The sequence below is a fragment of the Pteronotus mesoamericanus genome, unplaced genomic scaffold, assembly GCF_021234165.1.
Source record: "Pteronotus mesoamericanus isolate MK-2021 breed Mesoamerican mustached bat unplaced genomic scaffold, CSHL_Meso_final contig_41, whole genome shotgun sequence".
Taxonomy (NCBI): Eukaryota; Metazoa; Chordata; class Mammalia; order Chiroptera; family Mormoopidae; genus Pteronotus; species Pteronotus mesoamericanus.
The window spans coordinates 4490241-4634419 of record NW_026555152.1 but is presented as its reverse complement, the minus strand read 5'-3'; the positions used below and the strand labels follow the sequence as shown (position 1 = coordinate 4634419).

The following is a 144179-nucleotide window of genomic DNA, read 5'->3' as shown; positions in this document are numbered from 1 at the left end:
GGCAGGGTGGTCAGCCCTTCTGTTCTACGCAGCCCTTCACTCCACCGGATGAGACCCACCCACATTTGGGAGGGCAATTTGTTTTATTTACTCAGTTAACTCACTTGAATGTTAACCTCATGCAGAAGAATGACACACCCAGAAGAATATTTGACCAACACAAATCACAGGGAGATCCTCTGCCTTGGAGGGATGTGGTCAGACTGAAGAAGAATCTGATGGTCAAAGCCATCCTTATTTGTAAACTTGAGGATCCTAGCTAGAATGGAGGACGTGAAAGAAATGGAAATTCATGGGGCGGGTCCTCTCACGGCTGATGTGAAAAGACCTGGATGTAGTGGCACAAACTGAGTTTCCTGTCTGTGCAGAGTTCCATGGACTCTGGTCCCCTCCCTCTAGGCTGCCCCTGAGATAAAACACCTCTGGGTGAGGAAGGCGTCTGAAAATCAGACTTGGTCAGTGCTGCTTGAACTTGTTCAAGTCCATGAATGGTTAAAGGTGGACTAGGTAGTGGATTAGGTAAGGCCTTTTTGAGGTTGGCTAAGTCATTTCACCTTCCTGGTCCTCAAGGTCCTCATTTATAAAAGAGATTCGAATGACATTAGTGGTCCACAAAACCTGGTATGCAGTAGAATCACCTGGGGAGACTAGGTTAAAAAGCAGATTCCTGGGCTCCCAGAGACCCCAGAACAGCAATTCCAGGTGTGACTCAAGAATAATAGTACCCCAAAATCCATCAAGTATGTGGCATGTGCTGGATACTGTTCCAAAAAGTTTTTTTGTGGATTAACTCATTTTATCTTGCAATGATACTGTGAGGTATGTAGTATTATTATCCCCATGTTACAGGTGTATAAACTGAGACCCACAGCCTCTGAGAGACTTGTCTCAGGTCACGCAGTTGGGGAGTAGCAGAGCTGAGACCCAGGCTGGGCCTTGGCTGCACATAACTCCACCCTCAACTACTGTTTTACACAGAGGCTGTTGTAAACTACAAGCCAGCTCTTCTGCTGGCTGCTTAAATAAACAGTTGTCCCTAAGAAACTGGCACTTTGGTCAAGAAGCTGAGACCCACATCGCAGAATACAAGGCAAACAGACAGAAGCCATGCAAAAGGGACCAGCAATGTACTCTTGGAGCAGCATGGGTGGTCAGGGAAACAATTTTGGTCTTCATGACAGCGGGGATTAAAGTGAACAGCAGAGTGAAACAGGCAACTCAAGTGAGGAGCTTGTCAAGGGTGGAGGGAGGTGGAGTACCCAGCCCAAAGGAGGGGCCAGAGCACAGAGTTCCAGGTGCAGAAGTGCCAGCCTTCTCTGTGGAGCAGGTCCTTTGGCTGGGCTGGTGTGTGGGGTACAGGCAAGAGGGCTCCAGGGGCAGTGGAGGGAAGTCTGTGAGCAAACCAATTGTGAAGAGCTTGATGGCCTGCCAGGAAGGGAGAGGCTTTGTTGTGCAGACTGTAGGAGCCCTCACAGGGAGCCCAGGGAGCACAGGTAGCAGCTTCGGCAGGCGTGGGAGACCAGTAAGCCAGCTCAAGAGTCCCCTGGACCAGAGCAGCAGCAGGGGGATGGACAAGAGGTGGTGGGTGCAGGAGGAATGGTTCAAAAGCAGGGCCCACAGAAATGAGGGGTCCTGAGGCTTAGAACACAGGAAAGAGAGGTGTTTAAAGTGACTCTGGCTTTTAAGTGAAGAAGGGAGTGGGGATGCAAGAAAAGAAACCCCAACAGAGGGGTAGGTGGAGGAAGAAGTTGAATTAAGGAGACACAGAGATGCCCTTAACTCAGAGGATAACTCAGGGCAAGGAGTACAACCTACCTGAAGAGCATCTCTGGATCTTTATAATGAGGTAGTGCCTCACCCATTCCTTTGACACAAAGCAGACCACTCTCTTTTTTCATACTGCAGAAGGGAAACAACATTTTACAAGTTTTCTTTTACTGTTGCCTGGGTGCACTGAAAACTCAGAATCCTATGCTCAAGCAAGAAGGAGTTTCCTGATTGACAATTTTGGACGAGAAGGCCCTTGCTTACTCAGATGACCGAGCTGTGTTGAATAGTTAAGACTGGCTGCCCAGATCCCGTCAGTCCTCTCAAACTTCCTGCAGAAGGGACAGTTCGGCAAGGCACAGACCCCTCTCTTTATTGTCCCTACCCACAGTATACTGTAGGAAGCCAATGTGTTCACTTGGGATTCTGTTTTAGGGGCACCTGGGGCTAAGGGAGTCTTGCAGTAGACACTAACTTTGGTCTCAGAGGTCAATCACAGGCCCCAGTATAAACTTCCCTTGACTTCCACCCATCCTGCTTTGAAAGGAAGTACTTGCGTGAGCAATAATATTCATCTTGTGAATGGTATGCAAACAAAATCACTCAACTGGTGACAGATTGAGATGCTCAAAAATAGACAGTTAAGTCATTTTCCCACACTGACTCAAATGCCCACTAGAATGATCAGAATCCAGAGCTATAGTACATTACAACTGAAGAATACTTACACTGTTTATAGTCAAAGCGCCTTGTTTTTATCGTCACTGTTTCTTCTCGCTATCCTTTTCCAGGAAGAAGGAAGATATGCCTTCCTCTGGTGCTTCTGCTCCTTCTCCTTGATCTCTGCAGGTTGACTTCAATCCTGTAGGAGGCAGATGGCCAAGTGAAGTTGTCCCTCTCAGGCACAATCAAATCTTAGCTATCCACCTAGACTGTCAACTCACATTTCCCTGGCATAATCCTCTCTAGGGTCCTACCAGACCTTATCTACTCATTGTCTCTAAATATGTCTAGTCTTTCCTGTTTCCTGGCCTTTATTCACATGTTCCTTCTACCTGTAATTCCTTCTGCCCATCAAGATCTTAGCTTGTCAGCAAGGGCAAACTCAAATGCCATTTCTTCATGAAGCCTCCTCTCACCTCTTCACCCCTCCACCCTACGCACCCAGCACATAGTAGGTGTTTGGTCAATACTTGTTGAGTGAATGAATGAGTGAAAAAAACAACAAAGCATTCATTACTTTGAAAAGTAACAAAGCATGTTACTTTTCATGACACAAACTAGAGTCACAGAATATTTGAGTACAAGTGATCTTGGGGGACCTCCAGTCCACAGGATAGTTGGTGGTTGTCAGAGGTCAGACTAAATTAATTTGAATTTTACATGTCCTTATTCTCTCTGAGCTAGGGAACTGGAGACTGTGATACGCTGCACAAGACCACTTGTCCTTGACTCTTCTGATTTATGCGGACAAGGTTGTCATCTTGCTGATGCTGAGTTTGTTCAGGAGCCAGACGTCTGGTGTTCGTTGTAAATATTCTTTAAATGGAAGCATTAAGTATAGAGGCTGTTTGTGTAAATTCTTCCTGAAGAGTGTTGAAATACCCAGTGTAACATGACCATGACAGAGGGCAAAACCAAGCTTCTCAAATCCAGTAAGACCTACTTTGCATGGTCAATGTCACTGGCAGCCATGCCCATCTCCTGCCTCTACCTTCCAGTCGCCAACTTCAGCCCCCACGCGGCTTTGGAGGACTCAGAGTAGCTGCACTGGGCTGTGCCCAGGAGGTGCTAAGTTTCTGTAGCTGTGGATAATTATATTGAACACTTAGAGTAGTGTGGGTGTGTTCTCCAGAGACAATGCCCTTGTTATGAGCTGAATTGTATCCCCCTCAAGTTCATAAGTTGAAGTCTTAACTCCCCAGCACCTTAGAATGTGACTATTTGCAGATAGGGCCTTTAAAGAGGTACTTAAGTTAAATAAGATCATATGGTTGGGCCCTAATCCAATCTGACTGGTGTCCTTATAAAAAGAGGAAATTTGAACATAAACACACAGAAGGGAGACCATATGAAGACACAGGGGGAAACAGCCATCTACAAGCCAAGAGGAGAGGTTCAGGTATAACTAACCTTATCAATAACTTGATCTTAGACTTCCAGCCTCCAGAACTGTGAGAAAATTTCTGTTAAGTCCCCCAGCCTACAGTACTTGGTAATGGTGGCCCAAGTAGACGTGTCACTTCTATTAGGTTTATTGTGGTGAGTTGCATACATGCTATTTCCTCAGCTAGACTGACAGGCATTCTATCTTCCCATACCTCCAGCTCATAATCAGGAAGACCTTGTGAGTGTGAAAACACCCTGTTAGCTGTGAAGGGTCATACAAACCCAAGTTACACATTGTGGAGATCAGGAACCAAGTCTACAAGTCTTTGGATAACTCTTACCACCTCCTAGAGGGTGAGGCTTATAGTAAGGGCCTGGTAAATTCCAGCTGGTCAACAGAAAATCAGTAAGTAGAATGTTCATCACTAATTTTTTGTACTGTCTTATGTCATGTGGGTCAATCCATCTCCTTCCTGGATGTGGCCAACCGACAAAGTCCTTAGCTGGGTATCAGTCCTGACTCTAGTTCTCCCTGTATAGAGAACTCCACCTTCACGGATTCATGTCAAAGCTCCAGCAGAGCAGCGAGGAGGATGAGCACTGCTCCTCAGTCACTGCCTTTCTGGCTTACATCCGCTTCCTCACCTGCAAAAGAGGAAGCTGGGTTAGAAGGTCCCTACAATTTATTCCAACTCTAGAATTTATGATTCTTTTCTTGTATCAGTTAACATGCATTTGACTAAATACTTGACTCCAGCTTCCTTTGACAATAGAAACACTTATCTCACATAATAGCAAGCCCAGAAGTTCCTCCCATTTTCTCATTCTGACACTGGTTTCAACTTCATTCTATGGTTCTCATTTTCGATGAGAAGACTGAGGCACAAAGAAGTTAAATAACTTGCCCAAGGTGGCACAGCTGGTAAGAGGCAGACAGAATCCAGACCCAGGCTGCCTGGCTCCAGATTCTATGCTCTTAGCTGCCAGGCCATACCACCTCTCATGAAGAGACACTGACTGTGGTCAGGGATGCTGGCAGGCCAGGAGGGTCGCTGCTTGCCACCTCTCTCTACTTCTTGGAGAGGAAGAGGAGTGAAAGGAGTGAGTGCTCTGTGACAGCATCAGACACTGGAATTCTTTGGCTGCCATCCCTCCCACTAGGATAGGCTGTTCTTGTGTCCTCCATCTGGTGTGGCTCAGTGCTCTCAACACGATGGGCACTTGGTCAGCAACAACGAGAGAGTGGCCTGAGCTTCCTGCTTCCCCTTGCTCCCTGAGCAATCTGGTCTGCTGCTGAGAACAGAATCTTCCAGTGCTGCTGAAAGGCTTGGCTGACAAGCACGGTGATTCAGGCTCATTTCCTTGAGGCTTAGAACAGGCTGAGTGCATCTGAATGGTTCTGCTTACTCTGTCTTTTTATATGTCAGAGACTGTCGATCTGTTGGAAAGGTTTTATCAAGCTCACAGAAACAGTTGCTGATAGATCTCCAGTTGTTTTCAGAACAGACTTACGCTCACCGGGGGACAGGGCTCTCTCTGGCCAGGGACAGTGTTTTTAGGAGGCAAGCGTGAACCTGGGATATGCCAGGTCCTTCCAACAAATGGCCATCAGGTGGAGCAACAGTGGAGAGAAGGAGCTTGGATGTCGAGTTAAACAGGCATGTTTCAAACCCTTGGTTCTCACCACTGACAACTCTCAACAATAATAACAATAATATTTATGGCTCAAGGCCCTATACTGAGTATTTTACATATATTACCTCATTCGATCCTTAAACAACCATGATTTGGTGCCTCATTTTACAGGTGAGGACATTGAGGCTTAGAGACAGGGAAGCTGAGTCATTTGCCTAAGGTCATATATTTAGTAAGTAGCTGTGTTTTGAGTCAAGGCTGTTTCTTCCTTTGTTCCCTCTATCCACCCTCCCTATCTTCCTTTCCCTTCCTCCTTCTCTTTCTTGCTCTCAACAAAAAGATAGGTGTTAGGTATATAAGTTGTGGGTGATATACTGGCGAATGCAATGCATAGATTCCTACCTTATTTTAATCCATGATCTCTTGTCTTCTAAGTCATTTATGCCTGGTCTGGCACAACCCCAGATTGGGAGAAGTTCCTCCATGTGGCCCAAAAAAGTCTTCCCTTTGCTTTTAGACGCATTCAGAGGTGGGAATGTTGAGACTGAGAAGCCCATAGGGCATTTTAGCTGAGACATTGGGGCATGTGGGGACAGATTTGGAAGTTTGGGGAGAGACTTGAAAGTGAACACATTTGTCCAAAACGAGGTGTGCAGTGGGAGGGCAAGAGGGAGGACAGCCAAGGACGGAGTCGAGGTTGATGGCAGCGCTGCAGGTGAAGACAGGCCCAAACAGGGCCAAAGAGGGATGTCGGAAGTAGGAGGAGAGTCAGTCCTGGAAGTGCATTGTCCTGGAAGTCAAGAAAGGTAGAGTGCCAAGTCACAGGTCATGGTCGACAGTATCACCTGTCAGCAATAGTTAGCCATTCTTCAGCGACATTTGTTTGTGTTTGCTTGTTCTGTCGTTTAAAAAATTATATGTTTATTGATTTTAGAGAGAGGAAGGGGGAGAGAGAAATAGAGAGGGAAGGAGAGAAGCACTGATGTGAGAAACGTCGATTCCAATACAATACAATACAATACATTACAATACAAACAATACATGTCCCAACCAGGGATCAAACCAGCAACCTAGGAATGTGCCATGACTGGGAATTGAACCCACAACCTTTTGGTGTATGGGATAATGCTTCAACCAACTGAGGCACACAGGCCAGGGCTGGGTTTCTTTTTATTTGTTTGTTTGATTGTTTTTCAACAAATGATTGTTTTTGCTAGCGCACATAATTTCTCCTCCCATTTCTTTTGAAATCATTTTCCTTTTTGATGCAAAGTGAAAGGCAAGTCTCTCTCCTAGATTTGATTCTCTGGCCACCTGGACCCACTCTCCTAAAATCAACAACAATTTACCAGTTCCTTGTATCTCCTTCCGGAGATATTTTCTCCAGTTAATTCTTTTTTGAGAAGCAAAAATATCAACTTATGTACCAATTCACCTGCCTAATACAATTGTTTTCAAGTTCCATTAATACAAAAGTACCCCAAATTCTAGTTTTTGTGATTTTTGCATCGTTCTTCACATACTGTTTTAAATGTTGCAAATTGTGTATTATTTTCAAACTAGGGTAGTGTAGGTAGTTTGAAACAGTATGTATGTTCCTTTCCCCCCCGAGAACTGCCACTAAGTTCCTGTTCTTGTTCGGGGGACAGCCCTGGTTCACAGTGCACTTACAAGAATGGAGATTGAAAACCAATGAACCATCTAGGTAATAGCTCTGCCTCTTCCTAATATTCACCAGGACTGCTCATTCAGATTCCTTCTCCAGGAAAGTGTACTTTTTATGATGGCTGCGTTCAACATTTAAACAAAGTTTAAACACACAAACCCTTTAACTGATGGGAGTGCCCTCTGAGAGCAGGGTGTAGTTTTGCGGACGCTCCCATGGCAGCAGGCCATTTCCATCTCGGGAACCTGTCCTCTGATGCCCCAGCAGTTGGCCTCAGTCCTCACGCTTCCTCCCTCACAGGGACCCTTCACAGAACTTACTCCATGAAGAGAAAGACCCACTACACCAGAAGTGGCACAGTTTTCAGGTTTAATGTTTTGGGGTATGTATACTTTTATATGGTTCAGGAACTTTTTTAAAATATAAAAAGGCATAAAGTGAAATTTTCACTTCCTTCCATCTTCACCCACTCTGCTTTCTTCTCCTTCCTGCTTCCCCCTCTGTACGTCAAGGTAACCACTAGATTCCAGATAGTTCAAGTGTGCTGCATTCAGACCATGCTTGATTTGAGTCTTTTCTCCCCTGGAATATGGATTCATTTGACATCGTCAAGTAGTTTAGTGAAAAAAAAATCCAAACAAACAACAAAACACCTGTTGAGGCTAAATTTTGACTGAATTCAAACCACGGACCTTATTGTAAACCCTGTGAGTGTATTATTCGCATAGTTACAGAATGGGTTCCTCTTTTTATGCTGTTGGGAAAGCAGTTCCATAATGTTCAAGTGTTCATAATGTTCAAACAGCCTTTCAAACAAACTAAATTCACCCAAAGAATAGTCATACCTCTTGAATTAGCACCATGGGGAATTTGACCCAGTAGGCAATCTTCCCATTAAATTGCAATTCACCTTCTGCCAAAGGGCATTTCATGTCCATGTTAGGATTCAGTAAAGGGCAGGAAGAAACACTATGCATGAGCTCCCAGCTGGTTTGAGTCAGGGTATCATTGTTTCTGTGCAAAACCAAAGTAATGGGACACAGAGCGAAATTATGGGAGGGTGACAGATGGCCAATAGACATATGAAAAGATGCTTAACATCACTAATCATCAGAGAAATGAAAATTAGAACCACAGTGAAGTATCACCTCACACCTTTCAGAATGGCTATTATTAATAAATCAACAAAAAAGTGTTGGCAAGGATGCGGAGAAAAGGGAAACCTCATGCACTTTTGGTGGGAATGTAGACTGGTGTAGTCACTATGGCAAACAGTATGGAGATTCCTCAAAAAATTAAAAATTATGACCCAGTAATTCCACTTTTGGGTATATACCCAAAGAAACTCAAAACACTAATTCAAAAAATATATGTACCCTTATGTTCATCGCAGCATCATTTACAATAGCCTAGATATGGAAGCATCCCAAGTACCCATCCATAGACAAGTGGATAAAAAAGTATTGAGATACACACACACACACACACACACACACACACACACACACACACACACATATATATCATGAAATATTACTCGACCATTAAAAATTATGAAATCTTACCATCATGACAACATAGATGGATCTAGAGGGTATTATGCAAAGTGACATGATTTCATTTATATGTGGAATCTAAAGGACAATATAAATGAACAAACAAAACAGAAACAGACTCAAAGATACAGAGAACAGACTGTTGGTTGCCAGAGGGGAGGGGTTTGTGGGACTGGGTGAAAAAGCTAAAGGGATTGTGAAGCAGAGATTGGTAGTTACAAAACAGCCATGGGGATGTCAAGTGCAGCGTAGGGAATATAGTCAATTGGGGGGAACATTTTGTAAAGTACACAATTTTCTCACTACTATGTTGTACACTTGAAACTAATACAGAATAATATTGAATGTAAACTGCAATTGAAAAAAATTTTAAAAATTTTTAAAAATTACAGAAAAGGGCTGGCGTCAAAATGCCTTCCTCAGCCCCAGATCAATGTCTGTTGCAGGAGCACCTCAAATAATTTAATTTGGTAATGAAGTTGATATGGGAGGCATTACTCTTATGTTACTGGTCGTCTTTTTGAAGTAAACTTTTCAGGACTCCTATGCCTGAGTGTGTTATGCCCTTTAGAGTGGTCTCCAAGAAATAATACACTTTTCCCAAAGATGCTGGCATTCTCTAAAGTGTTTTGGAAGCTTTTCTTTTATAGTGGCTCTCAGAGATAGTTGACAAACTGTGTAATAAAACCAGTCTTATTATATTTATGCCAGATTTACAAATCAAAATGGTATTTCCTTATCTGGAAATAAAATCAAGTTATAGCCTATTTATATTTTACACCCAAGTGAAAAACATATTAAAAAATATTTAAAAACCATAAAAAATATAAAAAGGAAATATGAGAGAAAATTGTTTTAATAATCTCAGAATGGGGATGTTTTTAAAATTATGACACAAAGCATATGTATTAGGGTTTCCCAGAGAAATACAATCAATAGGAGACACACAAACGTATCCATTACATATATTTTATATATATATATACATATAATTATCTATATAATATGTGTGTGCATGCGAGTGGGGGAGAAAGGTTGAGAGAGGGGGGTGGGGGAGAGAGAGAGAGAGAGAGAAAGCATGCACGTGTGACAGAGAGGTATTTATTTTGAAGAATTGGCTCATGTGATTGTGGGGACAAGTAAGTCCAAGTCCAAAACCTGTAAGGCAAGCCAGCATTCTAGAGATCCAGGTAAGAGTTGATGTTGCAGTCTTGAGTCAGAAGGCTGGGAACTCAGGCACGATTTTCATATGGCAGCCTTGAGAAAAATTCCCTCTTCTTTGGAGAACCTCAGTTTTGCTCTTAAGGTCTTTAACTGATTGGATGAGGCCGACCCACATGATGGAGGATACTCTGCTTTACTCAAAGTCTACTGACTTGAATGTTAATGACGCCTAATAAAATACTTTTACAACATCTAGACTAGTGTTTGACCAACAACTGGGCACCATAGCCCAGCCAAGCTGACACGTAACATTAGCCATCACAACATAGAAGATATATTAAAAAAAAAAAAATCTGACTAAAGCTACAAAAACGACAGCAGCCCTGCCCTCATAGGGCTTGCATTCTTGTGGCATTGCTTTTAGTGTGTCTGTCTGTCAACCTTCTCTACCTGTCAGCTTGAAACGAACCATGAATTTGGAAAATGCCAGTTTTTCTTTCTAAAGACTTTTTTTTAAAAAAAGGGTTTATTGATTTATGTTTAGAGAGGGAGGGAGGGGAGAGAGAAAGAAAGAAAGAGAGAGAAATGTCAGTTGGTTGCCTCATGTACGCCTTGTCCAGGGACCAAATCCACAACCCAGGCAAATGCCCTGACTGGGAATCAAACATGCAACATTTTGGTTGGCAGGATGATGTCCAGCCAACTGAGCTTCGCCAGTCAGGTGTATCTTTCAAAGGGTGTTTTTAAAGGGGTGTTTAAAGGAGGAATTCTTAGGCTGAGAATAGACTTAAGTGACACTTCAGGAGTGAAATGATTGACATTTGGCACATGTGCTTGCTGTTGCTATATCTCAGTCCTTGGGTACATTTGCTGTTTTGGCAATTTTTTGAACAAGAAACCTCTGCTAGTACAGATGGTAGTTTATTTATTACTAAATTTTCATAGCAACTTAAAACTGATATTTTAAAAATTGATATTTAGAGAGAGAGAGAAGGAAACATCGATTTGTTGTTCCACTTATTTATGCACTCATGGGTTGATCGTCACATGTGCCCTCACTGAGGATGGAACCCACAACCTTGGCATATCAGGATGATGCTCTACCCAACTGAGCTACTGGGCCAGGGCTGAAACTGACATTTTCTTAGTAAAAGATATTTCTTTTTCTTTTTCAGGAACTTTTAATCAAATTTAAAAGCTTTCCATGAGAAAAAGTCCTGCTTTGTGTGGCTTTCCTTCATAATACTAAAGTACTTGAGAATTTCTACTGGATAGTTATTGCTATTTATGATTTTAAAAAAGAACTTATAATAGCAAAAACAATCATGAAAGAAAGCAATAATTACTGCAGTGGTTTCAAATCACAAAACTCCTGAGGAGATGGTCAGTAAGGTTTTTCTTTATAAGGGAATTTGCTTGTCTTCTAAAATTCCCCACTTCTCATGAAAGAAGCAGGAGGGAGCAGCTGGTAGTTCACATGCAACATATGGGAGAAGTGGGGATGACCGGCTCTCTCACTGAGGCTGTGCAGTTAATTGTCCTGCTTCTCAAGCGGAGACCACACTCCATGCTACCCATATCTTTTTTCTAGTTCTGAGTTGGCACCTTATTGGATGGTGGATCCTTCAAAAAAGGCTCCAATATAAAACTTTTATAAGTATTAATCTCTTGGGGGAAGAGTAGCAGCTGTTTTATTATTATTTTTTAACTAGGTGGAAATTTATTATACAGCATCTTCCAGAAACTCTGGAGGCCTTCGTTCGATTTGTGAAGTATAATCTTCTCTTGTGGCCATTTGTCTGCACAAAGGTAGAAGTTCAATGCTGCTAATAATAACTGGGGAAATAGGAGCAAAAACAAGTAAGTAAAAGTATTACCCCAAGTGTAGCACAAACATTGCTGGAAAAAAAATGGATTGTAACCAGTGCTAAGGCTCCTTCCTTGCTCAGTGATGGCTAGTTACAGGGAAGGTTATGAATTTCAGAAGAGAAAGGTCTCAGCCTGCAGGGCTGAGAATCATGTTGAAGGATACACAAACAGCTGACAGACGCCAAAGCCATTAATTAGCATGCCACAGAAGCAGGAACCCCAAAAAAGTGTGTGTGTGCGCGCGCGCGCGTGCTTGTGCAACCTCCCCTTCCTCCCTTATCTCCCAATACCTCCCACCAAAAACTGCGCTGTTATCATTCCCCACTTTCATCACCATGTGGGTCGCTGAGCTGCACCCTACGGAGGGCCATGGGGAAGGGAACATCTTGTCTGTGTCATTTCAGTTTGCAAGGCTCTCTCTCTGTCCTCTCCCCGCTTGCTTTTATGCCAGGGATAAAAAGAATATTTTAGGTGAATCTTTCATCAGCTCTCAGTCTATAATTATATCCTGTGAAACTGAATAAAGGAAACCCCATTAAAAATAGAGTCAGGAGGCCAGAAGGAGAAGCTCTCACACACTACCACTCAACATTCATTACTCCAATAGGAAAGCCTCAGGTACAGACTCCAACAGAAAGAGACATACCTTGCATTCCCTGCAAGAAGTGTCTGTGTCTGCTATGCCAACAGGAGAATGAAGATTTTTCTCCTTTCCCAGCAATAAGGCCAGCCAATCAGAACTGTTAAAAAGTCAACCAGTGAGAAGTTATCACCACGCTGACCTTTCCTTTCCTCCAATAGACTTTCCTTCAAAGCGCCTCTGACCAACTTCCTCCTTTTTTCTCTATAAAGAAATATTCCTCCCCTTTGTTTGCTGGATTTCCCTGTAGTTTAGGTATACCATGCTTGTCCTGAATTGCAATCTTCAGCTAGTCCTAAATAAAACCAATTTTTGCTGGTTAAAAATAACTGGCTGTTTTATTTTTAAGGTCAACACTATAAACTAGTGCTTTGAAATGCCTGCTTCTTAATTTACATGAAATACCAGTATTAGGAGATTTGGGTGCCCTTTATAAAGGGAGAATAAACTTACTACATCCAACACATTGGATAAACTTACGACATTGGGAAGGTAAGGTGCTTATAATTCATATTCAGAGAAGTTGGTGAAAAGGAAATCTATTAAATTCAAAAGAGTCCAGGGTGCTACCTTGGGCTGAAATGGTAGTTCCATGGCCATCGGAGACCCAGAAACCTGTATTCTTTCTGCATTTTTAGCTAGTATATAGTTCTCATCACAAGTTCTCCTTGCAGTCCAGGATAGCTGCTGGAGCCCCAGACATGTAAGTTCCAGGCAGCAGGAAGGAGCGCCCCAAATGAACTAGCTTTCATTAATTACCCTTTCAAGAAGTCCTACACAGCGCTTGCATTTATAGCTCATTAGTCACATGGCCACACATAGCTGCATGGGAAGCTGGGAAATGTAGTCTTCATTCTGGGTGCATTGACACTCCTAGTGATACTGCAGTTTCATGACTAAGGAAACAGAAGAATGGTTTTTGGGCAGTAACTGGATGCCTCTACCTCAGGAAGGCACCTCTACTTTTGAGATCTTAGGGTTTGGCCTTTTAAAGAAATCCTGCAGTTTCTCAGTGACCCTGCTGACTGAATCTTTCCCCTGGGTCTTCCCTAGCCTAGAATGATTCTAGAAGGAATTCCTGACTGGTGGAAGAGAGTGGTGATTGCTTGACTTGGCAGATGGCTGAGAGGAGCACTGCCTGCACTTTACCCCTTTAAATGAAGGCTCACTGGGCTGCCTGCTGACATCACTTTTTCTTTTTTACTATCTGTTAGTTTTGGGTATACAGCCTAGTGGTTAGGCAATCATATACTTCACACAGTGTTCCCCTCAACACTTCCAGCACCCCAGCTGACACTGCACATAGTTATCACAACATTATTGACTATATTTACCATGCTTTACTTACTTCCCTGTGACTATTTTGTAACTACCAATTTGTGCTTCTTAGTCCCTTCACAACTTTCACCCAGTGCTCCAATCGCCCCTCCCCTCTGGAAACCACCAGTTCTCTCTCTGTATCTATGAGTCTGTTTCAGTTTTGTTTGTTAATTTATTTTGTTCTTTAGATTCCACATGTAAGAGAAATCATATGGTATTTGTCTTCCTCTGACTGACTTATGTCACTTAGCATAATATCCTTTTGGTACATCCATATTGTTGCAAATGGTAAGATTTCATATTTTTAGGCTGAGTAATATTCCTTTGTATATACATACCATCCACTCATTTATTGATGGGCCCTTAAGTTGAGTTTATTCAGTTATTTATATTAACCATAGGTATAGTTATTGTAAATAGTGCTGTAAAGAACATAAGGGTGCATATATTCTTTCAAATTAGTGTTTTGAGTTTCCTTGGATATGTACCCAAAAGTAGAGTTGCTGGGTCATAAGACAGTTCCATTTTTAATTTTTTGAGAACCCTCCATACTGTTTTCTATAGTGGCTGTACCAATCTACATTCCTACCAACAGTGAGTGATGGTTCTCTTTTCTCCACATCCTCCCCAGCACTTGTTGTTTGTTTAGTTATCGATGATGGTCATTTTGACAGTTGTGAGGTGATATCTTATTGGTTTTAACGCATTTCTCTGGTGATTAGTGCTGTTGAACATGTTTTCATGTGTCTATTGGCCATCCGCATATCCTCTTTGGAGTAGCGTCTATTCAGTTTCCTTGTTCATTTTTAAATTGGATTGCTTGTTTTTTTGGTGTTGAGTTGTAAGAGTCCTTTATAAATTTTGGATAGTAACCCTTTATCAGATGTGTCATTGATGAGTATGTTCTCCCACTTACTGGGTTGTCTCATTTTGTTGTTGGTTTCCTTTGCTGCACAAAAACTTGTTAGTTTGATGTAGTCCCATTTGTTTATTTTTTCTTTTGTTTCCCTTGCCCCAGGAGATATATCAGAAAAAACATTGCTATGAGGAATGTCTGAGATTTTACTGCCTATGTTTTCTTCTAGGATTTTTATGGTTTTGAGGCTTACATTTAAGTCTTTAATCCATTTGAGTTTATTCTTGTATAAGGTGTAAGGAAGTAGTCTAGATACTGTATATAGAGAACCCTAAGGACTCCACCAAAAAACTACTAGAACTGATTAATGAATTCAGTAAAGTAGCAGGATACAAAATAAATATTTAGAAATTATTTGCATTTTTATGTACCAATACTGAAATATCAGAAAGGGAAACTAAGAAAACAACCTCATTTATGGTTGCACCGAAAAAAAGAATACCTAGAACTAAATTTAACCAAGGAGATAAAAGAATTGCACTTGGAAAACTATAAGACACTGAAGAAAGAAATCAAAGAAGATAAAAATAAATGGAAGCATATACCATGTTCATGGATAAGAAGAATGAACACCGTTAAAATGTCCATACTACCCAAAGTAATCTATAGATTCAAATCAATCCTTGTCAAAATGCCAATAGCATGTTTTGCAGAACTTAAACAAATAATCCAAAAATTTATATAGAACCACAAAAACCCTGAATAGCCTCAGCAGTATTGAGAAAAAAGAACAAAGTTAGGAATATCAAGCTACTCAATATACAAAACTATATTGCACAGACATAGTGATGAAAATGGCATGGTACTGGCATAAAAACAGACACATACATAGATCAATGGAACAGAATAGAGTGTCCAGAAACAAACCCACATCTATATGGTCAATTGATATTTGACAGAGAATGCAAGAACATACAATGGGGTAGAAACAGTCTATTCAATAAATGGAGCTGGGAAAGTTGGACAGATATGTGCAAAAAAAAAAAATGACATCATTTTTTCTGTTCTCATTTTGTGGGAAGAAATGGGACTGACCAAAGAGTGACTTGTGTAATAATGTCAGTGGAAATGGTGAAGCACAGGGCTACCTTCTTCTAACAAAGGGAAGACCTGGCCTGTGTGCCAGGCAGGGTTTTGGAGTTAGTAGTATGATACAAGCCTTTGGTTCCTGCACTTTCAGGAGCAGAAGACTCTAAGGAGCAAACACAAACTCCCAGTTTCTTAAGGCAGCCTCATCACCCTCCCTGCAGTGAGAGTGAACCATAGCCCTTCCAGCACAGCGTGGGAATGCACTGGCAGACCTGATGCATTTGGACAACACTCACCATGGTCTTTGGGTGCATCAGACGCCCTGACAATTGTTTTATTTATTTATTTTTACTTTTTATTGTAGTAAAATGTATGAAAAACTGCACAAATCATGTGTAGGGCTTGAACACAAACAAACAAATGCAGGTACCTACCACTCAGATCAAGAAGTAGAACATTGTTGGCATCCCAGAAACTCCCCTGTGTCAACCTTCTTCCTAGAAGAGGGTAATCATCAAGATTTGTAAAAGTGTTGCCTGTTTTTCATTTTTAAGTTTTTAATTTTGAAACAGTTTTAATCTACAAATAAGTTGAAAGAGTAATATGAATACTTGGGTTTCTCTTAAATATATTCATTTTTTTAACATTTTATTTACATTTACCTTTCTCCTCCTTTTTTAAAAAAGATTTTATTTATTTATTTTTAGAGAGAGGTGAAGGGAGAGAGAAAGAGAGGAAGAGAAACATCAATATGTGGTTGCCTCTCACATGCTCCACACTGGGGACCCGGTCTGCAACCCAGGCATGTGCCCTGACTGAGAATTGAACGGTGACCTTTTGTTTTGCAAGCTGGTGCTCAATCCACTGAGCCACACCAGCTAGGGCATCTCCTCCTCTTTATAATATAATTTCTTCTTTAAAAGTATATTTTATTGATTATGTTATTACAGTTGTCCCATTTTTCCCTCTTTGCCCCTCTTCTGCCCAGTACCCCACTTCTTTCCAGCAATCCTCCCCTTAGTTCATTTCCATGGGTCGTGTGTGCAAGTTCTTTGGCTTTTCCATTTCCTATACTATTCTTAACATCTCCCTGTCTATTGTGTTCCTACCAGTTATGCTTCTTTAAAAAAAAAAGATTTTATTAATTTATTTTTAGACAGAGGAGAAGGGAGAAAGAGAGGAACAGAAAGATCAATTTGTGGTTGCCTCTCGTGTGCCCCCTACTAGGGACCTGGCCTGCAACCCAGGCATGTGCACTGACTGGGAATCGAACCGGTAACCCTTTGGTTCACAAGCCAACACTCAGTCCACTAAAACACACCAGTCAGGGCCAATTATGCTTCTTAATCTCTGCACCATTTCTGCCATTCTCTCCCACCCCCCCTCCCTGCTGTTAACCCTCCAAATGATCTCCATATCTATGATTATATTCCTGTCCTGGTTGTTTGCTCGGTTTGTTTTGTTTTTTTTTTAGACTCAGTTGTTGATAGTTGTGAATCTGTTGCCTTTTTAATGTTCATGGTTTTGATCTTCTTTTTCTTAAATAAGTTCCTTTAACATTTCATATAATAATGGTGTGATGATGATGAAGTCCTTTAGCTTTACCTTGTCTGGGAAGCACTTTATCTGCCCTTCCATTCTAAATGATAGCTTTGCTGGATAGAGTAATTTAGGTTGTAGGTCCTTGATTTTCATCATGTTGAATACCTCTTGCCAATCCCTTCTTGCCTGCAAAGTTTCTTTTGCGAAATCACCTGGTAGTCTTATGGGAACTACTTTGTAGGTGACTCTCTGTTTTTCTCTTGCTGCTTTTAAGATTCCCTTTATCTTTAACCCTTGTTACTTTAATTACGATGTGTCTTGGTGTGGCCCTCTTTGGATCCAATGTGTTTGGGATTCTCTGTGCCTCCTGGATTTGTATGTTTATTTCCTTTGCCAAATTAGGGAAGTGTTCTTTCACTACTTTTTCAAATAAGTTTTCAATTTCTTGCTCTTCGTCCTCTCCTTCTGGCATCCCTATGATTCAGACGTTGGCACATTTGGAGATGTCCCATAGGTTCCTAAGCCGGTCCTTGTTTGTTTGTGTTTTGTTTTTTTTTTTTTTTTTTTTTGAATTCTTGTTTCTTCTTTCTGTTCTGATTGGATGTTTATTTCTTCTTTTTGTTCCAAAATCATTGATTTGAATCCTACCTTCCTTCCCTTTATTGCTGGTTCCCTGTGTATTTTCCTTTATTTCACTTAGTGTAATCTTCATTTCTTCCTTCATGTTTTTGCCATACTCAGTGAGTTCTCTGAGCATCCTAATCACCAGCATTTTGAACTCTGTATCTGATAGGTTAGCTATCTCCCTTTTGTTTAGTTCTTTATCTGGAGTTTTGTTCTATTCTTTCATTTTGGCCACATTTCTTTGTCTCCTCAGTTTGGCAGCTTCCCTGTGTTTGTTTCTGTGTATTAGGTAGAGGTGCTTTTACTCCCTGTTTTAGAAGCATGGCCTATATAGAAAAGGCACCTATAAATTGTATGGAGTGGAGCCTTAGGTATTTTCAAGAGTGGGGCAACCCGCTACTGCTGTGGCTGTGTGGGGAGAGGGTTTGGAGAGGAGACAGTGCTGCTGCCCGGCTTCTGGAGGTTTGCCTGGCACTTGCCCCATTTCCAGTTACTTCCCATATGTGACTGGCACCCTTTCCGCTGCTGCCCTAGAGACGAAACTCAGAGTGGGTGGATTTGCGAACATTCTAAGTTTGTGTGGGCCCTTTAAGCAGTGAAAATCCTGCAGTTTCTTCATCACCCCAACCCCCACTGGTTTTTACAGCCAGAGGTAATGGGGATTTATCTTCCCAGTGCTGGAGCTCTGGGCTGTGTAGTCTGGCCTGGGGCTGGGATTGCTGGCTTCCTAGATGTCCCTCCTGATTTTTATCCACCATGCGTGTATGAGGGACCATCTGCTCCACTGCCACCACCGTCTCTGAGCTGCGCCATACCATCTCTCCGCCTGTCTCTGTGATTCTGCTTTTCCTACCCATCTGGATAAATGTGGCTCCTTTAAAGTCCTTGGTTTCTGGACTTCCATTCAGTTTGATTTGCTGATGGTTCTGGGTGGGCTTTTTTTTTTTTTGAGATTTGGTTATAATTCCTTCTACGGTTGTGCACAGAGGTGAAGTGTGTCTACCTATGCCTCCATCTTGACCGAAAGTGCTAATTGCTTTATATGACTACAAAGCACTGGAGGGCAAAGAAGCAGGCAAGGCTAAAGGAAAGGGGAGTGTGTGGAAGTCAGTAAGACACCAGGTCAGAGCAGACTGATGACATGGGCATTGCATCTTTCCTTCAGCCTGTTAATCGGACTAGAATCTTCTGTAGTCTGTGTTGGAGTCAACAGGACCCGCTATTAGTCTGTCAGTGCTGGAGTCAGCAAGGCCTCTAATATACCAGCCACACAACTCAAGAAGAATTTTCCTGTAAGTGGGGGCCTGCTCCACTGCCCCACCTCTCTCTGTTGACCAGAACGTAAGAGCTGACAAAGCCCAGATGATTAAGGTCTAATATCTTTTTCTTTTTGTGTGAGGAAAAAACACTTTGTTTTAAAACCATTATTCATCTGCTTAATTATAAACTTAGCCAAAACTTCTTAGAAGACTTTTTCAGCCATAGCCCATTATTTGAAGACCAGAGAAATTAGTGAGTGGAACATTTTATATTTGTTAGGGTTTCATTTTAAGTATCTGATGAAAGAAGTTTATGTGTCAGATGAGAGAAAGAAATTTCAAGTAATTTGGTAGAAAAATGTCTATTGTAGAAAGTCGCTGTTTCAAAGTGTTTCTTTTTTTTTCATCCATTTAAAACATACTTAATGAATTCCAACCCTTGTCAACAAGTACAGGAAGATGAAAAGGGAGTTGTGGATGGGGTCATGTGGTCACCAATGACCTGTCCTAGTTGGTTACTGCTGAGATTTACATGGACAACTGGGCCTGCCAGGCCTCTAGAGTGTCCGGGCCAAGCTGGGGAAGGCCGTCTTTCTGAACGCTGCTTGGGCTCATCTGCCATTTCCCCTCAGGGGTCTGGCCACCTCCCCAGCAGTACTACACCTGCCCTCCCTCTTCCCCAAGAGCTGGAGGACTCATTCTCTAGGGAGGAAGGAAAGTCCAATTCTCACCATATTCCAACTTCCACAAAGATCTTTTTATCCCCCAAATCTTCTCCCCATTATAAATACACAACATATATGCATCTGACTATAACATTTTATCTCTATGTAGATACAGGGGTGTCCAACCTTTTGGCCTCTCTGGGCCACACTGGAAGAAGAAGAGCTGTCTTGGGCCACACATTAAATACCTTGCGACATGTAATCACACACACACAAAAATCTAATAATGTTTTAAGTAAATTTATGATCCGGTGTTGGGTCACACTCACAGCCATCCTGGGCTGTGTGCAGCCCTCAGGCTGCAGGTTAGACACCCCTGATAGAATCTTCTAAAAGTCTTCAATGCACTAAGCTTCTACAACATTAAACCAAGAGACTTGTAGCTTCCTCTACCTTCTGTCCTATTGAGGCAGATACGCTTAGCTGGCTCACCAAACGCCAATTCCCACATCCTTCTCATAGGGCCTATAAGGGATCTGTTGTAAGAGCACAAATGGGAGGCCACCAAACTGCTTTCAGGTACCTGTTACACAATGACCTATGCACTTCTAGACAGTCATTTTGGCTGCTGTGTGATCACCTAGTTAGGAAATTAACAAGAGCTGGGGATAAGCATTGGCCACTGTGAGGCCCTAGGTGAACCAGAAAGATGTGTTCTGTTCATCCATCGGGGCAAAAAAAGGTCTGGGCAAAGAAAATATGGATAATAGTTGAGATTTATATCAAATTATTTTGAGAGTTTTGTTCTATTAGCTCAAAATAAAAAAAAGAAAACTTTTAGGGATGTATCAAAAATATTGATGCTTGGCAGGTTAACCAGAAGACTACTGTTTGTAATGACTTCAGAAAAGTCCAGACCAGTGTGGCTCAGTTGGTTGGGCATTGTCCCAAAAAGCGATACATTGCCTGTTTGATTCCTGGTCAGGACACATGCCAAGGCTGTGGACCCAGTCCCCAGTTGGGGCATTTGCAAGAAACAGCTGATGTTTCTCTCCCTCTTTTTCTCCCTCCCTTCCCCTTTCTCTAAAAATAAATAAGTAAAATCTTTTAAAAGTGACTTCAGAAGAAAGGATGTTCCTCTTTTGTCTCTTGCATACCAATGCTTACTGAGTGAATCTTGTGAGGGCCCTGACTATGGGCTGCATTGTTACTTACCATTTACTCACAGGGCTAGCTTAGGGAAATGTCAGGGAAGTGAATAGTAGACTCAAAACTCCAATCTCTTTTTTTCTTTCTGCTGGATGGAACTCGAGAGCATTATGCTAAGTGAAATAAACCAGGGGGCAAAAGACAAATACCATATGATCTCACCTATAAGTAGAACCTAACCAACAATACAAAGATGCAAGGAAAATAAGACCAGCAACACTGAAAGGAAAAGAAATCAACAGAGACAAGAGGGAAGGAGGGAGGGGATGGGGAAAGGAAGGGAAGGGGAAAGTCAAGGAACATATAGCAAGGACTCATGGACAAAACCAAAGGGGAAGAGTTGAGGGAGGGAGGGGGCAAGGGAAAGTGGTGGGGGGTAGGCAGAGACAAATATATATGAAAGAATTAATTAATTAATTAAAAAATAAAACAAACAAAAAAAAAACCCTCCAATCTCTGCATTGGTGGCCAATGCTAGGCTCTCTGTCTGCATTTTCTCTCCCTGATAACTTCACGCATGTGGGTGTTCCTCTCTGGAACTTACTAGGTGGAAGTCTTGCCCCTGAGTGGTGTTTGCCCTTCCAGAAGCAGTGAAGACAGATATACATGACAATGGAATAATACCTCAAAGCGGCCTAAGCAGCATCCTATTTGAATTACTTCAAGAACTCTATGTTGCTATTGGAACACTTTTAAATATCCTGCAGAGACAAAATAGAGAGAAATTTTGTAATGAATGAGAACTGAATTGCAAGATCACATGGCTATAATTGTGTCAAATCAGCCACTCTACTCAAGATTTTCCTTAACAAAATTATTTCCCTTTTTATCACTTCAAGTTGTCATTTTTACAATTAATTGTTAATCTTAAACACAGGCTGGGCAGAAGGTTCTGTCTTTTACCATTTATCACTCACATCAACCTGCATTTTATACTGTCTTTAGAGGTTTACATGATGACTTGATAACGGCAACTTAGGACAATTCTTCAAGCCAACTTTGGGGTAAGGATACTGTTTATCTTTGATGATTTAAACAAATGAACTTTTACAGGTCCATCTACTTAAACATTATTTTGATTAACTTTATTTCTTTATTTTTTATTTTTATTTTTAAATCATGTTTATTCTATTACAGTTGTCTCAATTTTTCACGCTTTGCCCTCCTCTACCCATCTCACCCCGCCCCTGCTCCCACAGTGAATTCCCACTCTGTTGTCCATGTCCATGGGTCATTCATACATGTTCTTTGTTTAGTCCCTTCTCCTTCTTTCCACCACTGTCCTCCTTCCCCATCCCCTCTGGACACTTTTAGTCTGCTCCATGTTTCCATGCCTGTGGTTTATTTTGTTTGTTAGTTTATTTTGTTGAATAGATCCCACTTATAGGTGAGATCATATGGTATTTGCCTTTCACCGACTGGCTTAGCATAATATTCTCCAGTTCCATCCATGTTGTCACAAACAGTAAGAGTTCCATCTCCCTCTCTTTCTTCCATCCTTCCTTCCATGCAGATTTTATTTATTTATTTTTTAAGTGTCAAAATCCATTATAAAATATTTAAAAAATTAAATTCATTGTAAACACTCAACAATTAAAACAACATGACACCAGCACAGAAATAATCAAGTAGATCAATGAAATAAAATGAGCATTCTAGAAACAAATGTATATGTCTGTCTAACAATGTAACATTTGATTAAATTGATACTTTAAATAAATGGAGAAAAGAAGGCTTATTCAGCAAGTAAGGTGCATGGACCACTATTACTTGAACTAAAACAAATATAGAGCCGTATTCACACATAATAAAAAAGATATTCAGGTGAGTTAAAAATCAATATGTAAAATCTAAGGAGCTTTAGGAGAAAATACAAACTAATATTTTTCTTACCCTGAGGTAAAATATTCAAACCCAGAAGCTATAAAGTAAAATAGTGACAATATGACTATATTAAACATTTAAGACTATACAGTAATATACATATTTAAAAAGTTAAAGGAAAATTAATAAAATAGGAATTATTTGCAACACATTTAAAAAAGGGTGAATAGTTGTTTTTCTTGTTTTTTTAGAGAAAAATTCTACAAACATTTAATTAAAAAATGGATAAAGAATACCAAAAAGCCATTTAATGCTTTTTAAAAATAATAAAAATAGTCAAGAAATACACAAAATCATGTTTAGTTTCAACAAATAATAAAGTAACAATTAAAATAACACTTCATTGTCACTATCAGATTAATAAGTATTAAAAATATTGGTAATATCAAGTATCAGTGACTGTGAAAGGAATTGGGTATTCATAGAAACTTTTTCTTCATCTTAAAACAGTCCCCTTAGCATATCTTGCAGTGCTGATTTGGTGGAGGTGTATTCTTTTAGCCTTCTTTTGTCTGGGAAACTCCTTATTTCACCTTCCATTTTAATTGAGAGCTTTGCTGAGTAGAGCAGTCTTGGTTGCAGACCTTTACTTTTCATTCCTTGGAATATTTCTTGCCATTCCCTTCTGGGTGCAGTGTTTCTGTTGAGAAGTCAGATGCTAGCCGTGTCGGGGCTCCCTTATATGTTATTACCTCTTTCTCCCTTGCTTGCATTAGGATTCTCTGTTTGTCTTTGATATTTGTCATTTTAATGATGATGTGCCTTGGAGTGGGTCTCATTGGATTCCTCTTGAATAGGACCCTCTGTGCTTCCTGGACTTGTGTGACTTTTTCTCTCCTCCAATTAGGGAAGTTTTCCATCATTACTTTTTCAAACAAGTTCTCTATCCCTTCCTCATCCTCTTCTCCTTCTGGTATCCCTATTATATGGATATTATTATGTTTTAGGTTGTCCTGCATTTCCCTCAATGCCCCTTCATTCTTTTTGAGTCTTTTTTCATTTTCTTGCTCTTTCTGGGAGCTTTTTTCTACCTTGTCCTCCAGCTTGCTGATTCAGTCCTCAGCTTCATCTAGCCTGCTTTGGATTCCTTCTACTGTGTTCTTCAATTCAGAAATTGTATTCTTCATTTCCTCTTGTTTCTATAGTTTCTATATCCTTTTTCATACTGATGTAGTTTGTAGTAAGTTCCTCGTAGTTTCCCTGTAGTTTTTTGTAATTCTCTGAGCTCACTGAGCTCGTTGAGCTTCCTTAGAACTGTTGTTTTGAACTCATTATCTGATAGTTTACTTGCCTCTATTTCATTTAGTTCTCTTTCTAGGGATTCCTCCTTTCCCTTCGACTGGAGGATGTTTCTTTGTCTTCCCACTATTTGTGAGATTCTTCTTTTTTGCTTCTGCTTCTTAAATTGATCTGTCTTGATTTCCTGACTTTGTGGTGTGAACTTGTCTGATAGGAGACCACTGCTTTTTTTTTTTCTTTCTGGATATGCCTCTGATGATATCAGATGTTGACCCTGTCTGACCTTAGTCTGTTCAACACTTCCAGGAATGTACTGTCTGTGGCTGTCTCCTTCAGCTTTTAATCTAGTCACTCTGCACTCAGCAGTCAGGCTTAGACAGCACAGGGTGGGGCAGAGTCCATCCTGGTGATGGCGTTATTGGGTCCTCTCATGCTGTTGATGCTCAGGGGAGTGGTCTGCCTGAGCCAGATGGCTGCTGCCATCTAGGGGATGAGTCAGCACCAGGATCCCACCAGCTACTCTGTCAGTTCTCTCCTCAGAATCCTTCCCCAGTCTCTCCTCAAGTGTCTCTAGCCCACTCTGCCCCCACCCTTTTCTGGAGACCAGGGTAAGGGGCAGCAAATAAAAATTTATGTGTTGGCCCAGATGGCTCTTTGTATCTCCAGCTGCCTGTCTCTTGCAGAAAGCAACCCTGCCACTTTTCACACCTGGTTTTTATCTGTGTACATTTTGGGCCCTGGTGCTGTAGGCTGGAGATCCCCTATTATGGTTTAGATCCCGCTCTTCTCAGGGAGATCCAATTGGCTGTTTCAATATCCTTCTTGTGCTGCTGCCTGTGGGCACCCCACCTGCCTTCTCGAGTCTCTGCCACACTCCTTACCAGTTTGGTTGTGCTAAAGCTGATTCTTCTGTCTGTCTGAGGTCATAAAGCTCTTCTCTTGCTATTGTTCAGATGTTTGTTCCAGGTTATTTCCCCACAATTTAGTTGTAATTCCAGATATGTCCTGAGAGGGGGTCAGTGTGACTTCCATTCACTCCTCTGTCATCTTGATTTCTCTGGATTGATTTAATTTTTTTAGAGCAGTTATAAGTGCACTGCAAAGTTGAGGAGGACATGGAATTCCCATATACTCCATGCTCCTACCACACACAGCCTCCCCACTATCGACATCTTGCAGAGTGGTACATTTGTGGCCATTGATGAACCTACATTTACAGGGTCGTTATCAACCAAAGTCCATAGTTTACATTAAGGTTCACTCTTGCTGTTGTACATTCTATGGATTTTAACAAATGTTTAATGACATACATCTGCCATCACAGTATCATACAACAAAAAGGGGTGGCCCCTTGATATAAAAGACATCTCACAAAGAGGCCAAAATTTCTGAAGCCTGACTCCCAACCATTGGACCCATCTCACAACTTAATTGGCTTTCACCATTTTCAACCATTATTAACTTTTTGCTAAATTTGTTTTATCCTTCCCCATATTTGTATATATCTTTTGGTACAGAAAGTAAGTTATAGACATCATGACACTAGCCTCTCAAATATTTCAGCAGGCATCTTCCAACAATGAGAATACTGTCCCACATAACCATAAGTAAATTTTAAAAATTCCTCAACATGATGTAATATCCAGTCCATGTTTAAATTCTCCCAGTTACACCCAAAATGTCTATTTTAGTTGTTCATGTTTTTTTCAAACCCAGACCTCACCAAATTTCTTTCATCAGATTGGGTTATAAAAGCTCACTTTTCTATTTCAATATAAACCTGTTTCTGTGTATTTGTGTGAGACTCACTTTTTTGTGTGACACTGGTATATTGCTTTTGTTTAAAAAATCAACTGTTTGAGGTGTAATTTAAATATAATTAAAAAAAAGCCATATCTGGTGTGGCTCAGTGGATTGAGTGTCCGCCTGTGAACCAAAAGGTTGCTGGTTCAATTCCCGGTCAGGGCACATGCCTGGGTTGCAGGCCAGGTTCCCAATAGAGGGCGTGCAAGAGGCAACCAAGCACATATCTCTGTCATATCAAAGTTTCCCTCCCTCTCCTTCTTCCTATCATCCTCTCTGTCTAAAAATAAATAAGTAAAATCATTTTAAAAAATACAAAATTAAAGTAATTAATCAAATAAAATAGTCATTTTAAGTGTACTGTCTATAAGTTTTGATAACTATATATACCTATGTAACCATCACCCCAATCAAGATAAATACTGTTATCTCCCTGAAAAGCTTCTTTGTGCCCCTGTGCAGTTATCCCTCTCTGCTTCTGGTCCAGGCCACCACTGATCTGCTTTCCATTATCACATTGATTTTCTGGAGAGACTAGGCCAGTTTGTCTTATAGAATGTTCAACATGTCTGATTATTTTTTTATAATGTCATTATCTTGATACCATAGATACTAAATTTCCTGTGCACTGAAGCCTAGGTCAACAGGCTTGATTAAATAGAGATTGAATTTATCAGGAAAAAAAATTCTTCATAAGAGATACTTAATGCTTCCTTTTGGACCACACTTGGAGGTCCATCCCCAGGGTGTGCCATTGTTAGGGCTGCTAAGTCTACTTATTTGATTGCTCTGTTGACCACCTGGGCTTTTGTAAAAGCAGATCCTTCCCTTAAAATGGGAAAATCATGCTGTGATCTATCAGGTGATACTTTGGTAATGACCCAAGATCCTGTCTTCCCACAACATTTTACTTAATGGTTGTAGCATTCATTGATGATTCTTGCTTGAATCAGTTATTTCACAAGGAGTTGAAAAAGCGAGGAAAGGAGAAGAGTGGAGGGGAGAAAGGAAGAGTGGGTGGCCTCCCATATGACAGTGGCTAGTAGAAAGAACTTCTGAGATAACCAGGGAGAAAAAGCAAAGACTTTTGTTTTAACACAAACTTCTATGTAAGAAACCATGGTAACCATGAATGAAATATCAAATGAACGAATGAAGCAGGACATATACACATTAAGTGATGCAAATCTGTGCAAGAATTGACATGAACAAACATGTTTGTATAGCCAGATGAGCAGATGCCAGCCCAGTAGAGATGGGCTCTGAAAATGTCATCCTCAAAAGAGATGAGCTAAAGGAATCAGTTTTCTTTTTTCCCTTAATTTCAGTTTCTGTCCTTATATAAAGTATAAGTAACAATCTGACTCATATACCACAATTTACATAGTGGAGTTAATGTAGTTTTCTTCCCAAATACTGGGATTTAAAACCACTATTTTTCTGTGTTTGGAATTGTAAGCTCACAACATGTATGTGCTCCTAAATCATGTAAAAGGTAAGCTACTGTTCCAAATAATTAGGGAGTTTCTTGATTTAAAAATATATAATATCAAAAAATATGTAGATAGTTTCATTTGTTTTAGAGGTTTAGTAAGTAACACGATTTCACAGAATCTGTTGTGATGCTATGGCCTGACAAGATGTAAATAAAACAATAGCATCCTAAGATTTGAAAACAGAATGATTGTTGCTAATGTCTTGTAACAGTTAAAGAAAGACAGGTAAATTCAGAGTGTTTATGTAGGTTATTTTTAAAGCACTTCATTAATATTATGGGAATATTTATCATAAAATTATAATTCACTCATACAGCAGATATTCTGCCTCTGAAAGCTTGTCATCAAGAGATTGACAACTATAGACAATAAATAGAATGCCATGGGCTGCTCAGAGGGCCACATCAATCATTGGTAATTTCAGCTGTGCTGCCCAATAAAAATGGGCCCTCTGCCCTCGGCATTCATTCCTTCTTGACAGGCCTGGTAGGGACAAGGATCAGTGATATTTAAAGCCATAAAGTTTTAGATGAGGCCCCTGGAACCAGTAAAACCAGATGTGCTGGAGAAAGAAGAAGCCTTTGGCACCATGTGCAAGAAAAAAATCCAAAATATATTTGAAGAACTTAAGATTTTCAAAGTTCTCTTTTCATGAGGGATTGTTAATAAATTCCAAGAAAAGGCCAGTCTCTATTGGGAAAAATCTCAGAAATAACGTAGTGAGTGTAGGGATGCAATCATAAGGAGGGACAGGGTGGCCTTCTGCTCAGTGGTGGTAGAGAAACTCATTTCACAATTTTCATGTGACCGTCTACAAAGGGCACAACTGGCTGAAGGTTTTCACTTTCCACCACAGGCTTCCCATCTGACCAAAGAAACCCCACATTAAATTCCCAGGGACAGAGGAGAAACCGTGCGTGTGTGTGTGTGTGTGTGTGTGTGTGTGTGTGTGTACACAAAAAGATACATGTCCAAGAGATCCACTGGCCCCAAAGGCATCAAGAAGAGGATGATGCGGTCTGTTGGATACTGTGAATCTGTGTACTTTTTTTTGACAGTTTAAACACATCATTCAATTTCTGGTTGTTATGGTTTTCATATCGCTCTGAAAATATTGGAGGGTCAAGATCTCTTCATTTTATTATATTAATGTAAGTCACTAACTTAAGAGCTTTGAGGGCAAAAAGACAAACCAGACACAGACCTTGCCTTTGAGGGATTTAGAGAGTAGAGCAGTGGTCCTCAGTGGGGCGGGAGCCAGTCTACCTCACAGAGATCTGACTTCCTTGGTCCAACACATTGGCGGGGGCATTGAAATATGAGAATTGCTAAGTATTTCTAATGTGTAGCCAAGGTTGAGAATCATTGCACCAAAGGAAAGACAAGCCCTCTGAAGTCCATAAGTTAAAGAGGAGGTTTTTCTTAGACTCTTGGAGTGTTACTAATACCATACGAACATTCTAGAAGAGTTATAAAATTGAAGTTACTCTTTTATATACATACATACTCACTTATGGATGTATGTGTGCACATATGTATTATAAAGTAACACAGTCTTGACATAGAGCCAGTGGCATAGAAGTAATCAAAGTGGAACTAACTCTTTTTTATTATTCCTCCCTGTACCAGCTAGACCATGTCAGCTCCCTGTGTAATGCCCAGTCCTCTTTTGATGCATTTTAAACACATGTACATATATACATTGACCTACATACCTACAAAAGTGAGAGCAGGTTACCTGGTTTGAGTTTTTTAAATGTAACAACCCTCATGGCCACACTTTTTAATGGCTACACAGTGTTACTGGCTCCTTGGGGCAGCTGCTCCCTGGTCTACTTGGCCTCTCCCCTGTATGGACTTAGCTGTTTCTGGTTACTCCTGTTTTAAAACTCTTTAGGGCAATAATAAAACAGCACAAATAGTTACATAAGCAAAATTAAAACCATGACTCAGAATCTCCTTAAGATTTAGTAAAAAACTTAGCCTTTGATGTCTACAAAAACTGGAAACCTTTGTGTTTAAACCTAGAGCCACTCCTGACTTCATTAAATGCTCAGGCTTTAGGGCAAAAAAATTAGAGAAATGTTGTTTTGGAAAATAAATATGATTTTTACTGGAAACTCTGAAAGAAACATGAGTGTGAACACTTTGAGTGGGAGGAAAAGAGTTATAACAATTCATTAGACTGAAGAGAAAAGAAGCCCAAGAAGGTGCAGTTGCGAGCAGACACCACCACAGTGCGGTTTGGGTTTTCCTCCGCATTAGATCTGAAACAGAGGTGGTTATGCATTAGGGATTCTCTTGGGGTGAGTAAGCTGAAGGGGGGTGGAAGGGCAACAATTGTCTCTCCACCGTCACTGTATTATGAGCAAGCGATACTTGAGAATCAAATCAGTAGACACATTTTCATGAGATTGCTACTGCTATTGCGCAAAGTGTCACCTGTTTCTAAGAACTCCCAGCTGGAGGTGAAACCAGCAGGTAAATTTTTCAGGATGGGATGCAATTGTGGAAGCATTCAATTAGATGTTCATTCAGTCTGAAATGAAACCACACCATGTCCCGGCACACACTCTGTCAGCTGCCTCCAGCATAGTGGGGAAGGGATTGCTTTGGGACCTGGTGAGATGTCGAGTTACCCTGCAGGTAACAGCAAAACAGCACAGCAGATGTGATTCAAGAGGTCTGGAGAGAAATTCTGTGATGTTTGAGACTGGCATTTCGCCCACCACTAGCTAGTCAGAGTTTAATCGTGCTGCTTACCACATTTGCTGTGCAGGATGTGTTTGTTCTGACACATAGCTACTTCAGTTTAGTAATGGCTTCTGCTTTAAAAAAGATTTTTTTTTTTTTTTTTTATCTAAGAAACAAACAAGAGGAAAGAAAAACAACCAAGATTCCTCTTCAGGTACTTTGTTTACTCCAGTACTTTTTCTCTTCTGGTAAGTAATTGTGTCCTGACTTTTTGGGGGATGTTTCTGGGGATACACCAAATGGACATAGTATAATATTACTAACAGAGTCCGGAGTTCCCAAGCCTTTTGTCAGGACACTGTCCCATTGGCCCCAGGCTGTACTCACACAGAGGGCTGTGGACCAAAGCTGCAGCTGGAAACACATGGCTCATTAGCATCCAGAGGTCATTCTAAACCCTGTATTAGGCAAGTTTTAAATTTTGTCTTTTTTCTAAACACTTCATAGGAGTGCCCACAGAAAGCAAAATGTTCTTTCTCTTTTCTGGGAAACACACAAGGCAACAGTGGCAAGGACAAAAGGTGGATAGGAAGGAGGCAAGGCTGGGAGGCAAATACCTAAGTAAACACCACTTACCTGCTACAAAAACACTTCCTTGTTTCACCCTATGTCACCTATTTGACTCTCTGCCGGATGATGCCAAACTAAGGGGTTAGACTAGCAGCAAGATGGTTGTGAGGGCTTTGTGGTGTATAGAAAGTCCAGCCTTTATCTGATCACTCGTGTTCATGGTGTCAAGGGCTTCATTAACATGAGAATTTCATTATTTTCATTTTATTGGTTATTTCATTTTACTCACTTGTTATTTCATTAGGACTGGGAATTTACTCTGACTCATTGCTGAAGGTTTGTGACTGGGCATCTGGCTAGTTTAATAGCAACCTAATGGACTTTCTTGTCAATATGACTGTTCTGAGTCAGGCCAGCCTTGAAATGGGCAACTGCTGGTCCATAAGTACTCCAACATTCATAGTTACCCACCCATTTTTTACCCCCTAAACCACATACTTTCATAACCTCATCTGGATACTTTATCTTGGTAAGCAGGCTAGTATCCCAGCAGGAGGGCAGAATGGATCCTGGGGAGGGGCCAGTGAGGAGATAGCAGGAGCTCAGTCTCATGAACGGGGCACCTGATCTTTATAGACTGGAAACTCCCTGAGGACAGGCACCAGGTAGATTGTGCTCACAGCTAGATCCTCAATGCTTAGCATGATATAGGGGCTCAATGACTATTTGTTGATTGAATGAAGAGATTAGAGAAGAACAAGGAAACTTCTGGTCCAGAAAGATGAATAGGAAGAATAGCAAATATTCTAACACAAGAAATGTGACCTAGGGCTGCTCTAAATTTCTGTCTAAACCCCCTCCCCAAAGAAGGGTGGAGAGATGCTTATCCCCGGGGACATTAAAGTACATTAAACAATATGCAACTGAGAGTCAGGCTTCTATCATATACTTGTCACATGTTTGTCCTGAGGTCCTCCCATGGGACACCTCTTGTTCTAGTGTTTCAACATCCTCTATGAGACAGAGGCCTTTTATAACTCCTTTTATAACTTTTAGTATGTTTAGATCCTTTAGTCTATAACTGAGGGATTATAGCTCTGAGAGCCAGAGTTGCTTTCTGTCCTTCCTCATTCATCTTTCCTGAGGGGTCTTGGGATTGTCTCTTATCTCCAGAGGAGATGTTGACCTCCTACCTCAGAGGCATGGCCCTTACCTCAGGCAGCAACAGGAGGGACATCATAGCACAGCAAGTCCAACAAGAGGGATGCCCAAGGACAATAGAAGAGGTTGTCAGGGGATGCAAGATGTGAAAATTAGGACAACACAGGAAGGAGTTTCTTAACAAGCTGTTTACTATTACAATAAACTAACAACAGTGTGAAGTCTGCTTGGAACCACTGTAAAATGAGACCAGTTCTCGTCCGTGTGGACTATACAAATGTGCTTGTCTGAAGGTAGGGGATGAGAGTGATCTTGTCAGTCTTCTGAGATGCCATAATTCCAAAGCCCCATGTTTATAGAGCACCTTTCAGAATGTCATTGTGGCCCAGTTTCAAACAAGCCATTTGATATTCTTATTTTATGGTCAAGAAATATAGGCCATGGCATGTTGGACCATTTGCCCAAAGTTAAACTGAAAGCTAGTCTTTGTCAGTGTTTTGCTACTCTCTGAGGAGATTCCAAAATTGGTGCTGTCCTGGATTCAGGTTTATAATTAGCCTCCAAAAAATGATGGCAGATCATCCTGCTACATTGAGGACAATCTTTCATTCCCAGGAAACTGACATAAGTCCCTGTTCTAGCAGTCCCCGACCCAGTTTATTTTTCCCACATTACTGGAGCTCTGGGGCTGTGAGAAGAGCCAAACATAGTTAGCAGATACCTGGAGCTCCTGCCTTTGCTCCTCTCTAAAGAATAGAGTCTCTGTGGGGAGTGATGAGGGGCCCCATTTGGCCAAAGCCCTCTGACTCCCCACACTGAACCTCAGCTTGTGTCCCTGAACTGTGATGAAGCTTGGAATTCACACTGTGGATAGTGACTGGCTGCAACTGACTTAGAGAACCTTGGATAGATGGGTCAATTTAGGAGCATCTGCTGATTTCTCCCTATGTCTTAGGTGCTGTCTCTCATTTCATAGAATTGAAAGCTATCTGATTGGCTCTGAATTTCTGGGGTCACCCTTAGCTTGCTCAGATCCTGAACTCTAGACCTTTTAAACTCTAATCTGTGACATAACTACCTTTGGTTTTCTTAAAGCTTTGGGTTTGATTTGGTCTAAAAAGAGAAACCAAAATCTAGATGCTTCAGGAGCATTGTACCAGGTGGGATAGGCTAGGTTTTGCTGTGACAACAGCTAGCCCCAACAAGTATTCATTTCTTGTTCTTACTACATGTCTGTTGCAAATTGACAGAGAGCTGTACTCTCTGAGATCACACAGGGACCCAGGCTGTCAGATCCACTTCTACTTTGCCTGTTGCCAGTTGCTAAAGAGGGAAAAAGAGATCTCTGAGGGTTCACGTTAGCAATTAAATGCTCACTTACAAGATATGTAATTTCTACTTACTGTTCAGTTGCTAGAACTGACCTCATGGCCCTACTCATCCAAACAAATTCAGACATACACTTCTATACTGTACCTAGACAAGGAAAAAATGTTTAGGGGAACAGTACTAATGTCTACTGAGGGCATTTGGTGACACAGTCAACCAAAAAAGAGACTATGAAGAAGCAGATAGCTGGAACTCATCCCCAAGGAAGAGCAGCAATGGAGAAAGCAAGCCTCCAGGAAATGCATGTGGAACCAATTCCCTGATTTGTGATGGGAAAATCTTTTTCCAAACAATAAGGCAAGAAAGGTCAACACCGAAAGACTCTCAGTGAAGAAAAGTCCAAAGTATTTACTTCAGGCAGAAGGAAAATGGTCTCAGATGGAAGGTCTGAACTACCAGAGATGTGGTGACTATAGGATGCATTGGTTCTCAGTTGCTACTGCAACAAAGTACTGTCTATGTAGTGGCTTAAAACATTACCTTGAGAATAAAGAATTTATTCTCTTATAGCTCTGGAGGACAGAAGTCCAGGATTAGTTTTATTGGGATAAAGTCAAGATATTGGCAGGGCTGGTTCCTCTGGAGGCTCTGAGGGAGGACCCATTTCCTTGTCTTTTTCAGAGTTCAGTGGCACCTGCATTCCTTGGCATGTGGCCCTTCCTCCATTCAAAGTGCATCTCTGCACTCTCTGGTGCCATCGCCAAGTTGCCTTCTCCTCTGATTCCCTCTTATCCTACCACTGGAACTATTCTGGCAGCACCCAGATAATCCAGAATAATCTCCCAGTTCAAAATCTTTAATTTCATCACATCCGCTAAGTTCCTTTTGCCATGTAAAATATCATATTCACAGATTTCAGGGATTAGAACACAGTAACTTTTGCATGCACTGGGGGTAGAGGGGCAGGTATCATTATTCTGCCTATCACACCAGGTAAATATTTACCAAAATAAGGCTGGTGTAGCTATATCAGACCAAATAAACATTAGGGCAAAATCATCCCTAGAGATAAAGAGGTGCACGGATCACTAGGAAGATATAGTAATTTGTAATATGTATACAGCTTGTCAACATCTTTCAGCCAAAGACCACTAGGAACACCTTATTCTTAAACATTGGGTGCAACCAGGCATTTGCATTTAAAAATCAAGAAAGTATAGCCTGAGAGTTAGGCCCTTGTGCGTGGGGGGTGCACCATCAGATCCAGCAGAACTGAAGATGCCGTCAGTCAACAGATTTCCCAGGCCATCGCTCTGTGGGGCAGGCCCTTCCCTGCTTTGTTTGAATGGCCAATGCCTCATGTAAGCTTTGGTCCCTCATTAGAGCTTCTGGGGACCTACATGTGAAGAGGGATGGCTGAATATCAAGGCCTTCCTCTTGTTCTTGGACTTTTACATGTGTTGTCACCCTTGGAGGGCCAGAGTTGAATTCATTGAGGGCACTGGCTATTTCCTTCTGGATCTATACTTTCCCCCTGATCTGGCCGGTCAGCCCTGTGCCACAGCCCATAGACCTGGATGTCAGTGAAGTCCCCTCTGGCCCATCCTCTAGTTCTGTCCCATTGAAGCCATCCTACCTCCAGGACTGAAGTCACATCTTCCAGGAGATGCCGCTCCTTGTCCCGCCATATTTGACTCAAAGTCCCTCTGAGTCGCCCACCCTTCTCTTTCTCTCAGCCTTCTTTCATCTCGTTCATTCTTCCTGAACAAGGGTCACAGAGTCTTGTCCCAGCACCTCTGACACTTCACCTATTCCTCGGTACGTTTATTTATCTCTTCATTAGCAAGTCATATAGGAAGTGAGAAATGCCAAGAAAACCAAACCAGGTGAGGGGACGGAGAGAGCGGCAGCCTTGGAGGAGTAGGGGCAGTCTGGAAAGGCCCTGTGAAGACTAGGAGGAGAGCATTTCTGCAGAGGGAACTGCAAATGCAAAGGCTCTGTGGACAACCCGCTTGGCAGGTTTGGGGAACAGTTAGGTCAGTGTGAGGAGAGCAGGGGGAGCCAGAGGGAGTGTGGGGGCTGAGCCCAGATCTGCAGCCTTCTGCTAGAGGAAAGGAGTTGGGATGTACTGGAGGGTTTCAGCAGGCAATTCATGAAAATTTGTCTCTGGCACTACATTTTGATAGAGCAGTGTAACTGGCATTGAAGAAGAACTGAAAGACGTAAGTTTGGAATTTGCAATGTGACTAGAAGAATGGAGCAATCACACACACATGGATGTGTGCACGTGATCATGCACACATACACGTGGCTCAACAATATTTACAAAACAATCCAGGTATAAGTTTATATTCCTGTATTGAAACTCAGTATGCAAGTATAATGTGTCATATATGTCAGTTTCAAAACTCAACACTTTCTTATCCATTATCAGAAATAACCATTTGCAGATAACAGTGAGGTGAGATGAGTTCCCAGAACAGAAAAAGGCTTTATCACTATGCTGACCCAAGTGGCCAGGGGCCACCAGGGAAGACGCCTCTCCTTGTTAAAGGTCAGCTTAGAGCAATCAACCATTCAAGGTTTGAATCCAGAGTGAGAGCCTCTGGGACATTTTGAGATGCTGCCACTCACTTTCTTACGGTGGCTTTGGCCTCCTGCCAGGTGGTCTCTGTCACATTTTCCCATTCCTAAGGAGGGCATGTTATCACAAAGACTCCCCACCTGCTCATTCTCCCTCTGCACCCCAGAAGGTGGCGGGTGCCAGCACTTAGCACTGGGGCCACCAAGAGGCCAGACAAGGGGCAAGCCAGCAGGGCAGGGCAGGCCAGCCAGAGACCCTCCCCCGGGAAGACTGCACTGTTTGTCAGCGCTCTCACCGCCAGGTCAGCCGGGACGCAGGTCTGACCGGCAGCCAGGACCGAGCGGAGGCCTCCGGAGGCCAGGGAGCAGCTCTCAGGGCCTGCTCTCTTCATGTCCTTTCATTCCCAGCCCAAATTAAAAGGACACACGGACAACAGCTCTGAAAGTACCCTCACCAGGTCTAATATTTTTTCCTTTCGGGAAATAAAGTAGATAATCAGTTGAAATGAAATTATAAAATGCTATCCCAGGGAACTCAGAGGGGCATGGAGAACAAACACTACAATTTTTAGGGGCTAACAGGCCTCCAGAGCTGTTGTTAGAATATCCTTGAACTCTTGTTTGAATGAGCTGTTGTCTAAATTGTTTTGGTCCATCAGAGTGTGAGATCCCCACGCCCCACCTGACATCATCAGAGGCCTAACCCTGATATGTGAGAGACTCTGTGGCATTTGATGTGGCCTCCTGGCCCAGCTGGGCATGCTTATCAGCCCCTGGTGTCCTGTGACACCAGCCGACTGAGGGATGGGTATACAGCCAATCATGTCTCCATGAGTGTTTTCTCAACCGGCAGATATTTTCAGGTAGGAGAAAATGTCCCCTCCATGGGCAGTCAAGTTCCTCTGGAAGCTCACCCATTCCCTGCAGGTACTTTGCTGATGGTCAGATCTCACCTTCCTGCTCCTTATGTTCGTTTCTCTTTCCCATTCCGGGAGCAGCAGCTGGTGGCTCTGGGACTTTACCTCCTACAGTCAGGCCCCGTGGGCTCAGTGCCTGGGATCTGGGAGTACCAGTTGCTCACCCTGGCCCTGGCAGGGCTGGTCGTGTGCCCTGCTGCTGATGATTCTGGTGGTTTCCCTGTCCCTGCTCGGTTTCTTAGCTCTTCCATAACCTGTATTGAATTCCTTCTCTAAGTCATAGGGTGAGGATTCTGTTTTCCTGATTGGACACTAAATTTTACCCCTAGAGGTTTCTACCCATTCGATTGTCCAGCGAAGACACAGATCAGGCCAAATAGTCTGACTAAAGAGAAAAAGGCAAATGGAAGAAAAAGGCTCAGAGACAAGTCAGGAACAGCTCCCAGGGGAGGTTGGATAGAGCCATGGGGACGCCAGAGCACAGAGAGGAGAGGGCCAAGCAAAGTTGTGACCTCAGGCGGAAGTCTTGCTGATATCCCACTGGTGCATGAGTGCACCACTGAGTCGTCTGGACAGAAGCCCGGGAGTGGGATGGTCACAGTGCTGGCCCAACAGTCACCAGTTCGCGAGCCTGGGCAGGGGGGCCAGGTAAGTTCCCAGGCATCCTGAGTGGCTCCGGTGGCCTGGGACCAGAAGAGCAGAGGGAGGGCCCCCAGCTGAAAGCACACCACAGGCGTGGGGCACACAGAGAAGGAGTGGAAAAGAGCCTGAGGGCTATGTCTGAAGGGAGAAGGTGGAGAAGGTGCGGGATCCTGTTGTACTCAGAGGAGAAATCTCTCTGAATTGGCAGAGAAATAATTCTATCTATCAGCAGGCTTTAAGGAGACCCCTTGAGAGCAGGGCCTTGTCCCCAGGATCCAGCCCAGGGTAGAACACAGAAGAGTGTTTGGAAAATCCTGGTTGCATCTTGGAGATTCTTTTTTCCTCTCATGGAACCCCTTTCCCTTGTATGGGACCTCCTTCCCTCCCTCCCACGTAACTCCCTTACCGCTCATGGGGCTTTGTCCCTCCCATGGTGTCCCCTTTCTTCCCGCAGTGCACCCTTTTCTCCCAGGGCACCTCCTTTCTCTCTCATGGGATCCCTTCAGTAGATCAGACACTGTCTAACCTCTCGGTTAAACCACAGCAGTTTCCTGTTAGGTTGTGTGACTACAGAATCTTAACATGTTGTGTGAACACACACAAAGGAACACATGTTGGGTGGGAGGGAGCTCAAAATGCTGCTCAAAAAACAATGGAGGTTCTGCAGATAAATAAAGGGTTTCTAGATCCAAGATCAATATAAAAGCAATTGCATTTTAATAGAACAGCAATAAAAAGAAGATGGTGGAGAAATATGAAAAACTTAGGGGAAAAAATGACCAAATATTTACAAGAGTCCCAGCTGGATTTGTTTTGTGGAACTCTGGAGTCTGGTCCCAGAACATATACAAAATGCACCTGGAGTCAGGACCGTGGTTCCCTCCAGGGGAGAGGGAGGGGGAGAGGGAGGAAGATGGCCGGGGGAGGGCTGCACTGGCCTTCTAAGGAAAGGGCAGTGGTCTCTCTCTTTATCCAGTGGCTGTAACTCTGCTGTTTATTTGCTAAACTATTGGCGATATATTTCACATTTAAAAAAAATGCAAAAACGGAAGCAGCAAGATAGAGGGTTTCCTGGACAGGAGCTGAAGTGAAGAGGGTGATGAGTAAAGAGGCTACTGTGTGATCCAGGCAAGAGGTAATGAGGGTCTGAACCTGGAACTGACCATGACAATGGACAGGAAAGGACAGCATCATAAAACCCCGGGTAGGAGACCCAAGGCTTTGGCAACTGATGGTTGCACTGAATGAGGACAAAAGCGTTTTCTAGAACATCTAGTGATTCCAGGTTTCTGGGGAGGAATCATAGTTCATGGTGGTTAGGGTGTCAGGGGAATGGATTAGAAGAGATGATACATTCTATTTAGGGTAACTTGAATTTGGGGTACCTGTGGGAACATCTGAGTGGGGTAGGAGTGGTCCATTAGCAACAAGAATGGTAGTTCAGTTGTCTTTAAAAACTGCTAAAGGCTGTTCCAAATGGTTACTTCCTCCTTCTGCTTGACAGGAACTTGAACTCCCTGACAAGCTGTCATTTTGCAGTCTGAGTTGCTGGGTGGCCCATCTATTGCAATTCATCTTTCTTTGCCAAAGAACAGAGTTTAATAATTTTCCAGACTCCGGTTATAATGTGCATGTGCTCGGCCTGGTACTTAAGCAGCTCATTTCCCATGTAAACTTTGTTAGAAGTCCAATTCCTTCTCTATAAAACAGCAATGCAGTAATTTCAGCTTCTTGTGCTAAGTGAAGCAGACGGCCATTGAAAGCTACAAGTGATCGGAGGCCGAGGGCAGGAGGGGAAAGCTGATACCTATCCCAGGCCGTGGGGCCAGGCACACAGTGTGAGGACAGGTTCCACCTGCAGTCTAGGCCAGATCTGGGACTCTTCAATGTTTGATAGTGACAATGATGCACTGGGGCAGGAGATCACAGGATCTTCGACAGAGATCTGTCCTTTTATCACCTTCCAGTGCCCTGTGTGTGAAGAGACAGAGCCCAAGGATGGGAGTGACTTGCTAAGAAGACAGAGCTAGAGGGAGAGTCAGTGCTGGCCCTATGCTTGCAGACTAAGTAAAAACCCCCAGGCAGCCAGATGCTCCGTTCTGTGTTCTTTCTGCTGTACCATACTCTGTGCGGTCACCTCTCACTACTCAGTCAGAATTCCTCCTCCATGAAGCTGACTGCAGTTCATACAGGCCGCCCAGGGACTCTCTCTCCTCTTTGGCACCTTGCTCATACTTACCTTAAAGTAGCGATTATATTAAGGCTTACATGTCTATCTCTTCTCTTAACTCAGTCTCAGAATAGTCTCTGAAGCACTGAGCTTAATATATAAATAAATTAATTAATTAATATTAGTTCGATGGTGAATAAATGAATGAATGAATGAATGGATGAATGAATGAATGGCTGCCATCAGGTTCTGAGTAGTTTGCCCCTTGGAATGTGGAGATGCAACCTGGGGACAGCACGTTGAGGAGAGGGGCCACATCTCCTGGTACTTTCTCTCTCTTGCTCTTTCCCCGCAGTCCCAATATGCATACCTCCCACCACTCCCTGGAGCCTTCTCAGGAAGGCGCTTTCCTGAGTCTAGTGCAGTGTCTCCCTATTCTCCTCTCTCTTTTATCCAGTTCATGTATTTTTTCTGATCCCTCACACCTCACCAGACCTCACCCACCACCTGCCTCTCAGACAGTTTCTCCACTGGGAGGGGAAGCTCCCCCTATTGTAGGAGCAGCCCAGGCAATGCTGAGCATGGGAGGTGCCAAACAAAAAAAGTGTGTAAAGAAGCATCATTCTCTAAAGTGTTCATCTATCAGAGAGAGCAGAGATATTATGGAGAAGTCCTAGTCCTAAGGGAGGCCAGCACCTAATACTCACCCCTTTACTTCCCAGCTGGTCTCTAGTGAGTTAGAGTTAGATTATTGTTAATCAGACCTTTTGTTTATCACATGCCCAATGACAACCAGTCTTAGGCTTTGTCAAATAGCCCCAAAGAAGCAACCCTTAAGCTGAGACATATAACTAAGTTCCCTAATCCTGTAGCGTGCCCCAGCAGACCCCAGTGGAACTGCCTTCTGTTGGGGTCCTTCTAGTACCCCTTTTTCAGGAGCTGCCCCACCCCCATCCTATCCATCCATCTATCCATCCATGAGACGGCCATATTTTTAACAACAGCACCAGGGTTCCCCACTGCAGCTGGTTTGCCCAGGGTGAGAAAGCTGCAATGTCTCAGCCAACCCCTCACATAGGCATTTAGAACTGGGCCTGACGGAAAACTCAGCCTCTCTCAATGTGGGTGGCTAAACCATGATGTGAATGTCATTGGCCACTTCCACTTACAGCTCGGGGGTCTGAGAAACAGGAAGCAGATCTCCCACTCCAGGACGGGGTCTAGTCTAGGGTCAGATACTCTGCTGAGTTGTTACATGTCTTTGGACTCCTTTAATCTGGAACATTTCTGCAGCCTCTTGTCTTTTATGACATCAACGTTTTAAAAGAATCTAATCCCTCTGTTTACAGAATTCTAAGTCCTTGCCTTTTTAATGTCACTAATTTTGTTTCTGTTTGATGGTTCCTTGTGATTAGATGGAGGGTGTGCGTTCTCTATTTGAGACTGCGTAAGTGACTTCATGTCCTTCTTTAAGTCTCACATCTAAGGTCCATGATGTCCACCTGCCCCTCATGGGGATGACCATTTTTGTTCCCTTGGACACAGTGTTATCTACATTATCCACTGTATAATGACTAGTTTTAAACACAATGTCTTTTTGAACGCTCGTATCTTTGTGGTGTAATTAGTAATTTTCCAAATTACACACACATACAAACACCCCTGCATACATTATTTCTTTTCTCCTTAAGTGTCTCTTTGTAACACCACACACACACACACACACATGAGCTGTGAGGTCTTCAGAGCCTGCATGGTCAGGGCTGATTGCAGAGGAAAGCACTTGCAAATGAGTTTTCATCAGAAGGCTGTTCAGTGAAGGATATGAAATTGCTTACAGAACCTCTGCAACATTTCAAGCAATGGGTTGTAAGTTGAGTCACAGACTAGGACTCTTCTTCCTGGCTTCTAAGAACAGGAAGCTTTCAGCCTCAGAATTACATACCCAGTCACAATCAAGAAGCTGCCATGAAATGCAGCTGGTTCCTGAATCACACTGCACCCACCACGTTCACATCATCCAAATCACTGCCAGGGCCCTCTGCCTCTGGGCATCTGTGAGCCTGGTGGTGGGGCAACCTCTGCTCATGCTGCTGCAGAAAGCCCACTGTCTTGCTTGCCCACAGGCAGAAGCACAGCCTCTGCCTCACTCTCTGCACATAGTCTGTCCAAACTAAAGCCACATTTACAACCTTGGCTGCAAGGAGCCCAGGAGCCTCTTCCTATCATGTTCCAGCCTCTGCAGTCCGAGAGGCATGCTGGGAAGAGGGTGGAATGGGTGGTGAATGTTGATCCATTGCATCTACCTGCCTTCCTTGGCCCCCTAAGCTGATTAAGCAGTAACCTTCCTAAGAATTCAGATATGTCCCAGTCCCACACTGTCTTCTCCTCGGTCAAATCCAAGAAGCCTTCCCTTTTGGAGTCAAAGGTCCAAAGATCAGAGGAGAGAGCTGGCTTTGAGATCATCTATATGCTGATGCCTGAGGGCAGCTTTATTACATGTGTAGCTTCTGATTCTGTACTTCTGGGAGGGTAAAAACCAATAGGAAAAACAATTACTGGGGTTGGTAGATAAAAGCACCCCTTAAGACTGTGATGCCACTCAACAGGCTGGCAGGTGAAGATTTAAGTTACAATGTAAGTCAAAGAGAGGGCCCAGGAGGGCAGAAGGCATTTGGCTGAGTGTCAGCTGGGTTTGGGCTGGATCACGGTTGCAGAGGCACTTCCAGGGCTCTGGGATAGCCTGCTCTAGTGCAGGGGGCAGGGGAGTCAATGGACCAGGCAGAAGTGGGCATTGCTGACAGGTTATTCTGGGGCCAGGCGCTCTCATTTCGAAATTCTCCAGAGCAGCTTCTGTTCTCCCTGCCCCCTCATCATCTCTTTTCCACCCTTCTTTCACCTGTCCAGGCAGCCTCTCTGTCAATGAGAAAGCGATTCACCCTGACAGAGCCAGTAGCTGTCCACTGTCCACAATTTCATTGTGGCACAGCCCTCAAGACTCACCATTTTAAAGGTCAAGTTTCCATAATAAATGAATGATACTTTCCCTCTGACTTTCATGCAGGCAGCCAACACGAATGATTGAAGCACAGTTGTGCTTTGGCCCTTGCTGGTCTTCCCTTATAAACTGCTGCCCCACAAATTTATTTCCTGTTTTCCTTTCCAGAGGGCAGACCCTCCACCTTGTAAGCCCATTGTGCTTGAAAGTGATAGGTGGAGTGGCACACATACAATTGAATAGTCTTCTTACCCTACACTAGCCTTCCCACGCCTAGGACATGAACAGATGGACTAAGTGGGACTGGAGTGGGGATGGAGCCTTCCGCTATATACTGCAGTAGCCTGAGGTGGCTGTGGTTCACCCTGAGTAATGAGGCAAAGGGGACAGGTGAGGAGCACTTGGCTGTAGTTTGGGAAACTGGAGAGGAGAAAGTTTTAGTGGGGAAGGTTGTAGCTCAGCTTTGGTTGGAAAGGTTGAGTTTGAGGTAAGTCAGAGATGTCATAAAGAAATGCCCAGGAAGCAATGGTACTTACACATCAACAGCTCAGGACAGGTCTGAATTAGAGACAGCAATTGGGAGCCACCAGCATTAAGGTTCTAGTTTTTAAAAATGAAGTGGATCATAACGTTACCATGGCAACAGCAGGTAGGGCTCCATTTGGGGGGTTTGTGAGTGGGGATGGCAAGTCTGTGACTTTCATTAGATGGTGAGGTTTTTAGAGAGAAGGGAAGGGAGGGAGAAAGAGAGAGAGAGAGAGAAACATCTCTCGGTTGCCTCTCATCTTACATGCGCTCTAGCTGTGGCCCAAACCCACAACCTAGGTGTGTGCCCTCACCAGGAATTGAACCAGCGAACTTTTGCTTTGCCAGACAACATCCAACCAACTGAACCACACTGGTCAGTGCCAGAGAGGCTTCCACTGATCTTGGTTTTGCCCCTGAATCAAGTCATTTAACTTAACAACCTCTAGCTGTGTGTTAAACTGAGTCTTAAACTGCATATATGGAAGATTATTGTTACTATTATGGACTTGGAAGTTTGTATAGCTCTGTGTAACACCAGAGGTGATGGAAGTGGGTAATAAATATTAAATATAAAAAATAATGTGATGGGACAACATGCTCATGAAGGAACATTACTTAATGTGTCCGCTGCTGTCCTTTCTGCTGCAGTGACAGGGCCACGCTTGGGAATGCTTAGTCAAAATTCATTGGCACTGAAGATTCTGCAGAAGAAGGCTGAGTCACTGCCAGCAGCCTCAGTGCTTCGAGTTCTTGGCTAGGGAAAAAGTGCTCTTGCAGTAATTATATTCAATATGAGGAATAGAAAAAGGAAATGAATGCTTAGGAGAAATTGAAGAGATGCAAATTCCTCAAAGCTGGTGGATCAAGATGCCTCTTCCTGAGAAAATTTTCATTCCATTTAATTTGTTTTATTTTCAAGTGAGTAAAGTCAGGAGAGGATGTTGAGGGAACAGAGAAACAAAGAGACAAATGAGAGAAATGAAAGGAAAAGAGGAAAAAATCTTTCTATAGAAAAGGCAAGCTATTGTGATTCTGTCAGAAAAGTAAAATGGCAAGGGGTGCCCACAGGGGAAGAAGGTTTCAAAATCCTTGATGGGAACCTGGCTGCCACGAAGGAAGTGTGTCCCTGCCTGTTTCTGAGTCCCCTGTCATGTGGCTTCTCTTGTTCTACCTCTGTCCCCCTGCTCCATAACGTATCCTAAGCTGATTGTAAGAGTTTTTAGCAAATGACTAGTCTAATTGTACAAGCTTCTTATCTTTGACTAAAAGCCTATAAGTAAAAGAGAAAAAAAAAAAGTTCATTTTTCCCTTTTGCTGACTTGCTTTGGGCCAGATGTTGAGCACTTGGCATGTGTGTGCCTGGTGTCCTGGCTCCAGCCCACACAGGGCCTCCCCAGGGTGGAGGGCTGCAGGCTTGCCTGCTGTACCAAGAAACACCCTGCGAGGGGTCTACTAGCCCTCTGGGACTGATAAGCCACAGCCGGGGACTGTTCACAAGGACATGGGGTCCCAGGCAAAGCGTGACTAGAACCAGCTGGAAAAAAATTTGGTGGAGAAGGAAGGCCCGCCTAGACCATGCCTTGGAAATGCCAAAGGTTGCTGTTTTGGAGGACTTAGATTAAGGTCTGGTTGGCATGACCTGAAGAAAGCCGGGTCCAACGTAACTACCTTTGACAAATCTCTACATCCAACCACCTTGTGAGGCAGGTTCTCCTTATTGCCCTCGCTTTGCCAATGAGGAAATGGAGGCTGAGCAGCTGGGTGGCTTGCTCTAGGTCACAAGGCTGGTGCCTGACTCAGAGCCCAAGCTGTTCCCCAACTGGACTGTCTCTCCCTGGGATGATGGTGCACCTGCCTGGTTTCCACTTGATGTTGACTCAGTGTGAGGGAGACATGAAGAAAGTAGAAGAGCCCACCCAGGATGAAAAGGATCACTAACCTTGCCAAGGGGTGGAATGAGTTCTGACAAAGCAGACACGGCTGGGTGGCCTGGCATGTATACTTTGGGCAGAGTCTTGGTCGGAGGAGAGAATTTTGCAGCCAGGAAGGCAAGACAGGCGTCCACCTCACATGCCAAGAGAGGTTTGTGCCTTGCTCCTCCTGTGCATGGAAACAGAAAGTGAAGGAATGATTTGAGTAATAAACACATGACTTCAGTTATTACAAACATAAGCAATAAAATAGACACTCATGTGAGTTATCGGGGGCAAAGAGGCAAAAATCCAACTTAGGAGATTACTCCAAATGGAATAAATCTAAAATAATTGGATGGCTGAGCATAAACCATCATAAAAAGAAACCATAACAGACCTTGGTTTAAAAATATAAGTTAGAGAAACACAGGCTAACTTACTGGCTGGGGAAATAGAATAATTTTTTTTCAGAGATGGCTACAGTCAAGGGCTGTGGCTTCAGTGTCATGCATTTAATAAATGTTTACTGAGAGTCCTTAGATTTTCTGTGTCCTTGGTGCTCCTGAGCCAGGGGTGTGCCGTGTGTGTGACTTCAATCCCGGCGCCACTTGGCTGGTGGACATCTAGTCTCATCTCTATATTGTTAGACCAGAAAACAGAAATAAGGTCAGTGGGGTTTAGAATGATGGGCAGGCAAGATATCTCCCCTGCAGAGATGTGAATTTGGGAGGTACAACCTTTTAAAGACAATGTCACAGAGAGGTCTCTCGTGGCCCTGGTGGAATGCTGGGGTACACAGAAGATGGTTGCAATCACTGTGAGAGCTTCCCAAACCCCAGGATTCATGTGACAGTTGTCCAAGAGAAGCCACTGTGCAGATCTGCTTTAAAAGCCCATGGCGCTCCACTTCAGAGGGTATATTCTGAGTGGATGAAGGTTTTGTAATGCAGTTTTTCTGTTTCTTGTTTTTTTCAGTCATCAGCTTGCAGCTTCCAGAACAGCATCATCCCAGCTGTAAGCCAAACAGTCAGAGGCAGGAGCTAGAAAGGCTGGTTCAGAGGGAGACAAGAACAGCTCCTCTCTGGAGTGCTAGGAAGCACTCCATTAAGTGCCCTACGCACACTGTGTAAACTTAAATTACCTAAGTCTGACAGATGAGTATGCTGAGGCTCAGAGAGGGTAACTTGCCCAAGGTGACACCACCAACGATAAGCCGAGCTGGGATAGAAGTGTTTGACCAATGCACTCTCTGGCCTCTCCAATGTGGGGAAGCTTCAAAGCTGGATAAGTGGGTTTGTGCTAGTTAAGGCCACAGCAGGTTCTGGAGTTGTCTTTTGGTGTTCAGCTTCCTCCCAGAGAAGGAAATGATGCAGATGTTGACTGGAATTTCTAGGGCTCACAGTGTAAATACAGGCACCAGCAGACACAGGTCAGTACCACTGAGAGCGAGCATTCAGATGTGTGACAAGCCAGTAATACAAGTTTAAAAGTGACACAGTGTCTAAATGATTTATATAGGAAGCACAAAAGATACAGTACAAATAGTGATGTATATGTGTCTCCTAAAAAACCTGTCTGGTCCAAAGGTAGAAAACTTACATGGCCTGTGGCCCTAGCAGGTGGATAGCATCACGTTGCTACAAAAAGAGCCAGTTTAGTTCAGGTGCACCTGCAGCTCAGGTCTTGCCAAGAGGCTGTGGCAGTCAGCGGGCAGGCTAGACATTTTGCTCCCTGGCCACTGCAGCCTCCTGCCACCCAGCGTCACCCAGCACAAAGAAGGGCTCTCATACAGTGTTGAGATGGTCAGACAGGGAGCAAGCCTACCTTTTATGTTCTCCGCTCTTTTTTCCTAACATCCTCATATCGCTCCACTCAGGGTTGTCACCACGGCATTTATTCATTCGTTCATCCGTCCATTCATTCATCAATCCACTCAGGCATGTGCTCTGACAGGCAATCAGAGCAGCGACGCTTTGGTTTGTGGGACAACACCCAACCAACTACGCCACACTGGCTGGGGCTATTAATCTACTTTTTAAAGCTCTATGTATGTTTGAAATTTTGATGATAAAATTAAGTTGTATAAGGTTATATTATTGTATTTAATTACAGTAGAATACTATTCAGCCTTAAAAAGGAAGAAAATGTGGACATGTGCAAAAGTGTGGATGAACCTTGAAGACATTACGCTCATTGAAATAAACCAGTCACAAAAGGACAGATACTGTATGATTCCGGGTAACCAGAGTAGTGGCATTCACAGAGACAGAAAGCAGAATGGTGGTTGCCACAGGATGGAGGAGGGGAAGGAGGGAATTGTTGTTTAATGGAAATAGAGTTTCAGTTTTGCAAGTTGAAAAAGTTCTGGAGATGGTCATGGTGATGGTTACACAACAATGTGCATGTACTTGTGCCACTGAGCTGTACACTTAAAAATGGTTAAGGTGGTAAACTTTGTACTATGTTTATTTTACAAAAAGAAAAAAATTGTTCTTAATTAACACTTTTAACCAATAAAATTAATTTATTAATTAGGTGGGATGCACTTAATTAAGGTCTGGGGATACAAAAATAAGCAAGAAGTCCCTGCCATTACTAAGCTCTTGGTAAAGAAGGAAGAAATGCATGTAAACCAACAGTTTTGATGCAGCGTCAGAGATGAGGCAAAGGTGCATCTAAGCTATGAAGGTGGCTCAACAGAGGGTGTGTGTATGAGTATGAGATGGAGGCAAATGTGTCTCTTGTTCTGGATACTACCCTGACCCCAGAGAAGAGTGCAAGCTGATTTGGTAGTCTGCACTCACTTGCTGTCATCTAGAAAGCCCAGTTTGTCCTAGTTTCCACAGAGTAGCTAACTCTCCTGGGCTCTGGGGTCAGAGTGTCTGGATTCAAATTGATGACTTTGGGTGACTTACTTAATCTCTTGGAGTCTCAGATTCCTTTTCTACACTGGGGTCAATAACAGAACCTACCTCATGGAGTTGTGAAGTTAGAATTAGGAAATATTTGCAAAGCACTGGTACCATGCTGGGCATGTTGTTAGGAACTCAAATGATCCCCACTTCGTTTTCCTCCAACTACTAAACTATTCCCTGACCATATGGATTTTGTGGCCAAACATCGTACCTTTTTACCCCCTACCTCCGACAAGCACGTTCCTGCAGGCCTTTCATTAGGAGCTAGAAAGGGCTATTTCCTCAAGCCCCGCCCCCCTCCTGGTCGGGGAGAAAGCCCTGGCTGACTGACAGGGCGTGCTGGGGCTGTGGGGTGGGGTGGGGTGGGGTGGGGGGCACCGCAGCTCACCAGAGTGCGAAAGAGAAATCATAAAGATTTCGTCTTCTTTGAAAACAAAAGATAAAAGCAGTCATACATTAATATCCGAGATGGACATGTTTCAGAAGCGAAGGAGTCACAGTTTCTAGGCTTCATTTCCGCCGCTTTGGGACCCAGCCCACTTTTTTGAAGCTACAGCCCCACCTGGTGGCGTCACATGCACACCCAGTCATTTATCTTGCCACAGCCCAGGCGATGGCGGTCCGCTTATTAAAAATAAGAATCTGACCATAATTTCTAAACTAAAAACAATACCTAATGGACTTCCTCCATAGTAAACAATCCCTTCCCAGGAAAAATTACGTTAATTTCTAATAAAACTTTCGTCTTGAACAAAGAATTCTTTTCTGAGAGGTACCGTATTTTCCTGTGTGGAATGTGCACCCATGTTTTTGGCCCAAATTTTCAGGAAAAAAATCTTTTAATTTTTTAAATTCAATTACTTTTTATTCACTTACTTATATTTAGATACTTGTTTTTGTATTATAAGGGAATTTTACTATTTATTTTTGAACGTATTATGGTACAAGAAATTTTACATAACAATTAGGTACAGAATTAGTACTACCCATGTGTAATGCACATCCTTATTTTTCCCTAAAAAATTTGGGCACAATTGTGCACATTATACACAGAAAAATATGGTAATTCCATTTCAACAACATAACTTTGTGAAACCCACTCTCCTTTATGGTAGGGATGTGCCCATTTCTCCACTACAGAAGGTCATGTTCCAGGATGACACCAGCACAAGTAGCCTGCTGCTCTCGCCTCACCCCCTGCTTCCTCGCGTGCCCCCACTGCCAACACAGGGCCATCCTGCTCTCCCTCCACATCCCGCCTCTGGTCTAGGTACTGCTAGCCCCTCCCTGGAATGGTCTTCCCCTTCCTGGCTGGTTCCCCAGAGTCATTGTGAGCTACACCTAGATGCCACCAGTCCAAGGGCACCCTTCCCACTGCACCCATTCTATGATGAACTCATCATGACACGTTTCATCCACCTATGACAGACTCACCAGAGAGTATTTTTGTCTGTTAGTTTGTTGTCTGTCTCTCCCAACTACAGTATCAGTATCACATACAATTCACGTTGACATTATTGGTCTTCATTTCTGCTCCCACGGCAGCACAGGGTGCCTGAGACGTAGACGCGTAACCATTTGTTGAATGAATCAGTCAGTCTTATCTTTTAGAATGGGGTTCCTCTGCTAGCTCAGCAGCCCACCCTGCCCTGTGCTGGAGCCAGGGATGAGAGAAATGACAAAGATGTGTGTGCTCTTTTTTTTCCCAGCAGTGATTTGGCAAGAAGCATGAGATCATTGAATATGTGGATGGATGTCTCCCAAGATACCAGGCTTCATTATTAACTCATTGAGCAGAGAATAAGCTGGCTCTGTCGGGGAGCCCATTTATTTTTCAGTAACCCTCTCTAAGTGTATTGGTTGTCACTGTACTTTGATATGGACATTTATTAGAAAATTTTTGTTATTTGTGGGACTAAAAATGCCCAAAGGAGAGTGGAAAAAACTGCAGATGACAGGCTCCGTCCTGTGTTTATAGTGTCCTCATACAGAACTTTAAAAATAAGGTCATTTAATTTCTGAGAACTGACCTTTATTACCAGTAACTGCCAGCAGATGTCACCATAGCACAAGACATGCTACACCCGTCTAGTCACACGAACATTTGTTGAGCCTCAGTCTGTCCTCAGAGCGGCTGCGGGACCCCTGACTCATTCAGACCTGCAACCAAATGGTGGTGACTTGATGTTCAGCTCCTGGACCCTGGGGCTCTGTCCCAGTGGAGGCAAAGATCTCACACTTGGGTGCCAACTCCTCCGGTTAAATTTCTGCTTCAAGAAATTTAACATTTCGAAACTTCAGAAATCAATGGGAATGGAGCTGGCTCTGTCCAGGGGATTGTTAATGGCCCCGGGTGGCCTCATCATATTTGCACAACCTTTCAATAAACAGCTTCCACTACAGGTCAGGTGGAAAAGAAAGCACATACTCCATCCAATCAGGACCGACTTGAAGTATTGATTTTACCACCTCCTTCCCCATCCCCCACTTTCGAAACATACTTAGCATATTACACAAGAGAAGTTGATCACTGGCAAACTCCCAAGCCACCAGGTCCCGGCTCGTTTTTGCTGGACTAGTGCATGGCCTCCTTTAGCTTCAATAACTCTTCCAAGGTTTCCTTAGGCCAGATATATAAATAGCTGAATCCTGGGGACCAGCAGAAACAAAAGAGGCATCTGCCTGGGCACAGGTGCTCCAGGTGGCTCTTCCTGATTGATCACTTCTGGGCTCCTTGGGAAGGTGCTGCCATAAACCTCAGTAGGAGCCTCTGGTCCCACCCCCCCCCCCCCCCCACCCCGCAGAGCCCTGGAAACAAAAGGCATTCCTGCCACAGGAGGGTGGCGAGTGGGCCCGGGAGCCTCTCCAGCTGACAAGACTTCCTTCCGCTGTAGATCCTGTCCCATTAGTGGGACACGGCCAGGAGAGCCATGGGAGGTATTTAGAGAACACTGTCTTATCAACCTGCGCCCCTGGGGGTGGCGCTCTTCTAGCTTGGCCCCTTCCCACTCTGACAGAGCAATGACTGCTTCGTGGCATACAGACATGGATTTTCTCCTCTCAATTATTCCAAAATTTCACATGTTCACACAAATTAACGGGCTAATTGGGCAAGACCCTTGCCTCTCTCTCACTTCCATCTGTTTCAATGACGAACAAAATCTGTTTTGCTTATTCTTTTCCTCTTTGGGTGTTTTTATCTCCTACCTGATTACATTGCCACCCTAAGGCTTGGGACTGAGGATAATCTCTAAGGTCTACATGACACCTTCCAAATGACGACAGAAGATAAGGCAGAGAAACAGTAGTATGGATGTTGTATACAAGATGGATATAAATTCCTTTATTCATTAAAAAAAACGTTCATTGAGGGGCTGCTAAATGCCAGGCATTGTACTGCTTAAGTATCAGCTGTTTCACTTGCCCAAATGCAGCAACTGGGAAGTGTGGACCAGTTCCCTAAGGCCCCGAGCCACGCTGCCTTACCTGTAACTGTGTAGGTAAGGGCCCCTCTGGGTCTCCTTGGGGTTACGAGTGATGATTGTGCAGAGCTGGTGTTTGGTAGCACTCAATGACTTCTTGTTTCTTTTTTTCTTTGGAATGGAGCCCAAAGGAGGCAGTTGTAGAGTCAAGCGTGGTCCATGAAACCTCCATTTGTTAGTCAAATGAACCTGGCGGGGACACAGCCACTCGCCTGCACTTATCGCTGTGTAAAAAGCAAGGCCTCTGACCCCGCTCCCTATCTTTAAGAAGTTTACTTTACCTGTACAAACACTAGGTATCAAAGAAACAAATAAGAGAAACACAAAAGTTCAGTTATTCCAGGTGGGAGTTAATTAGACTTAACATCAAATGGCGTCTGGACTGTCAGGTTTTAGGATAACAGAGTGGGGGTGGTCTTGGATTAGGGACCAGAAGGCCTGGTTCTGACCCCAGCCAGGATCACCGTTTACCTAACTAAAGTGTGTGACTTTGGACTTTACCTCTCTGTCTTGAGCCAAATTTCTCTTAATGAGAGCAAGGAGTTAGGTGCTGATTGGTCTGAGAGGCAGCCCTTCCCTTCCCCCTTCCTTCCGATACCACCCTGGGCACCTCCTGTGTCAGGACCTGTGCTTGGCGTGGGGGAGCCGAGGTCAGTAAGGGACACCCATGTCCCCAGTGTCCTCCCTTCCATTCTGGCCATAGCAAAGGAAACTCCCCAAATGACATTGATGTTCTGTGAATTCTAAGAATCTTTATTGTTAGCAAGTATCTTTTTGCGTTCAGTGCTATTCGAGGAAGGCGGACCCAGAGGAGGGAGCTTCCACTGGTCAGAAAGGCTCCATGGAGAAGAGGAACCATGGCAGATGTGGCTGGGGCTCCCAGCACTCAGAAGCCACCGCTGCTGGGGTCGGGGGCGGGGGGAGCAGTAGGCACCTCCGACACCCAGGTGGCCGGGGTTACCCCAGAGTTCACACCTGCTTTCTGGTACTGAATGATGTTTTTAAAAAATCAGATAATTCTTAGTCTTATACAGTAGGACACAACATCACTCAATAGCCTGTCTTCAAATTGAAACAATAGCCTTATTCCGTTTTCTCTTATTGTGGAAAAATACACATAACCTAAAATTTACCATTTTAACGACTTTTAAGTGTACAGTTCAGTAGCATTAAACATAGTCGCACTGTTGTACAACCATAACCACCATCCACTTCCAGAGCCCTCATCATCCCAAACGGAAATTCTGTCTCCATCAATGGAGGTTGTGGCTGATCTGAGAGACACAAACGGACTCTTTTCTCAAATGTTGTTATGTATATCAGGGGCATAGGTTCAAAGTCATGTCTGGCTTGAATGTTATGGCTTAATATGCAACCATTTGTTTGTGTCTCTCAGGTTAGCAGCGCCTTCTGCTGGGTTAAGCACTAATTCGCCATCCCCTCCCCCAGCCCCTGGCACCACCCTTCTGCTCTCTGTCTCTGCAAATCTGACTGCTCTAGGTGCCTCCTGTAGGTGGGACCACATGGTATGTGCATGACAACAGTGACAACAGCCTCATTCTTTCTGCTGCAGGTGGGAAGGCAGGCACGAGGTCACCCTAGACAAACCCATTCTTGGGGGGGGTCCGGGGCACCCAGAGAGTCTACCACGGTGCTGCATGAGTACTTGTCAAATGAATACTTGTTGCTAATAGTGAAGAAAACACAACTAGCTGCCATTTAGTGAAACTTGCCACGTGCAGGCCCCGGGCTCTGCCTTTCATTTGCACAGCCTCGGTGACTATAGCAACCTCGCGAGGCCGGTACTAATTATACAATGATGAGATAGATGTCAGGCAAAGATGGGTGACTTGCCCAAGATATGCAGCTAGGGTTTGGCGGTTTGAAATGCAAACCTAGATTTATTTGCCTTTATCCTAGGTGATGCGCATGCTCAGTAGAGACTGGGAAACATTGGGCTAGACAATGTGCATTCAAACCTCTTTCTTTCTATGTTGTTATTTGTGTTATTTCTTTTAGCAGCTTATTTTTGTGAGATTTGGGCCTGTGCTGACCTGCGAGATTGTTAACTGCTAAAGTCATTTAAAAACCTCGACTGAATGCTGCCTTGGCCCAGGTGCCCTTCCCCTCTCCCTTCAGCAGCACTGTCTCCATGGGTACCCAGGTGTCACGTGGCTTTAGGCTGAGTCCTTCTCAGTCCAGCGCTGGCGTCTTTGAACCCCTGGTGAACTCAGGGTGAGGAGCCAAGGCCTCACGCATTCCCGGGCCGCTCCTCTATTTCCTGGCTTCAGCCCATGGAAGCACCCCTGTCAGCCCCTCACTGCTTTCTCTCATAGTCCCAGGCCATGGCAGTATTTGCCCAAGTAGAGTCCGTTTACTTTACAAACCATACTCAAGCTTTCCTGGACACTGAGCAGCTGCTCCCTGACGTCTCTACCAGAGCCCTGTTTGCACGGCAGGTTGTCAGCAAACAGACCGCCCTGACCAAGCCTCAAAGGGGTGCTTCCCAGTGGGATGCGCAGAAGGTATGCGGAAGACTCCTGGCTTCTCCTCAACAGACACCTCCCTCGGTTCATTATTTCAAAAGAAATACAGCATTTATACAGAAGTGTCCAAAGACATCTATGTGGAACGTAAGTAGCAATGACACACCCACCACATGGTAGCCACTGGGCTTTTGCCCCAGCAGATCTCCTCTCTTTCTTGGTAGGAAGAAGTTCAGCACAGTGGTTATTAAAGTAGTCTCCACAGCAATACTACCTAAAGTTATATCCTGGTCTCCCCTGAAAGCGACTTAATCTCTCTGTAGCTGCTTTCTCATCTGTAAAATGGGGCTAAGAATCCTGTGTGGAGGATTACATAAGGTAGTGATATAAAGTACTTAGAATAGGGTCTAGTACATAATAAATTCTCACTAAATATTAACATTTCTTTGTCTTTCTGCTGGCTAAGAGAGCACAGAGTTATGAGGGGTTGGTGTTGCTGTTGATGGTGTGTCATTCCAGTGTTGATGATCCTTTCAGAGGGAAAATGGGCAAAGTTGAAATGCTTGTCAGTACCTCTGCTTTACAGATATAGCAGAATTTGGTGGGAACAGATCTTGACACAAAGGGGCTTACTAACGATGACAACTGGATGCCCAGAAATCTGGTTCTCGTCTCATTTCTATTGCATTTATCCCTGTTTAGTATCCAACACCACCTGCCTCCCACCCCACTATATCTAAGGGGCACTTCTTGTTCCTCTTCTGAATAGACTTGTTATGGAAATATAATATTTTCTGGCCCAGGAAGGATAATATTTGTGTGTATATTCCACTATTTTTGCATTTGTATAGCTCTTTGTCGTTCACAAAGGGTTTCCTCATACATTATTTTTTCCCTATTGGAAAACTACCAGATAGATATTTCTTGCTAAACTGAGTCTCTTTGGGGCCTCCATGTGGTCTTGTCATCTAAACAGCAAGCACTGACTTCTATAGTCACATTGCCTTCATCTGCAGCAGAACAAAACGGAGTCCATGGAATAAGGCCACAGGGAGCATCAGTTCCCAGGCTTGCATTGCCCATTGTGCCAATGAGCTTCTCCTGCGGGCCCCTCCTCAGACCCAGCTGCCTGCTTTCCCTGGCCATTCAGGTCCTCCGTGAGCTGCAGCACCTACTGTGAGGTGTGCCCTGCAAAGTCCTCACCTGCAATGAGGGCCATGCAAGGAAAAGACCTTTGGAAAAATCCCATGTAATTTTTCTCTGGAAAGGAGTTGAAGATAAGCGATCTGTCAGTGAATAGAGTTGTCACACTCCAGTTCCCCAGCCTAGCCCTAGACATTCTGGTGCCTACAAGTGTCATTTCTTGGCAAAGTCGAAGGGAGCATTAGTTTCCACCTGGTGTTTCTGATTCAATCAGCTCTTGACCCAATGAGCAAACACAGGCCAACCTCCTCAGCCGCAATTAGAATATTCTCCTGACTTTCCCTAGCCCGGGCCTGCTCTGGTGTACTTAGCAACTGCCATGAGCACCCCCCCGCCTTTATTTTAATGGCTTCCATTTGGTAAGTATTTATAGAGTTAGCCAGTCCCTGCAGGTATTATTATGCTCCTAAGGTGCAGAAAAAATAGTACAGCCCCACCCACTTCTCTCCTTTGGGCTCAGGCATCAGCCTGTTCTTGTCCTTACTTGGCTCTAGGTTTTCTGTATTCCTGTAATGACCAGTAGGGGGCGCTGTGTGGCCACAAAAGTCTTCCCAAGGGCTTGACAGTTCCGGTTTCCCCCGGTGTTCTTTGACCTGGCCATCGCTCCACCTGCAGCGGGTGTTGCCAAGTTGCAGGAAATCTAATCTACCTCTTACCAGGACCAGAGCAGCTGGATGAAATGCAGGGCAGCACATTTCGCAGGAATTGAAACAATGGATGGCTAATTTTTGGTGTTGAAGTGACAATGAATTTATGGATTTGGGATGAATCACTAAATGATACTGACACCAACTCTTTATACTCCTGCATTTCCTCAATTAATTTGAAAATTGATCTGCTTTCCCTAAATAAAAAATTTATAACATAAAGCTTTCACTGTGTGTGTAGCTAAGTTCTGTTAAGATTTTAAAAAGGAAAGCTTCATGCACAAACAAAATATCTCATGAGGATTTTTTTTTCAACCCAGGATTCCTGAAGGGAAACATTAAAAAAATATTTAGAGTTTTGTGTCTAGTTTTTACACTAGTCTAACATGGAATAGGAGAATTTTGGTAGAAATAACAAAATTTTGGTACCAAAAACAAAATAAAAAAGCTGTCAAGGGGTAACTGACACTCCCAGTGATGTACACAGCAACTGTTAGCAGAAATGAAATAAAATAAGGTACGTGGGAAAGGGCATTGCACACCATGGACTGCCATAGGAGGGCCAGGACAGGGGAGGGTAAAGGAGGGCGCTGGACCATCACCTCCCCGATCTTCCAGGTATGGGCCAAAGGGCCTTGGCCGCCCCCTGAGAGCCCCCACCTCTTTTCCCTGCCAGGGGCTCCACTCCTATTTTCTGCTTCTATTCTTTTTCTTGATCCTCTTCCTTCTTTTCACTTGTAGATTCCCACCCCTCTACACACACGTACTCCCCACAAAAGAGTTTCCCATCCGTGTTCCCCACCCAGTGTATGATCTAGCCATTAAGGCTTTGGGGAGTAACAGGTGAAATGAAGCACAGCTCACCAACCCCACTGTAATGACACTGTTCTGTGTCTGTCACCCCATTAAGGAGAAAGTCTGTGAGTCATTCCCAATGTCTAACAGCATGGTTGCTTAGAGGTGTTCAACAAATATTATGGATCTCAACTAAACGGGAACCTCCAAAGAAATGTGAGCAAGCTTACATGGAAACAGTACATTGAGAATCCATTGCTGATGGATTTGCATGATTTAAAGAATCACACAAAAGGGGGCTCAGACATCAGAATTTTTTATAGAAATAATTTTTTATTTTTCAATTACAGGATATATTACTTTTGAGCATACAATATAGTGATTAGGCATTTATATAACTTATAAAGTGATCCCACTGATAATTTTAGTGCCCACCTGCCTCCACACATATTTATTACAATATTATTGACTATATCCCCTATGCTGTATTTTATATCCCCGTGACTATTTTGTAACTGCCAATTTGTTCTTAATCTCTCCCCCTTTCTCATCCAGTTCCCAACCCTCCTCCTATCTGACTACCACCAGTCTGATCTCTGCATCTAAGAGTCTGTTTCTGTTGTGTTTATTCATTTATTTTGTGTTTTAGAGTCTATTCAATACTTTTAAATGAAATCATATGGTATTTGTCTTTCTCTATCAGACATCAGGTTTGACAGCACTTTTTTTTTGCATTTGTTTTTCTTTTATAGTTCTCATTTCTCTTTATTATGACATAAAAGAGTGCTCGGTAATGTCATGCCTCTCTTGAAATATTTAAACTTATTTTATGTATTTCACATAATATATATTACATATTATATTTCTTTATTAACTGTCTTATTAACTACATAAGATGTATTATTGGCCCCATTTTCAAAAAGGAAACTAAGTTTTACGTAAATAATAAATGACATTGAAAACCATGAGGTATGGAAGTGATTATTTATTTATAATAAGAAAATAGATCACAAAATTTAAAAAGGTGACAAATACCATAAATATTTCAAAATCCAGGAAAATAACATAATCCTTAAATAATTAACTACCTTATGTACCTTTATAAGACTCTTTTCTTCATTAAAAAAAATTGTAGTAAGATATACACAAGACAAAATTTACCATTTTAACTGTAGTTCTGTTGCATTAAGTACATTCACACTGTATGCAAACAAAACCACCATCCATCTCAAGAATTTTTTCGTTTTCCCAAACTGAAACTCTGTCCCCATTAAACAACTCCCCATTCCCCACCGCACTCTCCAGCACCAATCATTCTATTTTGTGTCTCTTTGAATTTGACCACCTTAGTTACCTTATATAAGTGGAAATGTAAAATATTTGTTCTTTTGTTAATGTCTTAATTTGCTTAACACAATGTCTTCAAGGTTTATCCATGCTGTAGTACATGCCAGAATTTCCTTCCCTTTGAAGCCTGAAAAAGATTCCATTGTATGATGTTTGCCCATTCATCCATCAATGGATGACACTTGGGTTGCTTTCTCCTTTGGCTACTGTGAATGATGTATGAACTTGGGTGAACAAATAACTGTCCCAGTCTTGCTTTTACTTCTTTTAGATGTCCACCCAAAAGTACAATTGTTAAATCATATGATAAGTCTTTGGTTAATTTGTGGGAGAATTGCCATACCATTTTCCACAGTGGCTATGCCATTTTATATTCCCACCAACAATGCACAAGTTTTCCAATTTTTCCAGATCCTCACTAACACTTGTTATTGTGGTTTTTGTTTGTTTGTTTGTTTTTTGGTAATAGTAGCTGTCCTAATGAATGTGCAATGGTTCCTATATTTATGAGTTTATAGTGTTTGATCTCCTTTTCATACATCAATGATTTTATATTACTACTTTCTTAAAAAGACAATTCAGGTGTTTCTCTAACATGGTGGTTGGGATTCGTAACACATGTGATTTCACAAAGACATAGCCACGGTGCAAACACTGCCACAGACTTGTGCCCTACAAACACAGCATCCTGATAAACACTTGATTTTCATTTAAAGCAAACAAACAAACATATGATGCATTCAATTTATAGTCTGCATTGAATATATTCATTCCTGAGAGAAGAGAACTTCTGTGAACTCAGTGTCATTGTGAACCACCTTGGCCATTGAAAAGTGTACCTGCCTTGAGAGGTGAAGGCTTCACCTTTGTGTTCTGATGCTGGGTTCATCTGTGCAGTGGGAAGTGAACACACCCCTAGGAGCCATTTGTATACCAAAACAGCTAGCAATAACTTAACTATGCACACAAAAGACTGCTAACCACATAGATGCATCTGGTCAACCCAAATTAAGTGTATCCGTATTCAACTTCTCCTTAGCAGGATCCCCAAGAAGCTTGTTCCTATCTCAATGCCACCCAAGTCTGGGGACAATATGGGTGGTCTGTCACTTTTTATTGATCTGTGGGCATGCTTTGTGTATCGTACACACAAGTTCTTTATCTGTTAATGCTTACAAACATATCTTGTACTCTTAGCTTGCTTGCTTTCTCATTCTCTGAATAATGTTTTTGATGAATAGAAGTTCTTGTTGATATAGTTCAACATATTTGTTTAATTTATGGTTTATTATTTTGATGTCTTGTTTAAGAAGAATTTTTCCTAGCCAAAAGCAGGAGGATATTTTTCTGTTTTCTTCTAGGAACTTTGTTTCATCTTTCACATTTAGATCCTCAGTCTATCTGGAACTGATATTTTTGTGTATGGTATGAGGTGGAGGCCAAGACTTGTGTTTGTGGTTTTTTAAAATATGGATATCCTATGATCCTAACATTGATTATTGGGAGGACCATTTTCTCCACTCCTCTGTGCTGAAACTGTTCATGTAAATCCAGTGTCTGAGTATGTATGGATTTATTTCTGGACTTCTTGTTCTGTTCCGTTGGCTATTTTTTCTATCTTTGCATCAATACCATGTGCATTAATTATTGTATGTTTATAGTAAGTCTTACTTATATCTGGCAGTGTAAAAACTCCAATTTTGTCCTCTATAATTGTCTCAGCTATTTTGGGGGACTTTATATTTCCACAAATTTTAGAAGCAGACTGTCAATTTTTAAAAACTAAATAAACTGCTGCTATTTTATTTTGAATTTTATGGAACTATAAATTAGTTTGTGAAGTAAATCATTTGACTTTACTATGTCCTAGATCCCTCTTCTTAAAAAACAAAAACAGAAAAAGACGGAGTGACCATGAGGATTACATGAGACAATGTATTTGCAAACTGAAAAAAAACACACTATAGAAATGCTCTATTTTTACTATAAAATGAGAAGGAACATGAGCAAGGACTGAGGCAAAGTCTGTCTATACTGGATTTTAAAATTTGGAGCAGGCCTGGAATGTGGCCACTGTCAGCTCCCTCTCCCTTCACACTGGCTCCTGACTCAGAGGCCAGAGTTCGGGGAGAAGGGCCGAAGGGGCTGCTGAGAACTCCTGCGCCTGCACTCCCATCACATCCCTGGCGGTCACCACGTCCTTATGATGATTGTGTCGGTGTTTGTCTCCTCACATCTTCTACATTGGAGCCTGGCAACTGCGGAGAGAATCCCATTGTGGTTTATTTTTTGAACACGCCCGCTGTGTGGCAGGTCCAGATCTGGGTAGGTCTGTCTTCCCACATGTTCTGTACAGAATGTCACGTGTGGGCAGGAGATGAGCAGGCACCGTGGATGGGGAAAGAGTGCTCCCCCACAGGACTGTCCTTCTTCTGTTCTGATTTGAGCAAAGACCATCTGCGTGTGTTTGTGTGACCAGGGCATGAATTGGAGACAATCTTCTTTAAAAACTAGGAGGGTCTGAAACGTCCCCTCCAGATGCTACCACCCTGAGCCCTAGACCCTTCTTTCAAAGGCTTTCTTTGGAATCTCTTGAACAAATACCTTTTGTCAAAGAGGACTCCCCAAGCTGAAAGAAAAGGAAGTCAGTTGGACCCTACCACATTTCCTTTCCATGGGTCATTCTTTTTCCTTTGGTCTGCGTCCTCAGGTAGCCGTCTGTGGAGACCCCAGCAGGGAGGGTGGCCACTTCTGCAGAGCAGACAGTGTCGAGCAGGGCCGCTAAGGCTACCCGCAGTAACACAGTCCACACTCCCAAAGCCTGGGTGAACCATGGGCCATTTTCATGTTCTCAGGCCCCTGAGGACTTCTGCCATTTCCTATTCCCGAAGAGGAGGCCCAGAGAGGGAATTAGCACTGACCTGAGAATGCAGCCAGCCAGCCAAGAAGGATGCCAGCTTGGAGCCAGTTTTCAACACACTCAGTGCACCCTGCATGGGAAACACGGCCTAGTGTCTGTAGCAGTCTTCCCCACAGTCCCCGGCGGAGTGCGGAGTTTGCCAGGGTGGCTGAAGGTACAGGCTAGGGCTGGGGTATCTTTATAAATAATTCCTCTGAGGGAGGGTGGCAGAGATGCAGGCCAGCTGAAGCCCCTGAGGATATCCCCAGGAGACCCCCTCCATCTTGGGGAAGGAGGGCTATGCCAGAGCTGACCTGTGGAACGGAACACTCAGATGTCTGGTGTCCTATTCTCCGCCCCCTGTCAGTGTGGCCAGCCTGCAGCTGAGGAGAAGCAGACGAGAGTGACCCGAGGGGTCGGAAGTCGCGCACCCTCCTGCCCAGCAGCTGGCTAGAGGCTTCTCTTAGAAGACTGGGTACCTATGGTGGGGGTGGGGAAGAAGGAAGACAGTGGGAGAAAATCAGACAAAGGAAGACCACCATAAAACCAGCAGCATGTCTGTAATCACAGGAGCCCTTTGTTTAGAGCGGGTTTAAACAAGTTGTGATCCTTTGGAAGGAGAGGTCATAAACTGAAGCAAAAATAAAAGTGTTTACAGCAAGGGAGACCGAGGTGCGGCAGGGATTCCTTTGCCAGGATCAGTGGGGAGTTGTGGTTGGGCGGCCTGGCCTGTGTTCAGAGAAGGGGCTCTCTCTTAGTGCTGGGCTCTTCCAAACATCACAGACTCAACTCAGATGAAGGGGAAGGAGCTGGAGTGGGGGAGGGGAGCTGTACCCCCCACCCCCTCCACTTGAGGTGGCCCAGGGACAATCCCACATTCCAACTCAGGGGAGAGAAGAGGGCAGGGTGCCAGATCTTGTGACATCTAGAGATTCATCTCCGGAGGCCGGAGGCAGGGACATCTTAGAGTCAGCTTTTCCACTCCTCTGCAAATTCCTTTATAATGGACTTGAGGGGGGTCACACTAATAAGAGGGTTTGAGGGCAGAGTTTCTCAAAGAAATGCCTCTTAGGCCCAACTTATCAGCTTGGAAAGGTGTAGGAAGGGAAGTGTCTGTCACTTGAGGGAAAAACATTCCTCGGGGAAGCATCACACAGGCTTCCCTCTGCTTTCCTTGAAGATTCTACCGAAAGTACCGGCCACCACATTGCTACTATGAGGCAGGAGTTCCTGTCCCTCAAGCATGAGGCTGAGCCGCTGGTGTTTCTAGTGAAAGGTGCACAGGGAGCCACTGTACCAGGTGCTCTCAGAAGGAGAGTGACCTACTGAGGGAGGTGCCACTATCAGGAGAACCAGAGGGAGGTCAGCCCACCGGAGGTCAGCTTACCAGCTCAGGAGAACCTCACAGAAGCGGGTCTGTGGGGATCAGTCCCCTTAGTCCTGGTAGCCCGGTACTTTGTGAGAGGGGAAAACAGTGTAGGGGGAGGCTTGGGCTTTGAAACCAGCCTAGTAATTGGACACATCACTTAACATCACTGAGCCTCCATTTTCTTATTTGTAAAATGAGGACCAATAACATTCTCCCTCCCCCAGGGGTCTTGTGAGATCATAGGAGATGATGTGGGAAAACTCCAGTACAAGGCTCCCTCCCTCCCTTCTCCCCTCCTTCCAGTGAAGCAACGTTTAGTATCACTCCCCACAAATTCTGAAAAATACAAAATTATGGTAATAGAAGAACCAAACACAATAGATGAGCTTGTCTTGTTTGTTTCTGAAACATTTCCAATTCCTTCATCCATAATATACAAGTTCACTGTTGCAAGTACACTGAATGGAATTGGTTTAGGCCTTTCGGTCCATTCATACAGTGCCTACTGTGTGCTGAGCCCCAGGACAGACAACGGAGATACAACGATGGCTGACATAGTTCCTAACCTTGGGAAAAGGAACACAGGAGCAGCTAATGTCAGAGGCACTAAGGCGAGGAGGGGTGACAGCAGAGGTGACATCCCTTCGCCTTGCTCAGATGGGGCTCCTGTTAGGTAAAACTTCTGGGGAAAGTCCACAGAAAAATTTCAAGGTATTTCAATTGACTATTAACCAAAGCAATTTAGAAACCATTATTGGTCAATTCAATAGAAACTATTTCAATTATAAGGTCTCTTGACAAACATTTAAGGGGTGTTTATTTGCAAAAGATGCGTAAAAATGAATAAGAAAAACCCCTTTCTCAAAGAGTCTTGAGTTCTAATTAACAAGTTACAAACTGACGATATTCAAAGCAGCAGGCTAGCAGTTCATGAAGAGTATAATGAGAAGACGGGGCTTTTCATGCACAAAGCGCCGGGCTTCTGCTCCATTAACTTCTTGTAGAGACTACGCTTCTTGGCAGGTCAGTGTTCCTTTCCTGACCCTGCATAGAGACTAGCAAGACGACCAATGTGCTCTTTATGAGGCAGCAATGACATTTCTCCTTGTGGAAGAGTTTGCACTGGTGCTTCTCAGAGGATTGAGGCACTGCTGGGAATTCACTGGGGCAGTGGGCCCTGGGTGCGCAGCCTGGGAAAGAACTTCAGGCACCCTAACAGGGATTCAGGATCCCCAGGAATCTCCTCACCTTGTCCAACTTTCTACCACATTTGCAAGGTGATTTTATTTTGAGCCTCCTCTGAGGGTGTTGGCCTGATGATGCTTCGGTCTGAGAGATGCTCTCCAGAGGGGAAGAGGAAAATGGAGAGATTCAATATTTAGTGAGCACATCCTGGGAAGCAGGCTCCTTCCCATTGACGCTCACATGGACCTGGGTTAGGATGGTTGTAATGGGTGTGGTCCCTTGCACTCACTGGGGCAGCTGGGGCTTGCAGAAAATGCTCCCCCAGACCTGGGGAGTGAGGGGCAGCCCAGGAGTCAAGCCCCAATCCCATTGCACACTCTGCACTCTGCACGGGATGTGTGCCTCCTAAACTGGTCTTTCTTGCTCCTCAGGGAATGTGCTTGGTGGGGTGCTGTGCCAGGGACCCAGTAACCAGCCGGCTAGTGGTAGGTAAATTTCAGTCAACGAATTTTCAAATCACGTTTGATTCTCTTTTTATTCTGGCACATACTATACCAAACACAAATATATTATGGATCAGAATGCAGCATGTATATGGGTATTAAAAATAAAACATCGTCTTCAAAGACATTTTGTTTGCATTTTCCTGCACCCAAGACACCTTGTGGGCACTTTTCTGGGGTCTCTGAGCCAGTACCATCAGTCCATCCATTTCGTGTGCTGTAAGCATCACAAGACACACATTATTAAGGATCAAACGTGGAAAGTGACTGAATCAAGTGCTGAATTAGAAATTCAGAGAGCGAGAGATGTGGCAGGTCAGTGAAATCACAAGGGCACCCAAGGAGGAGGGGGTATGACGGGCAGAGAGGAGGGCAGGTTGGAGGTGGTAGTCCCATGGCGTGGTGTGTGGAAGGGATGGTAAAGAGGCAGACTGGAGCTGGGAAAGGACCGCTGGGGCCAGGAGGAGATGAACAGCTAACAGCGAGGCTGGGAAGCTGGGCATAGAGCCTGGACATGATGAGGTGGTGGGAAGTCATGACCAGGCCATTGGAACAGCAAACGGTCAGAAGTGTGAACTCTGGACAAGTAGCCAGGTTCAAATCTGGATATGACCACTTCCTGGCTGAGTGATCTTGGGATATTGCATGGCCTCCTGTGCCTTAGTTTCCTTATCATAAGACAGTCTCTCAGTGGTAAGTTAATTGTGAGACCAGTGAATGCTCAGCACTCTGTGGATTAGTAATAGGTGTGGTTATGGAAGCAGGTGGTAAGGAGTGACCAGAGGTAGGCAGGTGACCCGGAAGCTGTGTTGAAAGTTTACAGACTTTAAAAATTTGACCTAAATTATAGGACGTGCCATTTGCTTGTTTCACACCAATTTCTAAGTCTGAGGATATGTTTATTAACTTTAGAGAGAGAGGAAAAGAGAAAGAGAAGCAGAGAGAAACATCGATGTAAGAGCAAAACATTGATTGGCTGCCTCCCATACACGCCCTGACTGGGGATCAAATCTGCAACCCAGGCATGTGCCCTGACCAGGAATCAAACCCACAATCTTTTGGTGCACAGGACAATGCTCCAACCAATAGAGCTACCTAGCCAGGGAGAGATACAAAACATTTTAATCACTCCTTAAATTTCTTCATGTTCTATTGCAGTCAGTCCCCTGACATCATGCTCCAGGGAATCTAATAACCTGTTTTTGAACCAATATTTTCAGACTGTATCAATCTGCTTGGGCTGCCATTGCAATGCACTACAGACTGGGGTCTCAAAAGACAGATGCATTTTCTCATGGCCTTGAAGGATGGAGTCTGAGTCTAAGGTGTTGGCAAGTTCCCTTCTTCTAAGGCCTGTCTCCCTGTGTCTCTTGTGGTCTTTTGTCTATTCATGTCTGTGTCCTATTTCCTCTTCTTCTAAGAACACCCATCATATGAGATTAGAGCCCATTGTAAAAATCTTATTTTAACTTAATTACCTCTTTAGGCAGCTTATCTCCAAATACAGTCACGTTTTGACATGTGGAGGTTAGGACTTCAGCAATAGTTTCTGGGGGGAAGGGACGCAGTTCATTCTGTGGCAGTTATAACTATAGTTCTGCTGGTTACACACCCCAGTGTGGGAAGGTCTGACAGCCGCGGATGGGGAGAGTGCACTGGGGTCATTTCCCAGCTCCCGTCCTTCTGCCTAGCTTGGCCACCCTCCCCTTTGTGTGGACAGTGACCCATCCCACAGCCACATTGCCATCTCTGAGCCCGCAGAGTTCCAGTTTGAGTCTCAAAGAACATCAGGAGACTTTTTTGAATTCACTTTTTTGAAAATTTGTACCATATACATTGCAGTAACATCAGCAGCTTTTTTAAAAGGAAAAAGAAAGAAAAGAGAGAAAAGGAAAAAGAAAAAGAGGGATGTGTGCTTTGGGTTTGTTGGAAATAGAGCTACAGCCTCTTACATCTAAGATGAATTTCCTGAAAGATGTTGGAGCTGCTGTGTGGCCATGTGGCAGACTTGATCAAGTCATTCCTGGGCAAGAGAAAAGTTCTTTTCATCTCATTTTGGGCTCTCAATGAAACGTCCTAAGGGGACACAGATCCACAGTGAGGCAAAGGCAGGGGAACAGGGCAGAGACTATACAGGCCCTCAGGTTTGTAAATGAGGAACACTTTGCTCAGCTCCTCCTAGCACAGGTCCATGGTGTGAAGGAAGTGGAGGGATGGAGCATGGGGATGGTGCCCCCACTGCTGCAGGGATTGGTGGGAATAAAGAAAAGGGGGCAGGGCCACAGTAAAACCCCAAGCACTGGCAGAGAGAAGGGGAGAAGGAGGTGGGAGAGGGAAAGGGGAGGGAGGACGGTGGCCTGGAGAGGGGGATGAGAGGCCTAGCAGAGGGAGGAAGGGTAGTTTCTGGCAGGTAAAAAAAGGAAACCGAGTTTTTGGCATCTCTGGCATCTCTTTATCCTTAAAGCAACTTTGACCTACTTTGTCTCATCTGTAATATGCTCTGGTATCTAAATAATACATCTCAGCACTGAGCTTAGACTGTTGTTCATTTATTTAGGATCTGTTATCTTCTGACCAGAAGAGGTTAAATGTGTCCCCCTGCACCTAGTAGTACTTGGTCATTCCTTCATTCAATAAGTAGTTATTGAATGCATGGGTTAGGCTCTGCGCCAGGCCCCAGCTACCACACTCAGTAGACAAGAGGCCACCTTTTCTACCCCAAAGGGAAGTACATAGACCATCCTGTTGTTCTGTCTGAAAATCCTTCCAGGAATCTTGTACTATGTCTGCCTTGCTTGCGTTATTGAGAGTCTTGAGTAGGACGGCAGCCTGAGTCTTCATTGGACAAACTAGAATATTCTTAAACACAGAGAATAATATAATGACTCCCATCCCCCCATCCCCCAGCTTCCACAAGGCCAAGCTTGGTTCATCTTCCTTAAAACCGCTGCCCCACACCATCCAGGTTATTTTGAAGCAAATCCCAGGTAGCTATCCTTTGTAAATATTTTCATAAATATCTCTAAATGATAAAGACTCTGCTCTAAAAGATATAATCACAATAACTAGCACCTAAATAATAAACAGTTTCGTCCTCAATATCACTCAACTATCCAGTCAATGTTCACATTTCTCTGATCGTATACAATTTTTTACATTTTGCTTATTTGGTTTGGGATCCATGTAAAGTCCTTGCATCAGGATATGTCTCTTGACTATCTTTTAACCTATAGGCTTCCCCCCACCCCTACCCTTCAGAAATGGAGTTGTTTAGATTTTCCTGCAGTCTAAGTTTTGCTGAGGAAGTTTTTGTGGTGTCATTTAACATGTTCCTCTGTCCCTTGTATTTTCTGATCTACAGGCTTGGTTATGGGTGTGTGCACTCGAGCAAAACTGCTTTATAGGTTGTGTGTATTTCCATTAACAAGTATATAATGCCTGTTTTCTTTCTTTACTAACCATTGATGATCACTATCTAGATTCATTAGTTTATTCAGAGTTACAAAATGGTGATATTCTAATGTTATCACACCTTTTCATCTATTCACTGGAATACTATAAATTGAGACCTTCCTCATCAATTCTTTGGTTACCCTAAGGTCCAGATCACATGGGAAATGAGGACAGATGCTAGGTTTTTCCCCTTGGTTTACAAGTTCATAAGTGAGTAAAAGAGTTGGTTCCTTCACATTATCCCAAGGTAAGCAAATGAGCTGTTATTGTTTGGGTGGGTTTTTTGTATCACTGTGACCTTGTGAACTTAAACATATTTGAACTATTTCAATCCACAGCGCTTTTTATGCTTATTATAAATATTTACATTGTCCTATCTTTGGCCAATAAGGATCTTTTCAAGTTCAGTTCCTAGTCCTTTGATGCCAGCCCAACAGACTTTGAGCTTCCTCATTTCCTGGTATGAGAAAATAGTGTATATTTTCCAACCCAAACCTTCAATGGGCCATTCCACAAAGGACTCCCAACTGCTTTTAATGGAAAATGCTGAATAGTGATCACAGTCTGAGCTCTGGGAATGTAGACTATGATTTCTAGGCCTTTTTCATGGGCAGAGCTAGAAAATATGTACTCTTGACTGAAGATTAAATTAACTATCTGACCCTTCCATTTAAATCCAGGACTACAGGAATTTTACTTCATCAGTCTTACAGTGTATCTCCTTTCAACCACAGTGAAAATTTCTCAAAGACACAAGCATAATTCCTCCTTTCATTTGTCCCCCGATACCCAGACACCAGTCTCAGAATACCAACGCCAACATGATCATCCACAACCTGATTACTGAGAGACCTTTAAGGTTTTGTTTTCAGTTCTTTTTGTCCTTCAGGTATATCCCACTGAGAATGTAGAAATTACAGTGCTCTAAAGTCATTTGCATAGTTTCTGTCTGTGGTACACACTTCAATCCATATGTTTCCTTTTCATTTCAATTTTTAGGAACTGCTTTTTGATTTAATTTTGTTTTTCAAACTATATACAATATTTACTGGCTACAAAATAAATTCTATACCCTCTTCATTTGCTCCCTCTATTAGTAAGCATTTCAAAAATTTTGGCTTATTCTTTTAATTTTAAATGCTTCTATATTTATAACAGCTGTATTGAGATACAATTTAAATATCATAAATTCATTCTTTACAAATGTGTGTCTTCTTTTCTTAGATAAATAGCGACATATAATAAACACATGTATTTTCTCTACCTTGCTTTTTGTATTAATGATATACCCTGGAGATCTTTCCATGGCAGTATACAGAAATCTCCCTCACTCATTTGCACAACTGCATTGCTTAAAAGTACCATCGTTTATTTAACCAGTTTCCTATTGTGGACATTGGGGTCATCTTCAGATTTTTGGTATTACAAATAGTGCCTATATTTTTCATATTTTGGCCAGTATCCTTTTGGGATATCCCTGTGTAGAAGGGAAATTGCTGGGTCAAGGGGTAAACACACAAATAATTTCTCTAGACATTGTCCAATTCCCCTCCCACCAGAAATACACGAGAGGCTCGTTTACTCCCAACTTTGCTAACATTGTCTGTGGTCAAACCACCACATGTCTGCTAACCTGCCAGCAGAGAAACTGTCTCAGCGTCATTTGACTTCGGGTTCCTCTCCATAAGAGTGAGGGTGAAGTTCTTCTCATGTGATTGAGAAACACCTGTTCTTGTGAACCATGTTCTAATATCTCATCTATTTTTCCAGAGGTTTGCTGACCTTTGAAACCATCTGTGGTAGCAGGTCAACTGTCTTTCCTAATTGGTATTTTGTCTTTTGACTTTATAATAGTGCCTTATGACATGTAAAAATATTGTGTTGTTGTTTTATGTAAGTAAATTTATCAATCTCTTCTTACTTCTGGTTTTAAGACATAGAGAACTTTTCTCATTTCTGGCTTATGGATTTGAGCTGTCCCCTTTGCAGTAGCCTAAACTCTCATGAGCAGTTGGGTCAATTTTTATATTTCCTTTTCTGGTCCATTGGTCTGCCTGTCTACTCTTGGGCAAAAATTACACTATTTTTATCACAGACACTTTATAATGTACTCTAATGTGTGGCAAGGCTAACCTTTTTCACTCCTTTGTTGCTCTTTCCTAGGGATTTCCTAGTTGCCCTGGACTCTGTAAAAGTCATATTTTTAAAGTTCTAAGGCAGATTTATAGAATTATCACTCATAAATCTTGTTTAGATCGTCATTCAAACAAAACAAAACTATATGTCTTATCTGTATCTATATCTATATCTACATCTATATAGGTATATAGTTGTATTAAAACCAAGAAAATTCCCATACTATGTCTTTGGTGAAATTAAGGAATGAATGTCAAGTTGTGTGTGTTTGATAATGGTATTGAGGGTTCTCTTTAAAGTCTCTATCCTTTAGAGATATGCAGTAAAATGATCACAGTTTAAATCATAATTAGTATTTGCTTCCAAGTAATCCTGATATATAGTGAAGTGATCAGAGATTAAATCATAATTTATATTTGCTTCCAAATAGCCCTAGTGGTGGGAGGAGCTATAGAGGAAACAAGGGGGCCATCGTTGATCACTATTGAGGCTGGATGATGGGTATTTGAGCCTCAGTTTTATGTATGTTTAAAATTTCCCATAATAAAAAAGTTTAGAAAAAGGAAAGGGCTTTCAAGTTCTAAAGGTTTTGGAAATGCGGAGCAATACAGGACTTTTTAAAAAACCAGATTTACAAAGGTTGGGAGCTTTGCCTAAGGAAATTTAGGTGCCAGTTAGAGGTGGGTGCTGCAGGAATCAGGAAGCAGGAAAAGCAGCGGTCACAGAGCACTGACTTGGCTCAGGGCCAGGTGCACTTGGTATTTTCTCTATTAAACATTTAACTGTCACTGAGGTATGTTCTTCTCTGGAACTTAGAGGTCCAATAGAGGTGTGACCGATTCACACACCTGGCGAGTCCCTGGAAATTTGGGTTTAAATGTTATAGTTTGTAACTGTTAGCTTGGTATGTTGTTGCTCAGAGTTTTCTTCAAGTGGTCCTTGAAATTCTTAAGTGTTTCCAAAGGACAAAATAAGTAAGATGGTATACATGTCACTTTTATGGTGATTCTTTTTAGAAATAAAGAACCATTATAATACCTGAAACTGATATAAAAATAATATTAAATGTCAACTGTAATTGGCAAATAAATAAGTAAATAAAATGGCCCGGAAATAAAGAAAGAACCATTATAGATTACAGACGATAGACCCCCTAATTTACCCTCCCCACACCTTAGCACTTAGTAAGGTTAATTTTGTTCTAGGTTAAAACGGGCACTTAATCCTGCAATTTGATACCCTCTGTCACTTGCATAGTTTGAAGAGCAGGCGGGCGACTGAGTTCTTTGATCACCAGGAAGTAGCACTTCAAATTCAAGGGGTTCGGGTAAGGAAGAAGGGAAACAAATATATATCCTTGGTTTCTTTAAAATGCAACTCTGGCTACATATATTACCTGTTAAACATTGGTAGGTATAACTACTTTGAAAAAATATGTAGCTGCTACGACCCAGAAACCCAGCTCCTAAAATATCTTTCAGAGAAACGTGTGCAAATGTCCAGGGGGACACAAGTGCAAAAGACTGTGCTAAGATTGTTCACAACAGTCAAATACTGGAAATAAAACAAACATTGAACAGCAGCTGAAAGGATAAATGTGTAGTTGAATATTGACGTATTGAAGAACCATGCAGCCGAGAGGATGGATGCACCACGGCCACATTCAGTAACATGGATAAATATTGCAAAAGCACTGTGGTGGAGAAAGCAAGACAAACAAGAACACGTACATATTATTTATCAGCTCTGTTGCTCAAGCATACATACATAGATGTTAAGCTAAAACAATAATAAGAATAATGAAAACTATCAATGTGTTAAACTCTGCAATCAACTATGGAGAGTTGGGTCATCACAGAAGGCAGGATAGTGATTATCTTGGGGGCAGTGGGAATTAAATGAAAAGGGACATATGGAAACATCTTGGGTTCTGGAAATGTTCCATTTATCAGCCTAGTCAGTCAGTACACAAGTAAACAATGTAAAAGTATTTATTATTAAACTTGTATTAAACCGAACATTTATGTATCTGCACTTTCCTGGATTTGTTTTACACTTCTCAATTTAAAATGTTAAAATAAGAAGTTAATTAAAAGGCTATTAAAATTTTATGGGGAACAATTTCCTTTTTTTGTATATAAATAAAAATGTAAACTTGTAAATCAGTCATTGTTGACATAATTGTCTGTGAAGTCCTTAAGCTGCTGAATTATGTAACTCATACCTATGTAAAGGGTATTGGAGAAACTAGAGAGATATAACAAAATAAAACATCTAAATGTGTCAAGAGCAGACTTTTTTGCTGAATTAACTGTTTGGAAACACATGTGTCAGTCCAGGTTAAATTATCATTAGTAAAGGGAAAAAATAAAATGGAGAAAATAGTAGTGCATGGGGAGAGATTGAAGTTTTAAAAAAACACAAACTTGAAATATATTGCTTTTTTTTTTTTTTGCACATAGAATACAACTCCTCTTTTACACTTGAGTGTGCATGTATAGAGGACAGTTCTGAATCACAAGGGGAAATGACTTCGCTGTTATTGCAAGCACAGCCCCTGGAGGCCCTCATGGGCTTGCCATGCTGCAGGCATGAGATAACCAGGGCTCTCGGCCGGTCAGAAGCTCAGTGTAGAATGCATTTTTAGATTATAACTTTGATTAATATAGTACCTGCATAGTCCCTGTATTATGGATCGTTACAAAAGAACTTTGTGTTACTTCACATGGTGTGAGAACAAGTTACAGAAATACAATGGGTAGTTCCACATGTTATCAGCATGAGTAACAGAATCACTCTGCAAAGAGAAGCGAGGATGGGCACATTGAAACTTTACTGCAGGCCTGGTACTGCGCTAGTTGCTTTGCATGTGATGTCATGCAATCTCACTGGCGGCACCTCCTGCAAAGTACGAGCAAACTCTGAAGGATGGATTGCTCTCCCCCATTTCACAGAGGAAAGCAGCCTGCACAAAATAAACATCAGAACCTGGGGAAAAGAGTAAATTGCAATTAAAAACATAAATTGTGGTGATAGACAAGATATTAAGAAAATGTAGATGCTTTAACTAATATACCTATATATATTATAAAGACTAAGCACTCAGCTCAAATAAATATTCAAAAAGGAATCCATTTCAGTCTTCTTGCTTTCAAGACTTATTATATAGCTATAATAATTATGAGCTTGTGATATTGGTGGAAGGGTAGACCCTTCATAGATCAATGAAACAGCACAGAGAACCCAGAAGTAGACTTATACAAATACACAAAACAATTTTTTGGAATAGGTGTGAAAACAGTTCAACGGAGGAAAGGATGGCCGTTTCAAAAAATGGACATCTATAGGAAATAAAAACCCAAACTCGGTTCTCACACTTTATACCAAAGTTAACGTCAAATGGATAAAGGATTTAAGTGTAAAATGTAAGACTATAAAATTTTAAGAAAAAAAATGGATGAAAATCTCAAGGATCTAGGGCTAGACAAAAAGTTCTTAGACTTGACACCAAAAGCATGATCCATAAAAGGGAAAATTGATAAATTTCACTTCAAAATTTGCTCAGTATAAGACCCTGTTGCAAAGGATAAAAAGGCAAGCTTTACACACCAGGAGAAAATATTTACAAATCACATATCAGAGGCCAGCATCTAGGATAAATTTTAAAAGTAACCCTAAAACTCAATGGTTAAAAAAAGCAAACAATCGAAATAAAATATGGGCAAAAGACAATTCACTAAAGAAGATTTACCGATGGAAAATAAGTACATGAAAAGATGTTCAACATCATTATCTGTTAGGAAAATGTAAATTAAAACACAATGAGATCGTACTATACACTTACCAGAATAGCTAAAATTAAATAAAACAAAAAAACAAAAAAAATAGGGGCAACACCAAATGCTGATGAGGTTGCAGAGAAACTGGATCATTCAGACCTTGTTGGTGGGAATGTAAAATGGCAGCACCACCTGGAAACAGGTTGGCAGTTTCTTAAAAGAAAAAACAAAACAAAACATGATACTACCATATGACCCTGCAATTGCACTCCTGGACAATTATCCTAAAGCAATGAAAATTTATGTTCATGCAAAAACCTGTACATAGATGTTTATTTGTAATAGCCAAAATTTGCGGCCTACTTAGATGTTCTTCAATAAGTGAACAGTTTAACTGTTGTACATCCATACCATGGAATACTACTCAGCAATAAAAAGGAACTATCTCTGACACACAGAACTTGGGTGGTTTATATGGCTTCTTTGTCCTTTTGCTGGTTTAGCTGAATTTCTACAGTTCTTCATTCTTTGCATATCATACGTCTTTGCACAGACGCTAATTTAAGGCTTTAGCCTTTGGGCTGTTGGAGGAAAATCCCAGTTGTCCAAAGTCTTCAGTCAGTCCATGGTCTTCAAAATGAAGGTTTACCAGAGCATTGAATGGTGTTACAGCTGTATATTTTTATGTCTTTCTAGTGCAAAAATTCTGAAACTTTTTGTCTCAGGATCTCTTTACATTCCTGAAAGATTTTGAGGACCCCGAAGAGCTTTTGATATGTGGGTTATACCTACCCATATTTGCCATGTTGGAAAAAAAACTGAGGAATTTAAAAAATATTTTATTAATTCACTTAAGAAACCAATAATAAATCCTTGATGTATTAACATAAATAGCACTTCTGATCAAAAGTGAATATACTTTTGGAAACAACAAAACATTTAGTGAGAAGAATAGCATTGTTTCCCATCTTTGCAAATCTCTAATGTCTTGCTTTCTAGTTTGCAAAGCTCTTTAACAACTGAGTTCTTAAGTCTGCTCCAGTCTGTTGTGATCCGTTGGTTGAGCTGAAGAATGTAAGAAAGCCCACCTCACACAGATGTGCAGTTGGACAAGGGAGGACGTGGAGGGGCCCCTGAAAGTATCTCCAGCCCCTCAGAGATCCATGGGCCACGCTGAGAATCACTGACCTAGTGCATTTCCTCAGATTTCCTCAAAGGCACAGAAGACATACAAAACTTGACATTTTGTTCAAGTGTTTAGAAGACTTAGTGCTTTTAGACAATTTTGGGAATCGTAAACAGAAAATAAGATAATGAGGAAAGCTGTCTCCAGAAGGCATGTTTGGGGGTGGGGAGGTGATGTCTGTTTTCTTTAAAAGAATTCTCTGAAGACAGGTCTGAGCAGCTCACCAGGGCTGGCGCTTGGCAGCACAGAACAATACTCCTGAACTGGCCTGAGCCTTGAGGTTGCACAGGTGACCCAGTCCTGGGAAAACTGAGCGTTTTAAGCGGCTAAGTAAAAGCAGCGTCTATCTTAGCTTTCCTTTTAATGAGATTAGTCTTGCTTTTCTCGTCCTCTTTATTTCACTGTCTGCAGGCCACCTCTTGGCGCTCATGGTAATGTGATTAGCTGGCCTGTGGCCCACACCGAGGCCACTGTCACAAAGATCTCTGCTTACTTGAGTGCACCTCTTTCCTGAATGTGTTTATAGTCACAGGGGTATTGTTAACTCTTGGATCCCAATAGAATGGGATATTTATGACACCCTCCTCCCTCCCCCACCCCCATAAAAGTTGATTCAGGGAGCCACTTAGGGAAGAAATAGACAAGACAGACGTGTTTCCTTCCCCAGATGCTGAGGGGCTTCAATTGTTCTGCATATGTAATGACTTTTTATGGCTCCTCACAAATGTCTCTTTTGACTTTTAAAAAGGTGCCAAAGTCAAATATAGGTAGTTCCTGAGAACGCTTTAGCAATCTCACCGGATGCTCCAGCTGGCTAGAAATCCTCTATCAGAGAATATATGATAACCCTACATCCCCTTCCCACTTTATGGATATAACTGATTTTAGATGGTGTAAGTACAGACAAAAAGCAATAGTGTCTTATTTGAACAACAAATGTCTTTCATAAACATTTAATGATTCAATGGCTGTTTTAAAGGCAATTTATGTACTTGCAGCAAGAAGAAAAAGAAATTGATGGAGAATGTGGACCTCCACTTCTTTTCTTTTAATGCAAACCAATAAATCCAATAGTTTTTAAAGGACAAGTTTGATTTTAGTGAGTTTGATAATTTAGGTTAAGCTGAATGGAAAAATGTACAGGGTAGGGAGATTTCCTGCCTGAAACACTGCATTTTTAGCAGCATTTTGCTGTGCTACCCTCACTTTAACGACGGTCTGTGAGTTTTCCCCACTTGGTTAGATCCTAGCACACAGGGACTTCCGGCTTGATGTCAGAGGGGTGTGTGAAAGAGTCCTGGGTGCTCCACAGACATGCCATTTCCCTTTCAGGGCCTGGAGCTGAGAGACAAATCCATGATGGATTAAAAAATGGCAAGAAAGAGCAGTGTCCATGAGCAGATGCTTCCTAAGCACAGATATTCTTCCACTTACCTTCCTTCCAGGCCAGTTATCTTCTGTCTGTGAAAGGCTTTGATGAGGTGTGCTCAGTAGCATGCTGGTAAATACTTAACAACCAGCAATTTGGGGGGAAAAATGAGCCTTGATTTGTCATGTTTGTGATTCCTGTAGTGTAAACACTCCCCCTGTCTGACTTCAAGCCACTACTGTGATGTTACTGACCCCAGAGTTGGGAAGAGATGCCCCTGATGGGCTCCGGCCCACCCGTGCCCCAGCTCCAGCACGCACCCTGGCTTCTTCCTGCTTTCCTTACGAGTTGGAGACCCATGTATCTGTGTCTCCAGGGAGATTATAGGGTGGTGAAGGCAAAGAGAATATTCTAAGGTGTATGTCCCACAACGGAAGGTCTGCCATGAATTGTTGCCAAATTGCATCATTATTACTGTTTTTATCCTTGCTGTTGTTATTTAGTTGACATTTATTAAATTTAAATGTACTCTTATAAGAACTTCGTTATCTTATTTGCTGCTGATGAATAATACAAGGCTGTATGGAAAACAGTATAGTGGTCCCTCAAAAAATTAAGAGTAGATTAATGCCATAACCTGTACACCTAGAAATTAAATGATAAATTTTATGTTATGTGGGTTTTTTTAAACCACAGTTAAAAATAGAATTGCCATATATAATCCAGAAATTCTACTTCTGGGTATATATACCAAAAGAATTGAAAACAAGGACTTTACACATATTTGTACAACATGTTCATAACAGCATTATTCACAATAGCCAAGTAGAAGCAATCCAAGTGTCCATTGATAGATGAATGAATAAACAAAAGTGGTATACATACAACAAAATATTATTCAGCTTTTAAAGAATTTTCACAAATAACACTGCAAAGATGAACCTTGAGGACATTATGTTATGTGAAATAAGCCAGCCACAAAAGTACAAATATTGTGTGATTCCACTTACATAAGGTACCTAGAGTGGTTAAACCCATGGAGACAGATGGTAGAATCATGGTCTCCAGGGCTGGAGGTCGGGTGGGAACCGGGAGTTACCGTTTAGCAGATATGGGAGCTTCAGTTTTGCAAGACAAAAAGAATTCTGGAGACAGATGGTGGTGATAGTTGCATTACAATCTGAAGATATTTATTGCCACTCAATTATGCACCTAAAAATGCTTAGGATGATAAATTTTATATTATTTTTATTTTACCACAATTTTTAAAAATAAAAAATTAAAGAATATATCAGCGAGAATAACTATATTTGTTGAAAGAGTTGTTATCAGAATTATACTCACTAAATGTCTGGAGACCAATAAGCATTGTTTATTTCCTAATCTTATCTCTTGCTCTTTCCCCCTGTAAGAACTATTTCTTCCTTCCTGTTCCCTCCTCTCTTCTCCGGCTGTTCCTCCTCTGCATTCTTGTGTGTGTGTGTGTGTGTGTGTGTGTGTGTGTGTGTGTATACACAATTGTTTTCAAATAATTTTCGATCATTAGAGCAATCATATTTTTCATCTCATCTCCTGTTATCAGTGTCATCCCTCCGCAAAAGCATGTTTTGTGGTTTCCCTTTCCAAAGAGTTAGGCAAATCGAGTAGCTGCCTCACATAACATCTCATAACCTTCCTGGCTTTAGACCTCCAGGACAGCAGACAGAGGGAGGGACAGGCAGAGGACTGGCTGGGAAGGACCGCGTTTCTTTCAAGTCCCCCGCCTGCCTGTGAAAGATCTCAGAAGAGAGCTTGTGCAGCGCCTACAAGGTGGGCAGTTCAGTGAGCTGGAAGCCTAGAGACCTGGCTTATCATTTCTATTTTATTTATCTATACACTGGGAATAAAACAGTTTCTAACAGTTTTTAAATAAAGTTTAAATATATGACATTGTGTTTTAAAAGCACAAAGTATGATACATACCCACATATCAGTGATTATTTTAACATACTGACCCAAATATGTAAGATAGTTTGGGTTATTATCAGCATAAAAATGATTATTACATATTTATTAAATTTCCATTTTTGCTATACTTTTCTCCTTGTTGTCTGGGTTATTATTTGTCTTTGAAAATAGTGAGGACCTATGTTACCACGAATCATAATCCTATTCAGCTCCACCTATGAGTAGTGTCCTAGGAAATACTGTCAATTCTCGGTCCTCATCGAACATCTCCCAAATTTCTGGATTGGACAAAAGTTACAGAGATTTCCATTTTCTATTAAGGCTTTTTTCCTGTGCTTTACTTGATTTAGGCTGTTGTTGCTGAAATGCATAATTGTTTCTTCATAAAGTAATTTGAATTTTATTTCAACTTCTTTAGCCGTTTGTCCACAATTATTTGGGGCATATACTCAGAGGATTGTTTTCTACTTTGGATTAAGAATTATTCAGTTGATTTCCCCGGATGCTACTGATGGCTGTTTTACTCAGTGCTCTGATCCAGGATGAGGCCCAGCCTCACCCCTCCTCCTTCTATCCATCAACCTCAGAGGACAACTTGGACTTCTGGTGTTTAAAGACAAGTAGATTGACCACAGTCCCAAGCTAGATACCTGCATAAGTTCATAAAAGAGTCTTTGGTTTAAATAGCCAGTTTTATATTCTTGGCCAATTGGAAAACCTCACCCCACCTGGGCTGGGGCTGGAGGAACTCGGAGGCCAGACTGAAGCTGTGGCTTGTTTAATGTATAGCAGGCGCACGTACCTTGTCTTGTTGAGCTTACGACCTCCTCGGGAACAGGAGGGAAGTAACTGATTGTTACGATCCCAATAAAGATCCCAATAAAACCGACGTGGGGATGGAGGTCCAGAGGGACGCGATGATTCAGTGAGCCCCTAGGAGGTGGGGCAGACCGCTACACCAGGCACCTTTGGCCCATCACACCCTGGTCGTTAACACTATGAGATCGGTGAGAGGTAGATTTACTACAAAAAAAGGGACATTTAAACCTCATCAATTAAGCCCAACAAGAAATGCTTCCTCCTTCAAAAACTAAAGCACATCTGTCTTCCAAAGACCTTTTCATGAAAGCAGTTATGTCAATATACCATCTGGGCACAAGGAAAAGAGCCTATTTGAATGTATGTAAATGCTATTATATTAAAGTTGTTCAAGCTGCAGGTGACTGTTCTGTTTCAGCCAGTGCCACCTGCATTCTTTCCTCGCTGGGGCTGTCTTGGAAACCAGATCAGCGTAGCTCAAGACTGCCATCCCCTCTGCCTAAAAAAGGGAAGTTATGAGACTACCTACTTTTTCCAGGGTTTTTAGATCGAGAAGAATTGATCTTTTTTTTTTCTTGATCAACCTATTACTATATCTCTACCACAAATAAAAAGTATTGACTTAAATATATTTTGCTGTAGTATCTTTCAAGGGCTAGTGTTTAAAACTCCAGAATGGCTTGCAAATTGATAATTTGCTTGCTTGTTTTTTAAACTGTTTATCCCAAGAAGATCACAGGTGAGGGTTATTTGGAGAAGAATTACAAACTCTATGTTGCCCCCTTAGTGGAATGGCCAGCAGTGGGGGCCAGGCCGGAGGGAGGGGAGAAAGGAGACAGCAGTCACTCACCTGCAGGATCCCAGTTCCCTTCAGCGACAAAATGGGGGAGGGAGGCGGGGAAAATGTTTCTATCTTGTTATATTTTTAAATAAATAGGCCCTTTTAGAAAGACACGTGTTGTCATTAAGAATTAGATACTAAGAAAAATAAAACTTAAAAATTCCACTGACCAATCAAAGAATGAAGGCAGCTACGCAGGGTAACAAGGACCGTTTTTAGTCATTTGATAAATAAAGCATTACAAGATGTGTAAATCACAAATACCTATCCTTGGACGTGCCCTTTGATACTGGAATTTGAGTTTTATGATCTGCCTGTAATTAAAGTTTTTGGTTCAGTTTTTAAGGGAGAGAAAATTAGACACTTTAAAAGCCAACACCTTATTTCTCAAAACATAACCCCGGGCAGATTTTTATGGCTGCACTAGGCTTTAAGTTGCTGGCTGGCACTCTCCTCCTATTTCTTAAACTGCTCCTAGCACTTCCCCTTTATGGTGGGGCTGTGCTTCCTGCAGGGCCTCAAGCGGAGACCTGCCTCGGCCCATCTACCTGCAGATGGGCTGTGCAACCACAACTCAGTCCCTGGGGTGGACACAGGGCCCGGGACTGTGACAAAGGGTGGGGGCTAACACTGACAGGGCCGAAGCCCGGCAAGATGCTGGCCAAATTATAGAACGAGGGAAGTTGGAATGGGAAACCCGACCCCTGCATCTGAAAGCGTAACTGGCCTTTGTTAAATCACAGCTACCTTCACTACCCTGAACTCAGTGGCGTGCCCAGCTGGCTTGTTCAGGCTCGCAAGAATCTTCAGGAATGTTCATCACTTCATATTTGTTTTTTACTGCACTTTACTATTATCTACAGTCTTGCAGTCACCTGGGTATTGCAGCAGCGTGGTGGGAATACCGCAAGGATTGTCCCTGGGCCTCTCTTCCCAACCCCACATTCAGTGACATCATGTCAGCAGATTGAACCTGACGATCGTGCCCACGCGGGCGTGAGTGTTCGCACCACAGAAATTAGCAAAATGTTACAAATCAAGGCTTAGTTTATTGGTTTGTTGATTGTCGAGATCTAAGAAAGTGATGGAGAAAATGTTAATGATGAATATTAAATTTAAGTGTGTGTGGATAGCTGTTAAGTAAATAGTCGAAAAATTGAAAGTGTATTCTTCCAGTGTTTAGAACTGATTTTGCGAAGAATTCACACATATCATTAATAAATAACTGAAGTTTTGACATAGTCTTTGTTGTTTTACTTTTGTCTTATTCTCAAACAGAAATACCAATGAACACAATTGTAGGAACTACCTTTGTTTATCAGTTGCAACTATAGTTTGGCCATGCATACACTAATTCAACAAAAATAGACCGCAAACAGTCATGAGTGCTATTTTTTTTTATTTGTCAACTGTGTGTCACACCTCTTCTACATCAGTAAATTTATAATAAACCTATATATAAACACATTACAGACACACACTTATCACAGAGCGGGTTGCTGGTATCTACTAACACACTGCTGCATGCACCGGAGCAGTGTCATTTCAGACTTCTAGGACAGTAGCTTGCAAAACTTTCTTAACGGCAGCTCACTTTGACAAGGAAAAACCTCCTGACCTACCTCCCTCAAATAGTTTCCATATGGCATAGAAAAAGAATTCCGCAAATACATGCAGCAGAATTAGGCATATTTTAAATTTAGCAGTAGGGGCATGGTGGTTCACCTTTGACCCTCAGTACATTTGTGTGTTAATGTGTAGTTACCGGGAAAGTGCAGGGAGATGCTGGAATACACCACTACTCACTGCAGGGCTGATCCAACAACTCACAACAAACTAAATTGACAGTAAAGAAGCTAAACCAACAGTAAGTTATAATTTAAAAGCAAGAAAGGCAGCAATTGTGAAAAGTATGACCAACTCAGGACAGCACTGATGGCAAAGCGTTCCTCCCTAAATTGTACAAGCCAAGCCTTGCTCGGCAGTTGGGCCTCTGGGAACTGAAGTGGAGCCTTTAGGATATTCTAGTCCTGTGCTAATTTTAGCTCATAAATAATAAATTGTACCAAATCCTAAGGGCTCACTTCTTAGGTCACAAATAATTAGGCATTATTTATCTATAAAAACAAAAATGTCAGGAACTGCCTGTCATTTTTAGAACAGAAGGAAGGACCTCTTCAGCACAGGTGGGCTGTGTGTCCAGGTAAGCCCACAGATCACAGGCTCTCAGGAACTCTGTGGTGTCCCTAACGTTTCACACATAAATGCTCTCTGCACCCTATTTGGCTCAGACTTTAGAGTCCTTGTGCTAAATAAGGTCCTTGCTGGTGGTTAGGATAGTAAGTGTGGCATCTTTCTGGAAGCACAAATCCTTCAGGCGATCAATCAGTCAGTGGTGCAAGGACCAAGTCAATCAGGATATCTACAGTTAACACGAGGCTGCACTTTCTCCAGGCCTTGGAAGGGCTTCCCTTACTCTTGGTCTCTACAGAGGATCATCTCTGTCCCAGGCCAGAAGGGACTTGGGCAGACAGCCCTCTTTATCCAAATGAGGCCCAGCGGCTGATTATCTCTGCTTGGGAAGTTCTGGGTCTGCTTCGTGTGCATTTTAAAGAGCTTATCTTTCTGTTTATTTGTTTCTCCTGATCGAAACAGCATTGGCCTGGTGACAGACTGGCACCCGGAACTGCCCCAGCAGCCGGACCTCCTCAGCTTTGGTTTAGAGTTGATTTTGAGGTTAAAGGTTACACATTTCGAGAAAGGTAGTAAAACATTAATGATGGGTAAAGTTCCTTCTCTCTTGCCATAAGGTAACTGGGTAAGCCTGTTTGTTCTATAGAGTGAACTGTGTTTGCTGAGGGTAATCTGAAATCAGCAGCATGGACAACCTCCTTAACTTCCTCCTGCCTCCGGGCTGCTGTGTGGAGGTGAGCAATAGAAGGCGTTATCAGGCAGCCGGAAACAGTCTTGTCACGGCCAAGACCCACTCTTAATCAAGTCCCCCAGTGGGACAAATGCTGCATAATTTGTGAGAATCCTTGGGTTAGAAACTGGAGTACCTAAGATTTTGGGAGCAGCACAGATTCTCAGAGCCTGAAAGTCATCTGCAAATGTGCTACCTAACACAAGTACATCAGCATGCCATGGTGCACAGTAAACTAGGAAGCTGGGGAGTCTGACTGACTTTCATCACTGAAGACTGATTTCATTCCTATCTCTGGGCCCCAGAATCCTGGGTTACCTTGGACCATGCTTCAGATTTTACATCTAGAATGTGATGTACATTTTTGTTCACTGTCTACCTTCCACTAGAATAGAAACTCCATGAGAATAGGGTTTTGGCCTCTTTTGTTCATTGCTATCTTCCCAGGGCTTAGAGCAATGACTCTCCCAGAGCAAACACTCAGTTTTTGTTAAACAAGCAAATGAATCCCATTTTACACTTTTTCCCATTGCCTTTGTGGCACTTACCACCTCCCTGGGGAGACGTGGGTGTTACGTGGCACATGTGGAGCAATGAGACGACAGGGTGAGACCGACAGAGCTAGGAGCTGAGCCATAGGCAAGGCCAGCATGCTGTGGCAGGAAGTCAGTGAGCTCAAGGCCCTTGTGGGCCAAGGGCTGAGGTTGGGCAGGCGCCTCAGTGTCTGCTGGGCAAAGGTCAGATTGGCATGGTCAGGGGGGTGGGGCCGGACGAGTATGGAGGAGCAGGAAACATTCTTCGTTGCCCTAAGGGCATGGGGAACACTACTTGTTTTAAAAATCGAACTAAATTATGTCTTAGCTGACTTTAAAAGAGTGGCCACAGCCATTTGTAGCAGATTATCCCCCAGTCTGGGTTAGGGACGTTCCTCAGTGTCTGGAAACGTCAAGCCATGCTGTGGTCTTGAGACCTGATTTTCCTAAACACCCAGAGGTCTCCTCCTCCCAGCCTGGAGCAGGCGGCTGAGGAGTGCCCCAAATCAGAGGGAAGCCTCTGGTGCCTCCTGACCACTCACTGGGTAGTGAGAAAAACCCTCATCAGTCAGCACACTTTTTAAAAAGTCTCCTGTAATAGGTGCCCAGGACAAGAGCACCCCCTGAGCTCAGGTGGGAGGTGACTTGCTTACTTGAGGGCTGAAATTAGTATCATCAGCCACAGTGGAGGCAGCCTGATGAAGCTCTTCATCACTGTCCAGGCTGCTTAGGACAGTCCTGTAGATACAGTGGATATTGGTGGTTGGATTAGCAGGCGCTCAGGCGCAGGTACTTGGCAACCCCCACGTACGTCTGTCATATGTGCTCCAGGGTGGGAGTGGGGTCCACTCAATGTGCTCCCGTAGACAGCAGTGTGTGTGGCTGCTGTTTGCAATGTGAGAAAAGGCTCACATGACTGAAGCTAACAAGAGAGGTGCACATGTCCTCCGGCAGGCACCTGGACGCTCCAGGCCTGCGTCCTCTGACGGACAAGGGTCATGCCTCACAGAGAACGTGGCTGCACAGCCCTGGTGGCAGTGGAGAGCCATCTGATGAAACTCTTACTTTCTAACAGTACAAAAATCCAAACCATGTAACTGAAGCAAATAATAAATCTTTCAAGATCATGATTCCGCAATTTGGCTGTTTACTTTAATCAAATCACAAACAAATGATCAAATTTGGATTTGATTACGTGCCTATAAAGATAACCAAGGAGACAACATAAACCACCATCCCTCAAACTCTTCTCAGACAATGGCTGGCATTACAACACGCCAATTACATTTTTATCAGGTAGTTAAGTTAATTACCTGTGGTAAATGTGTTCATGGGACAAGTGGAGATGGCTGTCAACATTTGCTGACCACTTTAAAGTGCTGCCTGAGCATGGGAGGAATCAAGATACAATAGTATGCAGATGTATTTACACCTGTAGCGTCACAGAAAAGCCAATCAAGTTTTTAGGCTGAAACCTGTGCGTCTTTTCTCCACCACAAGATGGCTCTGCATGGTTTCTTCTCAGAAGAAACGTAGCATCCGGGGCAAATTGGTGTTTGTGAAGCACGACAAGCCCTGGGCAAGGCGTCATCGAGGCCAGGCGGTCAGTTTGAAGCATAGACTTGAGCCTCCCCTTCCTTGCTGACTGAAACCCTCAGTGCCCTTGGCTGCCTGCCGTGCCAGATGACAGCAGCCTCTGGTGCCTGTCCCCTGCCAGGGCCGTTGAGAGCAGGCTGCTTCATTCACTGCGGAAAACCACAGGCGGACTCAGTGTAGGTTTATGTTGTGTCAGCCTCCAAATGAGGGTGCCTGGCCTGCCTGAAATTCTCCCCCACATCCAGCGTTGGCAAATCTTCATATGGTTTTTAATATACAACTTATTCCCTTTGGCTATCTGTATTAACAAGCCCTCTACCAACTCCCCAAACTGGTGTAATTCAGAACTTGCTTTCCTTTAGGACTGTTAGATTATTCACATTTCTTCCCCCACTATTCCTAGGCAGTGCCAACTATGGTAAATCCCTGTATCTAGGAAAATTGTGGATTTATCTCATTATCTTCAAAGTGTTTTCTTTTTTCACCAGCCTAAAAGCCTACAGAATAGCTTTACTGCCTTTGACTGTTCTGGGTGCACCTTATCATGTACTGACTGACTTAATTCTGTCTTTGACTTCTTGATTCTGCTAAATCAGTTGCTATCCAAATTCCTGCTTCCTGATATCCAACCTTTTGTTCAAATACAGTTAGAACAAGTTTTCTCTTTTGTCCTTCTGGGATAATATGCTTTTTGGAAGAACATCCTTTCTGTGATTTTATTAGGGTTTCAGAAGGAAGTAGTCAACATTTGTGTTCATACCACCAATTTAATAAGAACCCTAACATGAGCCCTTGCACATAGTGTCTCATTTACTCATTCCGATAACCTCTTACTGTATCCTCATTTTCCTGATGAGGAAACTGAGGTGTAGAAGGGTTGACCACATAGCTAGAAGGTCAAGAAGAATCCAGTTCCTGATCCCCTTTCTTCATCATCCACAAGGTCACATCACCCTTCTCCTGTTCCTCGGCCCACTTCTTCCTTCTTTTAACTTTTTATCTTGGTGGGACACTCTGTAGTTTCCTGAGAAAGAGTTCAAGGAGGTAAAATTTGGTGGACCTTGTACATCTAAAAATATCTTTTTTCTACCCTCCTACTTAATTGATTGTTTGGCTGAATATGGAATTCTAAGTTTAAACTATTTTTTTTTCAGGATTTTGACCCCATGGGTAAAATAAAGATTTGCAAGAAGGAAAGAGAAATCACAGTTTACCACAAGGAGCAGATTTTAATAGCATTGATATAATCATGTTAGTAAAACTATTAAAGCCTGGCTTAACTAAAATTATGGCACAATCCTGCAGTATAATGAGCAGATTGAGAGTATAGACTCTGAATATGCCCGGGGCAAATCTGCACCATCGCCACCTGCACCTTCTCCCCCCTGCCCCCGCTCGCTTATTAACTGTGTGGTGGGGCCACAAGCTTTATCCCCTGACTCAATGTCCTTATCTGTAAAATGGAGGCATAACAGAACCCAGGGCTTGGGGGACTATTAAATAAATCAATACCTGTGAAATGCTTACAGTAATACCTGCCATGTAGTCAATTCTATGTAAGAGTAACCCAGTATTGTTATCTTACAAACATTTAGAAGGATGGAATGAGAAGTGTGTGTGTGTGTGTGTGTGTGTGTGTGTGTGTGTGTATGTCTTAAGCTTCATATTTCATAGGGGGAAATCAATAGAAAATGCCTAAAATGGAAAAATCAGAAGCAACACTATAAGAATGTTATTTAGAGAAGTAAAGGAACATATTGAAAAATAAAAGCAAAGATGAATGTGAAGTGGCTGCTTCCGGAGAACAGGAATTGGGAGGGAGCCTGGGATGGGGGCAGCAGGGAGAGGCATGTTGATTTTCATAATAAGCCTTACAAAGTGATGGGACTCCTCGTGCCCCAGAAGTAGACCCTGAGACAAGGAGTTGTGTGCAGGACTTATCGAGGGCTCCCAGAAGGAAAACTGGCTGAGACGGGGAGCTGGCCAGGGCAGGAGAGGCACAACCTGGGCTAAGGGTCAGGTGCTTCCCAGCCACAGGGGGAGGAGGCCTCCTGCAGCCCCGGGATGTGCCTCCATGGGCAGTCCTGGGTGCTGGCACCCAGAAGGCTGGCATAGGCCTCAGAAATGTGAAGAAACAAGGGCGGTGGCCTTTAAAGGCCTAAAAGTCCTAAAAATAGAGTTCAAAACTCTCCAATTGTATCTCCAGCACTGTACCCCACCGTGTCCACTGTCTCAGCTCAGTCATGGAGTCACTCTGGCCCTGAAAACCTCCCTTTGTAAAAAGAATTAGTAAATATTTTGGGTGAATGGATGTTGCAGGGAATATGTTAAGTTTCCATGTTCCTGTTCTATGCTGCGAGTTAAGTGGTACAAGTGACTTTCTAGCCTCAAGAAGCATGCAGGTTTCACTCTAAAATGTAGTTGCTAAATAAACACTTCCACATACTAGTAAAGGGGCTCCTCGGTAGGACTGTATGGAACCCACAGACATAGGGACAAGAAGGGGTCACTGAGGGTCTGAGCCTTAGGGATCAATGCATAGGCATGTGGCTGTTTAGCTGACACAGAATCGTCCTGTGCAAGGACATGGGCTTCCTTACCTGTGAGTAGGAATAATAATGTCTTCCTTACAAACTTAGTGGGAGAATGATATGAGATGGTGTATTTAAAGGACTTCATATAGAAATTGGCCAAAAACTGACCTAAAATAATTGAGGAGAAAAAGGTGTGGGGGTGTGTGTGTGTGCGCGCGCGCGCGCGTGTGAGGGGGGAGTATTTCAAAGCCATTCATACGTACAGAAAAGTTGTGAAGCATGAAAGAAATTTTTAAAACTCATTGGCATGCCATAAAGTGATAATTAAGTCTTCTGTTCAAGCTAAAAACTAATGTTTCATGTGAAATGTTATCTGGACCAGTAAATGTTTTAACAAGAGAAATACTATAAAAGCTTCCACCGTTATTTCTGCTGCTTCATAACAGTGGTGGGAAAGGTTTTGATTCAGTCAAGAAATATGTATTGGCTCCTGCCATGTGGCAGGCCCTGTGCTGGGTTCTAGGACTACACTGGTGACAAGGAGTCATGGAGCCCACCCTCCAGAGCTTGCAAAGAGCTGCTGGGAAAGCTTAGTGAAACAACTGTGGTAAAGTGTGTGGAGTGCTGTGAGGAGGGCAATGCAGAGTATGTGGGGTATGGAGTGGGCCACTTGGCCAGCAGGAGTGTGTCTGTTAAACTCTTGGAGGAATTTACACCTAAGCTGCCATCTGATGAGTTGACATTGGCTGCTTGTGAGGGACAGCAGGGTGTAAGAAGGACGGAGAGATACAATCCAGATGAAGAGGATGTGGGAGGTCTAAAGGGAAGTTAGAGATGCCAGGTGTGAGCAGTGATAGGGCTTGGAGGTGGGAAAGGAGGCGGGCGGGCGGGGGTAATGCTGGCTCCTCTGAGGCCTTCAAGGGCACCTGTAAGGGGGCGGAGCTTTATCCTAAGGGCTATTGGACACCCCTGAAATCCCTGCCTTTGGGAAGGATCCCTTAGCCAAAGTGTGGAGAAAGGATTTGGGAGTGTGAGCCTGGTTGCAGGATGCACATGGAAATCAGGTGAGATGATAGCACACTGGCCCAAGATGGTCACAGGGGAGCTGAAGAGGGGTGGATGGATTCCACCCCTAAAGGAAATCAGGAAGCCACCCATAAGAGGGGCAAGGACTCCCTAGAGATGCCTGCTTACCTCTCTCAGGGGTGTCTCTGATGTCTGGCAGAGGAAATGATCACACACGAAAGTCTTAGCCGGCTGTGGATGGAAAGGGCACATTCCAGCATCTGACCCCATGGGTAACCGCAGAGCAATTAGGCCTCGCTCACTGGATGGAAACTGGCTACTTCAGAATAAAATGGGTTTGAAGTGGATGTGTGTGATTAAGCACAGGCCGGAGGTGGCAACTTGGGGCCATTACAATGACAGGAAAATGCCATAATCAGACCTAAGCAAGGGGAGGGCTAATTAGAGAAGCCAGGCTGGAAATGCACGATCAGTGGGCAACCAAGAAGGAAAATGGTAGTGGGGCTAAGCACTGTCCACTGGATGATTCCAAAGGTCCACATGGGGAACATTCAAAGAACAGATGCTGAGAGGGTGAGAAATCTGTTAACAGTACAGCTGGGAGCAAGGACAGAGATACAGGTGACAGCATGGGGGACCTCTCCTGACTGGGCAATCGGAGAGTCAGTGGCTCTTGAAGGCTCCCTGAGGGATGTCTGTGTGGGTTTTATCGAGAATGTGGCTGAGGGGTGGAATCTCTGCTGCTCAATCCTGAGGCAAAGTGGAGGGCACTTTTCTTAACTGTGGTCTTCCAGCTTCCTTCGGGCTGACCTTGACCAGTGTAATAGTGCTCATTAATTCATTTTTTTGTTCCAGCCAATATTTGAGAACTTAGTAACAGTTTACAGATGTATAGCACTTCATGACTGGTGAAGGCATCCGCACAGATCATGGTTACCATGGTGATGAGAGCTGACATCCACTGAGCAATTCGTCTGAGTCACCCATTTCTCTCTGTGCTTTATGTATGTTTTCTTATTTAATCCTCATTAATCCCCAAATATATGGTTGAGGAGGAGACTGATTTGATCCGCAGGCACCCCTTTTCTGATGGGATCACAGCCAACCATAGGAACTAGAATGTTCAGGACCTTGCTTGGGTGTAACTGAAGATGGAGAGGTGAAACCAACTGTAATGGGACACTTAATAAATGTAAGGGGTGAGAGAAGAGAAGAAGCCATGGGTTCAGCCAGCTGGGTGGATTATGACCCACTCACTGGAAAAAGAGGACCCTGGCAGAGGGGGAGGGGAAGAGGAGCGCAGTTTCGAATATGCTGAATTTAAGGATTTCTAGGTATCAGATGATTTTAAGGAACTACTGTTTATATTTTTCTCAGTATGAGAATAGAATTGAAGATAATATATACAGGATGGGGCAAAAGTAAGTTTACATTTTTTTGTATGGAAAAATAATACAATGATTAATAAATAATAATGCAAGAATAAATTCTCTGTTTTGAGCACTCACAACTGTAAACCTACTTTTGCCCAACACTTTATAAAATCTGTTAGCGCTAATTATCAAAATGAGATAACGCAACAAAATGAGATGCTATAGGAGACTGTTTTAAAATACTCTAGCAAAAAAAGGGTGGGGAAGTTTGGAAGTGGAGGCAGTTAGATTAAACATAAATGGCAAGAAATTGATGGTTGTTGAAGTTGGGTGATGGGATCTCTACTATCAGCCCTGTTTTTTGTAAGCTTAACATCTGGGTGATAATGGTGAACGCAGGAGTAGGCAAAGAGGAAGAAGACCACATTATTCTTTTCAGTGACCTGGCTGTGAAGGGAAAAGGTGAAATCATGCCATGGAGAGAAGTGCAGAGACATAAAGGAGTTTGTTTTTACAACGAGCTACTTGAATATGTTTGTTGGCTAAGGGGAAGTATCAACAAAGAGAGTGCATCCATTAGCTATTGCTATATAATTGCTGCATAACAAAGCATCCCACAACTCAGTGGCTTCCTATTGTTTATGGTGTTGGATGTGTGGATTGACTGAATGTCAGATGATGGCAGGCTGATCTGTGCTGGGCTTTCTTTCCTAGGATGACTCAGCTTTTTCTTCATGTCTGTCTTCTTCCTGCCACAAGCTAAAGCAGAAATGTCTTCCTGGTGTCAATGGCAGAGGCACAAGAGAGCCACACACAAGTTCTCTGGAGGCCTAGGCATGCTGTCACTTCGAACTTACAGGGCCAAAGTAAGTCACACAGCTGAGCTTAGAGTCAAGGAAAGGAAATATCTCCAGCCTTCTCTATGGGAGGAACAAAGTCACATAGAAAAGGGGAGGTGCAAAGCTGAGGCAAGTAGGCACAATCTTCCAGCTAGAACAGGTGTACCAGAGTTCTGTCTAGGTTAACCCACAAGACCCAAGGTCTTATCCCTTCCGGGATAAAGCTGTTTGGGCTTGGGGAAAAACCTGAGTCCCAGGTGGTCCAAAGGCTTTTTCAGGAGGCATTAGCCATGGGGAATTAAAGAGTCAGATTATATAAAGTCCGGGCTGCTTGGGTTGAGCCAAAACCCTTAGGAAACCACAGTCACAGGGGCAGAAACTCTGAATCTTATAAGAAGACTGGCAGGGATGATCAGACTGTGAGGGCCTGAAGCCTAGGGTGGGAGAGGAGATGGGGTGGGGGGGGGGGAGAGAGGGAGAGAAAGAGAAGAGGGATGAGAAGTGAGGGTGGGGGTGGGTGGAGAGAGAGAGCTCAAACATCTTTACAGGTGTTTAACTTAGGAAGAAACCACTATCAGCTTCTTGGCTGCATTTAATTATAAAAATTACCATGTATTGTTGGGCAACTTTATTTTTAAATGATGGTATTGTCCTTTTGTTTCCAAACACACCCACAAAAAATTCTTTACATTCAGAAAGAAGGCAAAGGAGTATTTTAACTAAGTTTCCTGATATTTGCATATTGTCATCCTATAGATAGCTGCACAGATGGCATTAATGGACATATTGACATATATGTGGACATAATGGACACATAACAACAATGAGATAATACTTTTGATTATAAAAACCATATTCTTCCTATGAATCAACTCCATATTAAATGTACATATACACATGTATAAATAATACATATATTAGATACATGGCATTAAATAGAGTGAAATTCTGAGATTGTGTAACTGTAACAAAATATAAAAATTGGGTCCTCCTGAAAGAAATCCAGCTGTCCAATCACTTACCATATAAGACAACATCTAATTGTTTGGGAATAACTAAAAGTGTTATGAGAAACACCTCCACAGTCGTCTTTTGTTTTTCAAGGTGTCCTTATTCATTGATCACTCATTGTTATTCATTGTTAACTTTGGACACCACTGATAACCCTCCTTTTGGGAACCATTTTGTCTTTGGATTTTTTGTACCTTATTACCTCTTGGTATCTCTTGAACAACTCTTCCCCTGAATCCAGATTTTCTTCTCCCCCAGAGGAGTTCTCAATTATCCTGGGTTGGGGGGTTAGCAACCACATCCTGGAGAGAATTTGCTTATATATGTGGTCTTTTCCAATTGTCCCAGTGATTTAGAAGGGATACTGGCACTTAATGGGAGAAAGGTAGAGGGAGGGGATACACAGAGCAGTTCCAAATGACAAGGACTCATTAAAAAATAAATAAATAAATAAAGATGAGGAGACTGAGGCTCAGGAATGAGTGTGATATAAGGATCCAGGTCAGGAGTGACTGCTGGGACCTGTTCATCATATTCAGACAAGGGCTTGCTTAATGATTCGCAATGATGTAGGCTGTGAAACATACAAATCTGGCAGAACAGCAGACCATCCATCATGTTATTCTCATCCAAGGACGTCCTTTAAACATGTGGGTCTTCATAAATAAATCAATAAACCTATATGACTTAAGTAGGTCTGTGGTTGTGATGTCTAATGATGTTGTTGGTCCACAGACCACACTTGGAACACCAAAGCCTTGGGGAAGTGGTTCCCAAACTTTTGTCCACATTGGAATCACCCGGGGAGTTTCCAAACTACTGATTCCTGTTTCCCACCCACAGAAATTGTGATTTAATTGGTCCAGGGTATGCTCTGAGCTTAAGAGTTTTAAAAGATCTCCATGCGATTCTTATCTGCTGCTAAGTTTATGAAGAGTTTTTCTGTAAGAAGGAAGTATGTAGATTGCACGCAAACTAACAATGTCAACAGGATAGCTTAAATTCTGCAAGGTTATTACTTTGAATAGGATGATGGCGGATGGAAAACGTCACATTCAATCAGTGTATCGGGACCTGTTGAGGTCCAAGCCTCTTTTTGCTGTGGGCGCTGTAGCCAACGCCCCTCACCCACAGCGGGAGGAACCGCGGACCTACAAAAGGTTCCCGTCTCAGGGCCTAGGAGCATGCGCAAACACGGCGCCCGCGCGGGGCGTGGCTAGCTGCCCGCGCGCAAGCGCACCAATCTCACCCCGCGGTGGGGTGGGGGCAAGGCCGCAATCCCGGAAGTGCAGCGAGCCCGGTATTGGGTCATCTCGGAGCTGTGGTCTCCGGTTCCCCGCACGTGGCTCGGCACGTGGCCTGGCGCCTGTCTCCTGGCGCCCTGGAGCCCCCGGTCTCGGTCGCCGATGCGGTATCATCCTTGACCATCGTCGACGCGTTCATCAGAGCAGGCACGAGCTCCGCCCCGTCGCTCCCAGTGCATCCTAGGAGGTTCATCTGCTCCTTCCCGAACTGCAGCGCCAATTACAACAAGGCTTGGAAGTTAGATGCTCACTTGTGCAAGCACACGGGGGAGGTAAAGAGCCCGAAGGCCTGGCCACGGAGTACCCTGGCATCTAGGCCCTGGGACTAGTGACAGTTCAGCTGCCCTGTGTGCTCTGCCCAGCAGTCCTGGGGACTGCGTGTGGGTGCGCAGGGTTGCATGCCTGGCTATGCAAAACATGTTCAGCTTTGTCATAGTGGACCACCCGAGCGAACCAGCCATGCCTTGGTTAGGAAAGGAGCTGACTGGGTAGACTAGAAGTTCTAGGACTGAGGTATCCTTGCCATGGGTTTGGGGTTTACTGAGCAGCCTTTCGCTCTTCTTTCATCTTGAGTCTTAGCCCATCACTACCTCCTGGTAATTTGTAAATATGTGCAGGATTGAAAGTCCCCACTCCAACAGACACGTGCCTTAAGCCCCTCTCTCCCAGAACTTGTGTGTAGGATGACTTATAGTACTGGAGGTTTTGCAAGCAGCATCCATTCATTCTTTGAAAACTCAGTACCATTCCTGCCCTGGAGAGAGAACAGGCAAGGCTTGTGTTGTCACGGACCTTTTCCTTTAAGGAGGACAGAGAGGTAAAAGAATGGGTAGGAGCGAGACGCAGTAAATTGAGGGTTGCTGGAGAGTGCTCAGGAAAGTCCTCTTGCCCTGAATGAGAAGGAGAAGATCCAGCCATGCCCCGACTTGGGGGGGAAATCTGTCTGGGTAGAGAGAACTGCAGGGAGAGCCCATCGGCTTTCCCTGGGGGAGGTAGACCAATGTTATTAGATGGGAACCATACAACAGGAGCTCTGAGAAGCAGCCTTGTGGGATCATTTGTAGGCCAGGGTACAAATGGGTTTGGAGTGTGGGTTTTACTTTGAGGGAAATAAAAATACTTTGGGGGAAGACAGCTGAGGGGAAGGGAGGCTCATGGAGGCCAAGGAATCTGCCCAATTTCCTCCTTTTGGGAAGAGGCTGGCTTCACACTGCCCCAGCGAAAGGCCCTTGATTTATTTCAGTTAGAGGCCTGCAGTCAGTACCTTTGCTGCTGGCACCTACCTAACTTAGTGGCCACTCCTCCATGTGGCCTAATGACACCCATTCTTCTTACCCTCTCCAGCACTTGAAGGCTGACCATTTCCTTTTTGGGACCTTCTCCTCTAGCTCTCTTCCTTTGTCATTGACCCCTTTCACTGGCTTACCTTCTGCCCTGTAGTTTTTCCCAGTTCTCTTGCAAGCTTACACAGTGACTGTTCACTCATAACATCCATGACCTTTTGCCTCCTGTCTTTCCTCTTGCCCCCGCTATGTTCCAAATTCTGAACTTTATAATTAGTATGTCCAAATTAGTGCCTAATCTTTAATTTTGCACATGCGTATTGTGTCTTCCTCTCTGTTTGCTTTCCTAACAGTACTGTCATTTGAGGCTTGGTATCTCCCTCCTGGATTGTCATGGTTCATTTTTCATATTAAATACACAAAACTGGTTATTTGGAGGATGTGTTTTGGCTTTTCCTGTAGATACAGGATGGAGTCCTTGCCTCTCAGCCACTAGGTCCTGAGGAGTGGTTGCAGTTAGGGCTGTGAGCTTTGCTTTGTTGTGGCACCTGTGAACTTTTTTAGGTGTGACACATTTTCCTGTACCTGGGCCAGCCATTCTCTTAGCACAGACACTGAGCTTGTTCAGGATGAGATAGAACCTGCACATTCTTCTTCCCTAGGCTTTGGATGGACACACACACACACTATGGTAGAGATCTGTATATATAGGCAAGTAATCTTTAAGAGGGGGGGGTTGCACTTGAAGCCAGGTGTTAGGTTAGGAGCAGATTAACGAACTGTGAAGGCTGCCCACTTATTGCATATGCTATTCACAGAGCAAAAATTGCTGCAGTGACTTGACTGAGAAGTTGTAGCATCGATGTGTAACTTCATGCAGGACAAACTTGTCTGGCCTTGGTGTTGCAGGTGCTCACCATTTAGTGGAAACCATCTCTGGAGATGGAGGCCATGACCTTGCCTACTAGAAAATTGAGGCCTTTGAATAATATCAGAGTTACTAACGTGGGCAGAATTGACATGTTTTTTCTTCCCTTCCTGCTAGAGACCTTTTGTTTGTGACCATGAAGGGTGTGGGAAAGCCTTTGTCAGGGACTACCACCTGAGCCGCCATGCCCTGCTTCACACCGGAGAAAAGCCCTTTGCGTAAGTAGAGAACTGGGTTTAGGCCTCTGAAGTGGTTGTGTGGCATGTTGACCTGGTAAGAATGCTGATTGATTGTTACCTCAAGATCAAGAGAATGTGAAGCTTCATTTGCGTCTCCTGATAACAAGAGGAGACCAAGTTTTGAATGTGTAGAAGGAAGTAGGGTTTTGGGGGGTTGTGTGTACTAACCAGGAATAAGTTAATCTGAAGGTCTTTTGCATTTTCATCCTTTCAGCTCCTTTTAAAGTGTACACTAAGTGGGAAATCAACCTTAAAACACAGTTTAGACCAGATGAGAGTGATTCCTTACCAGGTTCTTGGCTCCCCATTGTCAGGGTCTTTCTGAACTGATAAGCTGCTGGGATAAGAGATAAAAGCATGAAGAAAGTTGAGTTTGTTTTGTGTGTGTGTTTTTTTAAATCTTCACCTGAGGACATTTTTTCATTGCTTTTGGAGAGAAAGGGAGACAGAGAGATAGAGAGATACAGACAGCGATTGGTAGCCTTCTCGTAGGTGCCTGACTGGGGATCGAACCTGAAACTTGGGTATGTGTCCTGACTTGGAATTGAACCTGTGACCTTTCGGTGTATGGGATGACGCTCCAGCCAACTGAGCTACACTGGCCAGGGCAGAAGTTGAACTTTTAATAGTTTATCTTGTATTTTTTTGGATTAAGCCCCTGCACATCTACTATACCAATTTTAATTTTACTGTTCTCGGAGTTGCTGTTTATTTATCTGAAAGGGTGGAGATACAGCTTTTCTTTTAAATCCACTAGTTCTTTAAGACTCAGTGGACCTCAGATTTAGGGTGTATCAGAATCACCTGGAGACTTGTTAAAACAGCTTGCTGGACCCCACTCCCAGAGCAGAATTTGGCCTGAGAATTTGCATTTCTATCAAGTGCCTGGGTGATATTGATGCTGCTGGTCAGGCATCCATACTTAGAACCACTAAACAGAATGTCCCAAGAAAACATTGTTTTCCTTGGGGGAAAAAACCAAAAAATAAATCTAGAAGATGTCCAGAGCTATATGCTGGAGATCGTATCAGGAAAAAGCTGTATGGCAAGTTTTGCAAATGTTAGGATTTAAGATCATAATTTTGTCTATGAGACAGTTCCTTTAGCAATAGGGTTTTCTAGTGACCTGGGTTGATTTCTGCTAGTTTTAAGCTGATGAAAGTGAAGGGTCCCATGTCTCACTAAGGTTCCCACAGTCTGAAGAAGGTGAGCTGTTGACACAGGGAGTCTTCATGGTTGTGTTCCCTGTGGAAGGCCATCTGCTTTCCCTCTGACCAGCATGCCAGCCAGAGGGAAAGGGGAAAAGTACTGAGGATGGCAGATGTCTGTTTCAGTCCCTGTTCAAGCACACAGTGTGTCCTCAAAATCAATGACCCTAAGTGAAGCTTAATTTATTTCAAAATATAGTTCAGCTACACCAGCAAAGTGTAACTAAGGTGGTCTGGAAAGTAGGACTGGAATATAGTCTTTGGCCTAGAAGTTTCACCTTGGGGAATTTCTTCTACATATATACTTGTTCCTGTATTAAAGGCATGTACAAGGTGCCCGCAACGTGCAACACTATTAATAGTAACAAAGCATCGGAATCAACTCATGTGCCCATAAGGAGGGTTGAAGTGTGTCACCTTTGTGGGATGCTGTACAGCTTTAAAAAATGAATGCAGATGATCTCTGTGAAACATAGAAATCTCCAAGGCATATTAAGTGAAAAACCAACGTTCAAAAGTGTATATAAAGGGCTACCTTTTGTGTATATAACAGGAGGAGGGTACACAGGAAGAACTTATATTTATATTTGCTTATACATCTAGAAGAAGCCCTAAAAGTTGCATGAAACTAAAAACGTTGTGACTTGTCTTGGGAGTAGTAGGGAGTACTGGGTGGGTAGGTGCGGGAGTGGAAGGAAATGTTATGCATCCGGGTCCCTTGTGCTTTTTGGTTTCTGTACTAAGTTACTGTATGCTATTTAAAAATAACAAAAGAAAAAAGTGGATCTGGGTACAGATGCACAGGGTGAATGAGAGAAGTAGCATTTCCACTGGAACAATGCGATGTCTTCCAGCTCTCCCTCTAGCCCGGACCTCTCTCGTTAGTTCCAGATCCCCATAGCCAGCTGCTGGTTGGACTGTGTTACCTAGCTGTCTCTGTGGCTTCTTAAATTCACTGAAGTCCAATCCGAGCGCTTGGCTTTCTCTCTGGACTTCTCTTCCCTTGCTCTTGTCAGGCTGGTGACCCACAGCAAAGACGAGGCAACTCCCCTGGACGCCTCGGTCCTACTCTCCTCCCCAGCACGGTCATTAGGTCCTGTTCCTGATCCCTTAGGTCTGTCTCTCCCATTCCAGCTGCCACTGTCTTAGGCCCTACTCCTCACTGGAATGACTGTTTTCTTTGTCTCCACACTGGCCCTCTCCCACATTATCCTTCAGGTTGCTTTCCTACTTAAACTGGTGCAGTGGTTTTTAAGCACTGATTACACAGTGAAGTCCAGGTTCTTAGTATGGCAGATAAATGACCTTTGTGATTTGGCTTTTTTTTTGGTTTGTTTATCGTCACCCATTTGCTTGAATTTCAGACATGAAATTATGGTCCAGCTATGTTTAACTGACCTGCAGCCTCTCCCTGCTCACCCCTGCCAACTCTGCCGGGGTCTTCAGTGCCCCTGTGCCTTCTGTTTGGCTCCTGTCAGGACTTTTCTTAGCCCTGTCCTGCCCCACACCTGTGTCAGGTTAGATGCTTGTGTCAGGATTACAGTCGACAGTGACAGAAAACCCAGCAGTATAGAGGCTTAAAGATAGTCTCTTCTTCTCTTACATAACTGAAATGCAGAAGTAAACAGTCAAGGGCCGTTCCCTAATCAGAATCTGGGCTCCTTTTAACATATCTTTGCCCATCCTCATCCTGGGGCTTTAACATCATGGTCCAAGATACCTGTTGGAACTCTAAGCTGTTGCATAAGCATTGCGGCCACCAGGCTGGAAGAAGGTGCAAAAGAGGTGTGCCCCCTTCTCAGGCATTTTGTGGGATTTAAGCAGAGTGGACCAGAACTTAGCCGTATTGTGTTCTTAACTACAAGGGAGTCTGGAAAAAGCTCTCTTTATGTTTCAGCTGGGCCATGTACCCAGCTGAAACTCAGCATTCTGTTGCTGAGGTCAAGAACATCAGTTGGGCCCAGCCGATGTGATTCAGTTGGTTGGAACATAGTCCCATAGACCAAAAGGTCACCAGTTCGATTCCCAGTCAGGGCACATACTTAGGTTGCAGGTTCAATACCCCACTGGGGTGCGTGAGGGAGGCAGGTGATTGATATTTCTCTCACACTGATGTTTCTCTCTATTCCTTTCTCTGTGTCTCCCTGCCTCTCTCTCTCTCATCAAAATATATTTTAAAAATTTTTAAAAAGAACCTATTGGAACTTCTAGGGATTTCTGCCACAGTGCCCCCGACAGTGCCCCTCCTGTGTGTTTCCAGTGGGCTTCTGGGCATATCTCCCACTGTCACTGTGCGGTCAGTTTCTGTCTTTTTCTGTCTTCCTCCACCTGGCCCTGTGGATAGTACAGTGCTTCATGTGAGCGTTACTCAGTGTTTACCAGGGAATGACAGCTAAGATGGGGGCTTATAAAGGAGGTCCTGCCTCATTCATCAGGCTGATAAAAACTCACCACAGACAGTTCACATATTTTAAAAACACAGCTTCCCAAAGAATTTAGGCAATTCAAGGCCAAGATACAGAAATGCTTGTTAAGAAAACTAGACCATCTTGGTTATGCCAGAGAGCAAGCAGAATGGTTTATGGTTCTGTGAAACCAGTTTTTTGTTTTGTTTTGTTTTTGTTTCTTTGAAGTTTTTTTTGGAAAGGAGGTCTATAGTGACATTTCAAGCAAAGTTATGGTTATCACATTCTAAACTGAGAACAACTTAACTTAAACACGAATTTAAACCTAAACAGGGTCTGGGCTTTTGGAGCTAGTGTTTTCTACCTCCCCTCTGCCTGGTATATAAAGGGTGTCTGATGCCATGTGATTAATTGCAGAAGCCTAACACGAATTGCATCTCATTATATGCTAATCACATCAAAGCACAGAGGCCTACATGGTGTGGCTTACACTTTGGAATTTGTTAAAGACTATTTTATTCTATACTTTGGAATAATAAGCTTTTACAAAGTCTCAAAACTTTTCTTTCCTTGGTTTGTTAATATTTGGGTTTATGATTTCTACAGTTGTACAGCTAGTGGCTGTGACCAAAAATTCAACACAAAATCAAACTTGAAGAAACATTTTGAACGCAAACATGAAAATCAGCAAAAACAATATGTAGTAAGTAGGAATGATTTTCTATGCTTAAATTCTCTGAATGTTTTTATGCTTATTGTCTGTTTCTAAAATTTTCATTAACCAAATTTTTATCTGTCAAGTATCTGATTTTAGCCTGACACTATCATAATTGTTTTATTTTGAAAGCAAACATTATTTTGTCAACTAAAGTATATTATTGGTCAATTACCCCAAATGAAACATTTTGCTCTTTCAAAAATGTTTCCCTTTAAAACTTTTTGACAAAGAATTTTAGGGTAACTAAATGGGTAAAAGTAGCAAGTCTATAATCTCCACAGTATTTTTATCTTGAGAGGATTGTTATGAACTGTTCTTCGATTTTTCTCAAGACTAACAAACCTTTACTGAACAGTGCACTTTTGAAGGTTGTAAGAAGACTTTTAAGAAACATCAGCAGCTGAAAATCCATCAGTGCCAGCATACTAATGAACCACTGTTCAAGTAGGTACTCTAGGGGGTTAAAAATCAGCATGGCAAATTTCAGGTGGGAATAGATTGAAGTGCAAAGGTATGGTACAAATGTTCTGAAAAAGTTTATTAATCAACATTTTTCCGTTAACATGTATAGTGTATGCCCATTTACATATTGGCCCATTCCAGAAGTTCAATTTTGCTTTCGTTTCTCTAAAAGAAATATTTAATGTTTCAGAATAATTTGTTAGATTAGTACAATTACAGTTAGGCTTTAAGGGAAGACTAATAAATGACTTAACTATTCAGATGGAGCCTGTTCAATTATATGACATGTCATTATGAAGACACTAATTATTCTTTTCCTGTAAAACAAAAGCAGTGTGGGTAGGCCTGCCTTAGAGAGGGTTTCATGAGGAACAGGAGTGACAGGATATATTAGATGTGCAGAGGGCACCGAGGGCTCCTCACTGCCAACCTGGATGGCCGCTCTTGAAGAGCATGGGCTCGGGGTACCTTCCTTCCACTCACACAGCGATGCCCTTTGCCTGGAAGCTGCTGCCATGGCAGTGCCTGCCATTGCTTGCGGGTCTGCTTATTCTTGTGCTGCTGGTGGCATTGATGCCAAAGTGGCATGCACTCTACATTGTTCACCTGAGGCTGGTGAAGCTGCTCCTGTGTTTTCTTTGCACACCATCCCAGGGCAGCATCGTCAGAAAAACTAGGTACAAATGATTTGGAATGGTTTAGGTGTAGACCTAAAACATCTTTTTCGTAGCCATGAAAACAGAGTATATTTTCAAAAGAATAAATATAAAACTTTAATTTGGTCACATAAGCAAAAAAAAATGTCATATGGCATTTTTCTCTGTTTGTTTTGCCCCAAGTTTGGTCAAGTAACAAATTTTATCTAGGATATGATCTAAATTTTAAATTGTTTTTGTATGACTGGTTTAGTTGTGGGTAGAAGAGACTTTGATAGGAGAAATAGGACAAAGTACGGTTTACCCTGTTTGGAGTTCTTTGTGAAAACGGCCTGGCTGATACTTCATGTTCTGTTAATCCAGGTGCACCCATGAAGGCTGTGGAAAACACTTTGCTTCGCCCAGTGGGCTGAAACGACATGGGAAGGTCCATGAGGGTACGTACTTAGCAGTGTTCACTCGACTAACACACCAGCCATAGGGTGTATGTGTTTAAGTATTTGAATACTTGATGCTTTCTACTCTATTCTGCGGTCATACTGAGCAACTCAGAACTAGGTGGGGGCACCATTCTGCTTGTTCGCGTTTTATACTCTTGACCAAAGAGGGGCTGCCTATATGTCGTGTCTATTCTTCCACTCTGCTGTCACTGTTGTTCAGAGTAAATGTTGTATTGTTCAAAGCCAGCGTGTGGTCGTGCTGTGTCCTTGTGGTAGTGCCAGTGCTCTGCCAAGGCATCGCTGCTTCATAGTATTGGGGTGGCAAGAAAGTTTGTTTAATTTTTTTCTGTACAATGGCTCTTGTAGGGCTTAGTTGTATTTAACTTCATTCAAAACAATTTTGTTAGATTGTATTTTGACAGCGTGGATTTGGGGAAAAAAATCAAAATTGCTGAATTTTTGTGATTTTAATATTGAAGATGGAAGAAAATATACATTTTTGGTGTATTATGCTTTATTATTTCAAGAAAGGGAAAAAACGCAACTGAAACGCAAAAAAAGATTTGTGCAGTGTACGGAGAAGGTGCTATGACTGATGAAATGTGTCAAAAATGGTTTGTGAAGTTTCTTGGTACTATTGACATTTTGACCAAGTAATTCTTTGCTGTGGGACTGTCTTATGCATTGGAAGATGTTTAGCAGCACCCCTGGCCTCTACCCACTAGAAGCCAATAGCGGGGGACAACTGACATACTCAAAATATCCAAATCAAGAAAGTTATTGGTGAAAATGAAAAAAGTTTTTTTTTTTTTTTTTTTATGGAAAAAAGCCAAATGGAGTGTTTGGCCCACCCAATAGTTTTTAACCTCTTCTGCTTACTCCCTGTGTCGTTCTTCTCCTGGGAGCGTTCAGAAGGCTTAAGTTAATGTAACAGTTTGGGGTTTTCAGAGCAATCACATTGTGACTTTTTTTGAAAAGTCTTGATTTAGCTACTTGACTCTATTGTGTTTCCATATAGGATTTTTGATATCCACATCCTAATTTCCCAAGCCCTAGAATTTATGGAATTTTTTTTTTTTTAAATAAAAAATTAGTAGCTAAGAGTGACAGGCTCTTTTGTTTCTATCTGGTATTTAGTCAGGTGAAACACAGGCTGGCTGTTAAATTGACAGAATAATCCAATTCTAGTGCTTTATGCAATGTTAATTTTTGTTCATAGTGTTTTTCTCTGGGTTATTCTTGTTTATGTTTTCTCCCTTAGCTGTACCCTGCTTCTTTTTTTCCGCATGAAGCTTAGAAGATGTTAAGACTCGAGGAAGCCAGGGGCTGGGCACGTAACAGCTAAGATCTAGTGTTGATGGTTTGCCAAAGACAAAGGACCAACTAAACGTTTTTCCTGAGGGAAAAAGAGGCAGGCAGAAAGCAGGGAGGGTGAGGGGGCCATGAGCCGTGGAGGTGGGGAGTTAAAGCAGCTGGGCGTCCATGTACAGCATAGTCAGCTTAATGAAAACAGCAGAAAGGGAAAGGCAGTCTCTTGTGAAGTCTGCTGAGGTAAAATCCTACATGAGGTACCTTGATATGCAGCTCTTTGGTTTTACTGTCACCTCTCGAGACAAGCAGAATAGGATACTCTTGGGAGGTAGGAGAAAAATTACACAGGCATGTTAAGTTTCCTTTCTAATTATGATTGATGTTTACTCTGAATATTCACAAAAGGCAACACACCAATCTATTTTTTTAATAGGCTATAAATGTCAAAAAGGATGTTCCTTTATGGCAAAAACATGGACAGAGCTTCTGAAACATGTGAGAACCACCCATAAAGGTAAGGCAGACATGAATGGCTTGGCATAACCGTTTGCCCCATAGAACTGATTTAGTGCTTTTAAAGAGAGAAATACTAATTATGTGCTTTAAAATAATAGGTATTTCGTGAGGTGCTGGGCACTTCAGCTGTTTGACAAAAGAGAAGAGATACTTATGGTCCCAGGTCGGGAAGAGCTATGCCAGGTCTCTTCGAGCTGTTGTGCATACTCAGCATTTTTAAAGGCTCTGGCAAGAATCTGGGGGGACACTGGGATTCCGTGGGGCATTTTGGGAAAGAGTGCCCTGTCTGCTGGAAGACAAGGAAGGAGCCTGGCCTATTTAATTTCCTCCCTGTGCCCACAGCCACCATGCTGAAGACCCCTGCTCCTCGGCAAGGGTGACTTTACATAATAGACGAACTTGGGAGAATTGAGACAAATGTTCAAGCAATAAAAACTGGAGTTAGTTTACTCTGAAATTTCTGATTTAGGTATAAGGTTTTAGGTACTGAATATGTTACTTATATATTGAATACAGTATTAATGTTTTCTATGTGGCAATACCTGGGGAAATGGGTTAAAATTTTTTGTCTGCTTCATCAGAGGAAGTGATGTGTGAAGTATGCAAGAAAACATTTAAACGCAAAGATTATCTGAAGCAACATATGAAAACACATACCCCAGAAAGGAGTGTGTGTCGATGTCCCAGGGAAGGCTGTGGCAGAACCTACACAACTGTGTTCAATCTGCAGAGCCACATTCTCTCCTTTCACGAGGAGAGGCGCCCATTTGCCTGTGAACATGCCGGCTGTGGCAAAACCTTCGCAATGAAAGTAAGTGCTCACCCTCCCCTGGGCAGTCCTTTCAGTGTGTCGCTTTCCACCTGGGTTCTGAGGAGTCTTGGGTTCCAGGATGGTGTCCCAGGGCCTGCAGGCTGGGTGAGCAGGGCCCTAAGACCTTCCACTCTTGCTATAGCTGGAGTGGTTCTGAACTGAAGTCTGCCATACAGCCCGATTTGTGTATGCCATGTGGTTCTCAGAGTACAGCCCTGACTGGGAGCTCCATATCACCTGGGAACTTGCTGGAAACGCAGAGCCACATGCCCTGCTCTATAGAGGCCGACTGAATCAGAAACTCTGGGGGTTAGGGATCCAGTAATGTGTTTTAACAAATCCTCCAGGTGATTCTCATGTGGGCTATATGTGAGAACCAGTGGCATATGGAACCAAATGCTTATTCAAGGGTATGCTGCTATTTTGGGTGTCCTTTCAGGCCGCTGTCATCCAGGGGCCACCCTTTTAGGCCACAATCATATAGGGATTGAGAAGGGAAGTGGACAAAAAGGACATGAGGGCGTACTGAACGTCGGGGGTCCATCTAGTCTGCATCTCAGTGTGACTCGAATAGGTTAGGGCCATGATACAGTTGAGGGGCCCTGTGCAGTTTGGGAGACTCTCACATGGTTGGTGCTCTTACAAGCACTTATACTATGGATTATAATGAAGACTGAAGAAAGACATGAGGCTGGCTCAGCACAGGTCCAAAACATTAGAAAACAACGGAGCTGCTGGTCAGCATTCTCAGCAAGGACAGCAAGACTTTGGTCAGATATTCCACTGGTTTTGGGATGCTGATGACATAGCTTTGGCTCAAAGAACCTCCTTCGGCTTGGAAGAACTCTTTCAGAACTAGTTTTCCTGACCTCTTACTTATGAAAGAACTAAAAAGCCACAGGACACTGAGACTGGATAAAGTCCTGACCTGGGTCATTAGAAGCAGCAGTGATTTCAGCCCAGGATTTGAGGAGAATCCTCTGGTAGGAATCTTTGTACGGGTCACACCCCTCAACAGAACATAACAGAAAGAAGGCTGTTTATTTAAACAACCCATGGAGTTTTCATGTTAATAGACTCCAAATGGCAATGTTTTAAGAACAGAACTTTATTTTTTCTTTCATTTCAGCAAAGTCTCACTAGGCATGCTGTTGTTCATGACCCTGACAAGAGGAAAATGAAGCTCAAAGTAAGTCAAGACTATTTAGGCGAGCTGTTTTTAAAGCATAAATTGGCAATTGGAGCCAGATGCGATCTATTTAGAGCATTTTTGACTACTTATTACTGTGTGAGTCTGCACTGCTACAGAAAGCAATTGGATGCATTGCACTTTCTTATAAAGGAGTGTTGTGTACCCATCAAGGTGTGCAACTACTATAAAATTAGTTCAGATAATTTTTATCTTGAATTCTAATTGTTTTCCTTATTTCCAAAGGTAAAACAAACTCGTGAAAAACGGAGTTTGGCTTCCCGCCTCAGTGGCTACATCCCTCCTAAAGGGAAACAAGAACATGGCCTATCTTTGCCTCAACCTGGAGATCTGCTGAACGGTGCTGAAGACAAGGTGCTCTCGACGGTCACCCTCAGCTAAACATCCAGTTGCTTTCCACAGACCAGCCAGCTCACTTACAGGCAGATCTCAGAGGTAGTATGGGTCACCTCCAAACTACCACAGTAAAGCATGTAGGGCAAAAAAAGTGAATTGAAATGTTTTTGCTGATGAAGGGTCTTGCCTTCAATTTATAAAAAAAATGCAGCATCTGTAAATAAAGTGAAGCACGATAAAACGAAGTATGCCTGTACAGTGGTACCTTGCTACTTGTCATTAATTTATTCCGGAACTCATGATGAGTGCCCAAACTGATGAGTACCAAGCAAGCAACAAAAAGCATTTTCTCTTGCGAGCGATATTGTGACTCATACAAGTTCTAGCAAGCGTGATGAGTCCCCGAGCAAGTGCCGTGTGCTGAAACATTTTTTTCTCGTCAAAATGAAACGAGTACAGATTTTGATGAGTTCTGAAGCCGACGAGTACTGAGGTATGACTGTACTTTCTCTCAGAAGCACATTTTTCTTTAATCACTGATGCAGAATATCTGATTTTGTATTGTTTCCATTTTTTTTGTTCAAAGGGTCTCCTTCCTGGGTCTGCTGAGTTTCTCTATATGCAGTCTCTTCCTTTTTGCTCAAATGACGAAGAACACATACTACAGCTTTTCCTCCTTTAACAGGCTGTGGCCTGGATGAGAAGGCAGCTATTCCAGGCATAGTCTGGAGGATTTGCTTAAATATCTCCTCCTAAGAAAGGAAAACAGCGAAAGGTTAATTCAAAACCAGTGTTTTGATTATTTCCGGTGTTAATCCTTTAATACCCATAACCCCCAGTGTTCTTGAATTGCTGCTATTTAAGTGATTAGCTAAATCAAATTCTACATGCCCAGTTAAGCTGACTGAAACCTGTATAGTAACCAGGCAGTTACACAAACTTCACACAACTAAACTAAGGCACTAAAGGCTTGATTTAAATCCCTACTCTTACTGCACTGAGGCTAACTTCTTGCAAGACCAAGTATAAAGCATGGGTCTCGGTACTGGCATAGTGTCAACTTATACCCCAAACCCTTAGCCCAGTGCAGTTCCTAATGCTCACTCAGGCACTTAGGCTAATAGAAAACTACACCTGGTTTTAATGATTCTGGGTCAGCAGCCTGTGGACCTAGCTTTAAGTGATTCTAACGCAGAGTTAGGGTTGACCACCACTGGGCTGATGCTGCCTTTTAGTTGATAAGTCATCTAACTCTAAAAGTACACTTATCCTGGGATCATAAACTGATACACACATTCTTGAAGACAATATGACTTTAAATAGGATACTTCTTACTAGGATTTAAAAGAGGAAACAAATTTAAAAAAAACAAATCTATAAAGTTTCTATTTTTCCTATTTAAATGTTAGATAATCTACAGTTTGTATAATAGGGTAGTATATAGCCTTTAAATTATGAAATAGAATGTTTTCACATGGCAAAATATTTATGCTACAGTGGAAAAAGTAACATATACAGTATGCTTGCATTTTGAAAAACAAATTGGAAAGCTGTTATCACCAATATTGGCAGAATCAGTGTCACTGTTGTTTGCCTTCACATTTTTCAAATTTTCTACAATTGTACTTTTAGATCAGAAAACAAAAAAAGTTACTCTTGTTTTTACTTACCATTTTATTTTCTGGCTCCTCTGCATTCTTTGCTTTCTTTACAGTAACTTGAACTTTGTATTTTTTCTCAATCCACTGCTGAATCTGTTTACTCTTTGTGTCCAAATCATGTTGTCCAATATTTGAGGAAAAAGTTAGTTCCTTTGTCAGAGTTGGTCCTAGTTTGAAACAGTGAGACTTGGTGCTAGGACTGTTTATTACCCTGTTTATGAGACTCAACCTCACCACATATACTTCAGAAAATCTTAGGTTGCCATAGGGGATCCAATCCTGCTCTCACTTGATTAGTTTCACAGTCCAGTAAACACTCTTAAAAATAGGAGACAGACATAAACTTTTTTTTTTTTTGCCTGCCAAGAAAGGGTATTTAAATATAAAATGTTTCCATTTATTGTTACCATCATTTGATGAAAGAACAAAAGAATGGTTCTTCAAAACGAACAAGTTTAGCTTTATGGTAAACTTAATTATCCTTCTTTTTCTCTCTGATCCTGGGTCTATCTGGGAAGTACATTTCTCATCTTACTCTTTTATGATGAACTCCTTGCTAGAGTGGGGTCACCCAGGGTGCGTCCTGCATTCATTCATTCACTCTACTCTGGAAATCCTAACTACTAGAAAATTATTTTACAGGGAAGGAACAGACTACTCATTAAAGGCACTGGAACAATTGAGTTTTCTTTTATATGGAGGAAAAGTTAGATTTTGACCCAAACAAAAATCTCCCCAGATGGACTAACTGTGAAAAATACAACTTTAATACAAATGGAAGAAAAGAAAGAATATGTTTATTACCTCAAAGCAAGGGGAAAAACAAAAGTGAGAAATCTACTTAGGATAAGGTTGTTCCTTCATACTGAACAGAGAACTCTATAAATCAGGACAAAAATAAACTATCAAAGTAAGAAAAAAAGGAATATGAATAAGCAGTTTGCAGAAAAGGAAGCTCAACTGGTGAAAGGAAATACAAGTTAAAATATGTCCTCTCAACCATTGGCATGACAAAAATTAGAGTCTGACAGCACCAAGTATGGGTGAGGACAAGAAAAATTTCATACACTGCTGATGGTTTGCCCCACAGGTATCTGAAGCGTACACGAGACAATGACATGCATATGCTCATAGTTCATAATAATGAGAACTGGAAGCAAGCCCAATGGCTAGGGAAATGGACTAACAAAGCTATGGTACCTGCTTATGATGAAATGTCACTTGGTAATTATAATTAGCTACAGCCATTATATAAACATCTTGAAAACAATAGTGATCCATTTATAATTTTATGCAAACAAAATTATTCTACATACTGTGTACGACTGTTTTATCTGTCTGTAGCTGGAGTTTAACATGAACTGGACCCACACCCTGAGTCCACGAGAGTGAGCAGGGACCTCTGGGGAAGGAGGGGAGAAGGAAGCAACAGGGGACCTCACCTTTCTGTCACGTTTTGTTTGAGAACTGAAGTATGGCAGTGTTACTGCTTGTTCATTTTGGATGGTAAGAGTTTATTATACTTTTCTGCATCTAATTTCCAAAATAAGAGTGACTTTCCTAAAAAAGGGTTCTTTTATTAACAGATACTTGCTTCCTTAAAGTTTCGACCAATTGGTCCTAGTTTCCTATCTGGACAAAGTCATGTCTTTGACAGTCTCTGAACACAGCAGTGTCTTCTCCAGTCTGTAAACTCTTTTTTTCAGTGACATAGTTTGATGTCCTTATCCCCTTAGCCTCTTAAAATTTTTTGCTTTTTCCATTCAGCATTCCTGTTCAGTGTGGTGTTACAAACTGAGCCAGTCAGACAACATGTTGTTTTCTCAGGATGCACTACCTAACTGAAAGCTTTGGGACCAGTTTTTCTGACCCCCACCCTAGTGCTTTTACCATTGAACAATCTTTCATTATGATCAGTACTTACTAAAAATCATGAAAAACCAACATCTTCACTTAATGTCCAATTAATGGCTTTTATAAGGTTTGAATGATAAATGCCTTGTCAGGTGATTGGCAAAATATGTAAAGGAGTGTTACTGCCAATATTGTAACAAAATACTCAGGAATGGGAGATGAAATCACTTCAGAATTTAAAACGTGCTTCCATGGAATTAACCAAACACCTCCACTTCGGGATGAGAGGGTTTTTGTTTTTTTTTAAAGAAAGGTAAATAAGGGGCTCAGGACAGCAAAAGGAACTTGAATCCACTTCTTCAAAGTTCCATTTCATTACACCCATCGGTTGCTCCACGAACTGAGGCATTAGGAGACAGAGCCAAGGGCAAAGGGGAAAGAGTTCATAGCATTCTTCTGGTGTTTACTTTGTTTTTCCTCATTTTACACAGGTTTAATGGAGGAGATGATGGACACAGGATACAAAGGAAAAGGAAAAAAGGAATAGAAATAAGTGAGGGATAAAAAGCACTGGAAACAGTGGTGAAACTGAACTTCCCAGTTTTTCACTTCCCCATTGTCACTGGCACCATAGCAAATGCCTAATTTAAACTGCTGATTTGTAACCTTATGGAATTCAAGGGGCAAACAGCAAACTACCCACCAGTTTTAGGTCTAGCCTTCTCCCTCTCTCTCAGTCTCAGCCGCTCCTCGTGAATCTGTGCGCCTGTCATGAGCTGGTACTCGGGAGGCTCTGCGCTGGGCTTCCTTTTCACAAGTCTCAGGTCTCGCTCGTCCATGAGCCGAATCACTTCAGCTCGGTGCATGTTTCCCAAATCATTGCCCTTCTCATCAAATACATGAATAATTCGCTCACTAATTTTTCTTCCAATGTTACTAAAATCAGTTTCATTCTTTTCTTTCTTTTTTCTTTCATCTTGGGTGTCTTCAACAGTGCTAAAAGCTTTTGCATGAATTAGGTAGGCCGGTCTTGGGGCAAAAGCAGTAAGAGGCAACTGTGCTAGTGCCATCGTTTGCACAATATATTTCCCTAGACATCTTCTAAGGCAATTATTTTTAGTCTTTATGGTTTGTAATGTTAACTTCTTTAGAAAAACAGCAGCCATCCTAAAAAGCAGGGAGAAAAGTTGATTAAAAGTAAATCATTTGTTCATGTGGTTTCATATTGTGGTACAAGGAGGATGTGTGTGAGGGTGGAAACCATGTCATCTGTGAATGTTACAGATGTGTGCATAGGAAATTCACACCAATAACATAGACCATCAGGTGACCATGGTCACACTCACTCTTGGTGGTCCTGTCCCCAGTACAAGGTATTGTTAGACTAAACCAGATTTACACAGGGCTTTTGTCTCCCATTTTTTCCTCCACCAAATATTATTTCATTTGATTCTATTTCCCATGGAACTTGTAGTGCCTACTTCAAAAGCTAAGATCATCCCAAGGGTTTTACAGGGGTCTCCAACCTGCAACCTACATCCCATGCAGCCCAGGATGGCTGTGAGTGCAGCCCAACACAAAGTCGTGAATTTCCTTAAAACACGAGTTTTTTTGTGACTGCCTGTCGCAATGTGTTTAATGTGTGGCCCAAGAAAATTCTTCCAATGTGGCCCAGAGATGCCAAAAGGCTGGATACCCTTGAAGGAGGATGCAGGATATAAAATCCTTGGTGATTCATAAACATCAATTCTTAACTTTTAAAACATTGAACAATTTGTCAATATATCTGATGGTATACAATATATAAGAGCACTATTCTGGGAAAGTTGCCTCTCCATGGGGAAAGCTGACCCACTGGAAGAACTAGTTGAGTCTATCAGAAAGGAAACACCCTGATGTTAATCAAAGTACTGACCTCATTAACTGTAAAGATCACTCACAAGGTAAGTAAGGCATTACTATTAAATGCTAACTAAGCATCAGGCACATGTGGTGAGAGTGGTTTCCTGGTTGTAAGTGCTGCATTTATAAATGGCATTTTGATTTTTTAGTTGCTCCTCTGCCATAATAAGTGTCTCTCTCCTTCCATTCATTTAGAAGTGTAGGCTGAGGGATGGATGAGAAGACCCATTCATCTCCTCATCTAAGGTTTGCTGAGAAACACCAGTGAACCAAGAACTCAAGAGAGGTGTGCCTTGTGAAAGATGAAAGAGGAAAGGACGAGATGCCTTACAGAGTGCTTCCAAAGAATGGTGCTGGGGTCACCTGCACAAGACTCACCTGGGCTGTTTGTTAAGACTGGAAATTTGCTCTGGTCCCTAGATTTGATCCCACCTGTCACCCCACGGATCTTGCCCACCAGTACCCCTCATGCCCCTGGGTGATATGAAAAAAAAGGCCCAGCCAATTGAATAGAAAGTGCACAGAATGTGCACATTCTCACTTCCCTCCTTAACTTAGCTTGATAACACCCAAATTTATTGCTCTGGCTCCAACCTCTTCCCTGAATTCCAAAGGTGTAGAGTTAATTGCCTCCCCAGCATCTCCTCTTCGCTATCCAATAGTCAACCTACAGTGAACATGACCAAGACTGGATTCTCCATCTTCCACCCTACACTTGCTCCTCTCTCTGTCTTCCTGGTCTCATATAAGGATAACACATCCTTCCTGTTGCTCAGGCCAAAACGGCCAAGTTATCCTTGACCTTTCTTTTTCACTCAGCAATTCATCAGCAAGTCCTATTGTTCAACTGCTAAAATATATCCAGGGTCCAACCACTTCTCACCTTCTCCATTGCTATCAACCTGTCCCCAAAAGCCCCCATCATCTTCCACCCAGATTACAGTAATAGCTTCCTGACTGGTCTCCCTGCACTTCCCTTGCTCACCAATAATTTATCACCCACAAGGCGCACGCAATGATCCTTTCAAAATGTGTCAGATTATATGCCTCTGTGCTCACGGTTCTCCATTTGCTCCCATCTCAAGACAAAAGCCAGTGTGGAAGCCTACGGGGCCCTCTGTGACCCTGTCCCCACACCCCTCTGCCCACAGCACTGACCCCACTTCCTGCAGCTCACTCTGTTCCAACCTTGCTGTTCCTTGTAAACACTGGACCTGCCCCTCCTCTGGGTCCTTGCACTCAAGTGTCCCCCTCCTTCAGACAGCTGCGTGGCTCATTTACTTCAGGGCTCTGCTCATATGTCACCACTTGACGAGGCCGTCTCTGGCCACTCTTTATAAAATGGCACACTCCATCACTTTCAAACACATTATCTAGCCTTTTAAAAAATTTCACCGCCTGACATGTATTCACACGTATGTTCATAATCTTAGTAGAATGTAAGCTTCATAAGAAAATGTAATTTGACCATTCTCTTCAGTGCTGCATTCCTAACACGAGCGCCTAGAGTCTGGCTCAGTAGTACATAATGAATGCGTGAGCCCAGGGGGACAGCCAGGAGGGATGCGGTTTCTGCTGGCGTTTAACCTTGTGGTCTTTAGGTGCCTCATTCCCTGCCAATCCTCATAAATGCTGGTCAGCCGCAATCCTCACATTTCTAGCTGGTGCTTCAAATGTCCACTGACATCAGTGACGTATATGGCTGGGTGTTTCATCTACAGTGAACGGGATGAATTAATGTACAGTTCTTGGGCCGGGAATTTGTTGTAGATGTTGTAAGGGCTCTAAGCTGGGAGCAAGCTGGATTTGAAACGGCTGAGATACTTAATGTTCAGTAAGAAACAGTCAGATATTTGTTGGTAGAGGAAGGCCCCAAACCAACAGAAAGTCTGAAGAGAACAGAATATTTTTCCATTCATTATCAGAAAAGTGGCAGCAGCAGTATTCAGATGGAATACTGATATCATTCAGTATTCAGACGAGTTACAGATGGAAGCTCCTGTGCCCTGTGTAATGAACCATCACCATGTTAAAATAGAAAATATTATTTCAAAACATAGTATTTTTAAGAACTAAGGAAATAAACCAGGCATAAGAAAAATATAACATTTTTTGAAACTCTGATTATTTGAGGTTGAAAATATAGTGATTTTCCCCCATTCTTCCTAAATAATTATTTCTCAAAATTTTTTAATCAAAATATTTTTATACTAGTAAATAAGTCTTATTTCTTTATAAAATAAAAACTATCTTAGAAAAGCAATATAAAATATTTTAAACTTTAATAACTTTTAAAGAGAAAAAAGTATAGAAAAATACTGTAACTGTTTTTTTAAAGTTCTTTACCATTATTCAATTTTTAAAAAACTTTTAAGTTTTGACTTATACAGCAATTAAGCTTCAATACTAGCTAAATTGTGGCTTTAGATGAGCAAAGTTGAAGATGTACACACTTCTTCAAAATAAGTTTTTAATAGATAAGATTATAAATACAAAGTTAAGAAAGAACATGTGTTATTAAATTTGAATTGCAAATATCCACAGAAATTTAAGTAATTATGAAAGTTTTTATTATGAAAAGTTTCAAACATGTACGAAAAGAATAGTGTAATAAGCCTTAAGCACCCATCACTCAGCTTAATTGCCAGCATGTGGCCAAAGCTTGTTTCATCTCTACCCTCCACTATTCCTGCTCCCTACCCATCCAGGCACTATTTTAAAGTAAATCTTATCTCATCAATAAATACCTCAGCTTGTCATCTCTAAAAGATAAGGTCTTATCCACCTTTTTAATAACCACAATAACATTATCCCAACTAATAATACTCCCTTTATACCATTCGAGATCCAGTTTTCACATTTCCCTGACAGTATTATACTTTTGTTTGTGTACTTTACAGTTTGGTAACATAAAGAGCCTCCCACTGGTGGCACGTTATAATTTAAGCATTAATGACTAAAATTCATTTCAACACATTAAATTTGCAAAAATCTATTAAAAGAAAGATCATCTGCCATGACTATATGTGACTATGACCCTGACTCCTTAGTCTGAAAATCGGTGAAGAAAACTAAGCATGCATCCTACCTTTTAAGAAAGAATTAGAATCATCCCCAGCTGATAAAGAAAAGCTCTTCTTCAGAGGAGCATATCAGCTAATAAATGGAAAAGTAAAAGTAATTTAAAAATCACCATTTTGCCACAGCCAATCAAATCACTGATTTAGGCAAGGATGGATACAAAAATCAACAGGTAAAAAGCTGATGAGGAACCAATGTATTCATGTGGTGCCAAAGGGTGACCCAAAGATGACTTCCAAATTAAAACAGGAAAAACACTCTGTTGTTACCCTCAAAACAAAGGTGAGACTCAGCATCCTGACTGTAGGACAACCGGATATCCTAGTGCATGTCTCCTGGTGTGACTCCACTCCTATAGGCACTTTCTGTGAAGAAGTCCTACCAAAGGGTCAACCTGAGCCTTTTTCAGCCTCCAAGGAATACAAGGGCCAGCCTCAGAGAAGAACAAATTAGACCACAGGAAACAATCGGACAATCCAGAATGTGAGACAATTCACAACTGGCTTGGTGTCTTAAAAAAAGTCAGTGTTATGGGGAAAGAAAAGGGCTGGGAAAGGCTATGCATGAATAAAAAGACTAAGGAGGCATAACTGTAAAATGCAATGTGTTTGAAAAAAAGCAACTGAAGACATATTGGGAAAATCTGAATATGGCTTAGATTCAGGATGGATTAGCTTCTCTCAGGGAAGTATTAATTCTTAGGTGTGAAAATGGCACTATTAGGAAATGAATGCTGGAGTATTTAAGGTGGAGTCTCATGTCATTTGCCACTGACTTTAAAATGGTTTGACGGAAAATATAGCAATTACGACAACATTTGCTGAATCTAGGTTATGGGCATATGGTGTTTAGTTATTAGTCTTTCAACTTTTCTGTGTTTTTCATAAATAAAAAGGCTTTTTCAAAAAAAAAAAAAAAGAAGAAGAATCAATAGCCTAATAGGGAGGAAAAAATTTACTAGTTGTGCCAACAGGTGAAAGTTAACGTGTCTATTTTAGAGTAGAAACTGCAGGCCTACCAGCAATATCTGGGGATGCTTTTTCAAAACAAGATGTTTTCTTGCTCCTCTACTGATAGGAACCACTGGGTTAGGCCCCTCCCTAGAAAAGATGACATAAGGTCCTGGCCAGGTGGCTCAGTTGGTCAGAATGTGAACCCATACACCAAAAAATTGTGGGTTTGATTTCCATTCAGAACACATACCTAGGTTGCTGGTTCTATCAATGGGAGGCAGCTGATCAATGTTTCTCCCACGTCGATGTCTCTCTCTCTAAAATCAATTAAGAAAAAATCTTCAGGGGAGGATTTTAAAAAAAAGATGCAAGAAAATGAGTTATAAACATTATAATATAAGTGGGTTCAAGTAGTTTAAGCTAGAGTGTCTGGGATTATCCTTAATCTTTCAAGGTTGATGCAAAATAGAAAGCCTCTAATGAAATGTCTTTGATACCTCTGTCCAATAAATAATAGGTTGAATGAACCTGTAGTCTAAATCAAAATCAAAATGCTTATGTACTTATGATAATATGGCTGAATTGTGACTCTTACTCCTAGAACTATGCTTTCTGAAACATCCAAAAATATTTTTAAAACTAATTATCTTAAAGTCAGTTACTTAAAATGCGTAATTTTTATAACATGAGATACATATTTGTGATTTTATGATTATTCAGACCTTACCAAGAACCATACTCACACTGTGCTACAAACCCTATTTTGCTGTGTATAATGAGTACTTTTTTGCCCAAATTTTTAAGGTGAAAATAAGGATGTGCATTATACATGGGTGTAATGAATATATAATCCCGTGTATAACATGGAGAAAAAATCTGGGCATACAAGACACAGAAGCGCATTATACACAGCAAAATACAGTAACTTTACATCTGTTGGTAGTTGGTTGTTTTTTTTTTAATCCTCACCGGAGGACATGCTCTTTGATTTCAGAGAGAGGGGAAGGAAGGGAGAGAGGGAGATTGAATTTGAGAGAGAAACACTGATCAGTTGCCTTCTGTAGGCGCCCCAACCCAACCGCAAACCTGGGCATGTGCCCCGACCAGGAATCAAGAATCGAGCCTGCAACCTTTTGGTCCATGGAACAATGCTCCAACCAACTGAGCCACACCAGCCAGAGCTCTGTTGGTAGTTTTAAATTCAGTAGCCAACTTCATATTCTAGAAAGAAACACATAATTTCTTTCCATTCTTTACTTACTTGAGATTGGATCACTGATTAACTCCATAGCCTCCAATCTTTGGAGGAAAACCTGACCCGCAGGCCCAAAGCCCCTTTACTCCTCTGTGCTGCACTTCCTCTCAGCAATTTCTGCTCCTCTCAGTCCTCACTCCTCCTCCTGGACCTCTTTGGCATCATCACTAACTCTCCTAGGATGAGGTTAGAAAAAACATCAATTGCATTATTCAAAATGAACACAACAGAGTGATTTTAATGGGTGATCCACATATTCCATAAGAAATTGAAATGATTTCAATATTAAGCCATGGCATGGGAAATTTTAATGTGGCTACTTTCATATGCTGTGTATTTCAAGCACTGTTAGTGCTGTTCTTTATATTTTCCAGTTAGTTTTCAGTTGTCTAAAATGAACAATATTCGTTGGAGGCTTATTTTTCCCCCGTTTTAATTGTGAAACTGTTTAAACATACAGAAAAGTTGAAAGGTTGTACAGTGAGCACACCAGTACCAATTCACCTACACTCTACAATACATGTTTTCCTTGCTTTATGTATCCATCCATTTATTCTTCTTTCATCCATTTTATTTGATACATTTCAAAGGAAGCTGCAGACATTGGTACGCCCACCCTCAAATACTTCAGCAGGCATATCATTAACTGTAGTTCAGTATTTGTTTACTCTTGATTCTTTGTTTTCTTGAGGCAAAATTTACATACAATGAAATGTAGAAATCTTAAGCATGCCACTTGATCGATTGATTAGTTTTGATAACTACAAACACTTTGGAACTAAAACTTCTATCAATATGTAGACTATTACCATCACCCCAGAAATTTTCTTCATGATTCTTTCAAGTCAACCTCCATCCCTATCCAGAGGCTATGACTGTTCTTATTTTTTTTCCATCATAGTCTGTTTTGAGATTTCATATACATATATAAATGTAATCAAAAGTGTGTACTCTTCGTTGAAGGCATCTCAGCGTAATGTGTTTAAGATTCATCCATGCTGCTGCATGTATCATTAGTTCTTTATTTCTGAGGAGTGTCCCAGTATACAATAACTTAAACCAGTTTTAAAATTATTATACAATAATTTAAACGTTTTAAAATACCATTTCCAGATGACGATCACTTAAGCTGTTCTCAGTTTTTGCATATTATAAATAAAGCTGCTATGAACATTCTTATACTGTATACCCACCCCACCAAAATAAAGTAACAAAATGATAACTGTGCCAAAGGACAGCTGCATTCCCCTTATGATACATCATTCTGCATTCTTTCTTTTCTTTGCAGGTACCCTTTGTGATCTGTTATTTTACATTACCTTTTGCAGTACCTCTTTGGGAGGTACTGACCATGTATTTTTAAGGAAACTTCCTGGAATGCAATTTAAATACCATGGTTTAGTAGATATAATCATGACGGGGAAGGAGGAGTCCTGTCCTGTAAGAAGTTAAATTGCTTAAGTACATTTTGAAACTATGTAGACTGTGGAGTGAAAATAACTTCTATAATTTGTTCACTCACTGGTTTCCTTTCTGATACAGCTGATAATCACAAGCTCATATTGACATCTCTTCTTTCCAATAAAGCTGGCTGGATCAAAGTGACATTAGATTCTCGTGGCTTAAGTATTTGTGAAATTAATTTTGCCAATTCCCATGATTTTAAAAATTCTTACACTTTCCAAAGGAGTTTCAAAGTCTTTGCTCCTGCCTGCATAGCTGCCAACTGTCCCATTTGCCCCATTTCAGCCTGGGCTGTGCCCCCTCAGTACCAGAGGCCTGCACTGTTCTTGGAGCCTTTATGTTGCTGTCCCTCGGCTCCGGTTCCATAAGAAGCACAAAGTACTTTCTATACCCCGTTTGGCTGTTTAAGAGCTCAAACACTGATTTTCAACACTGGAAAAAGCCAACATGTGTCTTTTGCCAATGTCTTAACTTTTTAGCTATAAAAATTTTATTTTTAGTTATTTCATTGAAATATTCTAGTTAACTACCAAGGAAATGTTTTCTAAAAAGCTTTTAAATCCGTAACTAAAGACTCCATATTACAGGTTACATTTATTCTCATACATAAACCTTCTAAATAGCCATTTCATCTTTCAGAACTCCTTTATCTCAATGGCCAGCATTCTGGTCCATCCAGAGCCACATGTCATCTTTTCCACTTCTGCTCTCCCTCACTTTCAGAGCTAACCCAACACCAAGTTTCATCAGTTTCACTTCCTAATACTACCCGAATCCATCCACTTCTCTCCATATCCACTGTTACCGCCCTAGATATTATGCATCTCTCGTTTGGATTCCCACCAGTCTCCTAAGGAGGCTCTTACACCACACTTGAACTCTGCAATCAGCATTCCCCTTTACCTTGCTGTCACCACACCGAGTGTCCTCCCCACCTTAAAAGTGCCCCTCTGGAGGCCAAAAGGCCCTTCCCACCTTTCCAGCCTCATTCCATACCAAACTTACGTTTTATCTAAACCACACTGGCCTTTTAGATTCTTTAAATGTTCTTTCCTTTAGTTTAGGAAACATTGGATCATCGCCTAGTGCCACTTTTCTCAGGACATTTTTCTGATTGCTTCCCAGACTTACCCTCATCACTCCCTATTCACCCCCCACGACCGCCATTTATTTGTTGAGTTCAACATTAATCCCCAGCCCTAAATGCTTCCAAGTATAGTTTATCTTTCCAATACAGTATCACAATTATAATTTCGTAATTATCTTATCACTGTTTCCTTCACTAGACGTAATCTCTAAGTAGCAGAGAAAGGATCTGGTTTATCCTTTACTGCCTTGTGCCTGGCACAATAAATTGTAATTGGTGTTCCCCCACTCTCTGTACTTGCTTAGACTGAGGCCTTTCCAAACATGCACTTAGAACTGCAACTTTTCAATAAGAACACTTATTTACTTCTTTCAGGAGTCTTATGCCACAGAGCATACAAAATGTTAAACAGTGGGAATAAGAAATCCCACAATCTTTTGGCAATCCTCCCCGCGACGACCCCGTCAGTAGGTTTATCTTGGCCAGCCCTTCCCGCCCCGGCGCAGAGCCCAACTACACAACAGCCGGTTGCGCTCCCGCGTGGAACGGACCCCATCTTGTGCGTCAGAGGAGACCACGCAAACGCAAAGAGGGGCGTAGGGACGCACAGCGCGGGCGCACAGGAGCGCGTTACGTCCACATGAATGGCCAAGTAAGAAGTCCAAGGGACTGTAGGGCTGGAGACGGGCCTCGGTCTTACGACTCCGGGACCCCCGGGGAGCAGCTTGGGCCTGGAGGCGGCATTACAGCACGGCCGAATCCCCGACCCAGCGGCAGAGCCTCCAGGGCCTCTGCATGTTCAGCCCAGCAGCTTAGGTGGCACTGACCTTCCAGGGACACGGCCGAGTGCAGTGACGCCTCCTCTGCAGGCATGTCCCTAAGACCACTTCCTCACGCTGCCCTTTCCCCCGGTCCCTCAGCTCCCTTCGTCTTTGGCTTCCCCTTACTGGGGTTGGCGAAGGTCCGGCAGGGAGCAGGCAACGGGGCTCCTTAGCAAGGCCCCTTCGCTTCCCGTAGTGGGCGGGGCTTCGGTCACGGTCTTTTAAAGGAAAGGTGGCTTGGGGAGGAGCGTTTTTTCTGGCTTTCCTGATAAATCCTTCCGCCAAAAACAATTCAGAGGGCAAGGTTTGTGCTGGAGGCTTGCTGCTCACCTGTCTTCTGTGTATCGAGAAGTTGGATGAAGACTAGAATGCTCAGTTTAAGTGGTAGAGCTTTCGTTCTGTAGTTGTAGCTACATTCCCACTAGGGCTGTATAGAGAACTTTCATAAACGTCTTTTGTTTTTAATAAAAATATTTTATAAACGTCTTTCTAATTATTTTGAGTGAGGAAGCACTGCTCCCGTTTTTCAGGTGAGCGAATAGACTCGGGAGGTGAAAGGCTTCCCTTGGTTTGCAGGTAACGCGCGGCAGGCCAGCCAGATCCGAGCGCGGTGGTCACCGGAGACAGGACGGAGATAGATGGAGCCGGGATGTGTACGGTTCGACGAAATGTAATTGGGAGACCTTCTGACAAGCCAGCAATTTTACGAAAGGGAGAACTCAGTAGAGCAGTTCTTTACCTCGGGTGCAGCACAGCGCTCTGGTTTCTCACCTTCCTGTTTTGGGGGGCCCTTCCAGGTCCCTGAGTTTGATGATTGCTGGGCCTTCTGTTGGACTATTGGTGTCAACCCTTGCCCCTCTGACCTCTTAAATAAGAATTTCCTCCATGGCAGAGTGAGAGTCTACAGTTGTAACTTAATGAAGCCACCTAATTAGAGAATATTTTCATTTGCCATACAAGAGGAAATTACATTCATTGCATACTTGCAGTCCAGCAGAACACATTGCTTAATTAAATCTCATTAAATAATTTCTTGAATCGGGCATTACTTCTCTTATTACAGAGGAGGAAACTAGTTCAGCCTTAAATAGCTCTGTGAAAGCAAAAACCAAGTGGAAGCACCCTCATCAAGTCTACTTTGTTTCCTCATAAAGTCCTAAGTCTGGCACTTTAGACACTGAATATTTTTGAAATAGTGAAATGGTAAACCCAGAAACAACTCATGTGCCCGTGACCCAAAGTCCAAGGTTGATACAGGGTCACGCAGAAGTAAGGCCTGCTTGTGTGTGGTTGGTAGGGTAATAATAAGGGTGTAATAATTTAGTTTTAATTTGAACATTTCACGTAAACTGTCATATGTGTGCTTGAGTGAGATGTTATGTTACAGAGTCACATGCTTATGATTTTGTAATAAAAGATTTTATAATAAAGGGGCACTATTTGTGCTGGACCCGGTATTTGCATGTTGGCCATTTCCAAGTTAAACAAGAGAATTAGAGATTCATTTTATTCTACCAAATTTAGTGGCAATACAGCAACAGGGTCACTAGCACATACTTTTGAGATATGGTAGGTGCTCAACAATATAAGCGGCCGCACTTTTAGCATTTACCTGTGTGTAAATGAAGCTCTGTTCCAAGTGCTTTATCGAGTCATTTCATCCTCAGGACAACCTTACTACCCCATTTCACAGAGAGAACTGAAGTATAAAGAAGTAATTTGCACAGGTTCACACAACTAATGGCAGAATCAAGGATAAAAAAACCCAAGGAGCCCAGTATCAGAGTTGGTGCTTCTAATGCTAAATATTCCTTATGCTGATGAGTGAAGCAGTGGGGCTACAAATCTGTGAAGATAGTATGTGAAATGTATAATATTGATTAAAGAGTTTAATACCCAAACTAAGGACTTGAAATTTGATAGGATTATGATTTAAATAAATCCACACCAAGGAATCATTGGTACCTGAGCTACCAGCCAACATCCCTTTTGTGGCCTGTCTTTGAAGAAATATGTGTTCAGAGTAGATGATATGGGAAGTTTTCTAGACTGCCAATGTCAGATGTCTCAAAAAGATGGAGATGAGCAGAAAAGGGTGGGTGTTGCAGACATGTCCTCAGATAGAAGCTGTTTGTTTTTAATCTCTTGAACTCTGTTTTGACCTGTAACTGAAGTAAGACCTGGCAGCTTTATAGAGTTACTGAGACCCTTACGTTGAAGTCCCTTGAATAAAGATAATAAAGCAGGCAACTGTCTCTTCCAGAATCCCTTCTTGTATTTATGGCCTCTACTTGCTAAGGTGCACTTCTGCGTTTGGCGGAGTAATATTACTGTGTAACAAATCTGCTCTAAACTGGGATTCCATGTGGGTAGAAGGGGACTCTCAGAAGTGTATAGAGCTTTCCCAATTGTTATTGTTTCTATGCATAAAAGTTACTAAAACACTAGACTGTCTCCCTGATGCCACAATAACTGCAACAATTACTTGAAGAAGCTAATTTCACACTTGTCAAAATCCTGTGTTTATTTTGAAGCTAAATAGATGTGTAAAAGTGTGTGTAGATTCAAATTTTGAGCATATTGCTAAACAGTTGTTAATGAGCTATTGTTAGTTTATACGACCCCCCTCCTTCAATAGATTGTAAGCTCTGATCAGGGAAGTTTTGTTAAAACAGGGGAATTGAAGTCTATTGTGTGTGAGATCTCATCACCACTAAACAAACTTTTATCTCAGTATTAGGGAATAATTTTGGTGGGATAAAATGAATATCTAATTCTTCCTGTTTAACTTGGACATGACCAACATGCAAATATTAACCTTGGACTTTGGGTCACAGACACTTGAGTTATTTCTGGGTTTACCACTTCACTATTTCAAAAATATTCAGTGCCTAAAGTACAAGACTTGGGACTTGACAAGGAAGCAGAGTGGACCTGATGAGGACGCTTCCACTTGGTTTTTGCTCTCACAGAGCTATTTAAGGATGAACCTGTTCCTCATCTGCAGTGCCAAGTAAATCTAGCTGAGGGCAGTTGTCTTAAATGGCAGCAAGTTTCTCATCACGTAAGTGCCAGTTTAATAACAGTGATCCATGCTAAGTATATGTTTACAAATGTGTTGAAAGGGACATAGAAAGCAAGGTACGGGATAACTCATCAAAACATCCTGACAATACTCTCAACCCAATACTATGTGTCTGTTCTCATATCTGAGAGCTGGAAGCTTTTTACTGGATCTCTACCATTTATCCTCAGGCAGAACTGTGCTTAATCCATTTCAAACATGTAAACTTTCCTATGCCTAAGAAGGAGAAAGAGAAAGAAGAAACTCCAGGCAAGGTGATTTGACTTCCATCAGTAGCTCATTCAATGTTTATAAGGACTTAGAGGATCTTTTCCTTTAAGTAACCTACATCCTCCTGTGGCTATTTATGCCACTTCTCTAGAAGAGCTGGAGAACATGTGGTGACTACATCTGTGTTAAAACCTTTCATGTACTCTCAAACTGTTTCTAGATTCAGGATAGATTTTTTTCATGTGTAAGATTTCCCATAACATTAGACTCTTGATTGATCATTTCTCTTGTAAAAAAATGATGGCACCAATTAATTAGTGCATAATGGTGGTTGTGAATGAGCAAAATAAATTTGTCTAAAATGAATGACATATTCTAATGAATTTTTTAAAAAGCTTTCCTGTCTGCTAAATAAAAGAGTGTTTATATATGGAAAGCCCATTTATCTTATGTGAAAATTCTCATGCAGCTAGATGAAACAAAAAATAGATTCAAAAGTCTCCTTTGGAAAAACAACAAAACCAATTTAAAGGTAGGGAGTTTGGGGGGGGGGGATTCAGATAACTTTGGTCATTTTGAAACACTTAAAATAATTTCCTGGGTAAGGAGTGTGGTAGAGACTTGAGAAGGCAGGTGGGGTGCCCACAGGTGGCAGCACCAGATGGACATTGAAACGGCCAGTTGGATCCCCCTGAGAAGAGCGGGGTCTAAACCATAAGCAGAGATTTCCAGCCTGTAGCACCAGAGCCCAAAAAGTACACAGATAACAGCAAGCCGCAAAAAGCAGCAGGGTTACTCTCTGCCAGAGATGGGTAGCTGGAGACACAAAGAGCGTTTTAAAGGGCAACACATAAATTTTTATTTGCAGCCACTTACTCTGGGTTCGGGCAAAGGTGGGGGCAGAGTGGGCTAGAGAGGCCTGAGGAGAGACTGGGGCAGGAGGCTTTGGGGAGAGAACTGAGGAACTAGCTGGTGGGATCCCGGTGCTGCATACAGCTGCAGCCATCTTGCTTGGGCAGACCACTCCCCTGAGCAGCAGCAGCGTGAGAGGACACATTAGCCCCACCCCCAGGAGGGACTCTGCCCTGGCCCGGTGGTGCTAAAGCCTGACAGCTGAGTACAGAGTGACTAGATTAACAATTGAAGGAGGTAGCCACAGACAGTAGATTCCTGCCAAGTCTCAGACAGACTGCCTAAGGTCAGACAGGGTCAACATAGGACATCATCATATGCAGATCCAGAAAGAAAAAATAGTGGTCTCCTACCATAGAAATTCACACCACAAAGTCAAGAAATCAAGACAGATCAACTTATGAAGCCGAAGATAAAAAAAAAAGTCCCACAAATAATGGGAAGGCAAAAACAAAAAAACAACCAAAACACCCCCCAGTTGAAGAGAAAGGAGGAATCTCCAGAAAGAGAACTAAATGAAATAGAGGCAAGTAAACTATGAGATCCTGAGTTCAAAACAATGGTTCTAAGGAAGTTCAATGAGCTCAGTGAGCTCAGAGAGAATTAAAAATTACTACAGGGAAACCATAAGAAACTTACTGCAAACTATATCAGCCTGAAAAAGGACATAAAAACTATCAATAAAAGACGAGAGGAAATGAAGAATACAATTTCTGAATTGAAGAACACAGTAGAAGGAATCAAAAGCAGGCTCGATGAAGCTGAGGATTGAATCAGTGAGCGGCAGGATAAGGTAGAAGAAAGCTCCCAGAAAGAGCATGAAACTGAAAAAAGACTCAAAAAGAATTAAGAGGCATTTAGGGAAATGCAAGATAGCCTGAAACGTATTAATATCCATATAATAGGGATACCAGAAGCAGAAGAGGAGGAAGGAATAGAGAACCTGTTTGAGAAAGTAATAATAGAAAACTTCCCTAATAGGAGGAGAGAAAAAGTCACACAAGTCCAGGAAACGCAGAGGGTCCCATTCAAGAGGAATCCAATGAGGCCCACTCCAAGACACATCATCATTAAAATGGCAAATATCAAAGACAAACAGAGAATCCTAAAGGAAGCGAGGGAGAAACAGGTAGCAACATACAAGGGAGCCATGGAACAGCTAGCAGCTGACTTCTCTCTAGCAGCTGCACAAACACTACAAGTGAGAAGGGAATGGCAAGAAATATTCCAAGGAATGAAAAGCAAAGGTCTGCAACCAAGACTGCTCTAACCAGCAAAGCTCTCAATTAAAGTGGAAGGTAAAATAAGGAATTTCCCAGACAAAAGAAGGCTAAAAGAATACACCTCCACCAAACCAGCACTGCAAGATATGCTCAAAGGACTGCTTTAAGAAGATGAAGAAAAAGAGTCTATGAATACCTAGTTTCTTTCACAGTCAACAGTACTTGATATCAGCAATATTTTTAATACTTATTAATCTGATTGTGACAATGTACTTTAATTGTTACTTTATTATTTGTTGAAACTAAACCTGTTTTTGTATATTTCTTGCCTCTTTCTATTATTTTTAAAAAGCTTTAAATGGCTTTTTGGTATTCTTTATCCATTTTTTGACTAAATGTTTGTAGAATTTTTTCCCAAAAATAATAAAAACTATTAACCATTTTTTAGGTGTGTTTCAAATACTTTCCTATTCTATTACTAGTCCTTTACCTTTTATATGTATATTACTGTGTAGTCTTAAATGTTTAATATAGTCATATTGTCAATATTTTACTATATAGCTTCTGGGTTTGAATATTTTACTTCAGAGTGAGAAAAATATTTTGTATTTTCTCCTAAAACTCCTTAGATTTCACATTTTGATTTTTAACTCACCTGAATATTTTTTGTATAATGTGTGAAATAGAGTTCTATATTTGTTTTATTTCAAGTAATAGTGCTTCATGAACCTTATTTGTTGATTAAGCCTTATTTACCCTCCCCTCCACAAAAAAGTTCCTTTACCATAGAGCATAATTCAAAAATATAAAGAGCTAGTATAGGAAACATGCAAAATGTACAATGTTTACTACTGTGTAAGTCAAAGTATAACAGAACCAAATTATTAGTTAGCATTTTACATTTTAAATAAAACCCAAGAATGTTTTTAAACATCCACATGAGATCTTTTGATCACAAGGATATTTAAAGAAGACAAATATAATGTTAATGACAAAACAAATTTGTACTTTCAGTTTTTTCCATCTTTAAGGGAAATGGAATTATAGGCAAATTGTTCCATTTTTGAAGATTGGTCAAATGTGGAGTTTTACATGCTTACTGTATAGGGAAGACTTCCCACTGTACGTTTCAGTCATTGTTTGACTGCTTTCCCCACCCTCCCCAGGGAAGTTGCTGCAAAGATTTTAAAGGCTGTTTTGTTGGCAGCCTATGACGCATCCGTGACCTTACCAAAGTGGAAGTGAAAGCTTTCAGTTTTTCTTCTTTCTTCTTTTTTTTTTTTTGCAACAGTAAATCTACTAATTTTACAGTCAGTTGAACAGCAATGGAATAATTTGTTTAAAGTCTGCATTCACAAAGAAAACCTGAACCTCAGTAGCCTGAATGCCTGAAATGGCAGCCTGATGGTTGAAGGGTAGACACTTACAACTTGCCCTGGAAGGAGGCAGGCAGTCCACTGTCACCTGCTCCTCTGCACAGGTGCTGACCCCACGGTCGATTCCGGGCCTCCTGACGGGGTAGCAGGAAGTCTGGGTCTTTGTGTGCAACGGAGGAGGCTTTTCCAAGGACTGAGCCAGTTGTCTCCAGCAGCCACAGGAAACAGAAAAAAGAAAAGGTTAAGGGCCACTGTGAGGGTCAGAATGGGTTAAATTTCGTTAACATCAGAGGTTATAGCTTTTAATAAGAGCTTCAATAAAACTTCTTCAAAGATGCAATTTGTTTCTTCTCTGTCAACCATTATTTTTTTTACCCTATTGATAGTGACAGCTTAACAAAGTTTTTATGTCCTTTAGAGAATAAAGAATCATGTTCTTAAGATGTGCAGGTGGTGGACTTTATAAAGCTTCCATGATTTTTAAATTGGGACCTTTAAAATAGACTCAATACTTGACTAAGCCAAAAATAATCTCTGAGGGATGTTGAAAAAAATCTCCATGCAGGGGCTCTAATTTCTAGAAGCTTCTTTGTGTAGTTCACTTTCAACCAGTCTAGCATAGTTTTCCCATATGTCATTCAAAATACTGAAGAGGCCTCCTCTTAAGTTTCTATACTTGAATTTCTTTAAATTTAAAGCATGATACTGGGCAGAACCAATTGTTTATTGCATTTCTATGTAAGCAAAAGAGACGGCCACAGACTTCTGTATATGTCTGTCATGCTCTTATGGTGTTACCCCATGTTTTCTGTTGAAAGACTAAAGTCTGCTACATGGCCCAAACTGTCAAGGATTTTGAACTTGTAATTCTACTTTTTACAGGTTTTCTTACTCCTCTCTTACCATTGTACTGTCAGCTGCCCCTTCTTGTTGCTATACTTGCCTACCTAGCTTTAAGAGTACTCCCCCACTTCTAAAATTCCAGTCAATGTCAAATTCAATCTCACCTGGCCTAACGCAGGGGTAGAAGGGGACTCTTAGCTTTTCATCTTATCTTATTCCAAATCAGTCCGCACAAGATAACCTCCTTCCCTTCCTTTTCTTCTGTCTTTCTTTCAAATGTTATTTATTTAGTTTTAGAGAGCAGGGAAGGGAGGGAGAAAGAGAGGGAGAGAAACAGCAATGTGTGGTGGCCTCTTGCACACCCCCTACTGGGGACCTGGCCCTCAATGTAGTATGTGCCCTGACTGGGAATTGAATCAGTGACCCTTTGATTCGCAGGCCAGCACTCAGTCCACTGAGCCACACCAACCAGGGCCAAGATAACCTTATTTAACTAGAGGTCCACCATTCACACCATTTCCTTGCTAAGATACCTCTGGTGGTTTCCACGGCCTGCCAGCTGCATTGGTGGTTATTTTCTACTCTAGTGTTTATTGCCTTCTGTAGTTATCAATAACCTACTGTATTTGACAAGTCAGTCACTTTGCCTGCTCTGCCCAGAACCCTTTCTCAGGCTCTGTTCCTGCTTATGGACCCTGGAAGGGGACCCCTGCAATCCCAAAGTCCTGCCTTCTGCCCCTTCTTCCTGTTCACAGCACACTGGCCAGGGTAGCAGCCTCAGCAACAGGAAGCCAGTCTGCAGGATATAACAACTTGCAAACTCAAACTGGGAGATTTCCTGGGTGTCCAGTGTTACCGAATAAAAGGATCTGAGCGGAGAAGCCCAGATGCTATTACCAGACAAAGACACTCTCCTTCCTTGGGACCCCTCGGTTGCGGGTCCTTTGCCCGCCGCCCTTGGAATTATGGCTCTGAATGGCAGAGTTTGGTGAAAAGGAAAAGGAAATATTTATTCAAAAGTTGTACAGGTTTGATTAATGGCTAAATGCTAAATGTCACCCTTAAACCTCAAAATCCCTCCAAAACAACCACCAGCACACACACCGTCCTGCCTTCCCCCCTTCCCCCAGTCAGGCCAGTCAGGGGTACCGTCCTTCAGAAGAAAGAAAAGAACAGAAGTCCGGGGCTCAGCTAGGCAGGCCTCTCGCGGGTCTCAGCACCATCCACTGTGTCGCCGCGATCTCCAGCTCTTAATCCATAACCCTGTGGCACTTTCTTCTGGCCCACTAGCAAGAGTCCTTTCTCCCCTCTTTCTTCCCGCGTGGTCTTCACACTGTTCCCCAGAGTCTGTGTCCCTTTGTCTCTCCTGCAGGTCTCAGTCTCTCCTCTTTCTTTCTCTCCCTCCTTTCTCCCTCCCCTCCCCTCCCCCTCCTCTCCCCTCCCCCCCTTTCTCTCTCTCACTCTCTCTCTCCCCTCTCTCTCTTAAGTCTTTTAAACCTTCCTGATTAGCTTTTGTGATATGCCAAATAATCCTCTTTGCAAAGGAGGAAGGAAGCTATCCTGTTATTGACTTGCAAACTGACTTCTCAATGGCCCTGCTCAAGGCTCCCATCCCCCATGGCGGCCCGCCCTGGGGTGGGGAATATATTTTTCTTGGACACCCCAATTTCTGGACCCCGTTACAAATACACTTTGAGGGCGGGGCCCTGGCTGTGCCCTGTTACACAAGGGTACTTGTGGCAGAGATACTAACTGGATATACACACTTCTCTTTGCCAGGTTTTTAGCTGAGCATATAGCTTGCCAGAGTAAAGACAGTACGGGCAGCCTCCCTCACAGACAAGTGTGGCCATATGACCAAGTTCTGGCCAACGAAATATATGTTTATATACATATGTAAATTATTCCAATTAAGTTCTGGGAGAACCCTAGTTTATACCTATTATTCTAGTATAATTATTAATAGCATTCTCTTTCATTCTCACAAGGTTTCCAATTTAAATAGCGTATTACAGTCATCCTAAATGAGCAGATATGTGCAATTCCAAAAAGTTCTCTTAGAAGAAGAATGTGCTCTTTTCCCCCCGCTTCCACTCTGCTGGCTAAAAGGTGGATGTGACAGCAGCAGTTCGGATGGCACCCTGGAGCAGGAGGAGACTGTGGAGTGGAAACCATGCACAGCAGAGCAATGAGGTAGGAGCATGGGTTCTGACACCACAGCCCGCCATGCCCGTAGTTCTTGATTGTGAGAGAAAAACAAGCTTTTATTTTACAGCTGAACCTACTCCTAACCAACAAAGTACTTGAACTAAAAGGTCTTATAAAGTTGTTTATTTCACTATGTAAGCCAATGCCACATGCATGCTATAGTTTACTCCACACAGATAAATTGGTCTGCAGAATGGAGAATGAAATAGATGTACAGAAAGAATCATGCAGAAAGACAAGAGACTGTGGGGCCCTGTGAAAAATGGGACATAAGAGCCTCCATTTCTAACTTTCTTTTCCAGCTCCCATGGGTCTTCTGGTCTTCATTTCCTGTCTTTAGGTAACTCTTGGGTAGATTTTCTTACGGTAACTTTCTGTCCATTGCAACCACCCACCTTTATAGCTTCAACCCTCTTTTCACCCACCACTGCTGAGCAGAAAAATGACTTCTTGCTGATCCCTAAATATATTTTGTGCTTCTCTGCCTCTGTGCCTGTTTGTGCCCCACGTTCTGCCTGGAATACAGAGCCATCTTTCAAGTTCTAGCTCAAGTACCACCTCTTCCATGAAGCCTCCCCTTAGCCCAACTGGATGAGTTTTTCTCTTCTTTGCACCCCTGTTATTTTACATATGCTTATTCTGTGCCATTTCTTTTTCTCCACCTCCCAATCAAGTTACTTGAACATTTGTCATATCCTTCCCTCTGCGCTGTCAGCTCCTTAAAGACAGCACTGCCCCTTTGCTGTTTTTGGGTCTTGTCGTTGGCTCTAGCTGCCTGCCTAACGCCTGCCTCTCTACTGTACAGTAAGTATTTGCTGAACAGTTGTGGGCTGTAAAATACACAACTAAGCCTGTCCAAATGGCCTCTGAAATAAGAGAAAGCAGCCTTCCTTTGAATAAAGTATATGTATTTTGGTGCTGGACTTCGTGTCTTAAAGAGGCTTTCCTTTCCTTTTTTGTCTCAGAGCGGAGAGTACTTAATAAGAGACCACTAGGTATTTTGTTACAGTTTTAGGAGAAAGCTTTCAAGTCATTGGGAAGCTCTGCTAAGGTCAGCATCTTTTGTTGAAACAAATTGCTAAATAACATGTTTACTACTGTAGTAATTGACAATTAATTGAATCAAAAGTATGGAAAGTCTAAATGATTTATGAAAAAATCGAGAGTCTGTGTCTCATAAAGGAGTAAATGACAAGGTCTTTCGGTTTCCTTGTATTAATTACTATATATCGGCTCTCTAACTGCAACCTGGACGCCATGTAACCCTCGTCATCATTATCAAAAGGGTTAGTAAGTGATCACATGTGTAACATTCGATGACCTCACTGCCTCTAAGACAAAGTTCACACACAACACAGTAGAAAAACCCAGTCCAAACACTTCTTTAATTTTCTGTACATAACTGATTGATTTTTATGACTGATTTGGTCAAATGTTTTGGTTTTAATACTCATCATAAAAAAAAGACATTGTAAAATGTAAAATGGATCTCTGTGTAATTATAGCTGCAACTTTAAATTATTACTATGAGAGCATGTAACAGAATAATGTGGGCTAATGGAGGAAAACTGTGTGCCTCATGCTATGATACGTTATTTATAGACTAAAATTGGTAGCTGTTGGCAATTTATATGCCCTCTTTCACACTCAACCATCACATGACACACTAGTGTGGGTAGGTTTTTATATTAATAGTTTAGTCATAAAAGTTGCCATTGATTTTACTTAATTTTATTTGTTACAAATTAGAATGGACTTGAAGTTATTCTTTTTATAATCAGCCTCTAGCTCGCTTGCTTTCTTGAATGGGGACAGAGCTACTGAGTTACAGCTAGCATACAGGGGCTGCATTTTACCTAAAACCTGGTTGGGCCAGGCGATCGTTGGCTTCCTGGATACCACGAGTGTGGCCAGAGGGCTTGCTAGTGAACTTTGTCAAGCAAAGTCAATGGCCTAGATGAAAGAACAAAACTGAGAAATACATTTCTACTGTTACTGTAACAAAATCAGAGGAGGAAACACAGGACATGGAAGAGTTCTGCATCTGGGGAGAGGTCTGGGGAGCCATGTGGTTGACTGCTGCTTCCCAGTGAGGCTGAGCAATGGGCATGCAGACCTGGAACCAGAGGCAGGTCAGCTGGTTTGGCCACTGTGTGTTTTTGGTGAAGTATATACTCTGTAAACCTCTGTTTCATCCTCTGTTATGTGGGGATAACAAAAGTTTATTCCACATGAACTTGTTAGCATTTAGAAAATACACAGAGACATACTAATACACTTAGTTCGTGGTGCATAGAAGTGCTCTACAAATGTTAGCTCTCCAAGTAATCAACAGAAAACATGACTATGAAAAGTAAGTGTGTCATCCGCAGAAAGGACATGGACAAGCCTTGTAGGAACAATAGTCAATTAGGTTGCATTGGCTGAATTTCCCCTGATTTTAAACCAATCACTTTCTATCACCTTTTATTTCCTTATGTGTAATGTGATTTAAAACTTGGTTATAAAAGTAATCTTCCTTATTTTCTGTTACTTTAATTCATTTTTCTTTATATCTTTAGCCTGTTATAACATGGCTTAGTTTTCCTAGGCTTCTTTGATGGAGTGAGTCATTTGTTTACAAGTAGGCTATGGATACATATACATTTTATAGTTACTTCCTTTTTAAGAAAACTGAGTAGTTGAATCTAAAATGGAAATGTGATGACAATAAAAGGATTAATAAAGAGTTTTAAATGTTGACAATGGATGGATTTAAGGATTTAAAAGTTGAAGGAGAAATACAAATCAAAACTGTAAGAGTCCAATTCAGACCCACTGTGATGGCTAGAATAAAAAAGAAAAACAATACCAAGTGTTAGCAAGGATGTGTAGAAATTGGTGCCCTCCTAAACTGCTGATGGGATATAAAATGGTTCAATTATTTTGAAAAACAGTTTGGCAGTTGCTTTAAATGTTAAACATAGACTTACCATATAACCCAGAAATTTCATTCTTAGATATCTAACCAGAAGAAATGAAAACACACGTACACACAAAGACTTGTACATGAATGTTCATAGCAGCATAATTTGCAATAGCCAAAAAGTGGAAATAACCAAATGTCTGTCAACTGATGACTGGATGAACAACATACTGTGGCATATCCGTACAGTGGGATACCATTTGGCCATTGAAAGGAAAGAAGCACTGATATATGGATGCACCTCAGAAACATGGTCAGTGAAAGAAGACAGTCACAAAAGGACATTTATTGTGGCAAATATTGAGAGACAAACAGTAGATTTATGGTTGCCTAGAGTAGAGAGTGAGAATGGGGAATGATTATAAATAGAAAAGAGTTTTTTTAGGGTGATGAAAGTGTTCTAAAATTAGATTGTGGTGATGGTTGCACAACTCTATAAATTTACAAATCATTGAGTTCTGCACTTAAATTGATTTTATGGTATATAAATTTTATAGTATGTATTGATATTATGTATCAATAGGCTACTTAAACAACCGAAGGAAACATGATGTTAACCAGAAAGTAATTAAAACATTTCAAGGAAAATCTTATTATATAATACGATTGTAATTTTACCAAATTAATATTCTTTTTCTAAAGATTTTATTTATTTATTTTTTAGACAGAGGAGAAGGGAGGGAGAAAGAGAGGGAGAGAAACATTAATGTACAAGAGATATACCAATTAGTTGTCTCTCACATGCCCCCAACTGGGGCCTGGCCCCCAACCCAGGCATGTGCCCCGGCCAGGAACTGAACCAATGATTATTCAGTTAACAGGCCAAAACTCAATCCATCGAACCATACCAGCCAGGGCCAAATTTCTACTCTTAGTATTGCATCTATTTTATCTCAATGACCTGTAAAATGGTCATTAGGATGTTAAATATGAATAATATTTTTATTTTCCTAAAATTTTTATTATGCAAAATAGCAGTTTGTATTTATTTCAATTTGTGTGGTATTAGATCAGAATATGTTTTCCTCAGTGAGTCAGTATCCTGTGGAATTCAGAGTGCTCAGATCTTATACTTTTTGCCTTAGTAATTTAAAAATATAGTTATAACTGAATTTTCATGGATTTTATGTTTTAAAGTTATAATTTTAAAGTATCATTTTAGTTACAACTGATAGACTATTCATAAAATGAAAATTAAAACACGGGTAAATTTGTCACTAGGTTGTATATGAATCAGTTTCAGATATTTCATAAATTCAGCCTGCGTGTAAACTGAATTTCTTTTATAAATTATCATGTATAAACAGTGAAGTTTATTGTTCCACAAGAGTTTACACGTCTCCTTTTTTTCAATATTATCTAAAATACTTTCACAAGAGAAGGCTGGACTAGCGCTGACCCTTCACATTCAAAGTGTTTGTGTGTCTCGTGTTCTGTAGACGCTGGATCAGAGAATGACTCCTACAGATTCCATGAGAATATCGACTCTGTCATCATTAGACTGTTTAGTGAAGAAAATCTTGTCACTCTGGTTTAAGGGCTGACATGGCAGTATTACTACTGAATCATTCTTACATACCCTGAAAATTCTTCACTGAAGGGGAGTCAGGCTTTTGAGGAATTTTGGTGAATTTTGTCCCTAATTCCATGACAAATAGCCCATGAATTTCCTAAGGGACAGCAAGCACACATTAGGAAAACTACAGACTTGTACAAGAGAGGCACTGACAACAGAAAGGATTTGTGAGCCAAGCACCAACAGTTAGAAAAAGGCCCCAGGACAAAGTGAGTGCACAGGAGTCACATAACCCTGGAAAGGAACATGCCAAAGACCAGTCCCCTAGAGTTGGTGCCACACCTGACTCAGACCACTGGGATGCCATCAGTAGCAGCATTGGGCACTGTGCTACAATTACCTGCTCATTTTTAGCTTCAGCGCCTTATGGAAATGATACTGTAGCCACAAACATGGATGCTCAGCCATGTGTACATATCAGGAGGGGCGTGAGTGGCAGCAAACCCTGGTGCTCCAGCAGCAAGAACTGCCTGTCATTTCCCAGCCTGGCTGCCCCTTGTGGCAGTCCCAGGGCTGTTTCCGACACTGGCCTTTGGGCTTTTTCTGCCTCCAAGACAAGGGCTGTGTCCAAGATGCTCTGTGAATTTCTTCCTGAGCTTTCTTTTCAAGGACACCTCCTCTCTGGTCTCTCTGATGGAGAAATTCTATCTTGTTTTGAGAAAGTTCTGAGTCTCCACATCCAGGAATCCTGGTCTGAATTCAGGCCTCCTACAGATCCCAGTTGGCCCCAGCCTGAAGGCTTCGGGGCACACACTGGTAACAATGATATAACATACATAGAGTATACATACATGCATTAGTAATAATGATAGAACACGTATACAAGGTCTGTCTGGATAGTATCCAGCCATGTACTAGGAAAAATAAAGAAATTTATTGAAGAAGATACAAGAAACACACGTTGTACATAGGACAATGATGCCTCAGTCCCTTTCAAAGTAGGCACCTTGGGTCCTCACACAGTTCTCCCAATTGCTATCAGCTGCCCTGTCATATATATTTTCGTGAATCTCATCAACAGTCTGAAATCTCTTCCCTTGAAAAGGTGATTTGAGTTTTGGGAAAAGCCAGGAGTCTCAGGGAACCAAATCTCGGCTGTAGGGGGGCTGAGTCACCTGGTTGATTTGATGTTTCATCAAAAAATTCTGCATGAGACATGGTGTGTGAGTGTGTGTGTTGCCGTGATGAAGCTGCCCGTCACCAGCTGCCCACAGTTGCGGCCTCCTGAATCATCCAAATAGTTTCCATGGAGGAATGATCAAGCTTAACACAAAATTTGATGCAGATTTCTTGCTCTACACACTCATTTTTAAAAAAAATTTATTCATTTATTTTCAGAGAGAGGGACAAGGAGAGAGAAAGAGAGGGAGAGAAACATCGATGGGAGAGGGGAACATCAGTTGGCTGCGTCTTGCAGGCCTCCAACCAGGGACCTGGCTCAAAACAGAGGCATATGCCCTGACTGGGGATCAAACCAGTGACCTTTCAGTTCACAGGACGGTGCTCAATCCACTGAGACACACCAGCCAGGGCGCACTCAATCATTTTGAAAGCAATGGCCAGACATTACACATGCTCACTCAAAGGCATCAACGGCCCCCCTCCCCTGACTATTATGGCAAAGTTGTCATTGTTCATGCATGTGCATTCCGGTCTACTTTCCTTGGCTGCCAGGTTACACTGATGTCTGCAAACTGTTCTTGATATATTAACAATGGTTGGACTTTTACTAAACAGATCTCATATGTACATTAGTAATAATGACATAACATACATATACACACACATGCATACAGCTTACTGTGTGTGCAAAGCACTCTTCAAGCACTTTACATATACTGACTCATTCAGTTCTCATAAAAACTGAGACTGAGGCAAGAGTGATTAAGTAACTTGTTGAAGATCATAAGCTGATAGATGGCAGAGCTGGGGTTATGACCTACATCTGTCTTGAGAGTTCATGCTCTTACCTGCGGTTGATAATGATGGTTCAAATAATATTGTGGTATGTTATTTATGTAATAATAATAATAATAATAATAGTGATTTCTTATTTTTTTCACACCAAGTATATTCTTAGATCTTACTAAAAATGAATTATTACCCCAGAATTTTCTTCTCTTCTCAAAAACACTGCTAAGAAGGTGATACTGAAAGTCACCTACCATGAAGGAATGCTTATATTAGTATTTATTCTATTCTCAGAATTCCTTGTGGGAAGTGTGGAGGACGGAGCTCCACAGTGAGAGTAACAGGATCTGGATTAATTGTCTAACTCCGTATTGCATCTCCCATGGTTCCTTGAGAAATTAATTTTAATCCTCTGAACTCTGGCCTCTTCATTTGTAAAACGGAGTAATAGCATCACAGAATTGCAAGGATCAAATAAGAGAAATTAAAATATTTTGGAAACTCTAAAGCAATATACAAATGGAAGATATTACTGACTTCCTGACCCCTGGCTCCCTCAAAATACTTATGTCTGAGCATTTTCTGACTTCCATGCATGTGCTAAAGAGGAGACACACTACAGAAACCAGCCCTACTCGAAGTGTGGCTGGACTGGCAGCAGCAGCGGCTTCTAGAGGCTTGTTAGAGATGCAGTTACATAGGCCCATTCTCAGACCTGCTGACTCAGAAGCTATGGCATGGAACCCAACGATCTTCTTGTGACACGTTCTCCAGGTGATTCTGATGTGCACTAAACTTTGAGAAGCTCTCATGTGGACAGTTTTTTTGTTCATTCATTCAATAAATATTTTGTAATACTCTGGAATGGGCCAGTTCCTGTGTTGGGAGATAAGGCCCTGTTGCTGTCCTCAAGAAGAATATGTCCTTCTCAATGAAATCCTTTTCATTCTTCAAGATTCTGTTCACACACCTCCTGGCAGAGTCTACTGCTTGCAGAATGCAGTCTGACTCCTGGTGGCACTGGGTGCCCACCTACGTTTTCAGCTATGCTCCCAACCTTTCCTCCCACCTGTAGTCCACTTCCCTGAACTACTCTCTCTGGTCCTCATGCTTTTGCACCATTGGGCTCTCTGTCTGTGAGTCTTTTTTCTCCTTCTCCATTCGTCCTCCAAGATAACACCTTTGCCCACACCTCCATAGGGTAAGTCACTGCTCCGTTCCCTCAACACTTGGTGTACATCTACTGTGCACCTCTCAGGTTATATGGTAAAATGTCTTATGTATGGCTTTTCTCCTAAACTAGAGGCCTATATTTTTTATTTCTATATCTTTAGAGCTTGCTACTTAGTAAGTAGGGGCTCCTGAATATTCACTGATGGAAAATAAGAACAAAGTGAGGGAGAGGGGGAAAGAGGGAGCAAGGGAGGGCAGGTAGGTATGGTAAATTCTCATAAAACATTATGGTGGGCTAACATTTCCTTTCTGTAAGTCATCAGCCGTAGTCACCTGTTGTGCAAACAGGATAATTTTGTCTTTGGGGTGGAAGGGACTTTTCAAAGCATGCCTATTGAAGTGATCTGCAAATGCTAAACTCAGGCACTATTTATTTTGCACCTGTTGCATGTGTTGGATATAGTGAACTGCCCTGTTCTCAAGCAACTCCTAATCTAACAGAGAGGAAGACACCAGCTCTTAGCTACACTTAGAATGGTGACCGCTGCTTTACAAGGGTGGCAAGACTCCAAGAGACACAGTGCCGCAGAGGGGCATGGGCAGGGAGAGCAGTGGCTCCAAAGAGGGCAGCAGAATTTGGTGGTGAAGGAAGGAGAGGGCCTCAGAGAAGAGGGTGCAGAGAAGACAGGATTATAGGGGCGGGGCCCTGGCTGAAGAACAAGGAAGCCTTTCTGGCAACAGTCTAGAAATGCAAGATTGCCAGTCACTTGGTCAACCTGTGCCTTGCCCAGGACAGGCGGGTCCTGTGGGGAAGGTGGTTGGCAGGAGCCGTGTGTCTATCAGCCTGTAATGCCCCAGATTTCACCTCTGCTTTTACTCTGGGGTTCTGAACTTTTGTGTACACGAGGGAAAAAAAAGACATAATGAGGGAATACCTGGTGTTGGTGCCAAATGGGTATATCCATTTACTGAGACCTGTGTTACTGCAGCTTAATAATTTGGATGGCCTTGATCTAGAAGCCCTCCTTCAAGTGAGGGTTTAGAAAGGATCCCCAAGTTGATTCTGACCTATATCCAGGTTCAGGGGCCATGGCTGAAGGGGCAGTTGAGCTCCCTGCTCAGGGGAGGAAGGACAGCTATTAGCTGTCTTTGAAAGTCCAGCTCCAAGTCCTTCACTTGGTGGCTGAATTCAGCCTTCATTACAACCCTGGCAATGAGGTGCTGCCACCCCATCTTTATGGATGGATGTCAGCACAAAGCATGAGCCCCTGAGCACAGATACGATGGCAAAAGGACTGCTCCCCATGCCCAGTGCAGAGCCAGGGACAGGAACAGGTAGCCCGGGCACCTGTCGTTGCTGGGGCAGAGCTTTAGCAAAGGTATCTGGACACATACTGTTGAAGTGGTTAAGTTAGAAAAAGTAAGACATGACAATATCATTGCCATTATTGTTTTAGGATAACATTACTCAAAGTGCTGTAGGATCGACAGGTTCAGGTTTTCCATAAACTGGAGGTTTGGAAACCACTGTCAATGAACCACTAATATTGGGTCTGCCCAAAGAGAAAGACTTCCGCTGGCCAGGAGGGTTGGTGCCTTCACGCCTGATGGTCCCTGCCATCACCCTCACCTCACCAGCCCCTGATCTCATCTCACTCACTACAAGGGCCCTGTCTTAATACTGCCTTCCCACCTGTGACCTGTCTCTTTCTTCTCCTCTGTAACCCTCCCCAGAAAGAATTTCTGGTCTGCATGAGAGGAGATGGTTTTTGGACTGGTAGATCATTTGGAACTCTTACAATTGTCATATTAAGTAATTGCTGACTTCTTAACTATAGGGCTGATGCCACAGCCCTCTGCTAAGTCCCATGTTCCTTCTGGAAGTTCTCGACAGAGAGCCCAGTTGGGGCTGGAGATTTCATGCAATTATACTTGAGCTTTTCCTGCTGTTCTTTTGTTTGGAGGTGGGAAGTGGGAGGAAGCTGGTGAAGAGAAGGCGTGGAATGTGGAGGAAGCAGGGCAGGGTGGGGATGGTGATAAGATAGAATCATGTTTCCAGAAGCACTGAGGCTTATTTGAAATACTGATTCCTGCATGGAGGTCACAGCCCACTCTTTGTTGTGCTTTCAGAGGAACTATTTATACATTATGGTCTCTGCTCCTATATTGGTGACACTCCAGCTTTACAGAAGTAGTGTTTAAAAAAGAAAGTAGTAATTATTAACGGTACACCCAGATGTGGGGAGCAGAAGGAATTCAGAACAGAAATTCACATAAGCATTCTATTTCCACTGCTTCAGGGGGAAGCTGGAACCCTCTTCATTTCCAGCTGAAGCAAGGTTCTTGGAATAATTAGATGACGACTCTCATGCTCTTGAAATCCACCTGTATCTTGGGTTTTAGATCCTATCCTGACTTTACTCCGTGCGTTTAGCCCTCATCCTTCCCATGGAACTGGGGTGGGGGAGGAGGGAGGGAAAAGTTGTAGACTGAAGTATTTGATCTTAAAAGCAATCTTTTCTTCTCAAACTTCTGAATTCTTTGCCTTCTCCCTTGTGCCCAGTTCAGCAGTTAATTTGCCAGAACCTGTAAGTTTAATATCAAATTCTGAGGGCGTGACTGTGGCTGAACGAGAGACCCCAGGTGAGACTAGCCAAAGAGCTGTCAGCTGTCCAGCTCAGCCCTCTCAACCCTCAAAACCATGAGGAATAATAAAATGCCGGTCATTTTAAGTCACTAACTTGTGGAGTGGTGTGCTATATAGTAATAGATAACCAAAGCATAATCCATTACACTAATATTAAGGAACTATTATTCTTTTAGAAAGTATATAGGTAACACTTATGAAAATCTAGAAAGATGTTTATATCTTTTGAAGCATAAATCCTACTCCTTTAATATTATCTGAAAAAATTACTCAACAAGCAAAAAAAGTATGCCCGAAAATTGTTCACTGCAGCATTATTTTTTTAAAAAACTTACAAATAATATAATAGAGCAAAAATTCATGACAGGTTTACTAAATTATGATACAGCAATACTTGGGACTATTGATCTCTCAGAAATGACACAGTCAGATCCCTCTCGTGTAACTCACCGGCCGAGCCAGGGGAGCAGGGCTGCAGCAGCACGCTCCGTGGTCCTCGCCTGACCTTCCCGCGCACCTGTCTCCGTAGCGCCCGAAGACCAGATGGCATCAGCCGGCAGGCGTCCCTGGAGCACGCTCAGCCCCTGTGGATGGCCACAGCATGCATGGGAAGCTCTAGATTTTACCACCACCTTGTTTACTAGAAACAATACACTCCTGAAAGGGCCGCTCTGAGACTTACCCTAGGAGACTGGCTTTTCAGGCACAAGAAATAATCTTGTCAGTAAAGAAGACATTGAGGTTGTTGGATGAAGGGAGCTTTTGTTCATATCTGAAGAAGACTTGTCTGTGTACAGTTGCTACCAGTGGAGTTATCTGCTCCTTTAGGTTAAGGTTCCTGTGACCTGTTTTTGCAACTCTGAGCTCCATTGGGCATCGTGGTTTATGATTACTGTCCTCAAAACCTATGTGAAAACAAGAAGCCCCTCTTAACCTGTACATACAGCTAAATTACTCCCCCCCAATAATTGCTAATAGTAATAATAACTCTTATGTTGATAAGGGCAAGATGACTTAAGAGGAGCAGCCTAGCCAGAGACCCCTCCCAGGTTAACTGTTAATCATTGCTTATCTGTTCCTGTAGCCCGTTTTCACATCCCTTCCCCCGCCTGGGTAGCACATCAATCTCATCAATCTCCCACCTGAATGCTAATCCCTTCCCCCACCTGGGAAGCCCATCCGTTTCCCGCCGGAATGCTAGGGTTTATAAACCCCTATCTAACCCCGATTCGGGGCTCAGAATTTGGAGACTGCCTCCTCTGAGCCCGCGCGTGTGAATAAAGGCTTACTCCGTTCCCTGAATCGTGTCTTGAGTCTGGCTTTCCGTAACAATGTAGTTCCTGTCATTGAGCTCACAGCTAGAGGTGATGGAAGTCGATTTAAATCCAAGTCTGCCTGATCCAAGAAGCTGAGCTTAACCATTGTGCTACAGGGTACATGTGCCTGGCGTTGTGTTAGGCACTTGCCATATTATTTCTCATCCTTACTATGGCCTGAAAGATATTCTGTGTCTCCATTTTCCAGATGAGAAATTGGGGCTCAGGGAGCCCAGCATCACAAAGCTAAAAATAATGGGTTCCAAATTCAAAACTCACCTCTGTCTGAATCCCATGCCAGCTCTTTCCCACTGCTCTGCATGGCCTTTCTGGCAAAGCCAGCATCCATGTGGAGGCAGGAATCCACCCTGCACAAGTCAGAAGTGAAGTCATTTTGGAGACAGACTCAGGATGTTATAGCTGGGTGAAATGATTCAGTTGCAGGTTTTCCAACGCCAGGGTCCATGGACAACCAGCTGGCTTGGGGTGGATAGTAATGAGTCCTGGCTTTGGGGGTGCTCTATGACCCCCTAGATTTGTCTACAGATGAAGAAACTGAGGCCCAGAAGGTGACTTGGCCTGCCCACAGTCACAGAACCAGGTGGTGAGGGACTGAAGCCCTCAGATACGCCTCTTCTCAGCAAAATGAATCGCCCTCCCCTGGGAGCCTGGAGAACTGGCTCTGACTGCTCCCTCTGCTCCCACACCTGGTGGTCAAGCCTGCGTTCCTCTCAACCTTGGCAGTGATACACGTACTCTGGCTCCTGGGATGGAAAGGCACAGGCTCCTGGCACCTGTGCTTTCCTGCAGGTTCATTGATCCCAGAAACTGAGAGCTGAAAGGTTTTGTGTGAATGAGGGAGGCAGGGTTAAGAGGACAAAGGTCTAGAAGCCTGTTTGTAAGTCAGAACATTCTCCTTGTATGAAATCAAGCCTTATGGGCATATTTATTCCTGATTCTCTAACTGCCTTACTGCCAGTGAAGACATCTAGGGAGAGTACAGCTACCAGGGCCCCTTACACCTGACCTGGTGAGGTAAGGGGCACAGAGGGAAAGCACAGATTTTCCAGGGAAAGGAGATATCTTCCTCCTGGAACTAGACCCAAGAAGGCCTGGTGATGCATGGGGACCCAAACCTCCCACGTGCCCATGATGTGTGGGGGCCTGCCCACAACTAGCATGATTTAGTCATTTTTGTATTTAAACAACCAAAGCTGAACTCTGTAGAAGGGGCTTGCCCCAGGCATGCACAAGGATAGTAGCTGCCATGTTCTGCTTTTGTCTGCAAGGGTCTGTGATGGTGGACACGGGCAGGCCCCGACTAGCCTATTTGACATGGAGACAGCGAGCTGCTGAGCAACTGAGGGCTCAAAGCCCACTTGGCGACAGGCTTCACACCACAGGCAGCCATGGGGCGGACTGGCACAGGGGCTCACCGCAGCCTTCCTCGCCAGCCCCAGTCAGACATCCTGGCACACGGCGCACATTCCCCGAGGCATTTTTCAGAGGAGCTATTCCTGCCAGGTGGGATTAATGCGGTGGCCTGTCTCAGCTGGACTGCTACAGAGTACTGTATCTGGGTCTGCTGCTCCCTGTCCACCCTCTTTCTAATCCCTTTCCCACCTGGCATTTAGAATGCTTGTGTGTGCGTGTGTGTATAACATACGTCACCTACAATTTACCATCTTAACTGCTTTAAGTGCGCAGCTCAGTGGCATTAAGTACATTCACACTGCTGTGCAACCATCACCGCCATCCGTCTCCAGAACTTGTCATCTTCTCCAAATGAGACTCTGTCTTCATTACACAACAACTCCCCATTCCCTCCACACCCCAGCCCCCACCTTTCTACTTCCCGTCTCTGTGAGTGTCCTGCTCTGGGAACCGCAGGTAAGTGGAATCATCCAGTATTTGTCTTTTTGTACCTGGCTTATTTCGTGTAACCTAAAGTCCTTAAGGTTCACCCACGCTCTAGCATGTGTCAGTATTTCCTTCCTTTTTACAGCTGAATCACATTACATTGTGTGTGTGTGTGCCGCTGATGTTCATGCGTCAGTGGACATTTGGGTGGTTTTGGAATGATCTTTTTAAAAATGCTAATGTGATTACAGCCCTGCATGGGATATGCCCCACATCTTTAACCAGCTGGTGAGGCTGTGCTCTCCTTTCAGGCTTGTCTCCCTGCCCTCTGTCCCTGGGGCACCACTCTCATTCTTCCAGGTACCTATGGGGTGTTGGCCTGGGAAACTGTTGCCCACCCATTACCTGGGTAACTCACCCTACAGGTCTCTGTTTCCATGTCACTGCGTCCAGGGTCCTATCCAAATGAGGAGGGCAGGTCAGCCTCCCTGGGGGCTCCCTCCTGTTCCCTCCTAGCACCATTCACACCTGTCACTACGCATCCGGTTCTATGTGTGAGACCTGCTTCCGCCACTAAGCTCAAGCCTAGGGTTTTGTCCACTCTGTATTCCTGGCACTTAACAAAGTGCCTGGGCAGACAATATGTGCTCATCAAATACTCATGTAATAAAAAGAATGAATGTTAGAAGCAGCACAGGGAGGGAAGCAGCTGACTCAGATTTGAACCTTAGCTCCGTTGACCTTGAGTGAGGCTCTTAGCTTTTCTGAGTTTGAGCTTCTTATTCTGCATCAACGTCCATTGTATGAAACTTGAAGGTTTGTTGGGAGAAGAAAGGGACTGGAGCACCAGCATAGTGCCTCACACATAGTAGGTGTTCAGCAATACCACTGCCCTTCTCTCTTGGCATAAATCTGGTCTGATGAGGGCTAAGGTTCATAGTATGTTTGTTCCTGTAAGTGCTTCAAATTGTACTGCTCACATGTGAGGTGGCTGTCCCCTGGAGAGAAGGAAAATGGGAGGGTTACGAGGTTCTGGGCACCTCATGAGGCCCAGAGACCCTCTTTGCAAGTCCTGTACCTTCTACCTTGTCTCCATCAGCAATTCCACTGCCTGACCTTATTCTGAACCATAGACGGTGGTATCAGTGGGGATGGGAGTAAAGAGGCAGAGGGTGGAGGAGGGCAGCTGGAAATCCTTCCTAGAATTCGGTAACTTGGCCACTGAACTCTCCCACCAAGAGGATTGTGTAAAATAACCAGTGGTTGGGAACATCCTTTTCTTTTGCTCCTGTCCAGTTCTCAGCAGGCTGAGCTGAAGGCTCACGACACTAGCCCACTCCTGCTGCTGGGTCACTGGGCTCCACGGAGAGCATTTCCCTGGGGTGCTCCTGGGCATCACTAGAGCAAACATTAGTGCAAACACACAGTCAATGGCAGAGTGATTATTGTTCCCATTGAAAATGCTGGAAAGGAGCCTGGAAAGCACTGGCCAGGTGAGAGAAAAACTATAAACTTGTTTTTCTGGACTCAGACACTTCTTTTCAGATTCAGGGCTGGGAATGGCCCTCCCATTATGTGGGACACCTCCACTGGGATTTCCTCTTCAAATATCAGCTGGGTCAGGTTCCATCTATGCAAATGATTTTCAGCAGTTATTCTGCTTTTCATTAACATAATGTCTCATGGGCCTTCACCCTAGCCTCTCTCTGAAACATTTCACAGCCAAGAGAAAGAAGCTCAATGGGGGATGGGAAATGCCTGCCTCTTTGTGAAGGAAGTAGAGTTTTATTCTCCTCTCTGCTGCGGTATCATTGTATGCAATATCCACATCTCAAAAGCTCTATTTTTTCAATTAAGGACAAAGTAAAGCTGGGAT

General features: G+C 42.6%; 2 protein-coding genes across 6 annotated transcripts; one reads left to right on the top strand and one right to left on the bottom strand.

Moving 5' to 3' along the window:
• Positions 1–36613: 36613 nt before the first annotated feature.
• On the top strand, positions 36614–105156 carry GTF3A (general transcription factor IIIA). Its single transcript, XM_054577092.1, has 13 exons — positions 36614–36902; positions 37002–37294; positions 52079–52279; positions 53631–53819; positions 92274–92669; positions 94726–94826; positions 99067–99163; positions 99534–99622; positions 100660–100733; positions 102481–102561; positions 103145–103374; positions 104504–104563; positions 104810–105156. Exons 1-13 carry the CDS (start codon positions 36614–36616, stop codon positions 104963–104965), a joined length of 2256 nt encoding a protein of 751 aa, XP_054433067.1. The 3' UTR covers positions 104966–105156.
• MTIF3 (mitochondrial translational initiation factor 3) lies at positions 105150–119190 on the bottom strand. 5 transcript variants are annotated; one of them, XM_054577135.1, is made up of 7 exons: positions 119005–119190; positions 115633–115802; positions 114622–114688; positions 113426–113493; positions 109139–109602; positions 106591–106748; positions 105150–105672 (listed from the first exon to the last, which is right to left on the bottom strand). In XM_054577135.1, the coding sequence occupies exons 5-7, from the start codon at positions 109599–109601 to the stop codon at positions 105454–105456; spliced, it is 840 nt and encodes a 279-aa protein (XP_054433110.1). In that variant the 5' UTR covers position 109602; positions 113426–113493; positions 114622–114688; positions 115633–115802; positions 119005–119190; the 3' UTR covers positions 105150–105453. The 5 variants fall into 5 exon arrangements, with proteins under 5 accessions (XP_054433110.1, XP_054433108.1, XP_054433109.1 ...); XM_054577133.1 differs by lacking the exon at positions 113426–113493; XM_054577134.1 differs by lacking the exons at positions 113426–113493; positions 115633–115802.
• Positions 119191–144179: the final 24989 nt, after the last annotated feature.

Excerpts from the sequence above, each read along its gene's own strand:
- MTIF3 (XM_054577135.1), bottom strand. The coding sequence starts at position 109,601 with ATGGCTGCTGTTTTTCTAAAGAAGTTAACATTACAAACCATAAAGACT. Across the intron at positions 106,749-109,138 it reads GAAGGCTAGACCTAAAACTG|GACCAACTCTGACAAAGGAA; the intron begins GTGGGTAGTTTG and ends GTTTCAAACTAG. Across the intron at positions 105,673-106,590 it reads AGGAGCCAGAAAATAAAATG|GAGGAGATATTTAAGCAAAT; the intron begins GTAAGTAAAAAC and ends TTCCTTTCTTAG.
- GTF3A (XM_054577092.1), top strand. The coding sequence starts at position 36,614 with ATGGGCAGTCAAGTTCCTCTGGAAGCTCACCCATTCCCTGCAGGTACT. Across the intron at positions 92,670-94,725 it reads TGTGCAAGCACACGGGGGAG|AGACCTTTTGTTTGTGACCA; the intron begins GTAAAGAGCCCG and ends CCTTCCTGCTAG. Across the intron at positions 99,623-100,659 it reads ACTAATGAACCACTGTTCAA|GTGCACCCATGAAGGCTGTG; the intron begins GTAGGTACTCTA and ends CTGTTAATCCAG.